Raw genomic sequence first — 144179 nt, forward strand, 5'->3', positions numbered from 1 at the left:
AGGGGCAGAGAGAGGTGGGGGTAGAGGACCAGAAGTAGGCTCTGTGCTGACAAAACAGAACCTGATGTGGGGCTCAAACTCATAACCTGTGAGATCATGACCTGAGCTGAAGTCTGTTGCTTACCATACTGAACCACCCAGGCACCGCTGATTTTTTATACTGTCATTGAAAAAGATACTGTTGCAGAAACTAAAGGGACTTGTGCTACCTCATTACAACATGACAGATTTGTGTATTTTTTATAAATTTTTAATGAGTTTTTCTTTTTGAGACAAAGAGATTGCAAATGGGGGAGAGGCAGAGAGACAGAGACACAGAACCGAAGCAGACTGCAGACTCTGACCGTCAGCACAGAACCCAATGTGGGGGTAAACTCATGGACCTTGAGATCCTGACCTGAGCCAAAGTCAGTCACTTAACCAGCTGAGTCACCCAGGCTCCCCAATTGTATAAATTTTTACATTAAGCAGAGGGCTTTTTGTTCTCATGTGGTTTTAGTTATTGTTTAGGATCCTATTATTTCAACCAGAAGGACCTCCTTTAATGTTTCTTGTAGGAGAGGTCTACTTGGAAACTTAGAGGGGTTCTTACTTGGGAAAGTCTCCATTTCTACACTCATGAAAAACAGTTTGGCCAGGTACGGTATTCTTAGTGGATATGTTTTCAACTTTCAATACCTGAATACATGGGCCTGTGTGCTTCTTCCTCTAAGTTCTGCCTATCATCCCACTAAGCTAACAGGAGCTCTCTTGGACGAGATGAGTGGCTTTTGCCATGCTGGTTCAAATTTCTCTTCTTGCCTGTGAGTTTTGATAGGTTAATTATAAGGTGTCACCCTGTTCACGTCTTGACATTTATCCTGCTATGAATTTACTATGCTTCTTATATTTGTCTCTTCTTTCCACATACAAGACTTGAGCTCTTCATATCAATGCTCTTCCCCCTTTCCCTCCCTCTCCTCAGGGGTTCCCTTAATATACATATTGGATGGCTTGTTGGTGTCCCATGAGTCCCTAGACTCTGTCTTTTGATTCTTAGCAGGTAATTGAACACAAGAGTACTTTAGGTTGTCTGATTCTTTCTTCTACTTGATCAAGTCTGTTGTTGGCCCCTTAGTGTATTTTTAAATACAGCAATTGTACTCTTCATCTCCCAATTTCTTGTTAATTGTTGGTGATATGTTCTGTTTCCTTGGCTTTACATTTTGATCATGAATAGTTTTCCTGCTATCATTTAGTTACCTACCTATTTTTCTTCTTCCTCCATGAGCATCTTTACGACGGTTATTTTGAATTCCTTGTCAGTCAATTAATAGTACTTGATTAATTTAGGGCCACTTTTGGAGATGTATTTTGTTCCTCCAATTGGAACACAAAATCCTATTTCTTTGTATCCTTTTATATCTTTGGTTGACATTTGGGAATTAAAAAGCAAACAAACAAAAACCCACGAAAACAGTGAAAACAAAAGAAAACAAAAAAGTGAAAATAACAGCCTCTGGGCCCAGGATTATGGACTTGGTTTGTACAGAGGAACACAAAATACAGTAATTCTAGGTACAGTGACACATGTTCTGGGCATTTGTCATGTCTGAGTTTCTGTAACTGCTACGGTTAAAAAGTGTCGTTACTCTTTGGAGACCGTGATATCTTCCTCTCTCGTTCTTCAGCTCTGTAGTCTCTCCAGTGTTTGAACAAATGCTCACCTTTCGTCTGAGCAGCCACCACAGTGTATCCAGAGGATGCTCTCAATCCTTCTGCTTCCCATGCCGTGCATGACAGAAACAAGTCCCTCAAGACAGCAAAGAAACCAGATCACTGAACATACATTTGTTTCTCTCCTCGACAGAGGGAAGACTTTTGTCACTGTGTTGTCATGGAGTGTCAGGGAGAGTGGGCAGCTGTTGTAGGCAAGTGTCCTAAATGTTCTCTGTCTTTTCACTGTGGCTCTTCTTCCTTTGTACTTGTCTGGGTGTGCTGTATTCTCCTAATGGACTTCTGGAGCCCTCAAAAACTCCTTTGGTCTATTTGTGTCTCCAAGGAGGAGCAAAGTCCTGGTGCTTCCTATTTCTTCCTTCTGCTGCTGTCCTATCATGGATATTACTTTTGCACATTAGCATACTTACATATATGCAATGTAGTAAGTGTGATGACTTCTTTTGTATCTTTTAGTTGTGTCTTCCCGTAACACCCTAGGCTTGTTGGTCGACAACGAAGAAGAGTCCTTTGGTACAGTGATATGGGAAAAAGTAGACACTGTGGCCCTGAGTATTTAAACTTAAGGGATGATGGGGAAGGTGATGGGGTGTAGGGAAATGCCGAATGTTTATTATGATGGATATAACCAAACGGGCACAACTACTGGTAACGAAATGTTACTGCTAGAAGAGATCAAGGATAAAAAACCTTCTGGGGAAAACCTCACCTTAACTCATTATATTTGGAGAACAATGTCTTTGGAGCAAAAGTCAAAAATCCAGTTTTTAAAGATACATATTCTCTGGAAGGACATTTGGAAGTTCTGAAAAGTCACCTAGCCCACACTGAAAGTATTCCAAATATAAAATTGGATTAACCACTCACTGAAACAATTCTGTGAGTTAGACATTTGAAAAGGGAGATAAAAATTCTAAATGTGATTGATTTGAGAAGTCCTGCTTGGAGGTCTCATTATTCTTCCACCAACACGTAATCCCCCTGTTCCCAAGGCTCTGATTTTGATAAACACAGGAGGGTTTTATCCAAACACCACTGTTCAATAGTTACAATACAACACTTGATTTGGAGCAACTACTTATGTGTGTGTTGTTACAAAGGCCTTTAGTTGAGGACTCTAGCTTCCGTAATTACTGAGGTGTTTATAGTGGAGACAGAAGTTACAAAAGCAATGAGTGTGGGGAAAACATGAATTGAGGGTGAAATGCTAACAAGCATGAGAGAACTCCATCTCCAGAGAACCAGTATAAAAGTAAGAAATGTGAGAAAGTCTTCTATGTAAGCTCGAATCTTCTTGTACATCATTGTATCCTGACCGGAGAGAAGACTTAAAGATGTAGAGATTCTGAGGACCCTGATCACTTAGAGATGTAATTTTGTGGTAGTTTTTTCTTACAGTCTAATTAATTACCAAGCACGAAGCAGTATCCTTTAAATTATGATAGTTGCACAACTACATGGGTTAAAACACTGCAAAAAGAATTTTAAAAAGTGTTGTAACTCTGGGACAGCTTTTATCTAGTCTTCAAAAGTCCTTCAACAGCAGAAATTTCATAATGGGAAGAAATCTAACAAATTTATACAAGGAGGCAAAGGCCTTACCACTCAAAACTTATCAACCTAAGGAGATACATATTAGGGAGAAGGCTAAATAAAAATATTTAAATATGAGCAAAATTGTTAAGCCCAACTACAAACTTTCTGAACCTCAGGGAGAGCCCACTGAATGAAACCCTACAAATACAAAGGATGTGGTGAAGCGTTTAGTTTGTAAGCAAAACTATTCAACATGAGATAATACGTCCTGGGGAGATGACTTACAAATGTCAAGAATATTGGCAGTCTTGACCTGAACTGAACCCTTACGTAACCTCAGAGAAAATATACCGGACGGGAACCCTAGAAATGTAATGAATGAGGAAGGACTTTTGGTTTTAACATACACTTCAGTAAATACCAGTGTCTTTATAAAGGATAAACACTTTACAGATGTAGACATTTGGCAAACTATGGAATGAAAAGGCAAATCTAAGAAAGTCAGAATTCACAGCAGGAAGCAATAAGTCAATACCACTTTTCACACATGATTCTAAATCAGAGTGTTTATTTAGAGGAAAACTCAAAGTTTAAACACTGAGAACACTTACATCGGTGTGGGCGTATCGGGCCCTAACCCCCCCCCAATGGAAAATCTGTGGGTATCTCTGGAGTCTCCAGAGCTTAAAACCATACCTACTTTTCCATGGAAATAGCTTATTGTTGACTGAAGCCTTACCTAGAACACTGCTGGTGAATCATCCCATTCTTTTCTTTGTTGTTTGTATTATAAGTGGTATTGTTACAATTAAGTAAGCTTGAGAAAACAAAAGATTAAGGAACCTATAATGAAAACCTATTTACAGTAGTTCATTAGATTTATATTTAAAATAATCTCTGTATAAATGGATGCACACTGTTTAGACCCATGTTCTTGAATGGTCAGCTATATTTTGGAGATGACTGAAAGGATCAAGGGACAATGGATATCTGGAGAAGGACAATTATTCTCTTTTTTTCTATTGACCATATCTGAGGTTTTTTTTTTTTTTTTTGCATGGCATATTCTATTAATTTTTTAATTGTTTTAAATATTTATTTACTTTTGAGACAGAGAGACAGAGCGTGAGCAGGGGAGGGGCAGAGAGAGAGTGAGGCACAGAATCTGAAGCAGGTTCCAGGCTCGAGCTGTCAGCATAGAGCCAGATGCGGGGTTCAAACTCACAAATGGAGAGGTCATGACCTAGGCCAAAGTCGGATGCCTAATCGACTGAGCCACCCAGGTGCCCCTGCATGCCATATTTTATTAGTTTTACTCCTAGATCATCTCATGCTATGGCTTTATTGCTTATGTCATGCAAAATGATTTGACTGTTGTCTCACAGACACGAGGGTCTCTTTTATGATGGGAAATTCATGCTGACCTACATAGTGTTGGAAGTTCTAGCATCAGCAATCAGACAACAAAAGGAAGTCAAAGGCATCAAAATTGGCAAAGATGAAGTCAAGCTTTCGCTTTTTGCAGATGACATGATACTATACATGGAAAATCCGATAGACTCCACCAAAAGTCTGCTAGAACTGATACATGAATTCAGGAAAGTTTCAGGATACAAAATCAATGTACAGAAATCAGTTGCATTCTTATACACTAACAACGAAGGAACAGAAAGACAAACAAAGAAACTGATCCCATTCACAATTGCACCAAGAAGCATAAAATACCTAGGAATAAATCTAACCAAAGATGTAAAAGATGTGTATGCTGAAAACTATAGAAAGCTTATGAAGATAATTGAAGAAGATATAAAGAAATGGAAAGACATCCCCTGCTCATGGGTTGGAAGAATAAATATTGTCAAAATGTCAATACTACCCAAAGCTATCTACACATTCAATGCAATCCCAATCAAAATTGCACCAGCATTCTTCTCAAAACTAGAACAAGCAATCACAAAATTCATATGGAACCACAAAAGACCCTGAATAGCCAAAGTATTTTTGAAGAAAACCAAAGCAGGAGGCATCACAATCCCAGACTTTAGCCTCTACTACAAAGCTGTCATCATCAAGACAGCATGGTATTGGCACAAAAACAGACACATAGACGAATGGAATAAAATAGAAACCCCAGAACTAGACCCACAAACGTATGGCCAACTCATCTTTGACAAAGCAGGAAAGAACATCCAATGGAAAAAAGACAGTCTCTTTAACAAATGGTGCTGGGAGAACTGGACAGCAACATGCAGAAGGTTGAAACTAGACCGCTTTCTCACACCATTCACAAAAATAAACTCAAAATGGATAAAGGACCTGAATGTGAGACAGGAAACCATCAAAACCTTAGAGGAGAAAGCAGGAAAAGACCTCTCTGACCTCAGCCGTAGCAATCTCTTACTCGACACATCCCCAAAGGCAAGGGAATTAAAAGCAAAAATGAATTACTGGGACCTTATGAAGATAAAAAGCTTCTGCACAGCAAAGGAAACAACCAACAAAACTAAAAGGCAACCAACGGAATGGGAAAAGATATTTGCAAATGACATATCGGGCAAAGGGCTAGTATCCAAAATCTATAAAGAGCTCACCAAACTCCACACCCGAAAAACAAATAACCCAGTGAAGAAATGGGCAGAAAACATGAATAGACACTTCTCTAAAGAAGACATCCGGATGGCCAACAGGCACATGAAAACATGCTCAACGTCGCTCCTCATCAGGGAAATACAAATCGAAACCACACTCAGATATCACCTCACGCCAGTCAGAGTGGCCAAAATGAACAAATCAGGAGAGTATAGATGCTGGCGAGGATGTGGAGAAACAGAAACACTCTTGCACTGTTGGTGGGAAATCAAATTGGTGCAGCCACTCTGGAAAGCAGTGTGGAGGTTCCTCAGAAAATTAAAAAGAGACCTACCCTATGACCCAGCAATAGCACTGCTAGGAATTTACCCAAGGGATACAGGAGTGCTGATGCATAGGGGCACTTGTACCCCAATGTTTATAGCAGCACTCTCAACAATAGCCAAATTATGGAAAGAGCCTAAATGTCCATCAACTGATGAATGGATAAAGAAATTGTGGCTTATATACACAATGGAGTACTACATGGCAATGAGAAAGAATGCAATATGGCCCTTTGTAGCAACATGGATGGAACTGGAGAGTGTGATGCTAAGTGAAAAAAGCCATATAGAGAAAGACAGATACCATATGTTTTCACTCTTAGGTGGATCCTGAGAAACTTAACAGAAACCTATAGGGAAGAGGAAGAAAAAAAATAAAAAGGAGGTTAGAGTGGGAGAGAGGCAAAGCATAAGAGACTCTTAAAAACTGAGAGCAAACTGAGGGTTGATGGGGGATCGGAGGGAGGGGAGGGTGGGTGATGGGTATTGAGGAGGGCACCATTTGGGATGAGCACTGGGTGTTGTATGGAAACCAATTTGACAACAAATTTCATATACTGAAAGAAAAAAAAGAACGAATAGCAGAAATCTTGGTAATCCTGGAAGGAAACAGACTTCCAGATCCAGGAGTAGCAAAATGGATAAAAACAAAAAACTGTATGCTTCCTCTAGGAGACTCATTCAGACATAACTCACCTGCAGATTGACAATGAGGAAATGAAGAAACACATAGCATGCAACGGATGTCAAAAGAAAGAGTGGCAATACTTCTATGAGACAAACAAGACTTTTTTGTTCTTCTGTTGTGTTTATCCTGCTTGGTGTCATAGTAATGCTGGCCTCACAGGATAGTTTGGAATGTGTTCCTGATCTTGCACGCTTTATAGGATTTTGAAAAGATTACCTTTAGTTATTATTTTTTTAAATGTCAGTTAGAATTGACCATGGAATGCATGTGATCTTGGGCTTTTCTGTGCTGAGAGATTTTTGATTCTGAATTCAACTTTCATTCTTCTTTTACCTATAAGAAGATTTCTAAATTTGTGGGTTTAAGGTTCACAATTTAATCTTAGTAACATTTTTAGGAATTAAGTGGATTTTTTTTAAATGTTCATTTACTTCTGAGAGAAAGAGAGAGAGAGAGAGCAGGCAGAGAAGGGGCAGAGAAAGAGGGAGACACAGAATCAGAAGCAGGCTCTAGACTCTGAGCTCTGAACACAGTGCCTGACCCATGGGTCAAACTCACTAACCCTGTGATCAGGACCTGAGCCGAAGTTGGATGCCCAACTGACTGAGCCACCCAAGAGCCCCAGAGGATTTCTTTTCTAGGTTACTTGTTAGGATACAATTGTTTATATAGTTGAAGCATTATCAATTTATCATTTTTCTGGTTAAACTGGGCATTACTTTCAATGTTATGTTATTTTTTATTCTGGTCTCTATTTTATTTAGTTCTGATTTATCTTTCTAAATAAAATGATTTCAGATTTCCATTCGTTATTTCTTCTCCTACTAAATTTCAGCTAAGAGTTTTCCTTTTCTCGATCCTTTTGGTGTAATGTTGTTGACTTCAATGTTTTCATTATTTGAGGCATTTATTTAAAAAATAAATTTTTAAAATTTAAAACTTTAAAAAATAGGAAAATCGAAAGTAGTGAAAAACTTACCAGAAATAAAACAAGCAATGACCAAAATAATATAAAATAAAAATAAGGATTCTTTAGAGTTTTCTAAAGATCATATCATCTGTGAACAGAGTTTTTTTTTTTTTTTTTTAGGAGTTTGTAGCCTTCTTCAGAGTAGTGTATTCCTTTGATTGGGTAACATGGCAATGCTAGTACCACAGAGTATTTTCATATTTTCTCTTGTCACTCCTTGGAAATACTTGAAGAGATTTAAAGTACTTTCTCATGAGCTGTTTGTTTGAATTCTCCAATGAATTCATCGGACATAGGACTTTTCCTTATTTGGAGTTAGTTTGATTTTTTTTTTTGTTTTTCATTTGTTTTGCATGTTTTTTTATTACTCTTTAAGTCTACATAGTTGTCAGCAGTAGGGTTTTTTTTTTCAGGATGGAGTACAGGTCCTTCTTCCATTTTTTGAATTCATTCTCATCCCTTGGTATTTTTTGTGGGCATATAAGTATCCTCTATTGCCGCTCATAATTATTTTTATTTCAGTCGTATCAGTTATAATGTGCCTGCTTTCACTTCACTGCTGCCTTTAGGTAGTCTTTTCTCTTTCATTCTGACTTGATTGAAAGGTCTATCAATTTTGTTCATCTTTTCTGAATGCCAACACTTCCTATGGTTGATATGGTCTTAGTTTTACTGTATCCTGTCTTAAGGATTTCAGTTTTATGTTTAAGTTTCCTTCTGTGGTGATTTTGGGCTCATGTGGTACTTTTCTTGATTACTCGAGGTATAGGAAAATGATTTGCACGATAGCATGACAATACTACAGAATTATCTATCAGGCTATATTGTCAGTGTCTTGTGTGCAAGGTTATGTGTCCATGGAGGAATGAAGTCCTGATGATTCATTCTCAAACATTTGGCTGACGTTTCCTGATTGATTCTAAGGTTGCATAATAGAAGTCTTCAGTATATTCATCTGAGAGTACTAAGTGGGATGATTTAACTTTTCTGTCATTTGATATCTTTCAGCTGTATCTTCACAATGCACCCAGAATTTCCTGCCAAAGCAGTGCTTAGAACCTTCTCTCCAAAAAGTGTCAATGGGTGAACATAGCACCCATGAGAATTTACACTTGATGATAGACTGGGACAACAATGGGGAGAGTGAAGGACATCAAACATATCATGACGGATATTTCCAAATGGAGACATCTGCCCATGAGAAGAATCTCACTGCCCCATATGGTGAAGGATATAAAGCATTTTGCAAAACCTCCCCTTGTAAGTTAGCTTCTTCTACAAAGCAGTGTGTTTCTGTCACCAAAAACTCAAGTCAAAGATTCATATTTATTTGTCGAAAGAAAATTTGGAAAATCTGGGAAGTTACCTCATTCAGGTGGAAAATAAGTATTTGAACCAATTTGAAAATAGGATTGGAATGACCTTTCAGTCAACTGTTTCTGAAAACCATAGATTTAAAATTAAAAAAGAAAGTGTTAAGGGGTGTCAATTTGAGGGGCAGGTCACAAAGAAGTCAACCCTACAAAACAATGAGAGTATTTTCAATGGACATAGAATTGCTCCTTGCAGTGAATCTGAGAAAACATTTAACCAGGGCTCAAATGTTAACAAATGTCTGCATACTCATTTGCCAGACAACCATTTTGAATGTAATAGAGGTAAGGAAGTCTTGTCTCAAAGATCTAAACGTATTATACAGAAGAGTACACATATGATAGAAAATCCTTATAAATATAATGAATGTGGGAAAGATCTCGAGCAGTCTTCTGATGGTGATCATCAGACGATTTGTGAGGGGAAACACCCATACACATGTTATAAATCTGGAAGTGTGTTTAGTCAGTCACCAAGACTAAATACACATGAGACAATTGGTACTGGAGAGAAAAGGTACACGTGTAAGGACTGTGGCATAGTCTTTCATTGGCAGTCAACACGATCTCAACATCAACAAATGCATGCTGGAGAAAAATCATACAAATGTAAAGAGTGTGGTAAAGCCTTTAAGGACTGCTCATCACTAAATAGAACCGGGCAAATCCATAATAGAGAACGACTTGACAAATGTCAACAACGTGGCAAGGTCTTTACCAGGCACTCAATTCTTATTCGCCATCTCAGAATTCATCCTGGAGAGAAACTTTACAAATATAAGGAATGTGGCAAGGCCTTTAGCCAGCACTCAAACCTTATTCGACATCACAGAATTCATACTGGAGAGAAACCTTACAAATGTAAGGAATGTGGCAAGACCTTTACCGGGCACTCAATCCTTACTTGACATCTCAGAATTCATACTGGAGAGAAACCTTACCAATGTACGGAATGTGGCAAGGCTTTTACCAGGCACTCAATCCTTACTCACCATCTCAGAACTCGTACTGGAGAGAAACCTTACCAATGCAAGGAATGTGGCAAGACCTTTAGCCAGCCCTCAATCCTTACTCCACATCACAGAATTCACATTGGAGAGAAACCTGATAATGTAAAAAGAATGTAAGTCAGTCCCTATAAGTGGTGCCCAGGCCTTATGGGACATCAGAGATTTCCTATTGGAGAGTAGCCATACAAATGTAAAGAATGTGCAAGCTCTCCCTGCAAGTCACATCTTACTCCACCTTCTAGCTATCACGTAGGAGCCAAATTGTGAAATGGAAAGTGACCACACCTTTACCTGCAATTCAATCTTTGCTCACTATCACAAAATGCACCCTACATGCAAACCCTAGAAATGTAATGAATGAACAAAGACCCTCATTTTAAATATACACTTTAGGAAACACAGGAGACTGCTTATAAGAAAGTAACTGGAAAGGTAGATTTACAAAAGTATTTCATTGAACATCAACTGACAATGTTACAGAATCAAGTAGAAAGGAGTACAGCAGTCACTCTATTCAGACTGCTTCAAAATACTTAAGGAATAATACAGAGTTAGACACTTGGGAAACATATATGCTATTCTGGTTCAAAAGATCTGGGGGATAGGTTTTTACATAGGTATACTTAATTTCAAAATGTGCTTTTTTTTTTTTTTTTTTTACATTGACCCTATTTGGGATTTGTAAGTAGCAAGTATTAATGTATTCCTACTCTCAAATCACTTCAGAATACTCATTTCTTCCCAGTGGGTGTGTGAAGCCATGTGGCTGACTGTTGTTGCATCAAAGGTATGAGATGCCCTTCTTCATTAGGCGGGACCCAGGCATGTCTAATTTTCCCAGAAGATAAAGGACAGTATGATGCACAACATCTGAAACAAATCTAAATGGAGATGCTGTTTGTGGTTATACCATTGATGTAAGTTGTCCTGAGACAGGTGTTGAGAACACCATTGTCCATTTATTAGCTCTAAACACTTCCTGCATATTAGAAAGGAAATGTTTTACGATAAGGTCTTAAAGGCAAAGAGGTGGCAGTCCAGTGAACTGATAGATCTTTATAAGAGCAATAGTCAGAGCACATGAGTTGATGTGGCTGCAAAGAAGACATCTTCACAGATGGCAGCCAGAGCCTAGCTAACTCTCCCCCCAAATGGCATAAATTGGACATCCACATCTCTCAACAATTACCTCCGGCCCGACACTTATGGCAATCACTACTCCCCTTTCATTACATCAACACATAAATGCTTTTTTACCACTTGTATTCTATATTTTGAACAACGATTTGTTGAGTCGAGTGGATTTTAAATGCATAAATTGGTCTGTGTGAACTTAATACATTTTAATTAATAAAACATAATGGTTTTTAATGTATTAACATGGATGTGTAGTGAATGAACTGTGATCCCACCAGCAATGTTAGCCCATCCTCTTGTATTTAAGGTTGTAGGTACCTGATGGAATCTATAACTCATTTCCAAACACAACGGCATAGCACACCCAGTAATCCGTTTTCTCCACGGCCTTAGGATTTACATAGTGTATCATTATTTTTCCCCTCGTTTATCCATGATACCATTTTCTCCTCTTTGTGAATACTGTGATGTTATTATGGATATATCACAGATTCTTCAGGGTTACTGTTGACCTTTTACCTAAGGTACTCCGTGAAACCCTATGTGGCATTCATTTTGCACAGCCAGTACATATGTTTTTAAGTTTATTTATTTAATCTGAAAGACAGAGAGCATAAGCATAGGAGGGGCAAAGTAGTAGGGAGAGAATCCCAAGCAACTCTGCTCTCAGCACACAGCCAGACACAGGCTTCAGACCCATTAACTGTGGGATCAAGAGCCACATGTTTAACCTACGGAGGCATCCAGGTGCCCCTAGCCAGGAGTTTTACAGGGTCTTGACTGACACCAGCCCCTCTCACTAGTACATTCCTTAGACAACACCCTACAGACTCACAAGATAATGTAACTTTTGATAGGACATTTTTATCTGCTGTTGTGAGCAACTGGGTCTGATTTTCCCGGTGCTTACCCCTCTGTGTCCCCTACAGAAGGCACAGAGGTTGCTTAAACCTGTTTTAGTCTGAATAGTGAAATCTGGGCTTAGTGAGGGGCTCTAAAGCATGCCTCCATGGCAGCTAAGACAGCTATGTGCCCCCAGTCATGGCGGGGGGGGGGGGCGGTGTTGTTTTCATGTGCATATGAAGTAAACATGCACATATGCTAGTACTGGGAATGTAATAGATACCCCATAAGTAGGAGAAACAAATTCCAATAGCAGTGATAATGTAGCCCCAGATGAGACACAGAAACTATACAAGGTAAAGAATTAGCATAGTGGATTCTGCGTGTAGAGGAAACACCTGTCCCAGGTTGCACAACTGAGAATGCATATAGAAACATAACTTCTACTTGCTTTATTTCCCAGTTGTCACCATATCTCCGGTGCTATGTTTGTTCATTTTTGGTGCCAGATTTGTAGACATCACAAACATTCTTCTGTGCCTGTGTTGTGGTGAGAGTGTCCTCACTAGCTGCTTAGTTGAGATGAGAGATGTAAGACCGTGGGTATTCAGACCTGTAGCGCTGGCATGCGGGGTGGGAGTATAAGTAAAACATGATGAAGCCATCATCCTCAGAGAGAAAAATAAGCCCTATGAAAATCAAATGTGAAGGACTCTTTCTAATGCAGGGAAATACCTGGAGGTGGTTCCCTTGAGTCACCCAGGGTCCTAGGCAGCTCTTGGTGATGTCATCGGATGAATAAGTGTCATGGAGATCAGGAAATGGCAAATATTCTGGGTTTCTGAAGATTGGGGATGTCCTCCTTTATGATTCTTCATGATGACACTGATTTCCTTTCTCTTACTGAGGCCCAGAAGCTGTCAGATGACAATGATTACTGGTTTGCCTAGGTGTAGATCAGAGGCAGTGGATGGAGGAGGGGTATTAGATGATGCAAACGTTTTGGGCATAGCTTTTAAATGTCACATGGCAGAGTAGGTTTTGGAGGTGAAGAAGACTTCTGGACACTGTAATGGGAACAGCAGGATGTGTGCTGTGGTTGTTCAAGCACTAATATCTCAAGATATAACTCCAGTGAAAGTGTGATCCAATGTAGATGGGTAACCTTTCAGGAAAGACAATTCATTGTTGTGAGGGATATTCCTGTCATCAGTCAGCCTCAAGATGAGTATAGTCCTGTACTCTTGCTCTGTCCAGGGCCCAGATTTGTTGGAACAGCAGTTCAACAGTGACAGGCAGTGAGCTTTTCTGATTGCAACAGTCCAGCACAAGTGTTCACTGACTCCTGAATGAATAAAGAAGATTTGGTGTGTATGTGAATGTTAGTAGGCATAAAAAGGTATGAAACCTTGCCATTTTTTAACATTTATTTATTTTTGAGAGACAGAGAACATGAGTAGGGGAGGGGAAGAGAGAGAGACAGAATCCAAAGCAAGTTCCAGGCTCTGAGCTGTTTGTTAGCACAGAGCCCAACACGGGGCTCGAACTCATGAAGTGCGAAACCATGACCTGAGCTGAAGTCAGAAGCTCAACCAACTGAGCCACCCAGGCACCCCTGAAATCTTGTCTTTTGTATAAATGGGTGGTGTTAGAGAGTGTTATGGTAAGTGAAAAGAGTCAGAGAAAGACAAATCCTATATGATTTCACTCATATGTGGAAATCAAGAAACAAAACAAGTGAGCAAAGGGAAAGAAAAATAACAAAAGGGAGAAGCTAACCAAGAAAAAGACACTTACCTATAGAGAGCAAACTAATGGTTACCAGAGTGGAGATGGGTAGGCAGATGGGTTAAATAAGTGATGGGGAATAATGAGGTCCCTTGTGAGTTGAGACCTGGGTGTTGTATGGAATTGTTGAGTCAGTATATTGTCCACAGGAAACTAATGTTACACTGTATGTTAACTACCTGGAAGTTAAAGAAAAACCTCTGGGAAGTGTTTTGTTGTTTAGTGATTGAGGAACCTTTTCCTCGTAGGTTAACTGACTGCGACAAGTGCACAGAATATAACTTGATAAACAAATGGAAACATTAATCTTTTCTCCCTACCTGGTTCTTCCAGATCTCAGAAACTCTCAGTGCCTATTCTTATGTTTATTCCAATACTTGTGTTTGCATAATTTCAATAAGAATCTTTCCTCTGTATGACAAGACACAGTTGGAAACACTGTTAGGTAACCAAGACTTTGACTCGAATGTCATAGCTGAGAAAGACCGAAATCGATTCAGAAATGAGGAGACAGCTATAAGGATCTCTGATGAACTTCATGGACCCAATAAGGCACCCTTGGAGGTATGAGCATGATTCCTTGCTTACAGAGTCCCTGGAATCCTTCCCTGGTGAATCAAGAACTTTAATCCCTAATAGATTCAATAATCTTGGGATGTTTTGGAGACCTCAAGAATATAGGAATTCACCCAAAACTATAAGTGTTGCAGGCAACACCTGATGGCAAGTATTTGGCTTCGTCTCTGCCCCTGAGAGGCTATTAAAAGTTTAATCTAGTGACATCTTATGAAAAATTCCAGCAAAGCTGGTTTTAAAGAGTCTTTCAGTCAAACCTCTATTGTGATTGCACTTACGTAAATAAGGAGGTCAAATTTTTTTCTCCAAATACACTGAGTTTGCAATCCCATTACTGTTAATTTGGGTCTACTTGGTAAACTGAGGATGATTATAGACAAAAATGTTTCAATAACATATCTTTGTAGATTTAGACTTTAATAGTATTCATCATAAATTGTACCAGATCCTGATCTCTTCTTGTGTCCTCCAATGCCTGGCTACAAATCCTGAGAAGAACGTTTTTATTAAACCGGTGTTGAATTTGAGACAGAGAGAGAGAGAGAGAGAGAGAGAAAGGGCGCACAAGTGAGGGAGAGGCAGAGAGAGAGCAAGAGGGAGAATCCCAAGCAGTCTCCCTGCTGTCCGTCAGGGCAAAGCCCAAAGCTGGCTCAATCCCAGCAACTGTGCAGTGATGACTCAAGCCAAAATCAAGATTCGGGCGCTTAATGGACTCGGACACCCATGCGCCCGCCACCCCCCTAAAGTAACATTTTGAATTTTCTCCTACCTTTCGGTCTTGGAATCATTTGAGGACAAAACTGCCTTCTGTCCTGAAGCTCTGGAAACTTCATATAAGTACTTGATGGAAAGAAATCGTCATAATAGCTCATGTATAGAGAATCTTTGTGCTGTGGCTGTATGGGCCACTGAAAAGATTACCAGAGGCATTCGAACTATAAAGCAGGAAGATCCTTCGGGTTGCTCCTACTTGCCCTCACTGTATCTGAAGATGATTCAAGTCTGACATCTACACGCCTGTGCCTCTGGCTACTCTGAGAAGTCAGAAACTGGCTTAAGAGTTGATCTCATCATGAAGCATGGTTGTCTTCTTTGGTTTTCATAGAAATGGCTCATTGAATAACATTACATGAACCACAGGGCTGACTTTGAAAAGGCACCTTCATCGTGGCTTCCTAAAACGAGTTTGACTAAACCGATCTATCATCAGGACTAAAATGCTAGATCAGTGACGTGAAACAATGTAGGCCAATTTTAATATGTGCAGCTTCCAGGGAAGTTTCATATGGGGGAATGGAAGGGGGTTCAGGACAGCCTTTCCAGTCCCCTCACCCCCAGGATGGCCACTTTGTCATGCAGATACTTTGACATGAAGGTACTTGAGAACCTGCTGGTTCAGAAGAAGCTTTTCCCCCTTAACCACACAGAAGAGTCTAAATTGGGGAGTCTTCCCAGAAAAAGAGTTATTAACAGAGCCAAAGTTACCTCAGTGACCCATCTGTAAGGTGGGACAAACATCTAATTACCAAGTATGTGCTCTTCTGATCACCCCGTGAAGTGCACTGCTTTCCTCTGAAGCCTCAGGCCCCCACCCCTTTTTCCTTAGTTCACCATGATATTTGGGCCTCATGTTGCTGGACAGTCTTTGGAATTTCCATGTTTGTGTGGATTTCCTGTACATATGTGTATTAAATTTGATTTTCTCCTGTCAATCTGTCTCATGTCCATTTGATTTCTCATCCAGCTAGAAGGACCTTTGGGAAGACAATAATTCTTGTTCTCTGACAGAGGGTTTGACTTTAATGCCTCATTTCCTGTCACTGCATTTCACGTATAAAAAGATGCTGGGGCAGTAGAAAGTACTTCCACAGGAGTTCATATTTTTGAGCACAGTTTTTGTCACTATTTCAGCAGATTCCTTATTTATTATCAGTGTGGACACTAGCTTGTCAGTGTTTTCCTTAAAAGCTTCTAAGGAGCACTCAAAATATGTATCCCGCTCAATTTGTCTAGCCGATTAGATGGCTCTCTGAAGGTGGGTGATTAAGTACACAGATGAAATGTTTCAAGGGACCTCACTTAGGTCACTTGAGCATTGAAATCATCTTTGGATCATTTTCTATTGATTTAGGTTTTTGCAAACATGTCCTCGGTGTGTGTTAAACACGAGTCCCACCAGATTGTTGGAAGGTGGTTCTCCATCCCTTTTCCTCATTGTGATGGTTTATTCTGATTCCTAGTGGGTTTAGATGCTCAGCGCTACTTAAGGAGTTTCATCTATAAATGATCTTGCTTCCTCAGGCATCATTCTGGAGTTTGTTTGTTGTATTTTGTGTCTTGGTTTTCTCTGGATTTAGCCTGCCTAAATCCACAGCGTTACGAATGGAAAGGGCTCATATCCATTTTGCTCACTATCCATTTTGCGCATACCCACATTGCAACCCCTCCAGCAATCCTCAATTTGTTCTCTGCATGTAAGAGTCTCTTATGTTTCCCCCCTCCTTGTTTTGATATTATTTTTGCTTCCCTTCCCCGATGTTCATCTGTTTCGTATCTTAAATGCCTCCTATGAGTGAAGTCATATGATATTTGCCTTTCTCTGACTGGCAAATTTTGCTGAGCATAATACCCTCTACTTCCGTCCTTGTAGTTGCAGATGGCAAGATTTCATTCTTTGTGATTGCTGAATAATACTCCATTGTGTGTGTGTGTGTGTGTGTGTGCGCGCGCGTACGTACACACACCACACATCTTATTTATCCATTCATCCGTCAATGGACATTTGGGCTCTGGAATCGATTTCTTGGTTTCTCCTTCTCCTGCTTCATGACTAGTGTATAGTTATGCAAATGATTTCTGTGTTTTGACTTTATATCTTACAACTTTGATGAATTCATGTATCTGTTCTAACAGTTTTTTGGTGGAGTCTTTGGGGTTTTCTACATAGAATATCATGTTTTGTGTGAAGAGTGATAGTTGTACTGCTTTCACGCCAATTTGTATGCCTTGTTTTTCTTTTTGTGGTCTGATTTCTGAGGTTAGGACTTCCAGTAGTATGTTGAACAAGTGGTGAGAGTGGACATCCCTGTTGTGTTCCTGACCTTAGGGGAAAAGCTTTCACATTTTCCGCAGTAAGGATGATATTAGCTGCGGGTCTTTCATATATGGCCTTTCTGATTGTTGAGTATGTTCCATTTATCCCTACTTTCTTCAGGGTTTTTATCAAGAAAAGATGCTATATTTTGTCAACTGCTCTCTATAAACCTTCCTTTGTAATGATAGTAGCCACTACATTAATTAATTGAATTTTTGGATTTTCACCTATTTTTTATACTTTTGGATAACACTTTTCAACTGAGTACTTTTGAAGAGACGGTAGGGTTTTTGTTGTTGTTGTTTATTTACTTTTGAGAGAGAGGGAGACACAGAATCCAAAGCAGGATCCAGACTCTGAGCTCTCAGCACGCATGCAGGTGTGGATCTGAAACGCACGCACTATAACATCACGACCTGAGCTGACCTCGGACGCTTAACCAACTGAGCCACCCAGGCACCCAGAAGACTGTATTAGTTTTAATTCAAATAGAAATCAGTCATATGTCAATTGTCAATAACATTATATGTGTATTTGTTGTGTCAATATTACCCATACATTTTCGGTATATGACTTATCCTGTTTGTTTCTTTTCATGGTAATTTGTCAAAGGTTATTTCACCCTGGGTAGCCTGTCATATGGTATTCTTGTCATCACCTATTTGTGGGTGAACATATATTCTTTTTGTGAAGCAAACAGGTTTTTGAATTTAAGGTAATTTTTTTTTACCTTGGGTTGGTAATCTTATTTATGTGAGTTCTTCCTTCCAAAACCCTGGGAAATGAGTATGATATGTTCTTTAGCGAGGAGGGTTTGGTTGCTGGGTGAGCCTTCCTGGGAGTAGAGATTGTTTCTGTTCTTTTGCATTATCTTAAAAATAATATTAAGAATAATATTGGAGGTGAGGGCACAACTGTATACAGCAGAGTGGGAGATAGCAAAGAAGGCTGAAACAGAGGCTCTGAGGAAATTTTGATGGGCCAATCATTTGCATTTGTGTATTTGGTCAATTTGAATGTGTACACTGTCAATGGACATCCCAGAACCGGAAGATGACATGTGACATATTACCTTGGAGGCACAGTTTGAACCAGAAAGGTGAAACAGACTCCCCAAACTGTAAGTCCTTTCTCTCCTCTATGTGAGTCTGAATGTCAGGAAAGTATGAATGCCAATTTGGGCTGCCCAGCAGGTAGAAGTCAGGAACTCTGTTCTCAGAAGGGAAGATCAGAGACTAGCAGTGGAGATGTGGAGAACAATTTTGTGTAGTAAGAGGTAATTTTTGACAGAATCTGAAGGGACAAGTCTCTGTTAGAGTCTTTAAGCCCCATGTAGGCAGAGGTACTATTCCTGATCCGTATTGTGGGGCAGCTGAGCTGTGTACCCACAATATTAGGCCTGAAGTATGAAACCGGCAACTGGGAACATGAGAAGTTCCACTAGAGACGTGGGACTGATGGTTGGCTTATGAGTTTCTACTGCACAGGGTGGTCCTGTGTAGCCAGACCCCACTCCCCATCCTTCTCTGCGGTCCTGTGCATTGTGGGAAGGGCCTCACCCGGGTGCTGGAGGGCTTCACCTGCAATCTCTTTGTGAACATGTGGGAAGTTTTGGCAACAGGAAAGACAGAATTGGGAGAGGACATCAAAAACTCTTGGTGTGATAAGGGGGTCTGGGTGACTCACTCAGCTGAGTATCCGTCTTTGACTCAAGCATGATTTAGTAGTTTGTGGCTTTGGGGGCTGCTTGGGCTCTGTGCTGACAGCTCAGAGTCTGGAGCCTGCTTCAGATTCTGTGTCTCCTTGTCTCTCTACCCCTAACCCACGTGCACTCTGTCTTTGTCTCTCTCAAAAATAAATAAACATTAAAAAGAAGAAGAAGAAAAACTCTGGGTGTGGTTACAACACTGTTCAGAGGGAGGGCTGGTCTGGACATAGACTCTGGTGTCAGTTTATCAAAAATGTGAACTCAGGTTTGTGGGCTTGGTTGAGATGTGTTTCAAGGCTGGTGCCCTGGAGACCTGGGATGGTGGGAAAAGGAGCACATGAATGCAGGTTTTGGCCCTGGAGGAGCTGTTGGTACCACCCATCCTTTCTGCACATTTACAACATTTGTTGGGGAAACTGTCGGTGCAGGAGGTGTGGAGAGCCTTTACCAAGGGTGAAGTCTGGGCAAGGGAGGGCAGAGTCACACTGGTGTCCTAGGTGCCTGTGCAAAGGGGATGGTGAGATGCTGGGAAAGGTGTCATCCTGAGTCTTCTGCCCAAGTTGCAAGGGGGCAAGGTGTTCAAGTCACGTGTGAAAAGCAATTAAAATTAAAAAGGGGTACTGTGTAGGGTTAAAAGATGAACTGATGTACATTCCAGTTTTCAAGACTTCATTTGGCTCTTTGATTTGTCTATTCAAATAGGCATGGTCTACCTGTAGGAAGTTGTGGTAAGGTTTTTACAGAGACGATGTGGAAACAAAGCAAGGGCAGTGTTTGATTGGATATATCTTAAGCATTTCCCTTCTTTTTGGGAGTCCTAACTGACTGCAATTATTTGTTCATATTTTTTTCCATTCAAGTGCAATACTGAGAATTAAGTTGTGGTTTCCATAGAGAGGCTACCAAAGCATTAGAGCCTCCTCAGGTTATGGCTTCACTATTTATTTAACAGTGGAAACACATTTGGTAGGATGCTACCAGATTTATGTTTTTTATTGTTGTTGCTGTCATTGTGTTTTTTGTTTGTTTTTCTTTTCTTTTCATTGTTTTTTTTTTTTTTGAGAGGCAGAGAGAGAGAGTGCAAGCAGGGTAAGAGCGGCAGAGGATAGAGAGTGTCTTACCAGGCACCATGCTCAGAGTGGGGCCCAACTCACGACTGGATCCCACAACCCTGGGAATATGAGCTGGGCTCCAAATTCCAATTAGTTTTCATCTGACTGAACCACTAGGGCACCTTGTTTGTTTGAATCCATTTACCAGGGTGATTTAGCAAGTGTCCACCCATTGTAAGAATGGTTCTTATGGTACAACAATCCCTGTCCCAGAACCACCCAATTAAGTCACATGTATACAAAGCAAAGATCCACATTGCAATGTGTGTGTGATAACAGAAGACAGATACATTCAACCATGCAGTTGTATAAAAAAGAGTGTTTCCACATGGAGGTTTTCCTTACAATTACCTCGGGATATGAGGTGTTTCTGTGTTGCAGTAGAGCCGTTTCTACCTGTGTGAAAATATCACCTTCATGTAGCATGGTTAAGGAGAGCATTTGATTAAGTTCGATGTGAAAATACTTATGTAAACGTTGAACCAAGTGCAAAATATTTTAGTGTCTTTGTGTTAAACAATTATAAATGCAATTTACATACACTGTGAAATTTACATAGTAGGCAGGATCCACCTCAACCTGACAAACTGTTATGAAGATCGATCTATTATTGATGTAGGTAATTAATGGAGATTTTTACTTGATTTAAATATTTTATGAGTTTATCATTTTCATTTGACAATTAATGACATGTACATATGTAGTTATTTCTATAATTACCATAATCCATTGCATGCATTGAGGAGCTATAAAAACATAATTCTGTTGTTAATAAGCCTGAAATTCAGTGGACTTGGCTGAGCTTTCTGTGGAGGACACTCTAATGTTAAAATCAAGGTTCATGAGGCATTGGATCTACTTGGGAACGTCTACAAGTGCAGTCACTTCCAGGACCATTCAGGTTGTTGGCAGAATCCATTTTGTTACCATGGTTTCCACATGATCTCCATGGGCACACCTTGTGCATGGTATGTCCAAAGAAGAGAAAAAGTGTTGAGTCTCACTGTTTACTCAAGATTTCAACTGTGGTCCTTCATTGTCTATTCAATTGAAAGGATTACTGGGTGTTTTACAGAAGTAAGGTTTTTGCCTCATGGGCTGAAATTTGAAACCGTTGACAATTGTGAAATCAGAGAATTAATGGGTAGAATGAATTCATGACATACAATGGACCCTGCAATTGTCATCTCCCCCAGCTCCACCCCTCTCCTCCTTTCTGTCCCACATTGTGACCTCAATCTCTCCACTCCTGGAGCCTCTAGATATCCATGAACCCTGACTCTTTCTCTGCAAATGACACTTCTAGTCTTCATTGCTCTTCTCAGTCCATCAGATGCATTTTTTTATTTGGCTATGTTTATTTAATTTTGAGAAAGTTTGAGCAGAGGAGGGGCAGAGAGTGAGGGGGACAGAGGATCTGAAGTGGGCTCAGCCCTGACGTGGGGTTCAAACCCATGAACCGTTAGATCAAAACCTGAGCTGATGTTGGACACTCCACCTACTAAGGCACCCCGGCACCTATATTTCTTTCTCATTTAAAAAACAAAATAACATGTTCATTTGCTTTTGAGAAAGCATGAGCAAGGGACAGGCAAAAGGAGAGAGTGGCAGGGGATCCAAAGCTGGCTCTGCATGACAGCAGCAAGCCCTATGCCATCAGGTGTATTTAGACCTCTATACCAACAAAGCACATTTCACGTGATCCCAGAGCCCTCATCCTGAATTTCTTCCCGTTCCACTGCCCCTAAATACTCCATTCTCCATTCCTTCCTCCTTCCCCACTTCTTTTGTCAGCCCACTTCTTTTGTCTTTTATGTCCACTGCTCTCATATCCCAGCCAACATTTATCAGGAGTCCTTAGTTTCCTCATGACCCTGCACTTATTATCCCCAACCCTACACTTCCTGACTCTTTCTCATGATCCCTCTAGCCTCCTGATGCCCACCGTTCTCCCAGCTCTCAAGGTCCCCATTCACCCATGCTAACTCCCTGTGCCCATGATGTTTCCTAGGCATCATCTTTCCTTTCCACTCTTTCTCTGGTTGAGCACTGAATTCTCTCCGGACTCCATTCACAGGCAACTACCTCCTTTCCATCCCTATGTTCTTTAACCTTTCATAGGCAGAAAACATTTGTATGGTCTCAACCCAACCTTGCCACTTCACTGCCTTTAGCCAATTAATTTGTCATCCATTATCCCCCTCCTTCCTAGGATTTCTTTTACCCTCTCATTCTCTCCACCCATATAGCCCAGCCTTACTGTCCCTGCCTACACTCCACTCCCAACCTCAAACTGGTAGTGCACCTTAACCCCTCAGTCATAGTCACAACCTAGCGCCTTTTAGCCTTAGTGTGGGTTACATAGTGTGCGTCAAATAAATATGCCCGAGTGCTAACCCTCAGTACCTGTAATAGTACCCTTATTGGACAGTAAGCTCTTGGCTTTATGTTAAAATGAGGTCATGCTAGATTTGGGTCAATTTTACTCCAATGACTGGTATCCTTATAAGAAAAGAAAAATGAAGACACACACAGAACAAGGTGTGATGAGGAAGGCAGTGGTGGAGTGAGACACATCGACAAGCCAGGGCAGGGACAGCTGACAGTCCCCAGGAGTTAGAAAGAGCAAAGTCTCACTTCTTGAGGTACAGTGTGGCCCTGCCACCTGCTCGCTTCAGACTTCAAGAACCTCCAGAACTGTGAGACAGTAATTCTGCAGTGTGCTTAGACTAAGAGACCAATGTGGCATTGCTCATTTTAGCCAGCCTATATTGTATATATGCAGCATATTATCTACGCAACTGAATATGGACACAAGTTATTTTCATGTCTTGGTTATTATGAATAATGGGGCATGTTGCCTAGCTTTGACATATTTGTGAGTTTTCTAGTTTTGTCATTTTACCTGACTCTAGTTTCATGCCATTGTGGTTGAAAAGCTGCTTGATGGGATTACACTCATAAGTTTATTAAGACTTGCTTTGTGTGCCAACATATAATCTATACTGGAGAATGTTCTGTGTCCGTGTGGGAAGAATGTGTTTTCTGCTGCTGTTGGATGCAATGTTGTAAGTCTGTCTGCTGAATGTCCTTGAAGTCCGATGTTTCCATATTGATGTTGTGTATGAATACTCAATCCATTATTGAAAGTAGAGTGCTGAAGTCCTGCTGTATACATATACAGGTGCTTTTATGCGGGGGGGGGGGATAAATATTTATACAAGTTCTATCCTTTGGTGGAATTCATTCCTTTATTTTTGGAGTTTTGTTCTTAGCAAAAGCAGCTTATATTTATTTCAAAAAACTATAAAAGTTGACTATATATCTATAAAAGAAAATTGATTTAAAAATAAGTGATGACTATGTATCCAAATGTGACCAGATCAACACAACAATTCAATGCACAATAAGATGATTATGTAACTCATGGAACAAAAAGCAAGACACCACTAAATGGTTTCTCAATACAAATGCTACACACATTTACAAACCTACAGCTGTAATGCAACACAAAGAAATCCTAAGTACATGAGATAGCTACCTTTCTCCTACATTAAAGGAGTGAATGTCTTCTATGTAGTAAATAGACATATGATATATAAAAACCTTAGTCACATGTAATGTAATCTAAAATGTGGGACCCAAGTGGAATGTAAGATTAGCATATGGGAAGATGTACATTTCAGAAAGAACTCAACTTGAAATAAATCTGCTATACTGACACGGTGACCCAAAAAACCCATCATTGCAAATGTATACACAGAACTGCCCAGAAATATCAGAAATCTTACTGAGAGGTATTATGGTTGAAATAAAAAAATAACTTGCTCGATGGGTTTAAAAGAGCAGATAACAATGAAAATCATACAACATGTGAGTGAAAAAAAACTGCAAGATATAATAGCATGATGTTTGAAAAGTGAATAATCTGGGAAAGATATTAGCCTGTACAAGTTGGTTTTGATGAACTATTGGCTGCTTTTGCAGTAAATTACCAAGATTGTCATTGCAACAGTATTTTCCCACACACTTCAAAATCTGGAACCAATAGTCTTTCTCACATTGTCATTCAGCGTTCTTTTTTTTTTTTTTTTCCCCAGCCCTCTAAAGGTAGCAATCGGTTTTTGAATATCAAGTAGCCATTTCGAGGAGTCATAAGATACGGATAACACAAACTACAATTCAGGCATCTGCACAAACACCACCCACACTTACGGAAAAAGGTGTTTCTTTTCAATGTGTCAGTACGTGAGTTAAAGAACCATACTATTATTGTCTTCCAAAACCAAAACGGGGGCAAACTTTGTTGCCATTCTGCCAAACAGCACATTAACTAAAAACTCTGCACAAACTGACCCGTTTGTTTAATACTGACCTTTGCTGTGTCTTATTATAGTCCTTGCATTCAAGTCTATTTTGTCTGAAGCATAGCTACCCCATTTCTTTGGGTTTCCAATGGCATGCAATATCGTTTTGAATATTTGCACTTTCAGGCTGAGTGTGTTCTGAAAGCAGAGGGGAGTCCCATGAAGGCAGCATAGCATTGGGTCTTGGATTTCTTTCCATTCAGCCAATCTCTATCTTTTGATTGGGGAATTTAGTCCCTTTATATTTAAAGGAAGTATTGATCCAGGCATGGAGTTACTGTTGTCATTCTTCTCATGGTTTTCTGGCTACTTTAGAATTCTTGCTCCCTTTCTTCTCCATTTTCTCTTTACCTTTGTGATCTGACGATTTTCAAGAATAGTAAACCTTGATTCTTCTCTCTTTATCTTTTGGGTATCAATTAACAGTTTTGCTTGGTGGTTACCATGAGGACTCAGAAGACATGACAGTCTATTTTAAGTTATATACACCTTAGATTTGCCTACTGAAATTCTTTCAGGCCTGAGGTGATTCTTCAAACATGTGAATGTAGAATCCTAGCCATCTTAGGAAGGTTTTGCTCTTCTCTTTCTGATATCTGTGAACATTTCTTCCTTTCAATCACATCAGTTGATATTCTGTACTTGTAACTATTGCTATGATGAACCTGCATCACGTTTTTCAGTGGACTGACCCTCTTTCCCTTAAAGACCATTTAGTACACACTTGTAGTTGAAATAAATGGACAATGGTGTCCTGAACACCTCTTTCATGATAATTACAGCAAGGTTAGAGGCACAGAAAGTATCTCCATTTAGATTTGATTCAACTCTTCCTCACCTTCCATGGAAAATTACCTATGTATGAGTCCCACCTAAGAAAGAAGGGAACTCATGTCATTGATGTAGCAACACTCAGCCGCGTACATTCACACGCCCACTAGGAATAAAAGAATTTTCTGAAGCGATTTGAGAATAAGAAGTATATTGATGTTTACTAGTCACAAATCTTAAAAAGGTTAATGTAAAAACATTGAGATTATACCTATGCAAAAATCCATCCCTTTTATCATTTAAAGCCTAATAGCATATACATTATCTAAATGTTTAACTTTGTATTATTCCTTCTAATAAGTATTTTGATGTAATGTCTGAATACACTGACTTATTGCTTTCTGCTGTGATCCTGTGACACGTGTTGACATTTTATGTTCAGTTACATATGTTTTTAAATGTACTTTTCTTTCAACTTACTTTCCTATTGGTACTCTCTGATGTTTTCCAAATGGTGTATTTATGAAGAAGGGATTTCCTCATGCATTAGGTTTGTATGGTTTCAACTCAGCATGCATTTAGAGATATTGAATAAGGATTGAATTCCAGCTGAAAGCTTTGTCATTCAATTCACATTTTAGAGATTTCCTCTGATATGGGAATTATGATGTTGAATGAGTTAGGACTTCCACCTAGGGGTGTGCCACATTCATCACATTTGCAATGTTCGTCCTATGTATGAACAATGTGATGGTGAGTAGGGCTTGAGCCAAGTGAAACGTTTCACCACATTCTCTACAATTGTAAGGTGTCTCTCAAGTATGAATTTGGTGGTGTGGAATGAGGCTTGAGCACCATTAAAGGGCTTCCCAGATTCTTTGTGTAAAATCATCTGTATAACACATTCTCTGACAAGAAATCAGGGATCAGCATTGGTTAAAGTCTTGCCACATTGTTTACTTGGGTATCGTTAATCCTCAATGTGGATTCTGTGATGTGGAGTAGCGTTGAGCCCTCCTTAAAAGTTCTCTCACAGTCCTGGGGTGCCTGGGTGGCTCAGTCGGTGAAGCATCCAACTTCACCTCATGTTGTGATATAGCAGTTTATGGGTTCGAGCCCTGTATCAGGCTCTGAGCTGTCTGTGCCGAAACCTCAGAGCCTGGAACCTGCTTTTCATTCTGTGTCTGTGTCTGCCTCTGCACCCTCCCACTCATTCTATCGAAGAAAAACTTTTTAAAAAGTGGGGGAAAAATTCCTTCACAGTCTTAAACTCTGTAACATTTGCTCCAAGATGATTTCTGTAATCTTGAATAAAGGATGATTGGTGATTAAAGCCTTTTGCACATGGTGCATTGGTAAGGTTGGCTCAAGTATGAATTCTGTGATGTTGACGAAGTTCTGAGCATTTGGTAAAGCCCTTGCCACATATCTGACATTGGTAAGGTTTCTCTCCAGTATGAATTTTGTGATGGACTTTAAGGTTTGACTTAATCCTAAAGGCTTTGCCACATTGTTGACATTGGAAAGGTTTCTCTCCAGTATGAATTCTGTGATGGTAATTAAGGTTTGACTTCAACCTAAAGGCCTTGCCACATTCTTGACATTTGTGAGGTTTCTCTCCACTATGAATTCTCTGATGCTGACTAAGGGATGCTTGCTGGCTAAAGACCTTTCCACATTCTTGACATTTGTAAGGTTTCTCTCCCGTATGCATTCTGTGATGCCGAGTAAGGGATGATTGCTGCATAAAGGCTCTACCACATTCTTGACATTGGTAAGGTTTCTCTCCTGTATGGATTCTGTGATGCTGAGTAAGCCTTGAAGGTAAATTAAAGGTTTTACTGCATTTGTTACATTGGTAAGGTTTCTGTCCGGTATGAATTATGCGATGTAGAAAAAGGGTTGAGTATCTGCTAAAGGCCTTACCACATTCTTTACATTTGTAAGGTTTCTCTCCGGTATGAATTATGTGATGTTCAGTAAGCTGTGAGTAAGCTTTATAGGCCTTGCCACATTCTTTACATTTGTGGGGTTTCTCTCCAGTATGAATTCTGTGATGTTCAGTAAGTCGTGAGGAAGAGTTAAAGGCTTTTCCACATTCTTGACATTGGTAAGGTTTCTCACCAGTATGGATTCTGTAATGCTGAGTAAGGGATGATGGGTAGCTAAAGGCCTTGCCACATTCTTGACAGTTGTGATGTCTCTCTCCAGTATGAATTCTGTGATGTCGACTAAGGGATGATTGCTGGGCAAAGACCTTGCCACATTCCTGACATTTGTAAGGTTTCTCTCCAGTATGCCCTCTGTGATGCTGAGTAAGGGATGAATGGTGGCTAAATGCCTTGCCACATTCTTGACATTTGTAAGGTTTCTCTCCAGTATGTATTCTGTGATGCTTAGTAAGGGATGATTGCTGCTTAAAGGCCTTGCCACATTCTTGACATTGGTAAGGTTTCTCTCCAGTATGTATTCTGTGATGTTTAATAAGGTATGAGTGACATTTAAAGGCCTTGCCACATTCTTGACATTCGTAAGGTTTCTCTCCAGTGTGGATTCTTTGATGCTGAGTAAGCAGTGATTGCTGGCTAAAGGCCTTGCCACATTGTTGACATTTGTAAGGTTTCTGTGCAGTACGGATTCGCCTGTCTGCATGGAGTGATGACCCATCCTTAAAGGTTTGACCACCTTCTTCACATTTGTCAATTTTCCTTGCAGTATGCGTTTGCTGATGTTGAGATAGTGTCGAGTGCCTGTCAAAGGTTTTGCCACATTCCTTGTCAATGTACCTTTTCTCTCCAGTACCACTTGTCTCATACGTATTTAGGCTTAATGATTGATTAAACATATTCCCAGTTTCATTATATGTGTATGGGTTTCCACCCCCATGAAGCCTCTGATGATCAGCAATACTGGAGGACTGCTTCAGAGCTTTCCCACATTCATCATATTTAGAAGTAATTTCTCCCCTCTGTGTACTCTTACTATTGGTATATTTGGAGTTTGGATAAAACACTTCCTCATCTTTATTAGATTCAAAATGGTTTTCTTGCACAGTCCTTAGACATTTGCTAACATGAGAGCCCTGGTTAGACTGTGTCTCAGATTCACTGTATTGAGCCAGTGTAGCTCCATTGAAAATACTCTGGTAATGTTGCAGGGTCACCTCCTCTGTGAAGTACCTCCCAAATTGAGACGTCCTAGGCCTTTTATCTTCATTTTTGAATCTCTGAGTTTTAGAAATATTTGCCTGAAAGGTCAATCCAATCCGACTTTCAGAATGGTTCACAGCATTGTTTTCAGTGTGGATGAGGTAACTTTCCAAATGTTCCAAATTTTCTTTGCACAAATATGTATGTTTGCATGTTTGATTGGAACTTCTGCTTACAGATGCACACTGTTTTGCACAAATAGTGGATGTAAAAAGGGTGGTTTTCCAAGATGTTTTCTGTCCTTCACCACTTGGGGCCATGAGGTTCTTATTATGGGCACTCGTCTCAACTGGACTACGTCCTTCATGAAACATCTGATGTGCTTCATTCCTTCTATCACTGTCCCAGTTTATCATTAAGTGTAAATTCTCAAGGGCATGACGTTTCCATGTACCCAGTGACACATTTTGGGAAGAGGCTTCTATGCATGGCTTTGGCAGGAAGCTCTGGCTGCCATGTGAAGATATAGCTGAAAGATAGCAAATAACAAAAAAAGGGACATCATTCCAATTACCACTCTCACATGAAGGTACTGACAACTTCTAATATACAACCTTCAAATCAGTCAGAGAATGTCAGGAAGATGGTTGAGAAGGATTCATCAGGCTTCATTCTTCCTTGACACAGAAGATTACACACAACGTGAAAACGTAGCCTAATAGATCATTCTGTAGTTGTTTAATGGTGTAGCACAAATCATATTCCTGTGTCACAAAGAATCGGGAAATTACCCTATGAGCCAAAATTTAGAAGGAAGCACATTTAATTTAAAAGTCAAACAGAAATTATGAAAATACGATATAGCAAAAGTAGGAATAAAACAACAGGACGAGTTTGTTTTCAGAAGTAACCCAAAAATTTGACAGACCTATAACACCATCAAGTAAGGATGAAAAATTGAAGTTCACCTAAAATCAGAAGTGAAGAACTAAAACAAGACACCGTACATGTGATATCATAGAAATAAAAGTAATCATAATTGGGAAAAAGGATAATTACATGCTAACAAATAGGTATCCAAAAAAAAAAAAGTACCTGTTTCAAATAAGGTATAACCTACCTGACATCATCATGGAGAAAAAAATGTAATGAAAGAGGAACCTGGGTGGCTTAGTCGGTTGAGCATTCAACTCTTGATTTTGGCTCAGGTCATGATCTTAGGGTCATGTGATGGACACCCGTATCAGGCTCTACCCTAAGCACGAAGTCTGTTTAAGATTCTCTCTCTCTCTCCCTCTGCATTCTCTCCCACTCACTGACTCTCACACTCAAAAAAAAAAAAAAAAAGAAAAGAAAAGAAAAGAAAAAAGAAAACGAAAAAAGTCAACATATCTACAACTACTAAGTACATTAACACTGTAATAACTAAAGTCCCAATGGGACGCCTGGGTGGCTCAGTTGGGTAAGCATCAGACTTCAGCTCAGGCCATGATCTCACAGTGCTTGAGTTCGAGCCCCTCATTGGGCTCAGTGCTGAGAGGTCAGAGCCTTGAGCCTGCTTCGGATTCTGTGCCTCCCTCTCTCTCCTCCCCTCCCCTGCTCATGCTCTGTCTCTTTCTGTCTCTCCCTGTCTCAAAAATACATAAAAACATTAAAAATGTTTTCTAATTAACAATAAAAAAAATAAACTCCCAGCAAGGAAAACTCTTATGCCAGATGAATTCACAGAATAATTCATAGACACACAGGAGAAAGTACTTGAAATCTCCCCAGACATTTCTAGGGCGTGAAGAGAAGGGAGATTATGAAAACCCTTGATCATACCAGCCTTAACAGGTTATCAAAGATGAAGGAAGATGCTACAAGTATAGAAGACTATGCATTACCATCTGGGGGGAATATTCATGCAACGTCCACCATAAAACTAAGCAAACAGGGGAGCCTGGGAGCCTAAGTTGGTGAAGCACCCGACCCTTGACTTCAGCTCAGGTCATGACTTCAGTCGTGAGATCAGGCCCCATGTCCAGCTCATTACAAACTGAAAAACCTGCTTGGGATCCTCTTTCCTCCTCACTCTCTGCCCCTCCCATTGTCCTCTTCCTTCCTCTCCCTCTCAAAACAAATAAACAAATGAAAAACAAACTGAATCAAAAGCACATTTTACCATTTTATGACATAATCAACTGGGAATTCTTCCTGAAATTCAAGAGTGTTATAGCATATGGAAAACTATCGAGTTGGGACTGCACATTACAGACTAAATCACAAAGAGAGGATTATGTTAATTGATACAGGACAGGAAGTGAGCATATTGGACACCATTTCATGATTAAAGATACTCAATAAGGAAGAATCCAAGTAAACTACTTCATCCTAATAAAGATCATGTATGTGTGCAAAGCTGAAATCCAACATAATCGATGAGAAGGCCAAAAGCTCCTCCTATAGGATCACAAATAAGATATTGAAGCAACGTTCCCATGTCCATTCCACACAGTACTGGCACTATTCAGAACAATTAGGAAAAAATACATAAAAGGAAACCAAATTGGGGGCGCTTGCTTGGCTCACTTAATTGTCTGACTCTTGGATTTCAACCTGGCACTATGTGAGTTTGAGCCCCACATCAGGCTCCATGCTGACAGCACAGAGCCTGTTGGGGTTCTCTCTGTGTCTCTCTCTCTCTCCCTTTCTCTCTGCTTCTCCTGACTCTCACTCTCTCAAAATAAATAAACTTAACACAATTCCAAAATGCAAACAAATTGGAAGAGAAAAAGCAAAATTATCACTGTTAGAGGATGACATTATCTATACAAAATCCAAGGAAACTTTTTTTTTTGGTAATCATTTTTATTCATTTCTTCCTAATTTTTCTACTAGACACTCCACTTTCAATTTTTTATGCTATAAATGATTGAGTTAATTATTGTATTTCACCTTTTTCTTTTATTACACCTCAATCAACAAAAGAATGAAGAAATTTAGCTAAAATTCTGTCAAAGGAAATGCTAAACAAAAATAAGAAAGAAGTAAAATGAAGACCCAAATAAACAATAACATAACATTGAAAGTAATTCCATTTCTCCAATACAACAAACAAACTTGACAATACTTTAAATATATTTACAGTGAAAAAACCCACCAACGAAAAAGAAAAATGGAAAAGAAAACAAGGCAACAGTTACACACAGAAACATATAGTGTGATAAATGATTCCTAAAGCAAACATACACTAACATATTAGACAATTTGGAAAAGACCAAGATCACATGCCTTCACTGGTCAATGGACAAACTTTTAAACAAGTAATTCCTTGGATGCCCCGGTGGCTCAGTTGGTTTAGCATCCAACTGTTGGTTTAAGCTCCGGTCATGATCTCACTTTGTGAGTTCCAGCCCCACACTGGGCTCTGCACTGATAGTGGGCACCCTTCTTGGGATGCTCTCTATCTCTATCTCTCCTTACCTCTTCCTTCTTATCTCTCCTCTCAAAATAAATAGTTATCAAAAAGGTAATGGAGAACATTATATTTTTTTTAAAAAGCAATTGCTGATAAAATTCATCAAAATTCTACAAATAATAGAATACAGGGAACCCACTGAAAATCATTCTAGGTGGCTGGCATTACCCTGGTACCCAAGAGGAGATAACCACAATACAAGAACAAAAAAAGGCTAGTTTGTCGAATATAAATATTGCTACACTGGCCTTCTTTTGACATCCATTTGCATGATAACGTTTCTCTAGCCCCTCACTTTCAACTGGCAGACAACTTCAGGTCTAAATGGAGTCTTTTGTAGACAGCAGATTAATCGGTTTGGGTTTTTTTAAATCCATTTAGACACCCTATGTGTTTTGATTGGAGTGCACAGTACATTTCCCTTCAAAGGAATCATTGACTAGATACCTATTTGCTGCCATTTTATTATTACTTTTGGCATTGTTTCTGGAGATTGTTTTCTGATACTTTCTTGTCTTTCTCACTTTTGGTCTCTCCTCTGAAGTCAAAGACTATCCTTAAACATGTCTTGGAGGGCTGTTCCAGTGGTCACAAACTCCTTTAGTTTCTGTTTGACTGGAAATCTCTCTCTCTCCTCTAGTCTGAATGATAGTCTTCCTGGATAGACTGTTCTTGGCTGCCTATTTTCCCCATTCAGCATTTTGAATCTATCATGTCCCTCCCTCAGGGTGCCAAGTTTCTGCTGAGAAATCTTGAGCTGGCCTTATGCTTTTCAGGATGGGTGAAATACTTCCTCTGTGTTGCTGCTTTTAGGATTTTGTCAATATCACCATAGTTTGCTAATTGGATTCCAAGATGTCTTGGTGTTGGCCTCCTTTTGGTGATTTTGATGGAGTTCTGTGCCTCCTGAATCTGCAGGTCTATTTCCTTCAACTGATTAGGGATGCTTTCTTCTATTATTCCCTGAAGTAACTTTTCTGACCCCCTTTCTCATCTTCTTCTGTGACCCTGTAATATAAATCTTATCACTTTTGAGGGCGTCCCTGATTTCCTAAGGCTATTTCATGTTGCATAGTTCTACTCTGTCTCTCTGTCTCTCTCCTCCTTAAGTTTCACTATTTTCCATTATTTTGTGTTTAAGGCCACCAATTTGCTGCTCTCATTCTTCCAACATGCTGTTCATTGAGTCTAGTGCATTTCTCATCTCATTCATTGCATTTTACGTCACTCTTCCTTTGCTAAGCCTCTTATCTCTGTAGTCAGAGTCTCACTGCTGTCTTCTTTTCACAAGCTCAGTGAGTATCCTTATGATAGTTGCCTTCAATTTTCCATTTGGAATGTTACTGATATAGTGTTTCACTGAAATCTCTGGCCACGGCCAAATCTTGTTGTTTCATTTTGGATAAATTCTTCCATCTTGGCATTTTGTCTACATCTCCACCACCCTCTGTATGTTAAAATAGCCAGTTATGCCTCCTGCTCTATCTTTGACGCCAGTGGTCTGCAGAAGCTCTCCTGCCAGTGTTTGCACCCTGTCCTCAATGGGGCGAGTTTTGACTGGTTATGCTGTGGTCTGCTTGTGAGATGAGACCGGACATCAACTCCACCAGAACTGAGGCCATGCAGAACTGTGTGGTCACATGTGGTATGGGCAGCAGATTATGCAGGTCCCCTGAGGTAGGGGCCAACCTTGCTGGGATTGAGTCAGGCTTGACTGAGAAGGGCAGTTCCACCAGAGCATAGGGGCTTGGGGCTTGTTGTAAGCAAGGCAGGCAGCCAGTGTCCCCGCTGAGCCCTTTCTCTCAGGGTGCTCTGTGTTCATGCTGAGGAACGTGGGAAGGAAATGGAACCAAGTAGCTCCTTTGTTCCCCATGATGCACCTCATTGAAGGGCCCCTAGAATATCAAATAATCTCACTCACCTGTGCCCCAAATGCTCTTCACATCCCTGTTTCCATGCTGTCTACCCCCAGGTGGTGAGCCTACCTTCTGTCCAGGACAGGGCAGTACCCTCCTGGATCTTTCCAAGCTAAGCCCGCCGGCATCAAAACTCAAGGCTTGAAGCCACACTGTTTGTAAGAAAGCACAAAATACAGGCCTTCTCCTTTTCCAAGACAATGACATTAGGGAAATGTTCTCCTTGTGCATTCTTCTTTGGGCTCCACTCTCTCTCATACTTCTCCACAACCACAGTTCCCTGCTTTCAGCAGCACTATAATCTGTTGCTCCCCCGGCCAAATCTCGATACTTCCTACAATCTTCGATGTACCTCTTCTCTCTCATCAGCTGGGTAATTCCTCTGTCAGTCTTAAGGTTGCTTTTTGGGATACGTAGGACGGTTTGGTGGTTAGCTAGATGTGTTTGTGGGATGTGATGAGGGTAGGGTACTCCTAGTCTGTCACGATACTATCATCTTCTCTGAAGAATGCCTATTTTTTTTATTTTAAATTATTATCTTTTGAGACAGAGTGTGTGTGCAAGTAGTTTAGGGGCACAGGGAGGCAGAGACTCTCAAGCAAGCTGCATGTTAGGTGTAGAGACTGAGGCAGGGCTTGATCCCATGACCCTGGGGTCATGACCTGAGCCAAAATCAACAGTCAGACACTCCACCAACTGAACCACCCACGTGCCCCTAAAGAATCCTCATTTTGAAAAACCTGCCAAAACTCAAGCAAATTTTACAAAATTGGAGATCACAAACCCAACAAATAAGAATTCATGGTTTACACACAACAAAGAACAGTCCCCCGCAAAAGATAATTACAGTTACAGTAGCATCACAAAGAATAAACTACTTAAGACTCTACATAATGCTAGAGGTCAAAACTGGTGCAGAGAAAACTATAAAATATTGTGAAGGAATTGAAAGAAGAAGTAAGTGAAAACACATCCATGTTCTTACATTGGGATACTTCAAATTATTCAACTGTCACTATACTCAAAGTGATCTACTGATTTCATGCGACCCCCATCAAATTCCCAATGACATTTTTGGCAGAAAGATCACAACCAAATGGAACATTCACATGGGTATGGCAGGATAATATATACCCACAATAATCTTGAAACATAAAGAGTATTCTGGTGGCACCAAACTTCCTAATTTACAACATACGTCAAAATGAGTTGTCAAAATAATGTACTACAGAAGAAAACAGACACAGAATAATGAAAAAGTGATGGTGAGCTATGCGTGCACTTCAATGTCAATGTGACATTGTCAGTGTGATGTATGAAAACGAACAGAACATCTTCTTAAAACTCACATTCTGATTTCGAATTTTATGTGGGGTCTGAGTTTCTACATTTCTCACAAACCTGAAACTCATGCCAACATCTTCACTTCAAGAGCCACATTTCTATATTCCAAGAAAAAAAAAACACAAGAAGAAATCATGGAGGACTTTGAACTTGAAGAATAATGAGGAAATTAGTAAGCCTCATATCGTGAACAGAAGCAACCATTCTCCTTAAACACTTACTACACAGCACAGACCATACAGTTTTGCATGAATTCACCCATCTATCCCAGTAATCAATGAGAACAATAGTGTTGTTTTTCATCTTTCAAAAGAATATCTGGCAAAATTGCAATAATAGTATAATATGTGTCTTTATCCAGATTTCCGACTTTAAATTCATCTAAGAGGAACACACCAACCATTAGACAGAGACAATCCTCAAAGTAAGTTTACCGAAAGTTTCAACGTGGTGATGGTAATGCAAATATATTAAAACCATGAAACTGAGTAACATAAAGAGAAAAGTGAAGATTCCACATAAAATACAAAAATTACCAATTGAATACAAAAGAATAAAAGTGATAGAATGAAAAATGTTTACTCTCCCTGAAACTAAGAAATGTTTTCAATGACTTACAGATTATACATCTATTTGTGGAGAAAGATTTTTGTGACTTGCAAATACACCACAAACACACAAACTCAGAAATACAGAGGAGGACAGAAGGAGGGGATGATGGCAGTGCAGGAGATGCTGGGCTCACCACGTCCTGCTGATCACTTAGATTCCACCTACATCTGCCTGAATAACCCAGAAAACCGCCAGAAGACTAGCAGAATGGACTCTCTGGAGCTAAGCCTAGACAGGAGGCCCACAGAAGAGGGTAGGAAGGGCAGAGAGGCGGTGCGCACTACATGGACTGGTGGGAGGGAGCCGGGGCAGTGGAGGGGTAGCCTGCCCTGCAACGCAGAGCCCCCAGTCTGACTTGCAAATGCAGAGGGGCCATACCGAGTGTTTTCTGACAGCCAAGCAGGACATAACATCTGGAATGTTATAAGTCAACAGCTCTGCTCAGAGAGCAGAAGGGCTAGAAGATAATGGGAGGAAGAGTTGTTGAACCCTGGAGGACAGAGCTCAGCTCACCAGGGAACAAAGGTGCTGGCCAGTGCCAACTCCTTCGCCCATCCACCCGCCGAAATTCCAAAGGGAGCCAGTTCCCATCACGGAAATTGCTTGAACTGCACAAACACGCACATTGTGCTCCTATGCAACCATCCCTCCAAAGGGTCTGCCTCCCTCCCCGTGCTGCAGGGCCCCTCCCACAGCGGACCTTGGAGCACCAAAGGCAGGTGAGCTGAGCCTGCCCCTCCAGCCCCTGTGTACCGGGCGGATCCACCCTGGCTAATACGCCAGATCCCACAGAGGAAGCACCACAAGCCTGGCAGTGTGGAAGTAGTCCAGACAGGGGCCACACCACTCCACAGTGAGTCCTGCCCCTGGGAGATGGGAAGATAAGGTACACACCAGTCTGACTGTGGGCCAGCGGTGGGCTCTGGGCAGACATCGGGTCTGACTGCGACCCTGCCCACCAACACAAGTTACCCCAGACAGCACAGGGGAAGAGCCCTGCAGTTCTGTGCCACTCCAGGGACTATCCAAAATGACAAAACGGAAGAATTCTCCTCAAAAGAAACGCCAGGAAGTAGTGACAGCTAACAAACTGATCAAAAACGATCTAAGCAAAATAATAAAAAATGAATTTAAAATAATAGGGGTGCCTGCATGGCTCAGTCGGTTAAACGTCCGACTTTGGCTCAGGGCATGATCTCGGGGTCTGTGAGTTTGAGCCCCGTGTGGGCTCTGTGCTGACAGCTCAGAGCCTGGAGCCTGGTTCAGATTCTGTGTCTCCCTCTCTCTCTGACCCTCCCCCATTCATGCTGTCTCTCCCTGTCTCAAAAATTAAATAAACGTTGAAAAATAAATAAAATAAAATAAAATAAAAGCCATAAAATTAATCGTTGGGCTTGAAAAAAGTATAGAGGACAGCAGAGAATCTATCGCTACAGAGATCAAGGGACTAAGAAACAGGAGGAGCTAAAAAATGCTATAAATGACGTGCAAATTAAAATGGAGGCAAACACAGCTCAGAGGCAGAGGAGAGAATAGGTGAATTACAAGATAAAATTATGGAAAAAGAGGAAGCTGAGAAAAAGATAAAAAAAAATTCAGGAGTATGAGGGAGAATTAGAGAACTAAGTGATATGAAGAAACACAACAATATACGCATAATTGGGATTCCAGAGGAGGAAGAGACAGAAAAGTGCTGAAGGTGTACTTGAAGAAATCATGGCTGAAAACTTCCCTGATCTGGGGAAGGAAAAAGGCATTGAAATCCAAGAGGCACAGAGAACTCCCTTCAGACGGAACTGAAATCGATCTTCTGCATGACATATCATAGTGAAACTGGCAAAATACAAGGATAAAGAGAGAATTCTGAACGCAACTAGGGATAAACATGCTCTAACATATAAAGGGAGACCAATAAGACTCGTGACGGATGTATCTACTGAAACTTGGCAGGCCAGCAAGGAATGGCAGGAAATCTTCAATGTGGTGAACAGAAAAAAAATGCAGATGAGAATCCTCTATCCAGCAAGTCTGTCATTTAGAATAGAAGGAGATAAAGTTCTTCCCAAACAAACAAACACTGAAGGAAATCATCACCACTAAACCAGCCCTACAAGAGATACAAAGGGGGATCCTGTGAAACAAAGTACCAGAGATATCACTACAAGCATGAAACCTACAGACATCACAGTGACTCTAAACTCATATCTTTTTATTTTTATTTTTTTTAAATTTTTTTTTTTTCAACGTTTATTTATTTTGGGACAGAGAGAGACAGAGCATGAACGGGGGAGGGGCAGAGAGAGAGGGAGACACAGAATCGGAAACAGGCTCCAGGCTCTGAGCCATCAGCCCAGAGCCCGACGCGGGGCTCGAACTCACGGACCGCGAGATCGTGACCTGGCTGAAGTCGGACGCTTAACCGACTGCGCCACCCAGGCGCCCCACTCATATCTTTTTATAATGACACTGAATGTAAATGAACTAAATGCTCCAACCAAAAGACATAGGGTAACAGAATGGAAAACAAAACAAAACAAAACAAAACAAGACCCATCTATTTGCTATCTACAAGAGACTCATTTTAGACCTAAGGACACCTTCAGACTGAAAGTGAGGAGATGGAGAACTATCTATCATGCTACTGGAACTCAAAAGAAAGCTGGAATAGCCATACTTATATCAGACAAACTAGACTGTAAATTAAAGACTATACCCTTCATAAGTATACAAGAATTGCGATCATACCATGCCTACTTTCAGACCACAATGCTATGATGCTTGAAATCAACCACAGGAAGAAGTCTGGAAAACCTCCAAAATAACGGAGGTTAAAGAACACCCTACTAAAGAATGAATGGGTCAACCAGACAATTAGAGAAGAAATCAAAAAATATATGGAAACAAAGGAAAATGAAAATACAACAATCCAAACCCTCTGGGATGCAGTGAAGGCAGTCCTCAGAGGAAAATACATTGCAATCCAGACCTATCTCAAGAAACAAGAAAATTCCTCCCAAAAAATATAACAGCACACCTAAAGGAAACAGAAACAGAACAGCAAAGACACCCCAAAGCCAGCAGAAGAAGACAAATAACAAAGATCAGAGCAGAAATAAACACTATAGAATCTAAAAATCAGTAGAGCAGATCAATGAATCCAAGAGTTGGTGTTTTGAAAAAATAAACAGAATTGATAAGCCTCTAGCCAGGCTTCTCAAAAAGAAAAGGGAGATGACCCAAATAGATAAAATCATGAATGAAAATGGATTTATTACAACCAATCCCTCAGAAATACAAGCAGTTATCAGGGAATACTATGAAAATCTAATGCCAACAAACTGGGCCACCTGGAAGAAATGGACAAATTCCTAAACACCCACACACTTCCAAACTCAAACAGGAAGAAATTGAAAGCTTGAACAGACCCATAACCAGCGAAGCAATCGAATCAGTTATCAAAAACCTCCCAACAAATATGAGTCCAGGGCCAGATGGCTTCCCAGGGGAATTCTACCCGACATTTCAAGCAGAGATAATACCTATCTTTCTCAAGCTACTCCAAAAAGTAGAAAGGGAAGGAACACTTCCAGACTCATTCTATGAAGCCAGCATTACATTGATTCCTAAACCAGAGACCCAGTAAAAAAAGAGAACTAAAGCCCAATATCCCTGATGAATATGAAAGAAAATATTCTCAATAAGATACTAGCAAATCGAATTCAACAGCATATAAAAAGAATTATTCACCATGATCAAGTGGGATTCATTCCTGAGCATCAGGGCTGGTTCAGCATTCGCAAATCAATCAACGTGATACATCACATTAGTAAAAGAAAAAATAAGAACCATAGGATCCTGTCAATAGAGGCAGAAAAAGCATTAGACAAAATTCAGCATCCTTTCTTAATAAAAACCCTTGAGAAAGTCAGGATAGAAAGAACACACTTAAACATCATAAAAGCCATTTATGAAGAGCCCACAGCTAATATCATCCTCAATGGGGAAAAACTGAGAGCTTTCTCCCTGAGATCAGGAACACGACAGGGATGTCCACTCTCACCGCTGTTGTTTAACATAGTGTTGGAAGTGCTAGCATCGGCACACACAAAACAAGAGGAAATCAAAGGCATCAAAATTGACAAACATGAAGTCAAGCTTTCCCTTTTTGCAGATGACATGATACTACACATGGAAAACCCGTGATAGACTCCACCAAAAGTCTGCTAGACCTGATACATGAATTCAGCAAAGTCGTAGGATACAAAATCAATGTACAGAAATCAGTTGCATTCTTATACACAAATAATGAAGCAACAGAAGGCAAATAAAGAAACTAATCCCATTCACAATTGCACCAAGAGGCATAAAATACGTAGGATTAACCTAACCAAAGATGTAAAATATCTGTATCCTGAAAACTATAGAAAGCTTATGGAGGAAATTGAAGAAGATATGAAGAAATGGAGAAACATTCCATGCTCATGGATTGGAAGAATAAATATTGTCAAAATGTCAATACTACCCAAAGCTATCTACACATTCAATGCAATCCCAATCAAAAGTGCACCAGCATTCTTCTCGAAACTAGAACAAGCAATCCTAACATTTGTATGGAACCACAAAAGGCCCGGAATAGCCAAAGTAATACTGTTGAAGAAGAACAAAGCAGGAGGCATCCCAATCCTAGACTTTAGCCTCTACTACAAAGCTGTCATCATCAAGACAGCATGGTATTGGCACAAAAAACAGACACATAGACCAATGAAATAGAATGGAAACCCCAGAACTAGACCCACAAAAATATGGCCAGCTAATCTTTGACAAAGCAGGAAAGAATATCCAATGGAAAAAAAGACTGTCTCTTTAACAAATGGTTCTGGGAGAACGGGACAGCAACATGCAGAAGGTTGAAACTAGACCACTTTCTTACACCATTCCCAAAAATAAACTCAAAATGGATGAAGGACCTGAATGTGAGACAGGAAACCATCAAAACCCTAGAGGAGAAAGCAGGGAAAAACCTCTCTGACCTCAGCCGCAGCAATTTCTTACTTGACACATCCCCAAAGGCCAGGGAATACAAAGCAAAAATGAACTATTGGGACCTCATGAAGATAAAAAGCTTCTGCACAGCAAAGGAAACAATCAACAAAATGAAAAGGCAAACAACGGAATGGCAAAAGATATTTGCAAATGATATATGAGACAAAGGGCTAGCATCCAAAATCTACAAAGAACTCCCCAAACTCCTCACTCGAAAACCAAAAAATCCAGTGAAGAAATGGGCAGAAAACATGAATAGACACTTCTCTAAAGAAGACATCCGGATGGCCAACAGGCACATGAAAAGATGCTCAACGTCGCTCCTCATCAGGGAAATACAAATCAAAACCACACTCAGATACCACCGCACGCCAGTCATAGTGGCTAAAATGAACACATCGGGAGACTATAGATGCTGGTGAGGATGTGGAGAAACGGGTACCTTCTTGCACTGTTGGTGGGAATGCAAACTGATGCAGTCGCTCTGGAAAACAGTGTGGAGATTCCTGAAAAAATTAAAAATAGCGCGACCCTATGACCCAGCGATAGCACTGCTAGGAATTTACCAAAGGGATACAGGAGTGTTAATTCACAGGAGCACTTGTACCCCAATGTTTATAGCAGCACTCTCAACAATAGCCAAATTATGGAAAGAGCCTAAATGTCCATCGCTGACGAATGGATAAAGAAATTGTGGCTTATATACACAATGGAATACTACTTGGCAATAAGAATGAAATATGGCCTTTTGTTGCAACGTGCATGGAACTGGAGAGTGTTATGCTAAGTGAAAGAGGTCATACAGAGAAAGACAGATACCATGTATTTTCACTCTTATGTGGATCCTGAGAAACTAAGGACCATGGGGGAGGGAAAGAAAAAAAAAACAGGTTAGAGAAGGAGGGAGGCAAACCATAAGAGACTCTTAAATCTGAGGACATACTGAGGGTTGATGGGCGGTGGGAGGGAGGGGAGGGTGGGTGATGGGTATTGAGGAGGGCCCCTGTTGAGATAAGCACTGGGTGTTATATGGAAACCAATTTGACAATAAATTTCATATTAAAAAAAAAAGAAATACCAATAGGTATTGTTTTTGAGTCTTCTATAGCATTAAAAGTCTAGGTCTCCTTTATGTTTTGTGTTGGATTACATTCACAATTTTAAGGCATTTGAACTAATGTGATACACATTTTCTTTATTTGCAGCAACAGTAAAAAGATAAGGAAGAGAATCTATGGGACAGGAGTGCAGAATAAAATGGAAATTTACAGGACAGAACTCTCATTCACAATCTCTACTTTAAACAGCAATTCCTACAGCAAACATAGGAGGAATCCTTTATTTTCCAAAGCAGACAACAAACAAGGTGACATGAAGGAGGAAGCTTCCAGAATAAAAGAGATGATTAGTGCACATCCTCCCATATGATACTTAATGCTAACAGAGAAAAAATATCAACCTTCTAGTGGAGGGATCCAGCAGAGAGCACACGGGAAATAAGGAACCTGTAATGGGTGACACTGGGATCAGGTGGCTAATGTTCTTCAAAGGACACAGAACGACAGCTGTGAAATAAATGTCCAGAACAAATATGTAAATCACAGTCTAACAGCCAAAAGGAAAGTAACCATTTTATTCAAATATCAAGCCACTATGCCATGGCAAACAATTCAAATGATCATCTTAGAGAGACTTATGGAGAAAGAAGAGAGAACAGGTAACGAAATGATATCAGGAAAACTCTGCAAGACCAACAGGTCAACCCAAATGATCTCCCTCATACCTCATGATGCACATGCCATGTCAGAATTTTCATCAAATAAGTCAGAAATGAATCTCATAAAGAGCCACGCAAGGTGAAAACATTTATGACAAAGGCACAGGAAGTTTCTATTGTACAAGAAAAAACATGAAAATTATGAAGTTACTGAGAAATAACGTACCCATTGAGTCTTTATGGTAGGCTGTGAGTTCTAAGTTCTCAGTGTTCTAGTTCCCCTGTGGCATTAATGTTGGTAGGAATATGAGAATACACATGGACAAATTATTTCACCATTGAGGAATGGAAGACATAAATTGGAAATTTCTCATTATCATTCATAAGAAAAATAAGCTTCTGAAGTGAAATAGAGCATGAGATTTTCTCATTTTAGAAAATGCTTTTTTATCTGAGGGAATTACTGAATCTCAGTTTTGTATGATTAAGCCTAAAGCATCAGTGGGGTGTCTGGGTGGCTCAGTTGGTTGACCATCCAACTTCAGCTCAGGTCATGATCTTGTGGTCTGTGAGTTCGAACCCCACATCAAGCTCTGTGCTGACTGCCTGGAGGCTCCTTCAAATTCTATGTCTCTGTCTCTCTCTGCCCCTCCCCCACAATTGCTCTCTCTGTCTGCCTCTCTCTCTCTCTCTCAAAAAAAACATTAAAATAAAAAAAAGATTATAGCCTCAGGAACATTGGAAAGCACAAACCGGGAATCACGTGATCCCTGTCTCCAGTGCTCTTGGGATTTGGACACCAAAACCCACTCAGTCCAGCACTACTATGACACACTTCTCACGAAAACAGAAACTGGGAATGACTTACAATAGAGTTTCTCAGAATATGGAGAATTCTCCAGGGCATCCAAAGCAAAGGAGAAGCTTTCAGACTTTGGAGATACTCAAAGCACAAGGGGAGTCTCCTGGCACTCACTGTGGATGTGATGGACCATCACTGGAGCAGAACAAAGAATCCTTCAAGAATGTAAGAGTATGATGGGTTGGAAAGCTGATGTCCCGCTATGAGTGGGACACACATAAAACTGGGCTTCCAAACTAATTTCCATTCAAGGAGAGCTACTTGAGCCATATTTTAAATATTTGCATATCACCACTGTCATCTGTTTTGTTTATGCCCACCTACCTGCTGGTGAGGCTACCGTCTTCTTTCTCTTCACATCCCAGAGCTCCCTCTTTTGTTCCAAAAAAATTACCAGGTGTGGTTTCGACACAATGAGGCCTGATTATTCAGAAAAAAAAAAAAAAAAAAAAGAACATACCTGTTTCTCAGATTCTTTCACCCCAATACTGTGCTCAGTACATGAGAGAGGACATTGTAGAATTCCAGAAAATGATTTCTGAATGCTGTTGCCCAAAAGCCCCTTTAGTATACTTGACAGGAATTTCCAATGTTCACATTATGACCTCACGTCCAAGTACTACCACTACAGGAAGGAGTAGCAGTTGGGAGCTTAAGTGGGCAGTACCATTTTATGCCACTCAATGTTTACAATTACCACTCATCTACAGATGATGATGCTCTTACCTCACCGTAAAGAAGGGGAATCTACAGCTGGAAAGGAAACCTCATGAAGATATTTCTCTATATCAACAAACTCTACTTCTTTCTCTGACTGCAGGGATCTGAATCCCAGTCATGCAAAGAGGATGTTTCCAAGAGACAGTCTTCAAAGGAAGGAACAAACACACGAGTGTGGTTTGGGAAGTCTGGAAGGAGTTATCCTCACCCAAGAAGAGGAAGTGTCCATAGGTCTCTAACATCACATCCCTGTACAGTTCTCGCTGACTCTGGTTCAGGCATCCCCATTCCTCCTGAGAGAATTCTATGGCCACATCCCTGAAGGTCAGCAGTCCCTGCAACAAATAAGACAGTTACCAAGTAGACATAGGCAGCATTCACAATGGTACCTAAGATGCAAGAGGGAGTTAATGTCACCAGCTGGACCCCAAGACCTAACCTTCACTGCTTACTTGTTGATACCCACTGCCCTCAGTCCCTCATTTTATTTCACTTCTTCTTTCAACCTTATCTGTTACTTCAGGCAACAACACCCCAGGGCCATCGTCTCTTGTGATGGAAACAGAAAGTATACAACAAAAGGTATGTCATCTGAGAAAGAGCTTATACTCACCCTGTCTGAGCTCATCCCCTGACTCACTCCTAAGCAGGTAGACAGTGGTGCCAACCACGGGGAGAGGATTGTTACCATGACCTCATTATAATGCTAAACTGTCCACCTAAGAGCGAGCACAAACCTCATTTACTATGTAACATCCAGAGTAGGTATGGAACTGCTTGCTTTCAAAAAGTAAACATTCTAATGTGTATTTATTTTTGAAAGAGAGACAGAGCAGGAGCAGGGGAAGGACAGAGATGGAGACACAGAATTGGAAGCAGGCTCCAGGCTCTGAGCTGCCAGCACAGAGCCCAATGCAGGGCTCGAACTCACAAACCGCAAGATCTCGAGCACACAGACTGCATGATCATGACCCGAGCTGAAGCTGGATGCTCAGCCAACTGAGCCACCCAGGCCCCCCTGTATACAACTGTTTTCTTCAGGCCCAAGTGTAACCTGATCTGCACCTTTACATCAGGTGATGGGCTCTCCCTCTAACTCTCCACACTGACTATATATGAAACCATTCCCTTCCCGGGGTCTCTGCTTTGGAAGTGATTCCCTGTGGTCTCCTTAATTGTTGAAAATCACATTTCCTTTGTGTGACAACCCCAGCTGGTATACATTCTATCTGTGACTCACCAAGAAGTGAATTCCTGTTTGTTTAGGTATATTGGGAAAACTGGTTCTGACTTAGAGGGGTTTCCTGCTTTCTGCAGGAAGACCTTTTTCAACACAATGATATGCTTTCATCTATTTTCTTACTTTGAGGTAAGAACCAGTGTAAATATTGTGTTTATCCAAGCGAATTTATAAAATGAAGGCATCAACAAAGGCATCCACATTTTTAAATACTATAGTCACATCACGTAGTATACCTGGTGTCTATTTCTTAGATGGAAAGTCTAGGTGTGTTACAATGTACGTAGCATATTCTAATATGAATTACAATTTCACAATGGTGCATTGAAGAGCTTTATTTTTTTTTAAGTTTATATGCTTATTTTGAGAGAGTGAGGGAGAGAGCAGATGGGGGAGGGGTAGAGAGAGGGAGAGAGAGAGAATCCCAAAGAGGCTCCCCACTGACAGTGCAGAGCCTGACTTGGGGCTCCATCTCAGGAACCATGAGCTACTGACCTAAGCTGAAATCAAGAGTCAGATGCTTAACTGACTGAGCCACCCAAGTGCCCCCAGATTCTGCATTGCTGACAAGACAGTAGCCTATTGGCCAGGGAATAGATATTTGAATAACAAAGAGCAAGAATTCAAAGGCAGGAACTCAAGGAGTACTTGGAACTACATGGGTTTTATAACAACCACAGGTTCTACTAGAATAGCAAAAAAGGCAACAAGGAGCCTTTCTGAGCATTTCCTACTTAGTAGAGAGCATCTACTCATTTTTCATAAATTAATGGAAAATGAATAATATTTACAATTATAAACAATTATCATCTATGAGAGCAAACAGGTTATTCTATTTCTCTGTGGATATTTTGTCAAGCATCCAGTACATGGAAGAGATTCTGTTTTAACCCGGGTTATCTGACCTAGAGTTGATCTAAAATGACACAGTGGTCAATATCCAGACGGGACCCTAAAGCAACGTTAGTAACACGTGTGAAAGCTGAAAAGAATGATGGAAACCAGAAAGTGTCCACACAAAAGTGATCTGCTGTTTTACACTTCATGCACACACCCATACATTTAGAAAGCAGTTATATACATATTAAAAGTGATAGAGTGGAGGGCCACCTGGGTGGCTCAGTTAGTTAAACATCTGACTTTTGATTTTGACTGAGATTGTGATCTCCAGGCTCCTGTGTATGTGCCCTACATTGGGTTCTGCGATGATAACAGGGAGACTGCTTTTAAATTGTCGCTCTCTCTTCCTCTCTCTCTCTGTGCCTTCTCCACTTGTTCTCTCGATCTCCCCGTCTCTCACACAAACTACAGAAAACAAGGGAAGAGCAGAAAATGGTCGTGGAAACTAAGAAACATCTTCAATGATATTACACTCATAAATCTAGTTTTGGATAATGATGCTTAGGTCTTTTATTCACACTGTCAACACAAACACATTGAGTGATATACATAAACCAGCTATTATTTCTGAATCTAGTATGATGAGGGATACAAACAGGAAAATGTGCACCTTCACCAGAGAAGGCTGACCTAGAGCCTGCAGTTTTAATAAGCATCAAGTAAGTGCTGGTTGCTACATTCTTAAGGGGTCTCCTGACTGCCTATACATCTCCATAAGTAACGTTGAACTGAATGGTAATCCCCAGAGAAATCCTGCAGAAGCAGTTTTACACTCAGAAATTCAAAGGAAGGGCCTCCTGATTTGCTCAGCGGGTTAAGCCTCTGTCTCTTGGTTGTGGTTTCGGTCATGATCTCACAGTTCATGAGTTTGAGCCCCCAGTAGGGCTCCATGCTGCCGAGTATGTGGAGCCTCCTTGCGATTCTCTTTCTCTCCCAATTTTTCCCTGTTCCCCCACTCACATGCTCTGTCCCCTTCTCAAAATAAGTAAATAAACTTAAAAAAAAATAAAAGGAACATTTGTGATCTAATACTGCATGCAGCTCCCCTCCCCCCCAGGACATATAAGCTTCATGAAGTCACTGTATGGCTCTCTCTGCCCACAGGTCCAGTCTCTGTGCGACTCCAATAAGCTATCTTGCATCATGCAACATCTCCAGAATTATTTCTTGACCATTGTGCTTGATTATCCCACCATATACTGTTTCATTGAAAGCTTTTGTTTCAATCCTCATTTCTGCTCTATTCTGTTTCAGGATTCGAAGGTGCAAGCATGTAAACTATGGGATTCTTCTTTTCTTGTTCTGAAAATACAAACTAAATAGAAGAATAGATTTGCATCAAGAATGTGGAGTAAACTAAGAATCTACAGGATGGAGGTCTGAGTGATTTAGAACCTCCACTCCCAGAAGTCATTATCTCTACTACACAAAGGTGAGAGCCTTCATTGTCCAGGGGCAACGGGTGGGATGTGGGTTGGGAACAAGTGGTCAAGAAAGGATTCTGGAGACCTCTTTGGTCAAAAAAGCTGTTTTCATGAAAGCACAGGGAGAGGAATTGTGGGCGCCAATGGCTGCAGCAGGATTTGAGGAGACACTGCTGGTATGCTTTAAGTTGGAGGCATAGAGATAAAAGAAGTTTCTAAAGCATTTTCAGATAGTCAAGAAGACTTACAGGATACTGGCAGTCTGGCTCTCCTCAAGCTGAGCTTCCCTTTTGCCTCTGGCAAAGCATTCACATGAAGGCAATTGTGAATTCCTTGAGCAATGTCATACTCTGCCTATATCTAGTGTTTATCAATGGGTGGCAAACTGTAAGAAAATTTAATCCTATCGACATTTCTTTTGCCTCTGTTCCTTTCATCAGAAACTACAGGCAAAGAGAAACTTTGCCAGAAGAAAGATTGTTCCAGTTGAAATGGGATGGTTTCTGCATATCACTCGGTAAATCTACCTAATGAAATAAATTGAAATGAAATTGGAATGAAACAACCTGAAAATGGGGTATCTCTTTAACATTCTAAGCAGCAAGAGTCTCCCTTTTATCTGACAACTTTCGAGTTAATCCGGGCCTCATATCCATCCTGTGTATTTGTGCATTTTCTTCATCCTGGTCTCCAGAGAGGTGATTAAGAATCCAGATCTGACCTAAATGGGAACTGTTTTCCTTGAGTGCTATGCAGGACCAGACTCCACCAGCAACAGGAATCTTGGACTCAACGCCGTCCCTTGTGGATCGTTCACAAAGGGAATATTTTCAATACTTGCAGAACTTTAATTTGGAGTTGGAGAAGGGGGAGAAGGCTCAGCGATACAAGGGAAGAGTGTTCTACAAACCTAATCTTGAGTTTCATCTGAAAAGGTTAAAACTTGGGTGAAAAAATAAAGCAGAAATCTCAGAACTAGAAAAAGCAACACTTGCGATTTCAGTTTGCATGGGCCTTCAAGAGAAACACAGGGCACGGTCTCTGCCCTCAGATGCACAGCTTACCTGAGAACTGGCCATTTCTTCTTTCACCTGGTCCCCTGGGTTTCTTCTCTGAAGATTTTGCTGGAGATCTCACAGCTGCATCCGCAGAAAATGTCTTCCAAGCCACTAACACAGCCTCTACACCTGTAAACTGATCACCTGCAGGCCAGACTTTGAAATGTAGAAAAGGCCCAACTTCCTACTCCTTTGTGTAAAAAGCTATTCAGAACTTTTTGAGCTCCTAATTGGATGCCAACCTCTGAGTTTTCCTCTTCTCCTTTCCACAGATGCTTCTCCTCCCACAGATGCCACTACACCCCACAAATGCTGCTACACCATATGCACACTTTGTTACACGGCCTTGATCCTCTCCAACTCCTATAGGGGAGACCCTGGTACCTCTCCTAGAGCCAAAGCCTGCACTCACCCCTCCTAAATTACTGGGAAACCCTTGTGCTTCATCCTGGATTCCTTTAGAATCACCTGAGGCGCTTAGTTAAAACAACACCATTGTTTTAACAAACATTGATTGACAGAATCTGGTGGGGGGGGAGGGGGGATATGATCATTTTTTGAAATTCCACAAGTGATCCTATTGGGACGTATTTGGGAAGATGACCAGACAAAAAGCACGATCATAGCTCTGGTGGTTGTCCAGATTGAAATCCATGCCTTCTCCACTGATCAGAGTTTCTGGGGATTTACACATCCCCCCTCTTTCTTCTATGCAGTGGGAGACACCCTTGCACGGGGAGCTTTCCCTTATACATGCAAATGCCTCTTTCAAAAGGGTTTCAAACCTTTTCCTTTGTCTGCTCCTTTAAAGTAATCCTTATGCCAAAGAGACACAGTTTGGAATGGTAAAATGCTCCCATTCAGTAGCAAAGTTGACTTTCTTAAGTCACCGCTAAACGGTTTTCCCAACTGAATGCATTTTTTTTTTATTTTTTATTTTTCCATTTTTTTTTAAATTTTTTTTTTTCAACGTTTATTTATTTTTGGGACAGAGAGAGACAGAGCATGAACGGGGGAGGGGCAGAGAGAGAGGGAGACACAGAATCCGAAACAGGCTCCAGGCTCTGAGCTGTCAGCCCAGAGCCTGACGCGGGGCTCGAACTCACAGACCGCGAGATCGTGACCTGGCTGAAGTCGGACGCTTAACCGACTGCGCCACCCAGGCGCCCCTGAATGCATTTTTTAACTCCTTCCAGGAATATTTGAGATTTCTAATTCCTCATTATTTTCACTGAAATTTGGTGTTATCCTCTTTTCCTTATTTTGGCCATTCTAGAAAATATTGAGTGGTTTCTCACAGTAAAATATAGAGTGATCTAAGACAGTTGTGCTGCTGCCTGAAACTGAAACCACTTAAAAGCATAAAGTTGAACAATTCAAAATGGTGGCATTAAAATATCAACAAGGCTTCCTATTAAACTTAGTAACCTTTTTTCTCTTGGGGAAGCCTCCCATCATTCCTTCTTAACCACCACCCCCCCTTTCTCTTTTAACCAAAGAGTACCAAACTGGAAATATGATGACCAATGTTTGTAGCACAAAAACAATTCTTGTCTCACATTATATTGTAGCTCTGAAGAACAGAGGTCAGTTTTCAAAAACAGGATGAATGTGTATGAGAAGGAAAGATTTTCCTTCATCTGTGCTCTATTCTTTGGCCAGTCTAACGATTAAACTGACATCAGGCAGGTTCAAAAGAGAAAAAAAAAGAATTTCTTCATGATGGGAACCTCAAAGATTTGAGGCTCAAAGACAGGCAATCGATGCTTATATGCCATTTAGAATGAAGGAAAGGGGGTGGGGCTTTACAACTCAAGAAGGAGGAAGTATATCTACATTCAATGAAAAAGGAAAGAGCAAATGTTTATCAAACATGTTTGCACTGCCACGCAGATAACTCTTTATAAATGGTTCATCGCTAGGGGCACCTGAATGGCTCAGTCAGTTAAGTGTCCCTCCTTGGCTTAGGTCATGAACTAGCAGTTGGTTAGTTTGAGCCCCACATCGGGCTCTCTGCTGTCAGCACAGAGCCCACTTCAGATCCTCTGTCTCCCTATCTGCTCCACCCCTGGTCATTCTCTCTCTGTCTCTCTGGAATAAATCAATAAACTATAAAAAAATAAAATAAAAATTAAATGTTCATCTCTGCTATTAACTCCTTCCTAGTAGAGGACCCTCATCTAATTTATTCTTGGTATATATATCAGCCTCAGAAAAGAAGGACATTTTTCCATTGCCAGCAACTTAGAGGTTGCCAGAGGATATTTTGTTAAGTGAAATAAACCACATACAGAGAAATATATACTGTATGAAATCACATACACGCAAATCTTAAAAATGGCAAAATTATTAAAGATTAGCAAGTTTGTTGCCAGGGGCTGAGGATGGAGGAAATGTTTAGATGTTGGTCAAATGGCAAAAAGCACTACTAATGCAGGATGTGTGAGCAGTGAATGTTACACCTCAGTGAGTATAGTTAGTACTAGTGTATTGCACCCTTGAGATTTGCTAAGAGAGGCTACCGGAAGTGTTCTCAACACACACATGTACACACACACACACACACACACGTATTAACAATGGGAGATGAGGGATATGTTTATTGGATAGATTGTGGTAATGACTTTGTAAGCAGGACCCAAGGGTACAGGAGCACCTGTTTCCAGTGGCTCCCACAGACCCAGTTCTGCCACTCATGGATGACCAAATCCAAGGACAAGACGGAGGACTTTTGCTGCCTCAATTTTGACCTCAAACTTCCTCACTAGGTTCCTTCCAGCTTGTCTCCTGGCTCAGGAGGAAGACCCTGAAGACAAAATATCCCTCAGGGGAACTGGAACTACCCCTCAAGCCTCAAGGACTGCCCTGAGCAGAAAGACCCCACCCTGGATTGACTCCAGGACAATGACAGACTTCACTGTCTACCTGCAGGTCCTGACTCCTTTTGCCCCTCCACCCACCTCTCCCCTTTTCCCTTCCATACACCTGGAAGTGTATCCAGCACTTTGGAGACAGTCCTTGAGACGTTATTCAGCCATCTTTGTAGTGTCAGCCTCCCTGACATAACTTCCTCTCGTGTTTCGCCACCTCTCATCTCTCTGCCTTTGGATTTTGTCAGTGGTAAGTGGCCAAACCCGGTGTGTGTGGGACCCCCGGAGTCGGCAAGAACACCGGTGAGATGAATGGTGATAAAACAAGAAGGAGATTTTCTTCACGGAGGCCAACACTGAGAAGAGAGGTGACCAACATCTCAAACACTGTCCCCAACCTGCCGAAAATCCTTCCAGGTTTATATAAAGAAAATGTAGGACGAAGGGTGGTGTACATGCAGGTGGTGAAGGTCAGGCCAATCACTGCATTGCTGTGAGGCATGTGGGGTCTTGCTGGCTCAGGGCAGTGCCTGTTGCTGGAGGAGGTAGTTTCCTTTTCCATCCTGCGATCCTTTGCCTGCTGGGGCTTCTTCCTGAGCTAAATGCTGACCTGGAAAGAAGAATGGAATCAGCTAGGAAGGACAGACGAAGGTCAAAAGAGAGACAGTTGAAGGCACTGCTGGGCCCTCTTTCCATTTCACAAAGTCTATGTATATTTACTTTTTAACAATTGACTGACCTCTAGATGTTCAGAAATAGAAAACAGGGTGATGAATGGGTTGGCTCCTGAAACTCCCATGGAGCAAGAATGTCCTATCCCCTTTTGGGGGTGTCAGAATTCCTGTCCCTTTCCAGTTGTTCAGGTTGAACTAAGAAGTTGACATGAGACTGGGTGGCTCAGTTGGTTGAGCATCTCTTGGTTTTGTTTGTGAGATCAGGGATTGTGAGAGCAAGCCCCACATCAGGCTCTGCTCTGACAGCACAGAGCCTGTTTGGGATTCTCTTTGTCCCTCTCTCTCTGCCCCTCCCTGGTTCTCACTTGCTCTCTCTCTCTCTCTCTCTCTCTCTCTCCCTCAGTATCCCATTCTCTCTCTCTCAAAATCAATAAACATTTTTTAAGAAAATTGAGACTGGAAAGACTATCCTTGTAACCTGTTTCTTTTCAAAAGAATCATTTGACATCGAAGCTCAATATAGACCAAGTGAACTTCAGCACATCTATCTATTTCAGTGCCTCAGCCTGGAAATGTCTATTCATTATTGACTACCTACAAGCATTCTTTTTATATGTATCAGCTGACACATCCACCTGCATTTTCTTCTGTCTCAGGCAGTTCACTATTACACTTATGACTGAAAACACTTAAATACACTAATGCATTTCCGTGAGCATTTCATCTATCAAGACGTCAACATTTCTCCTAGGACACAAGGCACAATGTTCAACACTTGGTCTCAAATGTCTGCATTCCCTAAAACCTAGCTTTCCCTACACCTTCACCTGTGGTCAATCACATTAAAATTCAGAAAGTTTCCCTTACCCCTATTTCTTGAAGGACTTTTGAACTGTCTTTGTGCAACAGTCTTCAAACTTCATGCCCAGAAAAATGTTGCACAACTATAATCTCTCATATTGAAAGATACACATTCAAAGATAATTTAAAGTATGTCTTCAATATTACAGGACAAACTGTTATATTACTGATGAGATTCTGGCCTGATTGCTGGGGCCATTAACAACATATTTGAACAGCTATTTATATGATAAGTATAAAAGGGTTCATTTCATGCCTGTAATGGATTATTTATTACTAGAATAGATATATTTTGGTTAGTTTATTAACTAATTTATTTTGTGTGTGTGTATGTGAGAAAGAGAGCACAAGAAGAGGAAGAGGCAGGGAAGGGAAGACAGAATCCCATGCCTTTAGCACACAGCCTGATGTGGGGCTGGAACTCAAACCATGAAAACAGGACCTTAGCCAAGATCAAGACTCTGAGGCTGAACTGACTTGTGCCACCCAGACGTCCCGAGAATAGATTACTTTAGTCACAATTTTACTTACAAGGTCACGGATGTGTAATTGACCTTAACACTCTTGGAGACATGAATATATAAATGGTTGACAGGAAGAACAACAGACTGCATTTTTCTCATGAGATGGGAGGCTTTGTAATTTCTCCAGGCTACGGAGAAGAGCGTGAACACATAGTGATTGTCACTCAGGATAAATGTCCTGACAGTTGGGAAAAATGCCTTGATTAAGCCCCGGTTGTTTACTTGCTTCCAGGTGGCCTACTGAAAAAGAGAAAAATTGTAATGATGGAAGACAGGGTATAGAAAGTTGCAAAGATGCTCCCTAGGACAAGGATGTTTGGGGTAGCTGTTATCTCAGGACACTATCTACTTGTGATTACTTCCTGTCAATAGGTTGATCCCTCAGCTTGTGCATGCACAAAGCATGAAAACCATAAATGAGCCCTAAACACAAAATATATGAGGTATAAGGATCATTATCCAGTATAGATGATGTGCAAGCCTGCAAAAAAAAAAAAAAAAAAAAAAAGTCTTAAGAAATGTAGGAAGAGTTAAATCATACAAATATCTTACTTTGGCCACCATGGATTGAAACTAAGTTGTTCTTTGTTTTTAATGTTTATTTATTTGAGGGAGATTGTGAGCAAGTGTGAATGGGGAGTAGCAGAGAAAGGAAGAGAGGCTCCATGCTCACTTTGGAGCCCCATGTGGGGCTTGAGCCATGCCCATGAGACCAAGACCTGAGAAAAATCAAGAGTTAGACCCTCCACCAACTGAGGCACCCAAGCACCTCTAATTCCATTTTTAGTTATTTTAAAACCTCATACTGTTCTCCTGAATGGCTGCTGCACCACTTTGTTTTCCCACCTACAGTGCAACAGGGTTCCCCTTCTCTTCATCCTCACCAACCCCTGTGGTTTCTTGTGTTGTTAATTTTACCCATTTTGGCAGGTGGGAAGTGCTATCTCGTCCGTGTTTTGATTTGTGTTGCCATGATGATGAGGGATGTTGATCATCTTTACATGGGTCTGTTAGCATTCTGGCTATCTTCTCTCAAAAACTGTCTATTCATGTCTTTTGCCCATTTCTTATCTGGGTTGCTTGATTTGTGGGTGTTGACTTTCAGAAGCTTTTATAGATTTAGACTTTTCATTCAAGTCTCAATTACTGTGTTATCCCCCTCTTTTCAAATAATTGGGTAAGGTTTGTCCTGTTTTAGTAAAGCATATGCACTTTCAACTGTAAGTTTGATTCCAAACTTCAGAAATGAACAAACAGTCCCAGAGAGTCTCAGAATTGGTACTTAGTTTCAGGTTTTTGATTTCCAGGATGTCTTGAAATCTAGTCCTTGTTCTGACAGCAGGTGACTTAAATATCTAAGCTGGTTTTGAGCAAACTGCAATTTTTCTTTGGGCACCTGATGTCTCTTTAAAGCCACAAGTTTTCACAGGTGTATGCTGGTGTCATGCAAAGAACCTTGAGAAGGGGAGCAGAGAAAGATATTATGTCATACTATAACAAAGGAGAGCCTGCAGAAAACTTACTGTCATGTAGTATAACATTTAAGTTTGTCACATATAGAATGGACCCTCTGTGGAACCCTGAGGCATTACTCAACAGGTCTATTGCCATTCCTCCCAACTGAAGGTAAAAAGTACTGGCTATCCTTATCACCTGGACTCTTTTGAAAAGGACTGCATGGGTGTTTCAGGGAACAATCAGTTTTCAGTGGGAATCGACATCACTAGTGGATGAACGTTGGCAACAAAAGATAAAGACAGATAGCAATGTTATTTTTTGCTCAGGGGTCCTAATCAAACTTCCATCCTCAGCCTTTGGGTTTTCTCTCAGGTACAATAGGGGTCATACAGGGACTAGTATCCCCTTCCCTTGCCAGGACTCTCCTTCCCAGGAACCTCCTATCGCCCGGAACCTCCACCCCAAGCTCTCCAGCCCCTGACCCCATGGTTGTCATGGTCCGAAGTCCTGGCCTTCCATGCAGCTGTGGCCCAAGATGGCTTGAGAGTGACCATTGATCTAGGGCCTAAGCCTTGTATTCCTCTATTATGTGCTTGCTGCCCTGCTGGGTTTCCTTATTTATGGGGCAATGATTAACTCAGGGCAGAGATTTTGACGGATCTATTTGAAGCTTGATGAGTGATGCACTGTGGAGTGTGCCAGTATCAGTTGAACATTTTCCTCACAAGACGGTTGGTAGCTCATCCAATAGTACTGATCATTTGATCAGTACCACTAACCTCAGCTAAAGTGCCATGAGAGACAGAGCATAGAAAACACGTTGAAATGTCATTTATTTCCCCTTGTTTCCAAATGTGGTTACTACTGTCAAAATCTAGATATTTTCCCCTTTGCGGGAAAAAGAATTTCTGGCATGACATTTTTCAAAGAAATCTCAGTCCAGTAAATGAATTGGGGCAGATAAACTAAGGAGAAATGGGTGTGTAATGCTCAAAAGGCCTAGACACAAGGAATAAATTCATAGACAGGGACACATTGTTATTTATGGGAGACCCATATTTTTCAAACTGTTTTAGCTCTCTGAGGCAGGGGCTGCTGGTAGCACTGGGTTTGAGCACTAAAAGTGTAGCTCAGCTGTAAGGACACACACAGTTTTATTCCCAGTGCAGAGAGTAGTTTCTCCAAGCCAGTTGACAGGGAGGACTAGGAAGATGCCTGTGGTTCCTTGGAGCCCTGTCATTGGGAATTAGGGAGACATGGGAAAGGTCGGCTAAAGAGCTGAAGGTGTGTTTGGCTCTTAAATTTGTAAGTCTCTTTTTTCCAATGTCCAGAAACTCTGATCACTGGAGAAGAAATGGGTTTAAACCTAGATAATAACCATAGCCTTCCTTACTTCCCTAAATGGTTCCCAAAGGGATCCCGTGTGGCGTTTCAAAACCGACCCTTGCTGATGCCCCCCTCCTCAGATTCTGTCAATTGGTGTGGATTGAAACAACAGTGTTGGCTTAATTCAGTGCTCCAGGTGATTCTCCCTGAAGCCAGAGTCAGTTGGCAAGGCTTCCCATTAATTTATGAGATTTGAGTGCAGGCTTTTGCTCAAGGAGAGTTAACTCCTCTACGTGAGTGTGGGAGGATTAGGACTGCGCAGCACACTGTTCCTATGCTGTAGCAGAATTTGTGGGTGCCTGTGGGAGTGGAAGCCACTGAAACTATAGAAGAAAAACTCAGAATTGGGCTCCAAGTACATAGTCTCCGTTTCTGAAAAGCTCCTGACACAAAAAACCAGGAAGTTTTGTCCTTCTGCATTCCAAAGTCCCGCCTGCCAGTGAGCACTTTTCTGGTGAAGACATTCTGTTGATGGCATTTAAGGGCATTTTCTTCTGATGCATGTGTGATTTGTCCACAAATACCTTCTGAGAAAGAAATCTAGAGGACAAGGGGAAAGAGGTAGAAATGGCCAGCTCTCAGGTAAGCCTGGTGTTCCAGGTCAGAGGCCGTGTCATCTTTTCCCCCTAAAATTCCATGCATTTAGAAATCACAAATGTTGGTTTCTCTGTGTTTGGTGTTTCTGCCTTATGTTTTCAACAAAGTTTTACAACCTTCTCGGGAACGATACTCAAGGTTAGGTCCTTAGAACTCTTCTCCCCTATAAACAGGAATCTTCTCTACATTCTCAAACAAGGCTTTCACTAGGACGTCAACACTTGTCACTTTGAGGTAAAGTCCTAAAGTATTGCAAACATTCCCTTTAGGACAGATGCAAAAGGGAAGTTGTTGAGTCCAAGATTCCAGTTGCTGATGAGGTCTGGTGGTGGGATTTCAGTCGAGGAGAACCATTCCCCTTTAGTTCCCCCATTTAGTACGTCTCTGTAGAGCAGGATGAAGAAAATGAAAAATACAAGGCCCCCAGTATCTTAGGAGTCCTCTTAAACATATGGGAATCCTTCTGGAGACCTCCCTTTTGCCTTTCCGTCCCCTGGCTGCATAGTCACTCTTCACAACCCCACTGTGGATCTTGGTGCCCACAGGTCCTCTCTTTGTGTTATAATAAAACAAATTTTTGGACCAAATAATAAATGCAAAAAAACCAGAATGGATATGAGGCCTGAATAACTTGGAAAGGTAAAAAAGCAGGGGGAGAGTAGTCTTGCTTTGTAAAATGTGAAAAAGATACTCTTTAAAATATACTAGACATGACAGGACAGGTAAACAGTCATCTAAAAGTGGTGTTTCTCCCATTCAGATGGGGCTTCCAAATATGGGCCGATGATCCTGTGGAAGCCAACGACATGAGTGGTGAAAAGAATTCATCTGTGGCAGAATAAGACGTTAGATTTATGAAAACACCCCAAAGGAGTGGTGGCCAGGACAGCAGATGAGAGACTCCTGCTGTGAGCAGTGACTTGGGGCTGATTTTGAAGGGGGAAGATGAGTATGTATGGTAACTTAATGGAATTTGCCCTCATGTGGTAATTCTGCCTGGTTGTAAGTACCCACTTGTTAGTTAGTTAGGGCCTCTACATATTTTGAGGCAGGTCACCTGCTGGGCCTGCCTCTCTTCAGCCAGGTGGTCCCTGTGGACTCCTCTACTACCTGGTGCTCAAGCCTGTTTATCTCAAAGCAGCCTCTACTGAAAGTATATGTGATTGAAGTTTGTATAAATCCACTGTATTCTCTCATAATTAGACTGACTATCAGATTCACTGTTTGGGGGCCAACAGAACACACCAGGGATCATGTGTCCTTTGGTGTGTCTTAGGCACTGATAGCAATTTGTTTCCTTACACTTCGTGTTCACTTCTTTAACTGGCCTGGTTCTCTCTGCCAGATCTCTCCCTTATAACGTTCATCCGTCCCCCCTCCCCCCCCACCCCGACCTTTGCTAAGGATCTTAGATTTACTGAGCGATGTGCAGAAGCCATCACATTTCAGCTGGAAACTTCTTTCTTCTGCGTTTCTCTTTGCTTGTCGTTTCTGGTGGGGAGAACTAAGGCAAAAGAAGTGTAGCTTCAATTAAATTTCCTTACACTTTGGAGCCCATTGATAAAGGAATGTCATACACTGCCTGTCTCAAGTATTTAATAAAAATTAAACATTAAGGTATGAAAGCAGCTGTGATTTACTTGAGGAAGGGCATATCCTGTCATTGGGTTGCAAAGTGTAAGGAAATTTAATTGAAGCTACACGACTCTTGACTTTGCGTCCCTCATCATTGCCCCCCTTGAACAACGTAGACGTTTACATCTTTAAGGTTGTTAAAGTGGAAGGTCTGCACTTCAGTAACTTCTTCCTGATGAATCGGTTCCTACCTATAAGTGAAGATTAGTCAGTTGGGAATTTAGTAGGCGTTAGGAAGGCTAAGGCAGCTGTCTTTAGAGTTGATAAAATGTGGGAGTTTCCTTGAGGAGAATGAATCATCTGTCCCCTTGAAGTTGTGTCACTGAAAGAGTCTCATCACCAGGTGGAGAGAAAAAGAAAACAGCAAAACATGATAAAGGACAAAACCAAAAAAAAAATGCCAAAATAAAATTTTATTTTCCTCCACAGTCTTGTCACAGAAATACCCTTTTATTTACTGCCTTATATTTTCAGAAAATGAAAACAAGAATACAAAAGTTGAGAAATTTGTGTGTCTTAATCCTGAAATATAATAGAGTCATAGTGCAGCAGCTGGGGTTGTCACACACAGGAAGCTTGATTTCAGCCAATAAGGAGATCAGAGGGAATAACCTCCAAAGGAGAGACTCACAGAGGAAGGGGGGTGGGGCGATGATTTCCTTTTATTTAAGATTCGAGTGGACAATTAGGAAGTGGAGCCTTGTCATTTACCTGAACTGGGCATAAGGTGGCACACGTACCTTAAGAGGACACTTCCATACATTCGCTGTGTGTTACATAAGGTTTGTTTTCCCCCTTGGGTGGAGATTTCGCTATTACAAGGAGGTCAAGGTGACTGTCCTCCCTGAGTTCACTCCATCATCCATCTGCATAGGGGTTAAGCTCGACATGGCCTGCCCAAGCTCTTCCTTGGGGCGGTCATTCCATTTTGTTGAATGTTTTCTGTTTCCATGACAGGAGACTGTGTCCACAGGGTGTTTTGCCAGAAGTAGAAGGAAGAGGTTAAGTAAAATGAGGGAGTATAGTCACTGGGTACAAGCAGGTAGGCGGTGAACGTCAGTTCTTATAGTCTAGCTGATGATATTCATTTCCCTTTCATCTTAGGTACCATTGTGAACACTGCCAATGGCCACTGGATGACTGTTGTATTTATTTCAGGGACTCCTGACCTTCAGGGATGTGGCCATAGAATTATCTCAGGAGGAATGGGGATGCTTGAACCACAGTCAGCGGGAGCTGTACAGGGATGTGATGTTAGAGACCTATGGACACCTCCTCTTCTTGGGTGAGGATATCTCCTTCTAGATTTCCCAAACCACACTCGTGTGTTTGTTCCTTCCTTTGAAGACTGTCTCTTGGAAGCTTCCTCTTTGTATGACTGGGATTCAGATCCCTGCAGCAAGGGAAGGAAATGGGGATTTGTAGATGTAGAGAAATAGCTTCATGAGGTTTCCTTTTCAGCTTCAGCCTCCCTTTCTTAAGATGCCATCACCATTTCTGTAGATTGATGGCAATTCTAAACATTGAGTGGCAAAAGACGGTATGGCCCACATCTTAAACTCCAACTTTTACTGCTTATTGTATTGGTAGTATTTGGAAGGCTGGTCATGATGTGAATATTTGAAACTCCTCCTGCATGTCCTAAAGGGGCTCTTTCTTGCACAAGAGTGTTTGAGAAATCATTTGTTAGAATTCTTCAATGTCCTCTCTTGTCTGCTGAGTACAGTACTGAGTTGAAAGGTAGAATCTCCAGCCGTATTTCTATTCCTTTCTTCTGATAAACAGGTCTCATTGTGTCAAAACCAGACCTGGCCATCGTTTTGGAGCAAGAGGAGGAGCTGTGGGGTGTGAAGAGAAAGGAGACAGTAGCCTCACACTCAGGTAGGTGGGAGAGAAGCACATGACACAGGTGAGGTCCAAATGTGAAGGAGGAAGATAGATCTTACAGTGTTGTTCAGGTAGCTCTCCTTGAATGGAATTTCATTTGGGAAGCCTAGTTTCATGTCTTTCCCTCTCACAGGGGGACATCTGCTCTCTAACACCTCATGCTCCTTGATTCTCCAAGGATTCTCCTTCAGCTCCAGTGAAGGTCCACCACATCCCCGGTGAGGACCTCCATAATCTGAGAGCTTCTCCATTGCTGTGAGAGCCCTAGAGGATCTCTCTGTATTTCTGAGGAACTCTATGCTAAGCCATTTCTGAATTCTGTTTTGCTTCTTGTGACAAGTGTGTCAAGGTAGCAGTGGGCATATTGTGTTTTGATGCAGAAATGTGGGGAACATTGGAGACAGAGATCACATGTTTTGTGGTTTATGCTTTCCAAAGTTCCAGAGGATTTTATCTTCATTGTACACAATTGAGGCTCAGTAATTTCACGAGATCACAGAACACCTCCCTCAAATGAGAAAATCTAATCCTTTATTTCACACCAAAATTTCACTTGTCTTTGTATTAACCAACATTTGAAATTTCCACTCTGTGTGTTCCATTGCTCAATGATGAAATAATTTAACACATCTCTGTGTCTCCTAGCATGTTTGCATATTAATGCCATAAAGCAGCTATAACATTTAGAAGTTAGATCTCACAGCCTATAATAAAGTCTCAATGGTTACCTTATTTCCTAGTAATTGCATCATTTTATACTTTTAGTAGGAAGTTCCTGTGACTTTTTCATAGGTGTTTGTACTTTCAAATAATTTGTATATGAGACACATCTCGAAATTTTTTGAATCAAAAGTTCTATATGATATGGGTATGTGCTGTATAAGAAATGAGTTAGTGGGTGCCTGAATGGCTCAGTGGATTGAGCATTGGACTTTGGCTCAGTTCATGATCTCACAGTTGGGGAATTAGAGCCTAGTATGGGGCTGTCTGCTGTCCGTGTGGAGCCTGCTCTAGATCACCTGTCCCTTCTCCCTTTGCCCCTCCTTTGCCCGTGTGCTCTCTCTCTCTCTCTCAATAATAAATAAACATTTAAAGAAGAAATTCCATATACAAAAGGATTGTTCATAAATGTAATTTTACTTCAGAAAAAAAATTAATCACAAGATTATTCTTCTACTTTCTCAGAATGTATCTGAATTTCATCCTAAATATTGATTTGTTTATAAAGTGATTGTCAGGATATTTTCCAACTTTGGCAGTGTTTGTTGATTTAGAAAGGAAAGTTTTGTGCTAGTCAGCTTGGTTCTAAACAATGGATTATACCCTTCCACTCTGTGTAAGGGGAGGAATATATTAATAAAATAATACATTTTTAATGTGTTTTAAGTGCTATTTGTAAAATTTTTCATTAGAGCATTTTATGCTTGATATAAAAAAAATACCTTTCCTGTTTTACTGTCAATGAAGACATGCCAACAATCCAAGTGCTCCTTTTTCATGGGTACGTAGTCACAGTTTAAAATTATAGTTATATGGTAGGTTTCCTTTCACAGGATTAATCTATTTTTTTAATGTAGACTGAGGTTAAATTTTGTCTTATTCTGGTTTTACATTCTATAATAACGTACTTTCTTTTGTATGGGACTTTCCCCACGAGCTGGTTGTAGTTTCATTTACCTGTGTATCTTGTTACAGGATGACAATGTTCATCTAGTGCATTTTAAGACAATGTGAGTTTAAGTCAATTATGAATCAACCAGGCCCTTTACCAACAAATTGATGTATGTATTTCTTGCTATAAATATGACCCATACATACTTTGGGACTCATCTTCTTTCTTGGTTAGTGGTCAGTCAATGTTTTATCGTGTCTAGGTGAATTGTCATAATAATAGACAACTAATGTCTTGGTGAGTCATCATAACAGATAATTAATTTCATCATGTATTTATTGGTGACGTTATATTCTTCCTGCGTGAGAGAATTACTTTTGTGCATTGAAAGTCATTTTTCAACATTCTATCCTTCAGGGTGCCTGGGTGACTCAATCTGTTAAGGATCTGAGTCTTGATTTTGGTGCAGGTCATGAACTCAGGGTCATGAGATTGAGCCACATGTTAGGCTATGAGCTGAGAATGGAATGTCCTTGGGATTCCCTCTCTTTCTCTCTCTCTCTCTTTCTCTCTTTCTCTCTTTCTCTCTCTCTCTCTTTCTCTCTTTCTCTCTTTCTCTCCCTCCCTCCCTCTCTCCTTCTGCCCTTCCCCTGCTCTCCCTCTCTCTCACGTATATTCTGTACCTCTGTATCAAATTTAGATTTTTTTTATCCTTATTTGTGGTCTTATACCCATGACATGCTTGGTACCATTCTCTTCAACTTTTCCATCTTCTGTAGTATATTCTCTGTGGTTTACATAGGGATTACATAGAATGTCTTAAAGGTACACAAACACATTGTAAACTGATATTCTCAATTGTATACAAAATTATTCTACATATCACCTCCACCCCTGCACCTGACTTAAATTACTGATAATACCGTTTCTGTCTGTTAATATGTACTTACCTTGATTTATGATGTTTGTACTTTTTTTTTTAATTTGTTTATTTAGAGACAATCGGCAGGAAGGGGCAGAGAGAGGTGTGGATAGAGGACCAGAAGTAGGCTCTGTGCTGACAAAACAGAACCTGATGTGGGGCTCAAACTCATAACCTGTGAGATCATGACCTGAGCTGAAGTCTGTTGCTTACCATACTGAACCACCCAGGCACCGCTGATTTTTTATACTCTCATTGAAAAAAATACTGTAACAGAAACTAAAGTGACTTGTGCTACCTCATTACAACATGACAGATTTGTGTATTTTTTATAAATTTTTAATGAGTTTTTCTTTTTGAGACAAAGAGATTGCAAATGGGGGAGAGGCAGAGAGACAGAGACACAGATTCGAAGCAGACTCCACGCTCTGTCAGCACAGAACCCAAAGTGGGGGTAAAACTCATGGACCTTGAGATCCTGACCTGAGCCAAAGTCAGTCACTTAACCAACTGAGTCACCCAGGCTCCCCAATTGTATAAATTTTTACATTTAGCAGAGGGCTTTATGTTCTCATGTGTTTTTAGTTATTGTTTAGAATCCTATTATTTCAACCTGAAGGACCTCCTTAATGTTTCTTGTAGGAGAGGTCTACTTGGAAACTTAGAGGGGTTCTTACTTGGGAAAGTCTCCACTTCTACATGCATGAAAAACAGTTTGGCCAGGTACGGTATTCTTAGTGGATATGTTTTGAACTTTGAATACCTGAATACATGGGACCGTGCGCTTCTTCCTATAAGATCTGCTAATCATCCCACTGAGCTTACAGGAGCTCTCTTGGACGAGATGAGTGGCTTTTGCCATGCTGGTTCAAATTTCTCTTCTCGCCTGTGAGTTTTGATAGGTTAATTATAAGGTGTCACCGTGTTCACGTCTTGACATTTACCCTGCTATGAATTCACTGCGCTTGTTACATTTGTCTCTTCTTTCCACATACAAGACTTGAGCTCTTCATATCAATGCTCTTCCCCCTTTCCCTCCCCTCTCCTCAGGGGTTCCCTTAATATACATATTGGATGGCTTGTTGGTGTCCCATGAGTCCCTAGACCCTGTCCTTTGATTCTTAGCAGGTAATTGAACACAAGAGTACTTTAGGTTGTCTGGTTCTTTCTTCTACTTGATCAAGTCTGTGGTTGACCCCTTAGTGCATTTTTAAATTCAGCAATTGTACTCTTCATCTCCCAATTTCTTGTTCATTGTTTGTGATATGTTCTGTTTCCTTGGCTTTACATTTTGGTCATGAATAGTTTTCCTGCTATCATTTAGTTACCTACCTATTTTTCCTCTTCCTCCATGAGCATCTTTATGACGGTTATTTTGAATTCCTTGTCAGTCAATTAATAGTGCTTGTAATTTAGGGCCACTTTTGGAGATGTATTTTGTTCCTCCAATTGGAACACAAAATCCTATTTCTTTGTATCCTTTTATATCTTTGGATGACATTTGGGAATTAAAAAGCAAACAAACAAAAACCCACGAAAACAATGAAAACAAAAGAAAACAGAAAGTGAAAATAACAGCCACTGGGCCCAGGATAATGGACTTGGTTTGTACAGAGGAACAAAAAGTACAGTAATTCTAGGTACAGTGACACATGTTCTGGGCATTTGTCCTGTCTGAGTTTCTGTAACTGCTAAGGTTAAAAAGTGTATTTACTCTTTGGAGACGATGATACCTTCCTCTCTCATTCTTCAGCTCTGTAGTCTCCCCAGTGTTTGAACAAATGCTCACCTTTCGTCTGAGCAGCCACCACAGTGTATCCAGAGGATGCTCTCAATCCTTTTGCTTCCCATGCCGTGCATGACAGAAACAAGTCCCTCAAGACAGCAAAGAAATCGGATCGTTGAACATACATTTGTTTCTCTCCTCGACAGAGGGAAGACTTTGTCACTGTGTTGCCATGCAGTGTCAGGGAGAGTGGGCAGCTGTTGTAGGCAAGTGTCCTAAACGTTCTCTGTCTTTTCACTGTGGCTCTTCTTCCTTTGTACTTGTCTGGGTGTGCTGTATTCTCCTAATGGACTTCTGGAGCCCTCAAAAACTCCTTTGGTCTATTTGTGTCTCCAAGGAGGAGCAAAGTCCTGGTGCTTCCTATTTCTTCCTTCTGCTGCTGTCCTATCAAGGATATTACTTTTGCACATTAGCATACTTACATATATGCAATGTAGTAAGTGTGATGACTTCTTTTGTATCTTTTAGTTGTGTCTTCCCGTAACACCCTAGGCTTGTTGGTCGACAACGAAGAAGAGTCCTTTGGTACAGTGATATGGGAAAAAGTAGACACTGTGGCCCTGAGTATTTAAACTTAAGGGATGATGGGGAAGGTGATGGGGTGTAGGGAAATGCCGAATGTTTATTATGATGGATATAACCAAACGGGCACAACTACTGGTAACGAAATGCTACTGCTAGAAGAGATCAAGGATAAAAAACCTTCTGGGGAAAACCTCACCTTAACTCATTATGTTTGGAGAACAATGTCTTTGGAGCAAAAGTCAAAAATCCAGTTTTTACAGATACATATTCTTTGGAAGGACATTTGGAAGTTCTGAAAAGTCACCTAGCCCATACTGAAAGTATTACAAATATAAAATTGGATTAACCACTCACTGAAACAATTCTGTGAGTTAGACATTTGAAAAGGGAGATAAAAATTCTAAATGTGATTGATTTGAGAAGTCCTGCTTGGAGGTCTCATTATTCTTCCACCAACACGTAATCCCCCTCTTCCCAAGGCTCTGATTTTGATAAACACAGGAGGGTTTGATCCAAACATCACTGTTCAATAGTTACAATACAACACTGAACTTGGAGCAACTAGTTATGTGTGTGTTGTTACAAAGGCCTTTAGTTGAGGACTCTAGCTTCCATAATTACTGAGGTGTTTATAGTGGAGACAGAAGTTACAAAAGCAACGAGTGTGGGGAAAACATGAATTGAGGGTGAAATGCTAACAAGCATGAGAGAACTCCATCTCCAGAGAACCAGTATAAAAGTAAGAAATGTGAGAAAGTCTTCTATGTAAGCTCGAATCTTCTTGTACATCATTGTATCCTGACCAGAGAGAAGACTTAAAGATGTAGAGATTCTGAGGACCCTGATCACTTAGAGATGTAATTTTGTGGTAGAGTTTTTTCTTACAGTCTAATTAATTACTAAGCATTAAGCAGTATCCTTTAAATTATGATATTGGATACCTACATGGATTACAACACTGCAAAATGAATTTTAAAAAATGTAGTAACTCTGTGACAGCTTTTCACTAGTCTTCAAAACTCACTCAACAGCAGAGATTTCATAACGGGAAGAAATCTAACAAATTTATACAAGGAGGCAAAGGCCTTACCACTCAAAACTTATCAACCTAAGGAGATACATATTGGGGAGAAGGCTAAATAAAAATATTTAAATATGAGCAAAATTGTTAAGCCCAACTACAAACTTTCTGAACCTCAGGGAGAGCCCACTGAATGAAACCCTACAAATACAAAGGATGTGGTGAAGCGTTTAGTTTGTAAGCAAAACTATTCAACATGAGATAATACGTCCTGGGGAGATGACTTACAAATGTCAAGAATATTGGCAGTCTTGACCTGAACTGAACCCTTACGTAACCTCAGAGAAAATATACCGGACGGAAACCCTAGAAATGTAATGAATGAGGAAGGACTTTTGGTTTTAACATACACTTCAGTAAATACCAGTGTCTTTATAAAGGATAAACACTTTACAGATGTAGACATTTGGCAAACTATGGAATGAAAAGGCAAATCTAAGAAAGTCAGAATTCACAGCAGGAAGCAATAAGTCAATACCACTTTTCACACATGATTCTAAATCAGAGTGTTTATTTAGAGGAAAACCCAAAGTTTAAACACTGAGAACACTTACATCGGTGTGGGCGTATCGGGTCCTAACCCCCCCCCCAATGGAAAATCTGTGGGTATCTCTGGAGTCTCCAGAGCTTAAAACCATACCTACTTTTCCATGGAAATAGCTTATTGTTGACTGAAGCCTTACCTAGAACATTGCTGGTGAATCATCCCATTCTTTTTTTTGTTGTTTGTATTATAAGTGGTATTGTTACAATTAAGTAAGCTTGAGAAAACAAAAGATTAAGGAACCTATAATGAAAACCTATTTATAGTAGTTCATTAGATTTATATTTAAAATAATCTCTGTATAAATGGATGCACACTGTTTAGACCCATGTTCTTGAATGGTCAGCTATATTTTGGAGATGACTGAAAGGATCAAGGGACAATGGATATCTGGAGAAGGACAATTATTCTCTTTTTTTCTATTGACCATATCTGAGGTTTTTTTTTTTTTTTGCATGGCATATTCTATTAATTTTTTAATTTTTTTTAATATTTATTTACTTTTGAGACAGAGAGACAGAGCGTGAGCAGGGGAGGGGCAGAGAGAGAGTGAGGCACAGAATCTGAAGCAGGTTCCAGGCTCGAGCTGTCAGCATAGAGCCAGATGCGGGGTTCAAACTCACAAATGGAGAGGTCATGACCTAGGCCAAAGTCGGATGCTCAATCGACTGAGCCACCCAGGCGCCCCTGCATGACATATTTTATTAGTTTTACTCCTAGATCATCTCATGCTATGGCTTTATTGCTTATGTCATGCAAAATGATTTGACTATTGTCTCACAGACACGAGGGTCTCTTTTATGATGGGAAATTCATGCTGACCTACATAGTGTTGGAAGTTCTAGCATCAGCAATCAGACAACAAAAGGAAATCAAAGGCATCAAAATTGGCAAAGATGAAGTTAAGCTTTCACTTTTTGCAGATGACATGATACTATACATGGAAAATCCGATAGACTCCACCAAAAGTCTGCTAGAACTGATACATGAATTCAGCAAAGTTGCAGGATACAAAATCAATGTACAGAAATCAGTTGCATTCTTATACACTAACAACGAAGGAACAGAAAGACAAACAAAGAAACTGATCCCATTCACAATTGCACCAAGAAGCATAAAATACCTATAAATAAATCTAACCAAAGATGTAAAAGATGTGTATGCTGAAAACTATAGAAAGCTTATGAAGATAATTGAAGAAGATATAAAGAAATGGAAAGACATCCCCTGCTCATGGGTTGGAAGAATAAATATTGTCAAAATGTCAATACTACCCAAAGCTATCTACACATTCAATGCAATCCCAATCAAAATTGCACCAGCATTCTTCTCGAAACTAGAACAAGCAATCACAAAATTCATATGGAACCACAAAAGACCCTGAATAGCCAAAGTATTTTTCAAGAAAACCAAAGCAGGAGGCATCACAATCCCAGACTTTAGCCTCTACTACAAAGCTGTCATCATCAAGACAGCATGGTATTGGCACAAAAACAGACACATAGACGAATGGAATAAAATAGAAACCCCAGAACTAGACCCACAAACGTATGGCCAACTCATCTTCGACAAAGCAGGAAAGAACATCCAATGGAAAAAAGACAGTCTCTTTAACAAATAGTGCTGGGAGAACTGGACAGCAACACGCAGAAGGTTGAAACTAGACCGCTTTCTCACACCATTCACAAAAATAAACTCAAAATGGATAAAGGACCTGAATGTGAGACAGGAAACCATCAAAACCTTAGAGGAGAAAGCAGGAAAAGACCTCTCTGACCTCAGCCGTAGCAATCTCTTACTCGACACATCCCCAAAGGCAAGGGAATTAAAAGCAAAAATGAATTACTGGGACCTTATGAAGATAAAAAGCTTCTGCATAGCAAAGGAAACAACCAACAAAACTAAAAGGCAACCAACGGAATGGGAAAAGATATTTGCAAATGACATATCGGACAAAGGGCTAGTATCCAAAATCTATAAAGAGCTCACCAAACTCCACACCCGAAAAACAAATAACCCAGTGAAGAAATGGGCAGAAAACATGAATAGACACTTCTCTAAAGAAGACATCCGGATGGCCAACAGGCACATGAAAAGATGCTCAACGTCGCTCCTTATCAGGGAAATACAAATCAAAACCACACTCAGATATCACCTCACGCCAGTCAGAGTGGCCAAAATGAACAAATCAAGAGACTATACATGCTGGCGAGGATGTGGAGGAACAGGAACACTCTTGCACTGTTGGTGGGAATGCAAATTGGTGCAGCCACTCTGGAAAGCAGTGCGGAGGTTCCTCAGAAAATTAAAAAGAGACCTACCCTATGACCCAGCAATAGCACTGCTAGGAATTTACCCAAGGGATACAGGAGTGCTGATGCATAGGGGCACTTGTACCCCAATGTTTATAGCAGCACTCTCAACAATAGCCAAATTATGGAAAGAGCCTAAATGTCCATCAACTGATGAATGGATAAAGAAATTGTGGCTTATATACACAATGGAGTACTACATGGCAATGAGAAAGAATGCAATATGGCCCTTTGTAGCAACATGGATGGAACTGGAGAGTGTGATGCTAAGTGAAAAAAGCCATATAGAGAAAGACAGATACCATATGTTTTCACTCTTAGGTGGATCCTGAGAAACTTAACAGAAACCCATAGGGAACAGGAAGAAAAAAAATAAAAAGGAGGTTAGAGTGGGAGAGAGGCAAAGCATAAGAGACTCTTAAAAACTGAGAGCAAACTGAGGGTTGATGGGGGGTGGGAGGGCGGGGAGGGTGGGTGATGGGTATGGAGGAGGGCACCATTTGGGATGAGCACTGGGTGTTGTATGGAAACCAATTTGACAACAAATTTCATATACTGAAAAAAAAAAAAAAAGAACGAATAGCAGAAATCTTGGTAATCCTGGAAGGAAACAGACTTCCAGATCCAGGAGTAGCAAAATGGATAAAAACAAAAAACTGTATGCTTCCTCTAGGAGACTCATTCAGACATAACTCACCTGCAGATTGACAATGAGGAAATGAAGAAACACATAGCATGCAACGGATGTCAAAAGAAAGAGTGGCAATACTTCTATGAGACAAACAAGACTTTTTTGTTCTTCTGTTGTGTTTATCCTGCTTGGTGTCATAGTAATGCTGGCCTCACAGGATAGTTTGGAATGGTTCCTGATCTTGCACGCTTTATAGGATTTTGAAAAGATTACCTTTAGTTATTATTTTTTTAAATGTCAGTTAGAATTGACCATGGAATGCATGTGATCTTGGGCTTTTCTGTGCTGAGAGATTTTTGATTCTGAATTCAACTTTCATTCTTCTTTTACCTATAAGAAGATTTCTAAATTTGTGGGTTTAAGGTTCACAATTTAATCTTAGTAACATTTTTAGGAATTAAGTGGATTTTTTTTAAATGTTCATTTACTTCTGAGAGAAAGAGAGAGAGAGAGAGCAGGCAGAGAAGGGGCAGAGAAAGAGGGAGACACAGAATCAGAAGCAGGCTCTAGACTCTGAGCTCTGAACACAGTGCCTGACCCATGGGTCAAACTCACTAACCCTGTGATCAGGACCTGAGCTGAAGTTGGATGCCCAACTGACTGAGCCACCCAAGAGCCCCAGAGGATTTCTTTTCTAGGTTACTTGTTAGGATACAATTGTTTATATAGTTGAAGCATTATCAATTTATCATTTTTCTGGTTAAACTGGGCATTACTTTCAATGTTATGTTATTTTTTATTCTGGTCTCTATTTTATTTAGTTCTGATTTATCTTTCTAAATAAAATGATTTCAGATTTCCATTCGTTATTTCTTCTCCTACTAAATTTCAGCTAAGAGTTTTCCTTTTCTCGATCCTTTTGGTGTAATGTTGTTGACTTCAATGTTTTCATTATTTGAGGCATTTATTTAAAAAATAAATTTTTAAAATTTAAAACTTTAAAAAATAGGAAAATCGAAAGTAGTGAAAAACTTACCAGAAATAAAACAAGCAATGACCAAAATAATATAAAATAAAAATAAGGATTCTTTAGAGTTTTCTAAAGATCATATCATCTGTGAACAGAGTTTTTTTTTTTTTTTTTTTGGAGTTTGTAGCCTTCTTCAGAGTAGTGTATTCCTTTGATTGGGTAACATGGCAATGCTAGTACCACAGAGTATTTTCATATTTTCTCTTTTCACTCCTTGGAAATACTTGAAGAGATTTAAAGTACTTTCTCATGAGCTGTTTGTTTGAATTCTCCAATGAATTCATCGGACATAGGACTTTTCCTTATTTGGAGTTAGTTTGATTTTTTTTTTGTTTTTTGTTTGTTTTGCATGTTTTTTATTACTCTTTAAGTCTACATAGTTGTCAGCAGTAGGGATTTTTTTTTTCAGGATGGAGTACAGGTCCTTCTTCCATTTTTTGAATTCATTCTCATCCCTTGGTATTTTTTGTGGGCATATAAGTATCCTCTATTGCCGCTCATAATTATTTTTATTTCAGTCGTATCAGTTGTAATGTGTCTGCTTTCACTTCACTGCTGCCTTTAGTTAGTCTTTTCTCTTTCATTCTGACTTGATTGAAAGGTCTATCAATTTTGTTCATCTTTTCTGAATGCCAACACTTCCTATGGTTGATATGGTCTTAGTTTTACTGTATCCTGTCTTAAGGATTTCAGTTTTATGTTTAAGTTTCCTTCTGTGGTGATTTTGGTCTCATGTGGTACTTTTCTTGATTACTCGAGGTAGAGGAAAATGATTTGCACGATAGCATGACAATACTACAGAATTATCTATCAGGCTATATTGTCAGTGTCTTGTGTGCAAGGTTATGTGTCCATGGAGGAATGAAGTCCTGATGATTCATTCTCAAACATTTGGCTGACGTTTCCTGATTGATTCTAAGGTTGCATAATAGAAGTCTTCAGTATATTCATCTGAGAGTACTAAGTGGGATGATTTAACTTTTCTGTCATTTGATATCTTTCAGCTGTATCTTCACAATGCACCCAGAATTTCCTGCCAAAGCAGTGCTTAGAACCTTCTCTCCAAAAAGTGTCAATGGGTGAACATAGCACCCATGAGAATTTACACTTGATGATAGACTGGGACAACAATGGGGAGAGTGAAGGACATCGAACCTATCATGACGGATATTTCCAAATGGAGACATCTGCCCATGAGAAGAATCTCACTGCCCCATATGGTGAAGGATACAAAGCATTTTGCAAAACCTCCCCTTGTAAGTTAGCTTCTTCTACAAAGCAGTGTGTTTCTGTCACCAAAAACTCAAGTCAAAGATTCATATTTATTTGTCGAAAGAAAATTTGGAAAATCTGGGAAGTTACCTCATTCAGGTGGAAAATAAGTATTTGAACCAATTTGAAAATAGGATTGGAATGACCTTTCAGTCAACTGTTTCTGAAAACCATAGATTTAAAATTAAAAAAGAAAGTGTTAAGGGGTGTCAGTTTGAGGGGCAGGTCACAAAGAAGTCAACCCTACAAAACAATGAGAGTATTTTCAATGGACATAGAATTGCTCCTTGCAGTGAATCTGAGAAAACATTTAACCAGGGCTCAAATGTTAACAAATGTCTGCATACTCATTTGCCAGACAGCCATTTTGAATGTAATAGAGGTAAGGAAGTCTTGTCTCAAAGATCTAAACGTATTATACAGAAGAGTACACATATGAGAGAAAATCCTTATAAATATAATGAATGTGGGAAAGATCTCGAGCAGTCTTCTGATGGTGATCATCAGACGATTTGTGAGGGGAAACACCCATACACATGTTATAAATCTGGAAGTGTGTTTAGTCAGTCACCAAGACTAAATACACATGAGACAATTGGTACTGGAGAGAAAAGGTATACGTGTAAGGACTGTGGCATAGTCTTTCATTGGCAGTCAACACGATCTCAACATCAACAAATGCATGCTGGAGAAAAATCATACAAATGTAAAGAGTGTGGTAAAGCCTTTAAGGACTGCTCATCACTAAATAGAACCGGGCAAATCCATAATAGAGAACGACTTGACAAATGTCAACAACGTGGCAAGGTCTTTACCAGGCACTCAATTCTTATTCGCCATCTCAGAATTCATCCTGGAGAGAAACTTTACAAATATAAGGAATGTGGCAAGGCCTTTAGCCAGCACTCAAACCTGATTCGACATCACAGAATTCATACTGGAGAGAAACCTTTCAAATGTAAGGAATGTGGCAAGACCTTTAGCAGCACTCAATCCTTACTTGACATCTCAGAATTCATACTGGAGAGAAACCTTACCAATGTACGGAATGTGGCAAGGCTTTTACCAGGCACTCAATCCTTACTCACCATCTCAGAACTCGTACTGGAGAGAAACCTTACCAATGTAAGGAATGTGACAAGACCTTTAGCCAGCCCTCAATCCTTACTCCACATCACAGAATTCACATTGGAGAGAAACCTGATAATGTAAAAAGAATGTAAGTCAGTCCCTATAAGTGGTGCCCAGGCCTTACGGGACATCAGAGAATTCCTATTGGAGAGTAGCCATACAAATGTAAAGAATGTGCAAGCTCTCCCTGCAAGTCACATCTTACTCCACCTTCTAGCTATCACGTAGGAGCCAAATTGTGAAATGGAAAGTGACCACACCTTTACCTGCAATTCAATCTTTGCTCACTATCACAAAATGCACCCTACATGCAAACCCTAGAAATGTAATGAATGAACAAAGACCCTCATTTTAAATATACACTTTAGGAAACACAAGAGAGTGCTTATAAGAAAGTAACTGGAAAGGTAGATTTACAAAAGTATTTCATTGAACATCAACTGACAATGTTACAGAATCAAGTAGAAAGGAGTACAGCAGTCACTCTATTCAGACTGCTTCAAAATACTTAAGGAATAATACAGAGTTAGACACTTGGGAAACATATATGCTGTTCTGGTTCAAAAGATCTGGGGGATAGGTTTTTACATAGGTATACTTAATTTCAAAATGTGCTTTTTTTTTTTTTTTTACATTGACCCTATTTGGGATTCGTAAGTAGCAAGTATTAATGTATTCCTACTCTCAAATCACTTCAGAATACTCATTTCTTCCCAGTGGGTGTGTGAAGCCATGTGGCTGACTGTTGTTGCATCAAAGGTATGAGATGCCCTTCTTCATTAGGCGGGACCCAGGCATGTCTAATTTTCCCAGAAGATAAAGGACAGTATGATGCACAACATCTGAAACAAATCTAAATGGAGATGCTGTTTGTGGTTATACCATTGATGTAAGTTGTCCTGAGACAGGTGTTGAGAACACCATTGTCCATTTATTAACTCTAAACACTTCCTGCATATTAGAAAGGAGATGTTTTACGATAAGGTCTTTAAAACAATTTTTTTTTCAACGTTTATTTATTTTTGGGACAGAGAGAGACAGAGCATGAACGGGGGAGGGGCAGAGAGAGAGGGAGACACAGAATCGGAAACAGGCTCCAGGCTCTGAGCCATCAGCCCAGAGCCCGACGCGGGGCTCGAACTCACGGACCGCGAGATCGTGACCTGGCTGAAGTCAGACGCTTAACCGACTGCGCCACCCAGGTGCCCCTACGATAAGGTCTTAAAGGCAAAGAGGTGGCAGTCCAGTGAACTGATAGATCTTTATAAGAGCAATAGTCAGAGCACATGAGTTGATGTGGCTGCAAAGAAGACATCTTCACAGATGGCAGCCAGAGCCTAGCTAACTCTCCCCCCAAATGGCATAAATTGGACATCCACATCTCTCAACAATTACCTCCGGCCCGACACTTATGGCAATCACTACTCCCCTTTCATTACATCAACACATAAATGCTTTTTTACCACTTGTATTCTATATTTTGAACAACGATTTGTTGAGTCGAGTGGATTTTAAATGCATAAATTGGTCTGTGTGAACTTAATACATTTTAATTAATAAAACATAATGGTTTTTAATGTATTAACATGGATGTGTAGTGAATGAACTGTGATCCCACCAGCAATGTTAGCCCATCCTCTTGTATTTAAGGTTGTAGGTACCTGATGGAATCTATAACTCATTTCCAAACACAACGGCATAGCACACCCAGTAATCCGTTTTCTCCACGGCCTTAGGATTTACATAGTGTATCATTATTTTTCCCCTCGTTTATCCATGATACCATTTTCTCCTCTTTGTGAATACTGTGATGTTATTATGGATATATCACAGATTCTTCAGGGTTACTGTTGACCTTTTACCTAAGGTACTCCGTGAAACGCTATTTGACATTCATTTTGCACAGCCAGTCCATTTGTTTTTAAGTTTATTCTGAGACAGAGCATAAGCATGGGAGAGGTGAAGCAGTGGGGAGAGAATCCCAAGCAACTCTGCTGTCAGCACACAGCCAGACACAGGCTTCAGACCCATTAACTGTGGGATCAAGAGCCACATGTTTAACCTACTGAGGCATCCAGGTGCCCCTAGCCAGGAGTTTTACAGGGCCTTGACTGACACCAGCCCCTCTCACTAGTACATTCCTTAGACAACACCCTACAGACTCACAAGATAATGTAACTTTTGATAGGACATTTTTATCTGCTGTTGTGAGCAACTGGGTCTGATTTTCCCGGTGCTTACCCCTCTGTGTCCCCTACAGAAGGCACAGAGGTTGCTTAAACCTGTTTTAGTCTGAATAGTGAAATCTGGGCTTAGTGAGGGGCTCTAAAGCATGCCTCCATGGCAGCTAAGACAGCTATGTGCCCCCAGTTATGGCGGGGGGGGGGGCGGTGTTGTTTTCATGTGCATATGAAGTAAACATGCACATATGCTAGTACTGGGAATGTAATAGATACCCCATAAGTAGGAGAAACAAATTCCAATAGCAGTGATAATGTAGCCCCAGATGAGACACAGAAAATATACAAGGTAAAGAATTAGCATAGTGGATTCTGCGTGTGGAGGAAACACCTGTCCCAGGTTGCACAACTGAGAATGCATATAGAAACATAACTTCTACTTGCTTTATTTCCCAGTTGTCACCATATCTCTGGTGCTATGCTTGTTCGTTTTTGGTGCCAGATTTGTAGACATCACATTCTTCTGTGCCTGTGTTGTGGTGAGAGTGTCCTCACTAGCTGCTTAGTTGAGATGAGAGATGTAAGACCGTGGGTATTCAGACCTGTAGCGCTGGCATGCGGGGTGGGAATAGAAGTAAAACATGATGAAGCCATCATCCTCAGAGAGAAAAATGAGCCCTATGAAAATCAAATGTGAAGGACTCTTTCTAATGCAGGGAAATACCTGGAGGTGGTTCCCTTGAGTCACCCAGGGTCCTAGGCAGCTCTTGGTGATGTCATCGGATGAATAAGTGTCATGGAGATCAGGAAATGGCAAATATTCTGGGTTTCTGAAGATTGGGGATGTCCTCCTTTATGATTCTTCATGATGACACTGAATTCCTTTCTCTTACTGAAGCCCAGAAGCTGTCAGATGACAATGATTACTGGTTTACCTAGGTGTAGATCAGAGGCAGTGGATGGAGGAGGGGAATTAGATGATGCAAACGTTTTGGGCATAGTTTTAAAATGTCACATGGCAGAGTAGGTTTTGGAGATGAAGAAGACTTCTGGACACTGTAATGGGATCAGCAGGATGTGTGCTGTGGTTGTTCAAGCACTAATATCTCAAGATATAACTCCAGTGAAAGTGTGATCCAATGTAGATGGGTGACCTTTCAGGAAAGACAATTCATTGTTGTGAGGGATATTCCTGTCATCAGTCAGCCTCAAGATGAGTATAGTCCTGTACTCTTGCTCTGTCCAGGGCCCAGATTTGTTGGAACAGCAGTTCAACAGTGACAGGCAGTGAGCTTTTCTGATTGCAACAGTCCAGCACAAGTGTTCACTGACTCCTGAATGAATAAAGAAGATTTGGTGTGTATGTGAATGTTAGTAGGCATAAAAAGGTATGAAACCTTGCCATTTTTTAACATTTATTTATTTTTGAGAGACAGAGAACATGTGTAGGGGAGGGGGAGAGAAAGAGACAGAATCCAAAGCAAGTTCCAGGCTCTGAGCTGTTTGTTAGCACAGAGCCCAACACGGGGCTCGAACTCATGAAGTGCGAAACCATGACATGAGCTGAAGTCAGAAGCTCAACCAACTGAGCCACCCAGGCACCCCTGAAATCTTGTCTTTTGTATGAATGGGTGGTGTTAGAGAGTGTTATGGTAAGTGAAAAGAGTCAGAGAAAGACAAATCCTATATGATTTCACTCATATGTGGAAATCAAGAAACAAAACAAGTGAGCAAAGGGAAAGAAAAATAACAAAAGGGAGAAGCTAACCAAGAAAAAGACACTTAACTATAGAGAGCAAACTGATGGTTACCAGAGTGGAGATGGGTAGGCAGATGGGTTAAATAAGTGATGGAGAATGATGAGGTCCCTTGTGAGTTGAGACCTGGGTGTTGTATGGAATTGTTGAGTCAGTATAGTGTCCACAGGAAACTAATGTTACACTGTATGTTAACTACCTGGAAGTTAAAGAAAAACCTCTGGGAAGTGTTTTGTTGTTTAGTGATTGAGGAACCTTTTCCTCGTAGGTTAACTGACTGCGACAAGTGCACAGAATATAACTTGATAAACAAATGGAAACATTAATCTTTTCTCCCTACCTGGTTCTTCCAGATCTCAGAAACTCTCGGTGCCTATTCTTATGTTTATTCCAATACATGTGTTTGCATAATTTCAATAAGAATCTTTCCTCTGTATGACAAGACACAGTTGGAAACACTGTTAGGTAACCAAGACTTTGACTCGAATGTCATAGCTGAGAAAGACCGAAATCGATTCAGAAATGAGGAGACAGCTATAAGGATCTCTGATGAACTTCATGGACCCAATAAGTCACCCTTGGAGGTATGAGCATGATTCCTTGCTTACAGAGTCCCTGGAATCCTTCCCTGGTGAATCAAGAACTTTAATCCCTAATAGATTCAATAATCTTGGGATGTTTTGGAGACCTCAAGAATATAGGAATTCACCCAAAACTATAAGTGTTGCAGGCAACACCTGATGGCAAGTATTTGGCTTCGTCTCTGCCCCTGAGAGGCTATTAAAAGTTTAATCTAGTGACATCTTATGAAAAATTCCAGCAAAGCTGGTTTTAAAGAGTCTTTCAGTCAAACCTCTATTGTGATTGCACTTACGTAAATAAGGAGGTCAAATTTTTTTCTCCAAATACACTGAGTTTGCAATCCCATTACTGTTAATTTGGGTCTACTTGGTAAACTGAGGATGATTATAGACAAAAATGTTTCAATAACATATCTTTGTAGATTTAGACTTTAATAGTATTCATCATAAATTGTACCAGATCCTGATCTCTTCTTGTGTCCTCCAATGCCTGGCTACAAATCCTGAGAAGAACGTTTTTATTAAACCGGTGTTGAATTTGAGACAGAGAGAGAGAGAGAGAGAGAGAGAGAGAGAGAGAGAGAGAAAGGGCGCACAAGTGAGGGAGAGGCAGAGAGAGAGCAAGAGGGAGAATCCCAAGCAGTCTCCCTGCTGTCCGTCAGGGCAAAGCCCAAAGCTGGCTCAATCCCAGCAACTGTGCAGTGATGACTCAAGCCAAAATCAAGATTCGGGCGCTTAATGGACTCGGACACCCATGCGCCCGCCACCCCCCTAAAGTAACATTTTGAATTTTCTCCTACCTTTCGGTCTTGGAATCATTTGAGGACAAAACTGCCTTCTGTCCTGAAGCTCTGGAAACTTCATATAAGTACTTGATGGAAAGAAATCGTCATAATAGCTCATGTATAGAGAATCTTTGTGCTGTGGCTGTATGGGCCACTGAAAAGATTACCAGAGGCATTCGAACTATAAAGCAGGAAGATCCTTCGGGTTGCTCCTACTTGCCCTCACTGTATCTGAAGATGATTCAAGTCTGACATCTACACGCCTGTGCCTCTGGCTACTCTGAGAAGTCAGAAACTGGCTTAAGAGTTGATCTCATCATGAAGCATGGTTGTCTTCTTTGGTTTTCATAGAAATGGCTCATTGAATAACATTACATGAACCACAGGGCTGACTTTGAAAAGGCACCTTCATCGTGGCTTCCTAAAACGAGTTTGACTAAACCGATCTATCATCAGGACTAAAATGCTAGATCAGTGACGTGAAACAATGTAGGCCAATTTTAATATGTGCAGCTTCCAGGGAAGTTTCATATGGGGGAATGGAAGGGGGTTCAGGACAGCCTTTCCAGTCCCCTCACCCCCAGGATGGCCACTTTGTCATGCAGATACTTTGACATGAAGGTACTTGAGAACCTGCTGGTTCAGAAGAAGCTTTTCCCCCTTAACCACACAGAAGAGTCTAAATTGGGGAGTCTTCCCAGAAAAAGAGTTATTAACAGAGCCAAAGTTACCTCAGTGACCCATCTGTAAGGTGGGACAAACATCTAATTACCAAGTATGTGCTCTTCTGATCACCCCGTGAAGTGCACTGCTTTCCTCTGAAGCCTCAGGCCCCCACCCCTTTTTCCTTAGTTCACCATGATATTTGGGCCTCATCTTGCTAGACAGTCTTTGGAATTTCCATGTTTGTGTGGAGTTCCTGTACATATGTGTATTAAATTTGATTTTCTCCTGTCAATCTGTCTCATGTCCATTTGATTTCTCATCCAGCTAGAAGGACCTTTGGGAAGACAATAATTCTTGTTCTCTGACAGAGGGTTTGACTTTAATGCCTCATTTCCTGTCACTGCATTTCACATATAAAAAGATGCTGGGGCAGTAGAAAGTACTTCCACAGGAGTTCATATTTTTGAGCACAGTTTTTGTCACTATTTCAGCAGATTCCTTATTTATTATCAGTGTGGACACTAGCTTGTCAGTGTTTTCCTTAAAAGCTTCTAAGGAGCACTCAAAATATGTATCCCGCTCAATTTGTCTAGCCGATTAGATGGCTCTCTGAAGGTGGGTGATTAAGTACACAGATGAAATGTTTCAAGGGACCTCACTTAGGTCACTTGAGCATTGAAATCATCCTTAGGATCATTTTCTATTGATTTAGGTTTTTGCAAACATGTCCTCGGTGTGTGTTAAACACGAGTCCCACCAGATTGTTGGAAGGTGGTTCTCCATCCCTTTTCCTCATTGTGATGGTTTATTCTGATTCCTAGTGGGTTTAGATGCTCAGCGCTACTTAAGGAGTTTCATCTATAAATGATCTTGCTTCCTCAGGCATCATTCTGGAGTTTGTTCGTTGTATTTTGTGTCTTGGTTTTCTCTGGACTTAGCCTGCCTAAATTCACAGCGTTACGAATGTTAAAGGGCTCATTCGTCTGTTCTTCCTGTGAGAGTGCAATGAAATTGTGTTGTGAATGGGAATCCTTGTGAGATGGCTTTTGGGTGCTGTTGACTCTGCCCCTAATGATGGAGCCAATGTCCTTTGTCTTTGGATTCATTCAGAATCTCATCTCCAGAATGTATCCAGCATTTACATTGGAAACACTGTGAAGAAGTTGAAGTGTCTAAGACGAAGAGTCATTTCTGCCACAGACCTGCAATCTCTGGTTTCCTGACCATAAAGTCTATTGTGGTCGTGCAGTATTACCAGCAAATTTGTCTTTCTTTTCGTAGAGTCCCAGTTGAACACCATTGATTGTGTAACATGTAGCCTCACAAGCTGCATGTGGGGAGCCAAATCAGCAACACTTGCCCATTGCTAGCCAAGAAGCAACTGAAACATCACACACAGAGAACCAGAACCAGAGAGCATCTCAGATGCTGAAACCTGCTATAAACAGAAGAGGGCCAGTGCTCAGGAAAATGAGTTGATGACGAAACACCAACCAAGTAAATAAGAAAGTTCTTTACCAAGACTGTCCTTCCAGCCAGACCCCTTATTTCTCACTCCAAAATGAAAGCACCACAGTCAAGAGACATTTCATTTTTTCCTTCATAGTCTTCTCAAAGGTAACTTTTTGATATGCTCCGTCATTTTAAGATAACCTTTTGTGGGGCAGCTAGGTGACTCAGTCAGTTAAGAGTCTGACTCTTGGTTTCATCTCTCGTCGTGATCTCACAGTTTCATGCATTTGAGCCCCAGCTGGGCTTGGCACTGACAGCACAGAGCCTGCTTAGGATTCTCTCTCTCCCTCTCAAACCCTCCCCAACTTGCACTGTCTCTGTCTCTCTCAAAATAAAGAAATAAATTTTAAAAAATGATAAAAATAAAAACAAACTACCCTTTGTGTGTGTGTGTGTGTGTTGTGTTGTGTTTGTGTGTTATTGTGTTCATGACAACCTAATTCTAAATTTTTTTGTGTGCCTTTAATATAGAACAATTGTCTTGACATGAATTTTCCTGATGTACATATTTTTAGGTTGAAAACAGATGCATAAAGTTTGGGACAGGTGACATTTGTGATGTGTCTATATCACAACAAATGTAGAGGGTCACAAATATTAGCGTCGTAAAAACTCCTTGCATTATAAATGCATTACTTCTGGTTCTTGATAAAACGGGATATACTTAATGTATACAGAGTGTGTCAGCATTTCATAGTAAGTTTTCTTGAGTCCATATTTAATACCAAATATTGTTTAGGTTGGTGACTTCTCTTCAGGCCAATGCTGTCCAGATGGTATAAATTTGTAAAATAAATCTTCAAAACTGACCATTCTTCTGCATTCAAGAGCAAAGCACATACATGCTTGTGTAGAGCTCAGAGGTGCAATACATTTCTCTTGAATATTTGGGAAAACATGAAGTCTTTTTAAGAACATCTGAGAAACAGAATAATCCTAGCCTGCTGACACTAAGGAAAAAACCAAACTTTCCTGAAACTCTGATTTCCTTTCTTAGCAATTTCTGTTGCTTAGAGAGCTCAAGGACATGGTTTGGTTGAGGATCACTGAGAAACTGGATGTCCTAGATTGCACACCCGTGAGGCCATGTTAGCAGATGTTACTTGATAACTTCTGCTGCCGTTTTACCTGATACCCCAGAGGTGTATTCCATCTCACAAGACTTTGAGTTACAAAAATATCTGTCTTCTTTTTCTGAAAGGTTTTATAGGTGCATCTGGTAGTTCAATCTGTAGGGTAGTGCTGATTAACTGCTTGTAAGCTAGTGAGTTTACATTGCTATCTTTTGAGCCTAAGCTACATAATCCTTGACTGGCACAGCTGTGGCTGGGGGCAGTATGACCTGTAGTGTGCATTCTCTGCTCAGGTCCTGGTCTCTGGCTGGTGAGTTCAAGCCACGTATTGAGCCTCTACTTAAACACACACACACACACACACACACACACACACACACACACACAAATTCTCTTGGGCCTATAGTGTATCAGTTGCCTTTAGCCCAAAAAGCCTTCATGCCAGAGTTACTCATCTTGGGGCAACCTATCCTCATCCCCTAGGGAACATTGCTTTAAGGCATTCTCTGCATACAGAGCTGTGTATCATGTTAGATAAACTCTAGGTCAGATAACCTTGGTAAAAGCTTATTTTCCATTTATTGGCTGTTTGGCAACATACTGTCATAAAGGTGAAAGGAATTACGTATTTGGTCTCAAATTATTTTGGTGTTTATTGTTTTGCATTAACTTATAAAGAATTGTTACAAGGCTGTCTAGTGACTAGTTAATGTTTAAATGGATTGTTATCATAATTCAGATTTCAGTAGAACTTGTACTTGCCATAAAAAACATTCGGTTCAAATTCCTCGAGTAATTGTTTTTTTAGGAAATAATTCCCGAGAATTGTCCTCTCTCCTCTATCTACTGAGGGCAATGCTGGACTGGAAATTTGAGAATCTCCAACACAACTCATATTCCTATTTTTAGAATAAATGGATTTTGTTCTATCCAAGCCATACCTGGTCACCAGTTTGGAGCAAAGAAGGATCCCTGGGATGTAAAGACAAAGTGTTTTACATCCAGGTAGGTGAGAATGAATCAGCAGATGACACAGGTTCAGTCCAAAGGTGAAGGAGGAGACTGCACCTTGCCATGTGGTTTGAATGGAAATGATTTCAAGAAGCTTCAGTTCATTGATCTTACTGAAACCAGCAGACAATCCTAACACTCACCAAGCTTTTACATCCTGTGACATTCTCGTCTTCTCCCCTGCTCTTCCATCATATTCAAAGTGAGGGGCAAAGAACTTTCCATAACCAGTGAGGGCCTGCAGGATCTGTCTACTTTTCTATGGTTCTTGGGGGTCTGGGGAAATTTGTGCAATTTTCTGAGGAACTCGACACTAAGCCATTTTCTAAGTTCCATTTTGGCCTCATGACAGACGTCACTTCTTACCATATTTCTTAACAAGTAGGATATTCTAGTTTTATTTATATGAAGTTCCTGTGACTGTGTTCTACATATATTACTCAGCATATTTAACATCATAGTGTTTCTCTATGCAGAAATTTCTCACTGTTGTTGCCGTTGCTTGCAAAGGATGAATAACACCCTTGGCATTTTGTGTAAAAGTGACATTATCTTTTTTTTTTTTTTTGCTTCTAATTTTATTTTTAATTTTTTTTGTATATATGAAATTTATTGACAAATTGGTTTCCATACAACACCCAGTGCTCATCCCAAAAGGTGCCCTCCTCAATACCCATCACCCACCCTCCCCTCCCTCCCACCCCCCATCAACCCTCAGTTTGCTCTCAGTTTTTAACAGTCTCTTATGCTTTGGCTCTCTCCCACTCTAACCTCTTTTTTTTTTTATTCCTTCCCTTCCCCCATGGGTTCCTGTTAAGTTTCTCAGGATCCACATAAGAGTGAAACCATATGGTATCTGTCTTTCTCTGTATGGCTTATTTCACTTAGCATAACACTCTCCAGTTCCATCCACATTGCTACAAAAGGCCATATTTCATTTTTTCTCATTGCCACGTAGTATTCCGTTGTGTATATATACCACAATTTCTTTATCCATTCATTAGTTGATGGACATTTAGGCTCTTTCCATAATTTGGCTATTGTTGACAGTGCTGCTATGCACATTGGGGTACAAGTGCCCCTATGCATCAGTACTCCTGCATCCCTTGGATAAATTCCTAGCAGTGCTATTGCTGGGTCATAGGGTAGGTCTCTTTTTAATTTTCTGAGGAACCTCCACACTGCTTTCCAGAGCGGCTGCACCAATTTGCATTCCCACCAACAGTGCAAGAGGGTTCCCGTTTCTCCACATCCTCTCCAGCATCTATAGTCTCCTGATTTGTTCATTTTGGCCACTCTGACTGGCGTGAGGTGATACCTGAGTGTGGTTTTGATTTGTATTTCCCTGAAAAGGAGCGACGCTGAACATCTTTTCATGTGCCTGTTGGCCATCCGGATGTCTTCTTTAGAGAAGTGTCTATTCATGTTTTCTGCCCATTTCTTCACTGGGTTATTTGTTTTTCGGGTGTGGAGTTTGGTGAGCTCTTTATAGATTTTAGATACTAGCCCTTTGTCCGATATGTCATTTGCAAATATCTTTTCCCATTCCGTTGGTTGCCTTTTAGTTTTGTTGGTTGTTTCCTTTGCTGTGCAGAAGCTTTTTATCTTCATAAGGTCCCAGTAATTCACTTTTGCTTTTAATTCCCTTGCCTTTGGGGATGTGTCGAGTAAGAGATTGCTACGGCTGAGGTCAGAGAGGTCTTTTCCTGCTTTCTTCTCTAGGGTGTTGATGGTTTCCTGTCTCACGTTCAGGTCCTTTATCCATTTTGAGTTTATTTTTGTGAATGGTGTGAGAAAGCGGCCTCGTTTCAACCTTCTGCATGTTGCTGTCCAGTTCTCCCAGCACCATTTGTTAAAGAGGCTGTCTTTTTTCCATTGGATGTTCTTTCCTGCTTTGTCAAAGATGAGTTGGCCATACGTTTGTGGGTCTAGTTCTGGGGTTTCTATTCTATTCCATTGGTCTGTGTGTCTGTTTTTGTGCCAGACATTATCTCCTAATAAAAAAATCTCTCATGTCCTTTAAAGACTTACCATAAAATTTTTCTTACTGCCCTTTTTCTTTACTTCCAACTTCGGTCTCAGTTATTACAACCCATTGCTCAGTAATAATGGATTCTCTGAGAAATTTATTTCTTTAATGTTTCTTTGTTTTAAGAGAGAGGACAGGGAGGGGTAGACGGAGTAGGGGAGAGAGAATCCCAAGGAGACTCCTGGATCTCAGCAAGGACCCTGCTGTGGGGCTTAATCCCTGGAACCGCGAGGTCATGTCCTGAGCAGAAACCAAGAGTTCGACACTTTACCTACTGAGCCACCCACGCTGTTCATTCTGAGCAATTCCTGTCACATAAAATATGCTAGTGCGTCAAATGCATGGGCTTTTTGAGTTACAGTCTCAGTTTGTACTTGTATGAAAGGATCCTTTTAAAATCATATATGTTTTATTCAGATTTTTTCTTACAACTCCTCTTATTGTTTTGGGTTTCACTAAAAAAGCTTCCTTTTTTGTGAATGGAAAATAGCTTTATTTTAAAATATCTTTTTTTCCTCCAAGTTTTTATTAAAAAGTTACAGAACATATAGTATAGTATTGGTTTCACACGTTGAATTCAGTGGTTCCTCACTTACATACCCAGTAAGCACACCCAGTGCTCATTACAGGTCCTTTCCTTAATGCGTATCATCCATATGAACCAGCCTGCTACCACCTCCCTTCCAGGACCCCTCAGTTTGTTTTCTGTACTTCAGAGTCTTTTTAGATTTGCCTCTTTCTCTGTTCTTATTGTATTTTACTTTTCTTTTCCTTCCCCTCGTTCATCTGTTTTGTTTCCGAAATTCCACATATGAGGGAATTCATTTGTCTTTCTCTGGCTGACTGAATTTACTTATCCTAATACACTCTAGTTCCACCCACACCATTGCAGATGGCAAGATGTCCTTCTTTTGGATGGCTGCATAATATTCCATTGCGTGTATGTACCACATCTTCTTTATCCATTCAAACGTCCATGGACATTTGGGCTCTTTCCATAATTTCGCTATGTTGATAGGGCTGCTATAAATATGGGGGTGCATGTGCCCCTTCGAATCTGTATTTTTTTTCCCAATCTGTATTTTTGTATTCTTTGGATACATCCTAGCAGTATAATGGCTGTGTCGTACGGGGGTTCTATTTTTCCCTTTTTGAGGAAACTCCATATTGTCTTCCAAACTAGCTGCACCAGAATGCATTCATACCAAGAGTGAATGAGGGTTCCCCTTTCTTGGCATTTTCACCAACATCTGTTGTTTCCTGAATTCTTAATTTAGGCATTCTGACAGGTGTGAGGTGGCAGCTCACTGTGGTTTTGACTTGTATTTCCTTGACGATGAGGGATGTTGAGCATCTTTTCATATGTCTGTTGGCCATCTGGAGGGGGTCTTTGGAAAAATGTCTACTCGTGTCTTCTCATTTCTTACCTGCGTTATTTATTTTTGGAGTGTTGGTTTTGATAACCTGTGTATAGGCTTGGTTTAGTTGCCCACTATCTGAGATGTCATTTCCAAATATCTTTTCTAATCTCTAGGTTGTCTTTCAGTTTTGCTGATTGTTTCTTTCGCTGTGCAGAAGCGTTTTATCTTGATGAGGTCATAATACTTCATTTTTGCTTTTTTTCCTTGCTTTTGCCAGCATGTCTAGTAAGAAGTTTTTGTGGCCGAGGTCAAAGAGGTTGTTCCCTGTGTTCTCCTGTAAGATTTTGATGGTTTCCTGTGTCACATTTAGGTCTTTCATTTGTATTGAATTTATTTTTGTGTATGGTATAAGAAAGGGGTCCAGTTTCTTTGCTTTTTAAGTTTAATTATTTATTTTGAGAGAGAGGGAGCATAAGGGGAGCAGTGAGAGGGAGGGAAAGTGAGAAGGAGAGAGAGAAGATTCCAAAAGGGATCATCCACGCCAACAGCACAGAGCCTGATGCAAGGCCACAACCCACAAATGACGAGATCATGACCTGAGCTGAAATCCAGATTCAGATGCCCAATCAGGTACCCCAGAGGATGGTCTACTTTCATTTTTCTGCATGTCACTGTCGTTTCCCCAACACCAATTGTTGAAGAGACTGTCTTCTTTCCTTGAATATTCTTTCCTGCATTGTCAAAGATTTGTTGACCATATAGCCGTGGGTCCCCTTCTGGGTTTTCTATTCTGTTCAGTCTATTTTAAGTTATATACACCTTAGATTTGCCTACTGAAATTCTTTCAGGCCTGAGGTGATTCTTCAAACATGTGAATGTAGAATCCTAGCCATCTTAGGAAGGTTTTGCTCTTCTCTTTCTGATATCTGTGAACATTTCTTCCTTTCAATCACATCAGTTGATATTCTGTACTTGTAACTATTGCTATGATGAACCTGCATCACGTTTTTCAGTGGACTGACCCTCTTTCCCTTAAAGACCATTTAGTACAACTTTTTACTTGGAATACACACTTGTAGTTGAAATAAATGGACAATGGTGTCCTGAACACCTCTTTCATGATAATTACAGCAAGGTTAGAGGCACAGAAAGTATCTCCATTTAGATTTGATTCAACTCTTCCTCACCTTCCATGGAAAATTACCTATGTATGAGTCCCACCTAAGAAAGAAGGGAACTCATGTCATTGATGTAGCAACACTCAGCCGCGTACATTCACACGCCCACTAGGAATAAAAGAATTTTCTGAAGCGATTTGAGAATAAGAAGTATATTGATGTTTACTAGTCACAAATCTTAAAAAGGTTAATGTAAAAACATTGAGATTATACCTATGCAAAAATCCATCCCTTTTATCATTTAAAGCCTAATAGCATATACATTATCTAAATGTTTAACTTTGTATTATTCCTTCTAATAAGTATTTTGATGTAATGTCTGAACACTGACTTATTGCTTTCTGCTGTGATCCTGTGACACGTGTTGACATTTTATGTTCAGTTACATATGTTTTTAAATGTACTTTTCTTTCAACTTACTTTCCTATTGGTACTCTCTGATGTTTTCCAAATGGTGTATTTATGAAGAAGGGATTTCCTCATGCATTAGGTTTGTATGGTTTCAACTCAGCATGCATTTAGAGATATTGAATAAGGATTGAATTCCAGCTGAAAGCTTTGTCATTCAATTCACATTTTAGAGATTTCCTCTGATATGGGAATTATGATGTTGAATGAGTTAGGACTTCCACCTAGGGGTGTGCCACATTCATCACATTTGCAATGTTCGTCCTATGTATGAACAATGTGATGGTGAGTAGGGCTTGAGCCAAGTGAAACGTTTCACCACATTCTCTACAATTGTAAGGTGTCTCTCAAGTATGAATTTGGTGGTGTGGAATGAGGCTGGAGCACCATTAAAGGGCTTCCCAGATTCTTTGTGTAAAATCATCTGTATAACACATTCTCTGACAAGAAATCAGGGATCAGCATTGGTTAAAGTCTTGCCACATTGTTTACTTGGGTATCGTTAATCCTCAATGTGGATTCTGTGATGTGGAGTAGCGTTGAGCCCTCCTTAAAAGTTCTCTCACAGTCTTGGGGTGCCTGGGTGGCTCAGTCGGTGAAGCATCCAACTTCACCTCATGTCGTGATATAGCAGTTTATGGGTTCGAGCCCTGTATCAGGCTCTGAGCTGTCTGTGCCGAAACCTCAGAGCCTGGAACCTGCTTTTCATTCTGTGTGTGTGTCTGCCTCTGCACCCTCCCACTCATTCTATCGAAGAAAAACTTTTTAAAAAGTGGGGGAAAAATTCCTTCACAGTCTTAAACTCTGTAACATTTGCTCCAAGATGATTTCTGTAATCTTGAATAAAGGATGATTGGTGATTAAAGCCTTTTGCACATGGTGCATTGGTAAGGTTGGCTCAAGTATGAATTCTGTGATGTTGACGAAGTTCTGAGCATTTGGAAAAGCCCTTGCCACATATCTGACATTGGTAAGGTTTCTCTCCAGTGTGAATTCTGTGATGGACTTTAAGGTTTGACTTAATCCTAAAGGCTTTGCCACATTGTTGACATTGGAAAGGTTTCTCTCCAGTATGAATTCTGTGATGGTAATTAAGGTTTGACTTCAACCTAAAGGCCTTGCCACATTCTTGACATTTGTGAGGTTTCTCTCCACTATGAATTCTCTGATGCTGACTAAGGGATGCTTGCTGGCTAAAGACCTTGCCACATACTTGACATTTGTAAGGTTTCTCTCCAGTATGAATTACATGATGCTGAGTAAGTGTTTGTCGCTGGCTAAAGACCTTTCCACATTCTTGACATTTGTAAGGTTTCTCTCCCGTATGCATTCTGTGATGCCGAGTAAGGGATGATTGCTGCATAAAGGCTCTACCACATTCTTGACATTGGTAAGGTTTCTCTCCTGTATGGATTCTGTGATGCTGAGTAAGCCTTGAAGGTAAATTAAAGGTTTTGCTGCATTTGTTACATTGGTAAGGTTTCTGTCCGGTATGAATTATGCGATGTAGAAAAAGGGTTGAGTATCTGCTAAAGGCCTTACCACATTCTTTACATTTGTAAGGTTTCTCTCCGGTATGAATTATGCGATGTTGAGTAAGCTGTGAGTACGCTTTATAGGCCTTGCCACATTCTTTACATTTGTGGGGTTTCTCTCCAGTATGAATTCTGTGATGTTCAGTAAGTTGTGAGGAACAGGTAAAGGCTTTTCCACATTCTTGACATTGGTAAGGTTTCTCGCCAGTATGGATTCTGTGATGCTGAGTAAGGGATGATGGGTGGTTAAAGGCCTTGCCACATTCTTGACAGTTGTAAGGTCTCTCTCCAGTATGAATTCTGTGATGTTGACTAAGGGATGATTTCTGCTTATAGGCCTTGCCACATTCTTGACATTTGTAAGATTTCTCTCCAGTATGCCTTCTGTGATGCTGAGTAAGGGATGAACGGTGGCTAAAGGCCTTGCCACATTCTGGACATTTGTAAGGTTTCTCTCCAGTATGTATTCTGTGATGCTGAAGAAGGGATGATCGGTCGCTAAAGGCCTTGCCACATTCTTGACATTTGTAAGGTTTCTCTCCAGTATGAATTCTGTGATGCTGAGTAAGGGTTGTTTGCTGACGAAAGACCTTACCACATTCTTGACATTTGTAAGGTTTCTCTCCAGTATGTATTCTGTGATGCTTAGTAAGGGATGATTTCTGCTTAAAGGCCTTGCCACATTCTTGACATTTGTAAGGTTTCTCTCCAGTGTGGATTCTTTGATGCTGAGTAAGCAGTGATTGCTGGCTAAAGGCCTTGCCACATTGTTGACATTTGTAAGGTTTCTGTGCAGTACGGATTCGCCTGTCTGAATGGAGTGATGACCCATCCTTAAAGGTTTGACCACCTTCTTCACATTTGTCAATTTTCGTTGCAGTATGCGTTTGCTGATGTTGAGATAGTGTCGAGTGCCTGTCAAAGGTTTTGCCACATTCCTTGCCAATGTACCTTTTCTCTCCAGTACCACTTGTCTTATATGTATTTAGGCTTAATGATTGATTAAACATATTCCCAGATTCACTATATGTGTATGGGTTTCCACCCCCATGAAGCCTCTGATGATCAGCAATACTGGAGGACTGCTTCAGAGCTTTCCCACATTCATCATATTTAGAAGCAATTTCTCCCCTCTGTGTACTCTTACTATTGGTATATTTGGAGTTTGGATAAAACACTTCCTCACCTTTATTAGATTCAAAATGGTTTTCTTGCACAGTCCTTAGACGTTTGCTAACATGAGAGCCCTGGTTAGACTGTGTCTCAGATTCACTGTATTGAGCCAGTGTAGCTCCATTGAAAATACTCTGGTAATGTTGCAGGGTCACCTCCTGTGTGAAGTACCTCCCAAATTGAGACGTCCTAGGCCTTTTATCTTCATTTTTGAATCTCTGAGTTTTAGAACTATTTGACTGAAAGGTCAATCCAATCCCACTTTCACAATGGTTCACAGCATTGTTTTCAGTGTGGATGAGGTAACTTTCCAAATGTTCCAAATTTTCTTTGCACAAATATGTATGTTTGAATGTTTGATTGGAACTTCTGCTTACAGATGCACACTGCTTTGCACAAATAGTGGATGTAAAAAGGGCGGTTTTCCAAGATGTTTTCTGTCCTTCACCACTTGGGGCCATGAGGTTCTTATTATGGGCAGTCATCTCAATTGGACTACGTCCTTCATGAAACTTCTGATGTGCTTCATTCTTTCTACCACTGTCCCAGTTTATCATTAAGTGTAAATTCTCAAGGGCATGATGTTTCCATGTACCCAGTGACACATTTTGGGAAGAGGCTTCTATGCATGGCTTTGGCAGGAAGCTCTGGCTGCCATGTGAAGATATAGCTGAAAGATAGCAAATAACAAAAAAAGGGACATCATTCCAATTAGTACTCTCACATGAAGGTACTGACAACTTCTAATATACAACCTTCAAATCAGTCTGAGAATGTCAGGAAGATGGTTGAGAAGGATTCATCGGGACTTCATTCTTCCTTGACACAGAAACTTACACACAACGTGAAAACGTAGCCTAATAGATCATCCTGTAGTTGTTTAATGGTGTAGCACAAATCATATTCCTGTGTCACAAAGAATCAGGAAATTACCCTATGAGCCAAAATTTAGAAGGAAGCACATTTAATTTAAAAGTCAAACAGAAATTATGAAAATACGATATAGCAAAAGTAGGAATAAACCAACAGGACGATTTCGTTTTCAGAAGTAACCCAAAAATTTCAGAGACCTATAACACTGTCAAGTAAGGATGAAAAATTGAAGTTCACCTAAAATCAGAAGTGAAGAACTAAAACAAGACACAGTACATGTGATATCATAGAAATAAAAGTAATCATAATTGGGAAAAAGGATAATTACATGCTAACAAATAGGTATCCAAAAAAAAAAAAAAAGTACCTATTTCAAATAAGGTATAACCTACCTGACATCATCATGGAGAAAAAAATGTAATGAAAGAGGAACCTGGGTGGCTTAGTCGGTTGAGCATCCAACTCTTGATTTTGGCTCAGGTCATGATCTTAGGGTCATGTGATGGACACCCGTATCAGGCTCTACCCTAAGCACGAAGTCTGTTTAAGATTCTCTCTCTCTCTCCCTCTGCATTCTCTCCCACTCACTGACTCTCACACTCAAAAAAAAAAAAAAAAAAGAAAAGAAAAGCAAAAAGAAAAAGAAAAAAGTCAACAGATCTACAACTACTAAGTACATTAACACTGTAATAACTAAAGTCCCAATGGGACCCCTGGGTGGCTCAGTTGAGTAAGCACCAGACTTCAGCTCGGCCATGATCTCACAGTGCTTGAGTTCGAGCCCCTCATCGGGCTCTGTGCTGACAGGTCAGAGCCTTGAGCCTGCTTCGGATTCTGTGCCTCCCTCTCTCTCCTCCCCTCCCCTGCTCATGCTCTGTCTCTTTCTGTCTCTCCCTGTCTCAAAAATACATAAAAACATTAAAAATGTTTTCTAATTAACAATAAAAAAAATAAACTCCCAGGAAGGAAAACTCTTATGCCAGATGAATTCACAGAATAATTCATAGACACACATGACAAAGTACTTGAAATCTCCCCAGACATTTCTAGGGAGTGAAGAGAAGGGAGATTATGAAAACCCTTGATTATACCAGCCTTAACAGGTTATCAAAGCTGAAGGAAGATGCTACAAGTATAGAAGACTATGAATTACCATCTGTGGGGAATATTCATGCAACGTCCACCATAAAACTAAGCAAATAGGGGAGCCTGGGAGCCTAAGTTGGTGAAGCACCCGACCCTTGACTTCAGCTCAGGTCATGACTTCAGTCGTGAGATCAGGCCCCATGTCCAGCTCATTACAAACTGAAAAACCTGCTTGGGATCCTCTTTCCTCCTCACTCTCTGCCCCTCCCATTGTCCTCTTCCTTCCTCTCCCTCTCAAAACAAATAAACAAATGAAAAACAAACTGGATCAAAAGCACATTTTACCATTTTATGACATAATCAACTGGGAATTCTTCCTGAAATTCAAGAGTGTTATACCATATGGAGAACTATCGAGTTGGGACTGCACATTACAGACTAAAGATCACAAAGAGAGGATTATCTTAATTGATACAGGACAGGAAGTGAGCATATTGGACACCATTTCATGATTAAAGATACTCAATAAGGAAGAATCCAAGTAAACGACTTCATCCTAATAAAGATCATGTATGTGTGCAAAGCTGAAATCCAACATAATCGATGAGAAGGCCAAAAGCTCCTCCTATAGGATCACAAATAAGATATTGAAGCAACTTTCCCATGTCCATTCCACACAGTACTGGCACTATTCAGAACAATTAGGAAAAAAATACATAAAAGGAAACCAAATTGGGGGCGCTTGCTTGGCTCACTTAATTGTCTGACTCTTGATTTTCAATCTGGCACTATGTGAGTTTGAGCCCCACATCAGGCTCCATGCTGAAAGCACAGAGCCTGTTGGAGTTCTCTCTGTCTCTCTCTCTCTCCCTTTCTCTCTGCTTCTCCCGACTCCCACTCTCTCAAAATAAATAAACTTAAAACAATTCTAAATGCAAACAAATTGGAAGAAAAAAAGCAAAATTATTGCTGTTAGAGGATGACATTATCTATACAAAATCCAAGGAAACTTTTTTTTTTTTTTTGGTAATCATTATTATTCATTTCTTCCTAATTTTTCTACTAGACACTCCACTTTCAATTTTTTATGCTATAAATGATTGAGTTAATTATTGTATTTCACCTTTTTCTTTTATTACACTTCAATCAACAAAAGAATGAAGAAATTTAGCTAAAATTCTGTCAAAGGAAATGCTAAAGAAAAATAAGAAAGAAGTAAAATGAAGACCCAAATAAACAATAACATAACGTTGAAAGTAATTCTGTTTCTCCAATACAACAAACAAACTTGACAATACTTTAAATATATTTACAGTGAAAAAAAAACCCACCAACGAAAAAGAAAAATGGAAAAGAAAACGAGGCAACAGTTACACACAGAAACATATAGTGTGATAAACGATTCCTAAAGCAAACATACACTAACATATTAGACAATTTGGAAAAGACCAAGACCACATGCCTTCACTGGTCAATGGACCAAACTTTTAAACAAGTAATTCCTTGGGTGCCCTGGTGGCTCAGTTGGTTTAGCATGCAACTGTTGGTTTTGGCTCCGGTCATGATCTCACTTTGTGAGTTCCAGCCCCACACTGGGCTCTGCACTGATAGTGGGCACCCTTCTTGGGATGCGATCTATCTCTATCTCTCCTTACCTCTTCCTTCTTATCTCTCCTCTCAAAATAAATAGTTATCAAAAAGGTAATGGAGAACATTATATTTTTTTTAAAAAGCAATTGCTGATAAAATTCATCAAAATTCTACAAATAATAGAATACAGGGAACCCATTGAAAATCATTCTAGGTGGCAGGCATTACTCTGGTACCCAAGAGGAGATAACCACAATACAAGAACAAAAAAAGGCTAGTTTGTCGAATATAAATATTGCTACACTGGCCTTCTTTTGACATCCATTTGCATGATAACGTTTCTCTAGCCCCTCACTTTCAACTGGCAGACAACTTCAGGTATAAATTGAGTCTTTTGTAGACAGCAGATTAATCGGTTTGGGTTTTTTAAAATCCATTTAGACACCCTATGTGTTTTGATTGGAGTGCACAGTACATTTCCCTTCAAAGGAATCATTGACTAGATACCTATTTGCTGCCATTTTATTATTACTTTTGGCATTGTTTCTGGAGATTGTTTTCTGATACTTTCTTGTCTTTCTCACTTTTGGTCTCTCCTCTGAAGTCAAAGACTATCCTTAAACATGTCTTGGAGGGCTGTTCCAGTGGTCACAAACTCCTTTAGTTTCTGTCTGACTGGAAATCTCTCTCTCTCCTCTAGTCTGAATGATAGTCTTCCTGGATAGACTGTTCTTGGCTGCCTATTTTCCCCATTCAGCATTTTGAATCTATCATGTCCCTCCCTCAGGGTGCCAAGTTTCTGTTGAGAAATCTTGAGCTGGCCTTATGCTTTTCAGGATGGGTGAAATACTTCCTCTGTGTTGCTGCTTTTAAGATTTTGTCATTATCACCATAGTTTGCTAATTGGATTCCAAGATGTCTTGGTGTTGGCCTCCTTTTGGTGATTTTGATGGAGTTCTGTGCCTCCTGAATCTGCAGGTCTGTTTCCTTCAACTGATTAGGGATGCTTTCTTCTATTATTCCCTGAAGTAACTTTTCTAACCCCCTTTGTCATCTTCTGTGACCCTGTAATATAAATCTTATCACTTTTGAGGGAGTTCCTGATTTCCTAAGGCTATTTCATGTTGCATAGTTCTACTCTGTCTCTCTGTCTCTCTCCTCCTTAAGTTTCACTATTTTCCATTATTTTGTGTTTAAGGCCACCAATTTGCTGCTCTCATTCTTCCAACATGCTGTTCATTGAGTCTAGTGCATTTCTCATCTCATTCATTGCATTTTACGTCACTCTTCCTTTGCTAAGCCTCTTATCTCTGTAGTCAGAGCCTCACTGCTGTCTTCTTTTCACAAGCTCAGTGAGTATCCTTATGATAGTTGCCTTCAATTTTCCATTTGGAATGTTACTGATACAGTGTTTCACTGAAATCTCTGGCCACGGCCAAATCTTCTTGTTTCATTTTGGATAAATTCTTCCATCTTGGCATTTTGTCTACATCTCCACCACCCTCTGTATGTTAAAATAGCCAGTTATGTCTCCTGATCTATCTTTGATGCCAGTGGTCTGCAGAAGCTCTCCTGCCAGTGTTTGGACCCTGTCCTCAATGGGGCGAGTTTTGACTGGTTATGCTGTGGTCTGCTTGTGAGATGAGACCGGACATCAACTCCACCAGAACTGAGGCCATGCAGAACTGTGTGGTCACATGTGGTGTGGGCAGCAGATTATGCAGGTCCCCTGAGGTAGGGGCCAACCTTGCTGGGATTGAGTCAGGCTTGACTGAGAAGGGCAGTTCCACCAGAGCATAGGGGCTTGGGGCTTGTTGTAAGCAAGGCAGGCAGCCAGTGTCCCCGCTGAGCCCTTTCTCTCAGGGTGCTCTGTGTTCATGCTGAGGAACATGGGAAGGAAATGGAACCAAGTAGCTCCTTTGTTCCCCATGATGCACCTCATTGAAGGGCCCCTAGAATATCAAATAATCTCACTCATCTGTGCCCCAAATGCTCTTCACATCGCCGTTTCCATGCTGTCTACCCCCAGGTTGTGAGCCTACCTTCTGTCCAGGACAGTGCAGTACCCTCCTGGATCTTTCCAAGCTAAGCCCGCCGACTTCAAAACTCAAGGCTTGAAGCCACACTGTTTGTAAGAAAGCACAAAATACAGGCCTTCTCCTTTTCCAAGACAATGACATTAGGGAAATGTTTTCCTTGTGCATTCTTCTTTGGGCTCCACTCTCTCTCATCCTTCTCCACAACCACAGTTCCCTGCTTTCAGCAGCACTATAATCTGTTGCTCCCCCGGCCAAATCTCTATACTTCCTACAATCTTCGATGTACCTCTTCTCTCTCATCAGCTGGGTAATTCCTCTGTCAGTCTTAAGGTTGCTTTTTGGGATACGTAGGACGGTTTGGTGGTTAGCTAGATGTGTTTGTGGGATGTGATGAGGGTAGGGTACTCCTAGTCTGTCACGATACTATCATCTTCTCTGAAGAATCCCTATTTTTTTATTTCAAATTATTATCTTTTGAGACAGAGTGTGTGTGCAAGTAGTTTAGGGGCACAGGGAGGCAGAGACTGTCAAGTAAGCTGCATGTTAGGTGTAGAGCCTGAGGCAGGGCTTGATCCCATGACGCTGGGGTCATGACCTGAACCAAAATCAACAGTCAGACACTCCACCAACTGAACCACCCAAGTGCCCCTAAAGAATCCTCATTTTGAAAAACCTGCTAAAACTCAAGCAAATTTTACAAAATTGGAGATCACAAACCCAACAAATAAGAATTCATGGTTTATACACAACAAAGAACAGTCCCCCGCAAAAGATAATTACAGTTACAGTAGCATCACAAAGAATAAACTACTTAAGACTCTACATAATGCTAGAGGTCAAAACTGGTGCAGAGAAAACTATAAAATATTGTGAAGGAATTGAAAGAAGAAGTAAGTGAAAACACATCCATGTTCTTACATTGGAATACTTCAAATTATTCAACTGTCACTATACTCAAAGTGATGTACTGATTTCATGCGACCCCCATCAAATTCCCAATGACATTTTTGGCAGAAAGATCACAACCAAATGGAACATTCACATGGGTCTGGCAGGATATTATATACCCACAATAATCTTGAAACATAAAGAGTATTCTGGTGGCACCAAACTTCCTAATTTACAACATACGTCAAAATCAGTTGTCAAAATAATGTACTACAGAAGAAAACAGACACAGAATAATGAAAAAGTGATGGTGAGCTACGCGTGCACTTCAATGTCAGTGTGACATTGTCAGTGTGACGTATGAAAACGAACAGAGCATCTTCTTAAAACTCACATTCTGATTTCGAATTTTATGTGGGGTCTGAGTTTCTACATTTCTCACAAACCTGAAACTCATGCCAACATCTTCACTTCAAGAGCCACATTTCTATATTCCAAGAAAAAAAAAAACACAAGAAGAAATCATGGAGTACTTTGAACTTGAAGAATAATGAGGAAATTAATAAGCCTCATATCGTGAACAGAAGCAACCATTCTCCTTATACACTTACTACACAGCACAGACCATACAGTTTAGCATGAATTCACCCATCTATCCTAGTAATCTATGAGAACAATAGTGTTGTTTTTCATCTTTCAAAAGAATATCTGGCAAAATTGCAATAATAGTATAATATGTGTCTTTATCCAGGTTATCCGACTTTAAAATTTTTTTTTCAACGTTTATTTATTTTTGGGACAGAGAGAGACAGAGCATGAACGGGGGAGGGGCAGAGAGAGAGGGAGACACAGAATCGGAAACAGGCTCCAGGCTCTGAGCCATCAGCCCAGAGCCTGACGCGGGGCTCGAACTCACGGACCGCGAGATCGTGACCTGGCTGAAGTCGGACGCTTAACCGGCTGCGCCACCCAGGCGCCCCAGGTTATCCGACTTTAAATTCATCTAAGAGGAACACACCAACCATTAGACAGAGACAATCCTCAAAGTAAGTTTACCGAAAGTTTCAACGTGGTGATGGTAATGCAAATATATTAAAACCATGAAACTGAGTAACATAAAGAGAAAAGTGAAGATTCCACATAAAATACAAAAATTACCAATTGAATACAAAAGAATAAAAGTGATAGAATGAAAAATGTTTACTCTCCCTGAAACTAAGAAATGTTTTCAATGACTTACAGATTATACATCTATTTGTGGAGAAAGATTTTTGTGACTTGCAAATACACCACAAACACACAAACTCAGAAATACAGAGGAGGACAGAAAGAGGAGAAGATAGCAGTGCAGGAGATGCTGGGCTCACCACGTCCTGCTGATCACTTAGATTCCACCCACATCTGCCTGAATAACCCAGAAAACCGCCAGAAGACTAGCAGAATGGACTCTCTGGAGCTAAGCCTAGACAGGAGGCCCACAGAAGAGGGTAGGAAGGGCAGAGAGGCAGTGCGCACTACATGGACTGGTGGGAGGGAGCCGGGGCAGTGGAGGGGTAGCCTGCCCTGCAACGCAGAGCCCCCAGTCTGACTTGCAAATGCAGAGGGGCCATACCGAGTGTTTTCTGACAGCCAAGCAGGACATAACATCTGGAATGTTATAAGTCAACAGCTCTGCTCAGAGAGCAGAAGGGCTAGAAGATAATGGGAGGAAGAGTTGTTGAACCCTGGAGGACAGAGCTCAGCTCACCAGGGAACAAAGGTGCTGGCCAGTGCCAACTCCTTCGCCCATCCACCTGCCGAAATTCCAAAGGGAACCAGTTCCCATCACGGAACTTGCTTGAACTGCACAAACACCCACATTGTGCGTCTATGCAACCATCCCTCCAAAGGGTCTGCCTCCCTCCCAGTGCTGCAGGGCCCCTCCCACAGCGGACCTTGGAGCACCAAAGGCAGGTGAGCTGAGCCTGCCCCTCCAGCCCCTGTGTACAGGGCGGATCCACCCTGGCTAATTCGCCAGATCCCACAGAGGAAGCACCACAAGCCTGGCAGTGTGGAAGTAGTCCAGACAGGGGCCACACCACTCCACAGTGAGTCCTGCCCCTGGGAGACGGGAAGATAAGGTACACACCAGTCTGACTGTGGGCCAGCGGTGGGCTCTGGGCAGACATCGGGTCTGACTGCGACCCTGCCCACCAACACAAGTTACCCCAGACAGCACAGGGGAAGAGCCCTGCAGTTCTGTGCCACTCTAGGGACAATCCAAAATGACAAAACGGAAGAATTCTCCTCAAAAGAAACGCCAGGAAGTAGTGACAGCTAACAAACTGATCAAAAACGATTTAAGCAATATAATAGAAAATGAATTTAAAATAATAGGGGTGCCTGCATGGCTCAGTCAGTTAAACATCCGACTTTGGCTCAGGGCATGATCTCGGGGTCTGTGAGTTTGAGCCCCGTGTGGGCTCTGTGCTGACAGCTCAGAGGCTGGAGCCTGGTTCAGATTCTGTGTCTCCCTCTCTCTCTGACCCTCCCCCATTCATGCTGTCTCTCCCTGTCTCAAAAATTAAATAAACGTTGAAAAATAAATAAAATAAAATAAAATAAAAGCCATAAAATTAATCGTTGGGCTTGAAAAAAGTATAGAGGACAGCAGAGAATATATCGCTACAGAGATCAAGGGACTAAGAAACAGGAGGAGCTAAAAAATGCTATAAATGACGTGCAAATTAAAATGGAGGCAAACACAGCTCAGAGGCAGAGGAGAGAATAGGTGAATTACAAGATAAAATTATGGAAAAAGAGGAAGCTGAGAAAAAGATAAAAAAAAAATTCAGGAGTATGAGGGAGAATTAGAGAACTAAGTGATATGAAGAAACACAACAATATACGCATAATTGGGATTCCAGAGGAGGAAGAGACAGAAAAGTGCTGAAGGTGTACTTGAAGAAATCATAGCTGAAAACTTCCCTGATCTGGGGAAGGAAAAAGGCATTGAAATCCAAGAGGCACAGAGAACTCCCTTCAGACGGAACTGAAATCGATCTTCTGCATGACATACCATACTGAAACTGGCAAAATACAAGGATAAAGAGAGAATTCTGAACGCAACTAGGGATAAACATGCTCTAACATATAAAGGGAGACCAATAAGACTCGTGACGGATGTATCTACTGAAACTTGGCAGGCCAGCAAGGAATGGCAGGAAATCTTCAATGTGGTGAACAGAAAAAAAATGCAGCTGAGAATCCTCTATCCAGCAAGTCTGTCATTTAGAATAGAAGGAGATAAAGTTCTTCCCAAACAAACAAACACTGAAGGAAATCATCACCCCTAAACCAGCCCTACAAGAGATACAAAGGGGGATCCTGTGAAACAAAGTACCAGAGATATCACTACAAGCATGAAACCTACAAACATCACAGTGACTCTAAACCCATATCTTTTTATAATAACACTGAATGTAAATGAACTAAATGCTCCAACCAAAAGACATAGGGTAACAGAATGGAAAACAAAACAAAACAAAATAAAACAAAACAAAACAAGACCCATCTATTTGCTATCTACAAGAGACTCATTTTAGACCTAAGGACACCTTCAGACTGAAAGTGAGGAGATGGAGAAGTATCTATCATGCTACTGGAACTCAAAAGAAAGCTGGAATAGCCATATTTATATCAGACAAACTAGACTGTAAATTAAAGACTATACCCTTCATAAGTATACAAGAATTGCGATCATACCATGCCTACTTTCAGACCACAATGCTATGATGCTTGAAATCAACCACAGGAAGAAGTCTGGAAAACCTCCAAAAGCATGGAGGTTAAAGAACACCCTATTAAAGAATGAATGGGTCAACCAGACAATTAGAGAAGAAATGAAAAAATATATGGAAACAAATGAAAATGAAAATACAACAATCCAAACCCTCTGGGATGCAGTGAAGGCAGTCCTCAGAGGAAAATACATTGCAATCCAGACCTATCTCAAGAAACAAGAAAATTCCTCCCAAAAAATATAACAGCACACCTAAAGGAAACAGAAACAGAACAGCAAAGACACCCCAAAGCCAGCAAAAGAAGACAAATAATAAAGATCAGAGCAGAAATAAACACTATAGAATCTAAAAAAACAGTAGAGCAGATCAATGAATCCAAGAGTTGGTGTTTTGAAAAAATAAACAGAATTGATAAGCCTCTAGCCAGGCTTCTCAAAAAGAAAAGGGAGATGACCCAAATAGATAAAATCATGAATGAAAATGGATTTATTACAACCAATCCCTCAGAAATACAAGCAGTTATCAGGGAATACTATGAAAATCTAATGCCAACAAACTGGACCACCTGGAAGAAATGGACAAATTCCTAAACACCCACACACTTCCAAACTCAAACAGGAAGAAATTGAAAGCTTGAACAGACCCATAACCAGCGAAGCAATCGAATCAGTTATCAAAAACCTCCCAACAAATATGAGTCCAGGGCCAGATGGCTTCCCAGGGGAATTCTACCCGACATTTAAAGCAGAGATAATACCTATCTTTCTCAAGCTACTCCAAAAAGTAGAAAGGGAAGGAACACTTCCAGACTCATTCTATGAAGCCAGCATTACATTGATTCCTAAACCAGAGACCCACTAAAAAAAGAGAACTATAGCCCAATATCCCTGATGAATATGAAAGAAAACATTCTCAATAAGATACTAGCAAATCGAATTCAACAGCATATAAAAAGAATTATTCACCATGATCAAGTGGGATTCATTCCTGAGCATCAGGGCTGGTTCAGCATTCGCAAATCAATCAACGTGATACATCACATTAGTAAAAGAAAAAATAAGAACCATAGGATCCTGTCAATAGAGGCAGAAAAAGCATTAGACAAAATTCAGCATCCTTTCTTAATAAAAACCCTTGAGAAAGTCAGGATAGAAAGAACACACTTAAACATCATAAAAGCCATTTATGAAAAGCCCACAGCTAATATCATCCTCAATGGGGAAAAACTGAGAGCTTTCTCCCTGAGATCAGGAACACGACAGGGATGTCCACTCTCACCGCTGTTGTTTAACATAGTGTTGGAAGTGCTAGCATCGGCACACACAAAACAAGAGGAAATCAAAGGCATCAAAATTGACAAACATGAAGTCAAGCTTTCCCTTTTTGCAGATGACATGATACTACACATGGAAAACCCGTGATAGACTCCACCAAAAGTCTGCTAGACCTGATACATGAATTCAGCAAAGTCGTAGGATACAAAATCAATGTACAGAAATCAGTTGCATTCTTATACACGAATAATGTAGCAACAGAAGGCAAATAAAGAAACTAATCCCATTCACAATTGCACCAAGAGGCATAAAATACGTAGGATTAACCTAACCAAAGATGTAAAATATCTGTATCCTGAAAACTATAGAAAGCTTATGGAGGAAATTGAAGAAGATATGAAGAAATGGAGAAACATTCCATGCTCATGGATTGGAAGAATAAATATTGTCAAAATGTCAATACTACCCAAAGCTATCTACACATTCAATGCAATCCCAATCAAAAGTGCACCAGCATTCTTCTCGAAACTAGAACAAGCAATCCTAACATTTGTATGGAACCACAAAAGGCCCGGAATAGCCAAAGTAATACTGTTGAAGAAGAACAAAGCAGGAGGCATCCCAATCCCAGACTGTAGCCTCTACTACAAAGCTGTCATCATCAAGACAGCATGGTATTGGCACAAAAAACAGACACATAGACCAATGAAATAGAATGGAAACCCCAGAACTAGACCCACAAAAATATGGCCAGCTAATCTTTGACAAAGCAGGAAAGAATATCCAATGGAAAAAAAGACTGTCTCTTTAACAAATGGTTCTGGGAGAATGGGACAGCAACATGCAGAAGGTTGAAACTAGACCACTTTCTTACACCATTCCCAAAAATAAACTCAAAATGGATGAAGGACCTGAATGTGAGACAGGAAACCATCAAAACCCTAGAGGAGAAAGCAGGGAAAAACCTCTCTGACCTCAGCCGCAGCAATTTCTTACTTGACACATCCCCAAAGGCCAGGGAATACAAAGCAAAAATGAACTATTGGGACCTCATGAAGATAAAAAGCTTCTGCACAGCAAAGGAAACAATCAACAAAACGAAAAGGCAAACAACGGAATGGCAAAAGATGTTTGCAAATGATATATGAGACAAAGGGCTAGCATCCAAAATCTACAAAGAACTCCCCAAACTCCTCACCCGAAAACCAAAAAATCCAGTGAAGAAATGGGCAGAAAACATGAATAGACACTTCTCTAAAGAAGACATCCGGATGGCCAACAGGCACATGAAAAGATGCTCAACGTCGCTCCTCATCAGGGAAATACAAATCAAAACCACACTCAGATACCACCGCACGCCAGTCATAGTGGCTAAAATGAACACATCGGGAGACTATAGATGCTGGCGAGCATGTGGAGAAACGGGTACCTTCTTGCACTGTTGGTGGGAATGCAAACTGGTGCAGTCGCTCTGGAAAACAGTGTGGAGATTCCTGAAAAAATTAAAACTAGCGCTACCCTATGACCCAGCGATAGCACTGCTAGGAATTTACCCAAGGGATACAGGAGTGTTAATTCACAGGAGCACTTGTACCTCAATGTTTATAGCAGCACTCTCAACAATAGCCAAATTATGGAAAGAGCCTAAATGTCCATCAACTGACGAATGGATAAAGAAATTGTGGCTTATATACACAATGGAATACTACTTGGCAATGAGAAAGAATGATATATGGCCTTTTGTTGCAACGTGCATGGAACTGGAGAGTGTTATGCTAAGTGAAAGAGGTCATACAGAGAAAGACAGATACCATGTATTTTCACTCTTATGTGGATCCTGAGAAACTAAGGACCATGGGGGAGGGAAAGAAAAAAAAAAAACAGGTTAGAGAAGGAGGGAGGCAAACCATAAGAGACTCTTAAATCTGAGGACATACTGAGGGTTGATGGGCGGTGGGAGGGAGGGTAGGGTGGGTGTTGGGTATTGAGGAGGGCCCCTGTTGAGATAAGCACTGGGTGTTATATGGAAACCAATTTGACAATAAATTTCATATTAAAAAAAAAAGAAATACCAATAGGTATTGTTTTTGAGTCTTCTATAGCATTAAAAGTCTAGGTCTCCTTTATGTTTTGTGCTGGATTACATTCACAATTTTAAGGCATTTGAACTAATGCGATGCACATTTTCTTTATTTGCAGCAACAGTAAAGAGATAAGGAGGAGTATCTATGGGACATGAGTGCAGAATAAAATGGAAATTTACAGGACAGAACTCTCATTCACAATCTCTACTTTAAACAGCAATTCCTACAGCAAACATAGGAGGAATCCTTCATTTTCCAAAGCAGACAACAAACAAGGTGACATGAAGGAGGAAGCTTCCAGAATAAAAGAGATGATTAGTGCACATCCTCCCATATGATACTTAATGCTAACAGAGAAAAAATATCAACCTTCTAGTGGAGGGATCCAGCAGAGAGCACACGGGAAATAAGGAACCTGTAATGGGTGACACTGGGATCAGGTGGCTAATGTTCTTCAAAGGACACAGAACGACAGCTGTGAAATAAATGTCCAGAACAAATATGTAAATCACAGTCTAACAGCCAAAAGGAAAGTAACCATTTTATTCAAATATCAAGCCACTATGCCATGGCAAACAATTCAAATGATCATCTTAGAGAGACTTATGGAGAAAGAAGAGAGAACAGGTAACCAAATGATATCAGGAAAACTCTGCAAGACCAACAGGTCAACCCAAATGATCTACCTCATACCTCATGATGCACATGCCATGTCAGAATTTTCATCAAATAAGTCAGAAATGAATCTCATAAAGAGCCACGCAAGGTGAAAACATTTATGACAAAGGCACAGGAAGTTTCTATTATACAAGAAAAAGATGAAAATTATGAGGTTACTGAGAAATAACGTACCCATTGAGTCTTTATGGTAGGCTGTGAGTTCTAAGTTCTCAGTGTTCTAGTTCCCCTGTGGCATTAATGTTGGTAGGAATATTAGAATACGCATAGACAAATTATTTCACCATTGAGGAATGGAAGACATAAATTGGAAATTTCTCATTATCATTCATAAGAAAAATAAGCTTCTGAAGTGAAATAGAGCATGAGATTTTCTCATTTTAGAAAATGCTTTTTTATCTGAGGGAATTCCTGAATCTCAGTGTTGTATGATTAAGCCTAAAGCATCAGTGGGGCGCCTGGGTGGCTCAGTTGGTTGACCATCCAACTTCACCTCAGGTCATGATCTTGTGGTCTGTGAGTTCGAACCCCACATCAAGCTCTGTGCTGACTGCCTGGAGGCTCCTTCAAATTCTATGTCTCTGTCTCTCTCTGCCCCTCCCCCACAATTGCTCTCTCTGTCTGCCTCTCTCTCTCTCTCTCAAAAAAAACATTAAAATAAAAAAAAGATTATAGCCTCAGGAACATTGGAAAGCACAAACCGGGAATCACGTGATCCCTGTCTCCAGTGCTCCTGGGATTTGGACACCAAAACCCACTCAGTCCAGCACTACTATGACACACTTCTCACGAAAACAGAAACTGGGAATGACTTACAATAGAGTTTCTCAGAATATGGAGAATTCTCCAGGGCCTCCAAAGCAAAGGAGAAGCTTTCAGACTTTGGAGATACTCAAAGCACAAGGGGAGTCTCCTGGCACTCACTGTGGATGTGATGGACCATCACTGGAGCAGAACAAAGAATCCTTCGAGAATGTAAGAGTATGATGGGTTGGAAAGCTGATGTCCCGCTATGAGTGGGACACACATAAAACTGGGCTTCCAAACTAATTTCCATTCAAGGAGAGCTACTTGAGCCATATTTTAAATATTTGCATATCACCACTGTCATCTGTTTTGTTCATGCCCACCTACCTGCTGGTGAGGCTATCGTCTTCTCTCTCTTCACATCCCAGAGCTCCCTCTTTTGTTCCAGAAAAATGACCAGGTGTGGTTTCGACACAATGAGGCCTGATTATCAGAAAAAAAAAAAAAGTTCATACCTGTTTCTCAGATTCTTTCACCCCAATACTGTGCTCAGTACATGAGAGAGGACATTGTAGAATTCCAGAAAATGATTTCTGAATGCTGTTGCCCAAAAGCCCCTTTAGTATACTTGACAGGAATTTCCAATGTTCACATCATGACCTCACGTCCAAGTACTACCACTACAGGAATGAGTAGCAGTTGGGAGCTTAAGTGGGCAGTACCATATTATGCCACTCAATGTTTACAATTACCACTCATCTACAGATGATGATGCTCTTACCTCACCGTAAAGAAGGGGAATCTACACCTGGAAAGGACACCTCATGAAGATATTTCTCTATATCTACAAACTCTACTTCTTTCTCTGACTGCAGGCATCTGATCCCAGTCATGCAAAGAGGATGTCTCCAAGAGACAGTCTTCCAAGGAAGGAACAAACCCGCGAGTGAGGTTTGGGAAGTCTGGAAGGAGTTATCCTCACCCAAGAAGAGGAGGTGTCCATAGGTCTCTAACATCACATCCCTGTACAGTTCTCGCTGACTCTGGTTCAGGCATCCCCATTCCTCCTGAGAGAATTCTATGGCCACATCCCTGAAGGTCAGCAGTCCCTGCAACAAATACCACAGTTACCAAGTAGCCATAGGCAGCGTTCATAACGGTACCTAAGATGCAGGAGGGAGTTAATGTCACCAGCTGGACCCCAAGACCTGACCTTCACTGCTTACTTGTTGATACCCACTGCCCTTAGGCCCTCATTTTATTTCACTTCTTCTTTCAACCTTATCTGTTACTTCAGGCAACAACACCCCAGGGCCATCGTCTCTTGTGATGGAAACAGAAAGTATACAACAAAAGGTATGTCATCTGAGAAAGAGCTTATACCCACCCTGTCTGAGCTCATCCCCTGACTCACTCCTAAGCAGGTAGACAGTGGTGTCAACCACGGGTAGAGGATTGTTACCATGACCTGATTATAATACTAAACTCTCCACCTAAGAGTGAGCACAAACCTCATTTACTATGTAACATCCAGAGTAGGTATGGAACTGCTTGCTTTCAAAAAGTAAACATTCTAATGTGTATTTATTTTTGAGAGAGAGACAGAGCAGGAGCAGGGGAAGGACAGAGATGGAGACACAGAATTGGAAGCAGGCTCCAGGCTCTGAGCTGCCAGCACAGAGCCCAATGCAGGGCTCGAACTCACAAACCGCAAGATCTCGAGCACACAGACTGCATGATCATGACCCGAGCTGAAGCTGGATGCTCAGCCAACTGAGCCACCCAGGCCCCCCTGTATACAACTGTTTTCTTCAGGGCCAAGTGCAACCTTATCCCCACCTTTACATCAGGTGATGGGCTCTCCCTCTAATTCTCCACCCTGACTATATATGAAACCATTCCCTTCCCGGGGTCTCTGCTTTGGAAGTGATTCCCTGTGGTCTCCTTAATTGTTGAAAATCACATTTCCTTTGTGTGACAACCCCAGCTGGTATACATTCTATCTGTGACTCACCAAGAAGTGAATTCCTGTTTGTTTAGGTATATTGGGAAAACTGGTTCTGACTTAGAGGGGTTTCCTGCTTTCTGCAGGAAGACCTTTTTCAACACAATGATATGCTTTCATCTATTTTCTTACTTTGAGGTAAGAACCAGTGTAAATATTGTGTTTATTCAAGCGAATTTATAAAATGAAGGCATCAACAAAGGCATCCACATTTTTAAATACTATATTCACATCACGTAGTATACCTGGTGTCTATTTCTTAGATGGAAAGTCTGGGTGTGTTACAATGTACGTAGCGTATTCTAATATGAATTACAATTTCACAATGGTGCATTGAAGAGCTTTATTTTTTTTTTAAGTTTATATGCTTATTTTGAGAGAGTGAGAGAGAGAGCAGGTGGGGGAGGGGTACAGAGAGGGAGAGAGAGAGAATCCCAAAGAGGCTCCCCACTGACAGTGCAGAGCCTGACTTGGGGCTCCATCTCAGGAACCATGAGCTACTGACCTAAGCTGAAATCAAGAGTCAGATGCTAAACTGACTGAGCCACCCAAGTGCCCCCAGATTCTGCACTCCTGACAAGACATTAGCCTATTGGCCAGGGAATAGATATTTGAATAACAAACAGCAACAATTCAAAGGCAGGAACTCATGGAGTACTTGGAACTAAATGGGTTTTTAACAACCACAGGTTCTACTAGAATAGCAAAAAAGGCAACAAGGAGCCTTTCTGAGCATTTCCTACTTAGTAGAGAGCATCTACTCATTTTTCATAAATTAATGGAAAATGAATAATAATTACAATTATAAACAATTATCATCTATGAGAGCAAACAGGTTATTCTATTTCTCTGTGGATATTTTGTCAAGCATCCAGTACATGGAAGAGATTCCGTTTTAACCCGGGTTATCTGACCTAGAGTTGATCTAAAACGACACAGTGGTCAATATCTAGACGGGACCCTAAAGCAACGTTAGTAACACGTGTGAAAGCTGAAAAGAATGATGGAAACCAGAAAGTGTCCACACAAAAGTGATCTCCTGTTTTACACTTCATGCACACACCCATACATTTAGAAAGCAGATACACATATTAAAAGTGATAGAGTGGAGGGCCACCTGGGTGGCTCAGTTAGTTAAGCATCTGACTTTTGATTTTGACTGAGATTGTGATCTCCAGGCTCCTGTGTATGCGCCCTACATTGGACTCTGCGATGATAACAGGGAGCCTGCTGTTAAATTGTCTCTCTCTCTTCCTCTCTCTCTCTGCGCCTTCTCCACTTGTTCTCTTGATCTCCCCGTCTCTCACACAAACTACAGGAAACAAAGGAAGAGCAGAAAATGGTCGTGGAAACTAAGAAACATCTTCAATGACATTACACTCATGAATCTAGTTTTGGATAATGATGCTTAGGTCTTTTAGTCACACTGTCAACACAAACACATTGAATGATATACATAAACCAGCTATTATTTCTGAATCTAGTATGATGAGGGATACAAACAGGAAAATGTGCACCTTCACCAGAGAAGGCTGACCTAGGGCCTGCAGAGTTTTAATAAGCATCAAGAAGTGCTGGTTGTTACATTCTTAAGGGGTCTCCTGACTGCCTATACATCTCCATAAGTAACGTTGAACTGAATGGTAATCACCAGAGAAATCCTGCAGAAGCAGTTTTACACTCAGAAATTCAAAGGAAGGGCCTCCTGAGTTGCTCAGTGGGTTAAGCCTCTGTCTCTTGGTTGTGGTTTCAGTCATGATCTCACAGTTCATGAGTTTGAGTCCCCAGTAGGGCTCCATGCTACTGAGTATGTGGAACCTGCTTTCGATTCTCTTTCTCTCCCAATTTTTCCCCGTTCCCCCCCTCACGTGCTCTGTCTCCTTCTCAAAATAAGTAAATAAACTTAAAAAAAAAATAAAAGGAACATTTGTGATCTAATACTTCGTGCAGCTCCCCTGCCCCTAGGACTTGTAAGCTTCATGAAGCCACCGAATGGCTCTCTCTGCCCACAGGTGCAGTCTCTGTGCCACTCCAATAAGCTATCTTGCATCATGCAACATCTCCAGAATTATTTCTTGACCATTGTGCTTGATTATCCCACCATATACTGTTTCATTGAAAGCTTTTGTTTCAATCCTCATTTCTGCTCTATTCTGTTTCAGGATTCGAAGGTGCAAGCATGTAAACTATGGGATTCTTCTTTTCTTGTTCTGAAAATACAAACTAAATAGAAGAATAGATTTGCATCAAGAATGTGGAGTAAACTAACAATCTACAGGATGGAAGTCCGAGGGATTTAGAACCTCCACTCCCAGAAGTCATTATCTCTACTACACAATGGTGAGAGTCTTCATTATCCAGTGGCAACGGGTGGGATGTGGGTTGGGAGCAAGTGGTCAAGAAAGGATTCTGGAGACCTCTTTGGTCAAAAAAGCTGTTTTCATGAAAGCACAGGGAGAGGAATTGTGGGCGCCAAGGGCTGCAGCAGGATTTGAGGAGACACTGCTGGTATGCTTTAAGTTGGAGGCATAGAGATAAAAGAAGTTTCTAAAGCATTTTCAGATAGTCAAGAAGACTTGCAGGATACTGGCAGTCTGGCTCTCCTCAAGCTGAGCTTCCCTTTTGCCTCTGGCAAAGCATTCACATGAAGGCAATTGTGAATTCCTTGAGCAATGTCATACTCTGCCTATATCTAGTGTTTATCAATGGATGGCAAACTCTAAGAAAATTTAATCCTACCGACATTTCTTTTGCCTCTGTTCCTTTCATCAGAAACTACAGGCAAAGAGAAACTTTGCCAGAAGAAAGATTGTTCCAGTTGAAATGGGATGGTTTCTGCATATCACTCGGTAAATCTACCTAATGAAATAAATTGAAATGAAATTGGAATGAAACAACCTGAAAATGGGGTATCTTTTTCACATTCTAAGCAACAAGAGTCTTCCTTTTATCTGACAACTTTGGAGTTAATCCGGGCCTCATATCCATCCTGTGTATTTGTGCATTTTCTTCCTCCTGGTCTCCAGAGAGGTGATTAAGAATCCAGATCTGACCTAAATGGGAACTGTTTTCCTTGAGTGCTATGCAGGACCAGACTCCACCAGCAACAGGAATCTTGGACTCAACGCCTTCCCCTGTGGATCGTTCACAAAGGGAATATTTTCAATACTTGCAGAACTTTAATTTGGAGTTGGAGAAGGGGGAGAAGGCTCAGCGATACAAGGGAAGAGTGTTCTACAAACCTAATCTTGAGTTTCATCTGAAAAGGTTAAAACTTGGGTGAAAAAATAAAGCAGAAATCTCAGAACTAGAAAAAGCAACACTTGCGATTTCAGTTTGCATGGGCCTTCAAGAGAAACACAGGGCACGGTCTCTGCCCTCAGATGCACAGCTTACCTGAGAACTGGCCATTTCTTCTTTCACCTGGTCCCCTGGGTTTCTTCTCTGAAGATTTTGCTGGAGATCTCACAGCTGCATCCGCAGAAAATGTCTTCCAAGCCACTAACACAGCCTCTACACCTGTAAACTGATCACCTGCAGGCCAGACTTTGAAATGTAGAAAAGGCCCAACTTCCTACTCCTTTGTGTAAAAAGCTATTCAGAACTTTTTGAGCTCCTAATTGGATGCCAACCTCTGAGTTTTCCTCTTCTCCTTTCCACAGATGCTTCTCCTCCCACAGATACCACTACACCCCACAAATGCCGCTACACTATAGGTACACTTTGTTACACGGCCTTGATCCTCTCCAACTCCTATAGGGGAGACCCTGGTACCTCTCCTAGAGCCAAAGCCTGCACTCACCCCTCCTAAATTATTGGGAAACCTTTGTGCTGCATCCTGGATTCCTTTAGAATCACCTGGGGCGCTTAATTAAAACAACACCATTGTTTCAACAAACATTGATTGACAGAATCTGGTGGGGGGGGAGGGGGCGATATGATCATTTTTTGAAATTCCACAAGTGATCCTATTGGGAGGTATTTGGGAAGGTGACCAGACAAAAAGCACGATCATAGCTATGGTTGTTGTCCAGATTGAAATCCATGCCTTCTCCACTGATCAGAGTTTCTGGGGATTTACACATCCCCCCTCTTTCTTCTATGCAGTGGGAGACACCCTTCCACAGGGAGCTTTCCCTTATACATGCAAATGCCTCTTTCAAAAGGGTTTCAGACCTTTTCCTTGTCTGCTCCTTTAAAGTAATCCTTATGCCAAAGAGACACAGTTGTTTGGAATGGTAAAATGCTCCCATTCAGTAGCAAAGTTGACTTTCTTAAGTCACCGCTAAACAGTTTTCCCAACTGAATGCATTTTTTAACTCCTTCCAGGAATATTTGAGATTTCTAATTCCTCATTATTTTCACTGAAATTTGGTGTTATCCTCTTTTCCTTATTTTGTCCATTCTAGAAAATATTGAGTGGTTTCTCACAGTAAAATATAGAGTGATCTAAGACAGTTGTGCTGCTGCCTGAAACTGAAACCACTTAAAAGCATAAAGTTGAGCAATTCAAAATGGTGGCATTCAAACATCAACAAGGCTTCCTATTAAACTTAGTAACCTTTTTTCTCTTGGGGAAACCTCCCATCATTCCTTCTGAACCACCCCCCCACTTTTTCTTTTAACCAAAGAGTACCAAACTGGAAATATGATGACCAATGTTTGTAGCCCAAAAACAATTCTTGTCAAAACAAGATGGATCCTGTTTTTCCCTATAAAAACCCCCAGCCCCTTCCTCTGGGTGGGCTTGCAATGTTGAAGGCCTTAACCTGCTTCAGCCTCTTCTGCCTGGGAAAACAATAAAGCTCTTATTCCTCTTTTGCCCAAACTCTCTCTTCACATTATATTTTAGCTCTGAAGAACAGAGTTCAGTTTTCAACAACAGAATGAATGTGTATGAGAAGGAAACATTTTCCTTTCTCTGTGCTCTATTATTTGGCCAGTCTAACGATTAAACTGATATCAGGCAGGTTCAAAAGAGAAAAAAAAGAATTTCTTCATGATGGGAACCTCAAAGATTTGAGGCTCAAAGACAGGCAATCGATGCTTATATGCCATTTGGAATGAAAGAGAAGGGGGTAGGGCTTTACAACTCAAGAAGGAGGAACTATATCTACATTCAATGAAAAAGGAAAGAGAAAATGTTTACAAAACATGTTTGCACTGCCACGCAGATAACTCTTTATAAATGGTTCATCGCTAGGGGCACCTGAATGGCTCAGTCAGTTAAGTGTCCCTCCTTGGCTTAGGTCATGAACTAGCAGTTGGTTAGTTTGAGCCCCACATCGGGCTCTCTGCTGTCAGCACAGAGCCCACTTCAGATCCTCTGTCTCCCTATCTGCTCCACCCTGGTCATTCTCTCTCTGTCTCTCTGGAATAAATCAATAAACTATTAAAAAATAAAACAAAAATTAAATGTTCATCTCTGCTATTAACTCCTTCCTAGTAGAGGACCCTCATCTAATTTATTCTTGGTATATGTATCAGCCTCAGGATAGAAGGACATTTTTCCATTGCCAGCAACTTAGAGGTTGCCAGAGGATGTTTTGTTAAGTTAAATAAACCACATACAGAAAAATATATACTGTATGAAATCACATACACGCAAATCTTAAAAATGGCAAAATTATTAAAGATTAGCAAGTTTGTTGCCAGGGGCTGAGGATGGAGGAAATGTTTAGATGTTGGTCAAATGGCAAAAAGCACTACTAATGTAGGATGTGTGAGCAGTGAATGTTTACACCTCGGTGAGTGTGCTTAATACTAGTGTATTGTACCCTTGAGATTTGCTAAGAGAGGCTATCGGAAGTGTTCTCCAGACACATGCGTACACACACACATATTAACAATGGGAGATGAGGGACATGTTTATTGGATAGATTGTGGTAATGACTTTGTAAGCAGGACCCAAGGGTACAGGAGCACCTGTTTCCAGTGGCCCCCACAGACCCAGTTCTGCCACTCATGGCTGACCAAATCCAAGGGCAAGACAGAGGACTTTTGCTGCCTCAATTTTGACCTCAAACTTCCTCACTGGGTTCCTTCCAGCTTGTCTCCTGGCTCAGGAGGAAGACCCTGAGGACAAAGTATCCCTCAGGGGAACTGGAACTACCCCTCCTGCCTCAAAGACTGCCCTGAGCCAGAAAGACCCCACCCTAGACTGACTGCTAGACAGTGACAGACTTCACTCTCTACCTGCAGGTCCTGACTCCTTTTGCCCCTCCACCCACCTCTCCCCTTTTCCCTTCCATACACCTGAAAGTGTATCCAGCACTTTGGAGACAGTCCTTGAGACGTTATTCAGCCATCTTTGCAGTGTCAGCCTCCCTGACATAACTTCCTCTCGTGTTTCGCCACCTCTCATCTCTCTTCCTTTGGATTTTGTCAGTGGTAAGTGGCCAAACCCGGTCTGTGTGGGACCCCCGGAGTCGGCAAGAACACCAGCGAGATGAATGGTGATAAAACAAGAAGGAGATTTTCTTCACGGAGGCCAACACTGAGAAGAGAGGTGACCAACATCTCAAAAACTGTCCCCAACCTGCTGAAAATCCTTCCAGATTTATATAAAGAAAATGTAGGATGAAGGGTGGTGGTACATGCAGGTGGTGAAGGGCAGGTCAATCACTGCATTGCTGTGAGGCATGTGGGGTCTTGCTGGCTCAGGGCAGTGCCTGTGGCTGGAGGGGGTAGTTTCCTTTCCCATCCTGGGATGCTTTGCCTGCTGGGGCTTCTTCCTGAGCTAAATGCTGACCTGGAAAGAAGAATGGAATCAGCTAGAAAGGACAGACGAAGGTCAAAAGAGAGACAGTTGAAGGCACTGCTGGGTCCTCTTTCCATTTCACAAAGTCTATGTATGTTTACTTTTTAACAATTGACTGACCTCTAGATGTTCAGAAATGGAAAACAGGGTGATGAATGGGTTGGCTCCTGAAACTCCCATGGAGCAAGAATGTCCTATCCCCTTTTGGGGGTGTCAGAATTCCTGTCCCTTTCCAGTTGTTCAGGCTGATCTAAGAAGTTGACATGAAACTGGGTGGCTCAGTTGGTTGAGCATCTCTTGGTTTTGTTTGTGAGATCAGGGATTGTGAGATCAAGCCCCACATCAGGCTCTGCTCTGACAGAGCAGAGCCTGTTTGGGATTCTCTTTGTCCCTCTCTCTCTGCCCCTCCCTGGTTCTCACTTGCTCTCTCTCTCTCTCTCTCTCTCAGTCTCCCATTCTCTCTCTCTCAAAATCAATAAACTAACATTTTTAAGAAAATCGAGACTGGCAAAGACTATCCTTGTAACCTGTTTCTTTTCAAAAGAATCAATTGACATCTAGCTCAATATAGAAGTGAACTTCAGCACATCTATCTATTTCAGTGCCTCAGCCTGGAAATGTCTATTCATTATTGACTACCTACAAGCATTCTTTTTATATGTATCAGCTGACACATCCACCTGCATTTTCTTCTGTCCCAGGCAGTTCACTATTACACTTATGACTGAAAACACTTAAATATGCTCATGGATTTCCTTGAGCATTTCATCTATCAAGACGTCAACATTTCTCCTAGGACACAGGGCATAATGTTCAACACTTGGTCTCGAATGCCTGCATTCCCTAAAACCTAGCTTTCCCTACACCTTCACCTGTGGTCAATCACATTGAAATTCAGAAACAGTTTCCCTTATATCCCTATTTCTTGAAGGACCTTTGAACTGCCTTTGTGCAACAGTCTTCAAACTTCATGCCCAGAATAATGTTGGACAACTATAATCTCTCATATTGAAAGCTACACATTCAAAGATAATTTAAAGTATTTCTTCAATATTACAGGACAAATTCTTATATTACTGATGAGATTCTGGCCTGATTGCTGGGGCCATTAACAACATATTTGAACAGCTATTTATATGATAAGTATAAAAGGGTTCATTTTATGCCTGTAATTTATTATTTATTACTAGAATAGATATGTTTTGGTTAGTTTATTAACTAATTTATTTTGTGTGTGTGTATGTGAGAAAGAGAGCACAAGAAGAGGAGGAGGCAGGGAAGGGAAGACAGAATCCCATGCCTTTAGCACACAGCCTGATGTGGGGCTGGAACTCAAACCATGAAAACAGGACCTTAGCCAAGATCAAGACTCTGAGGCTGAACTGACTTGTGCCATCCAAGCATCCCTAGAATAGATTACTTTATTCACAGTATTACTTACAAGGTCACTGATGTGTAATTGACCTTAACACTCTTGGAGGCATGAATATATAAATGGTTGACAGGAAGAACAACAGACTACATTTTTCTCATGAGATGGGAGGTTTTGTAATTTCTCCAGGCTACAGAGAAGAGCGTGAACACGTAGTGATTGTCACTCAGGATAAATGTCCTGACAGTGGGGAAAAATGCCTTGATTAAGCCCCAGTTGTTTACTTCCTTCTAGGTGGCCTACTGAAAAAGAGAAAAATTGTAATGATGGAAGACAGGGTATAGAAAGTTGCAAAGATGCTCCCTAGGACAAGGATGTTTGGGGTAGCTGTTATCTCAGGACACTATCTACTTGTGATTACTTCCTATCAATAGGTTGGCCCCTCAGCTTGTACATGCGCAAAGCATGAAAACCATAAATGAGTCCTAAACACAAAATATCTGAGGTATAAGGATCATCATCCAGTATAGATGATGTGCAAGCCTGCAAAAAAAAAAAAAAAAAAGTCTTAAGAAATGTAGGAAGAGTTAAATCATACAGATATCTTACTTTGGCCACCATGGATTGAAACTAAGTTGTTCTTTGTTTTTAATGTTTATTTATTTGAGGGAGATTGTGAGCAAGTGTGAATGGGGGAGTAGCAGAGAAAGGAAGAGAGGCTCCATGCTCACTTTGGAGCCCCATGTGGGGCTTGAGCCATGCCCATGAGACCAAGACCTGAGAAAAATCAAGAGTTAGACCCTCCACCAACTGAGGCACCCAAGCACCTCTAATTCCATTTTTAGTTATTTTAAAACCATATACTGTTCTCCTGAATGGCTGCTGCACCACTTTGTTTTCCCACCTACAGTGCAACAGGGTTCCCCTTCTCTTCATCCTCACCAACCCCTGTGGTTTCTTGTGTTGTTAATTTTACCCATTTTGGTAGGTGGGAAGTGGTATCTCGTCCGTGTTTTGATTTGTGTTGCCATGATGATGAGGGATGTTGATCATCTTTACATGGGTCTGTTAGCATTCTGGCTATCTTCTCTCAAAAACTGTCTATTCATGTCTTTTGCCCATTTCTTATCTGGGTTGCTTGATTTGTGGGTGTTGACTTTGAGAAGCTTTTATAGATTTAGACTTTTCATTCAAGTCTCAATTACTGTGTCATCCCCCTCTTTTCAAATAATTGGGTAAGGTTTGTCCTGTTTTAGTAAAGCATATGCACTTTCAACTGTAAGAGAGAAGTTTGGAATCAAACTTCAGAAATGAACAAACAGTCCCAGAGAGTCTCAGAATTGGTACTTAGTTTCAGGTTTTTGATTTCCAGGATGTCTTGAAATCTAGTCCTTGTTCTGACAGCAGGTGACTTAAATATCTAAGCTGGTTTTGAGCAAACTGCAATTTTTCTTTGGGCACCTGATGTCTCTTTAAAGCCACAAGTTTTCACAGGTGTATGCTGGTGTCATGCAAAGAACCTTGAGAAGGGGAGCAGAGAATGAAATTATGTCATACTATAACAAAGGAGAGCCTGCAGAAAACTTACTGTCATGTAGTATAACATTTAAGTTTGTCACATATAGAATGGACCCTGTGTGGAACCCTGAGGCGTTACTCAACAGGTGTGTTGCCATTCCTCCCAACTGAAGGTAAAAAGTACTGGCTATCCTTATCAACTGGACTATTTTGAAAAGGACTGCATGGGTGTTTCAGGGAACAATCAATTTCCAGTGGGAATCGACATCACTAGTGGATGAACGTTGGGAACAAAAGATAAAGACAGATAGCAATGTTATTTTTTGCTCAGGGGTCCTAATCAAACTTCCATCCTCAGCCTTTGGGTTTTCTCTCAGGTACAATATGGGTCATACAGGGACTAGTATCCCCTTCCCTTGCCAGGGCTCTCCTTCCCAGGAACCTCCTATCACTCGGAACCTCCACCCCATGCTCTCCAGCCCCTGACCCCATGGCTGTCATGGTCCGAAGTCCTGGCCTTCCATGCAGCTGTGGCCCAAGATGACTTGAGCGTGACCATTGATCTAGGGCCTAAGCCTTGTATTCCTCTATTATGTGCTTGCTGCCCTGTTGGGTTTCCTTATTTATGGGGCAATGAAAAACTCAGGGCAGAGATTTTGACGGACCTATTTGAAGCTTGATGAGTGATGCACTGTGGAGTGTGCCAGTATCAGCTGAACATTTTCCTCACAAGAAGGTTGGTAGCTCATCCAATAGGACTGATCATTTGATCAGTACCACTAACCTCAGCTAAAGTGCCATGAGAGACAGAGCATAGAAAACACGTTGAAATGTCATTTATTTCCCCTTGTTTTCAAATGTGGTAACTACTGTCAAAATCTAGATATTTTCCCCTTTGCGGGAAAAAGAATTTCTGGCATGACATTTTTCAAAGAAATCTCAGTCCAGTAAATGAATTTGGGGCAGATAAATTAAGGAGAAATGGGTGTGTAATGCTCAAAAGACCTAGACAGAAAGGAATAAATTCATAGACAGGGACACATTGTTATTTATGGGAGACCCATATTTTTCAAACTGTTTTAGCTCTCTGAGGCAGGGGCTGCTGGTAGCACTGGGTTTGAGCACTAAAAGTGTAGCTCAGCTGTAAGGACACACACAGTTTTATTCCCAGTGCAGAGAGTAGTTTCTCCAAGCCAGTTGACAGGGAGGACTAGGAAGATGCCTGTGGTTCCTTGGAGCCCTGTCATTGGGAATTAGGGAGACATGGGAAAGGTCGGCTAAAGAGCTGAAGGTGTGTTTGGCTCTTAAATTTGTAAGTCTCTTTTTTTCCAATGTCCAGAAACTCTGATCACTGGAGAAGAAATGGGTTTGAACCTGGATAATAACCATAGCCTTCCTTACTTCCCTAAATGGTTCCCAAAGGGATCCCGTGTGGAGTTTCAAAACCGACCCTTGCTGTTGCCCCCCTCCTCAGATTCTGTCAATTGGTGTGGATTGAAACAACAGTGTTGGCTTAATTAAGTGCTCCAGGTGATTCTCCCTGAGGCCAGAGTCAGTTGGCAAGACTTCCCATTAATTTATGAGATTTGAGTGCAGGCTTTTGCTCAAGGAGAGTTAACTCCTCTACGTGAGTGTGGGAGGATTAGGACTGCGCAGCACACTGTTCCTATGCTGTAGCAGAATTTGCGGGTGCCTGTGGGAGTGGAAGCCACTGAAACTATAGAAGAAAAACTCAGAATTGGGCTCCAAGTACATAGTCTCCGTTTCTGAAAAGCTCCTGACACAAAAAACTAGGAAGTTTTGTGTTCTGCATTCCAAAGTCCTGCCTACCAGTGAGCACTTTTCTTTTGAAGACGTTCTGTTGGTTCCTTTAAGGGCATTTTCTCCTAATGCATGTGTGATTTGTTCACAAATACCTTCTGAGAAAGAAATCTAGAGGACAAGGGGAAAGAAGAAGAAATGGCCAGCTCTCAGGTAAGCCTGGTGTTCCAGGTCGGAGGCCATGTCATCTTTTCCCCCTAAAATTCCATGCATGTAGAAATCACAAATGTTGGTTTCTCTGTGTTTGGTGTTTCTGCCTTATGTTTTCACCAAAGCTTTACAACCTTCTCAGGAATGATACTCAAGGTTGGGTCTTTAGAACTCTTCTCCCCTATATGCAGGAATCTACTCTATGCTCTCAAACAAGGCTTTCACTAGGACGTCAACACTTGTCACTTTGAGGTTAAAGTCCTGCAAGTATTGCAAACATTCCCTTTAGGACAGATCCAAAAAGGAAGTTGTTGAGTCCAAGATTCCAGTTGCTGATGGGGTCTGGTGGTGGGATTTTAGTTGAGGAGAACCGTTCCCCTTTAGTTCCCCCATTTAGTACCTCTCTGTAGAGCAGGATGAAGAAAATGAAAAATACAAGGCCCCCAGTATCTTAGGAGTCCTCTTAAGCATATGGGAATCCTTCTGGAGACCTCCCTTTTGCCTTTCCCCTCCCCTGGCTGCATAGTCACTCTTCACATCCCCACTGTGGATCTTGGTGCCCACAGGTCCTCTTTTTGTGTTATAATAAAACAAACTTTTTGCACCAAATACTAAATGCAAAAAACCAGAGAATGGATATGAGGCCTGAATAACTTGGAAAGTTAAAAAAGCAGGGGGAGAGCAGTCTTGGTTTGTAAAATGTGAAAAAGATACTCTGTTTAAAATATACTAGACATTACAGGACAGGGAAACAGCCATCTAAATGTGGTGTTTCTCCCATTCAGATGGGGCTTCCAAATATGGGGCAATGATCTTGTGGATGCTGAGGGCATGAGTGGTGAAAAGAATTCACCTGTGGCAGAATAAGATTTATGAATACACCTCAAGGGAGTGGTGGGCAGGATAGCAGAGGAGAGGCTGTTGCCTTGAGGCAGTGACTTGGGGCTGATTTTGCAGGGAGAAGATGAGTTTGTATGGTGACTTATGGAATTTGCCCTCATGTGGTAATTCTGCCTGGTTGTAAGTATCCATTTGTTAGTTAAGGCCTATAGATATTTTAAGGCAGGTCACCAGCTGGGCCTGCCTCTCTTCAGCCAGGTGGGCCCTGTGGACTCCTCTACAATCCATTGCTTGAAACTGTTTGCCTCAAAGCAGCCTCTACTGAAAGTATATGTGATTGAAGTTTGTATAAATCCACTGTATTCTCTCATAATTAGACTGATAATCTGATTTAACAGAACACACCAGTGATCATGTGTCCTTTGGTGTTTCTTAGGCACTGAGAGCAGTTTGTTTCCTTACAGTTGTTGTTCACTTCTTTAACTGTCCTTGTTCTCTATTCCAGATTTCTCCCCTATAACGTTCATCTTTTCCCCCCATCTTTCCTAAAGATCTTAGATTTGCTGAGCGATGTGCAGAAACCATCACATTTCAACTGGAAACTTCTTTCTTCTGGGCGCCTGGGTGGCGCAGTCGGTTAAGCATCCGACTTCAGCCAGGTCACGATCTCGCGGTCCGTGAGTTCAAGCCCCGCGTCGGGCTCTGGGCTGATGGCTCAGAGCCTGGAGCCTGTTTCCGATTCTGTGTCTCCCTCTCTCTCTGCCCCTCCCCCGTTCATGCTCTGTCTCTCTCTGTCCCAAAAATAAATAAACGTTGAAAAAAAAAAAATTAAAAAAAAAAAAAAAAAAAAAGAAACTTCTTTCTTCTGAGTTTCTCTTTGCTTGTAGCTTCTGATGATAACTAAGGCAAAAGAAATGTAGCTTCAATTAAATTTCCTTATAACTTTCAGCCCATTGATAAAGGATGTCCTACTCTGCCTGTCTCAAGAATTGAATTAAAAAAAAAACATGAAGGCACGAAAGCAGCTATGATTTCCTTCAGGAAGGGCATGTTCTGCCTGTCTCAGGTGTCTATCATTGGGCTGCAAGGTACAAGGAAGTTTTATTTAAGCTACGCATCTCTTGACCTTGTATCACTCATCATTTTCCTCCTTTAACAACTTTGACCCTTACGTCTTTAAGGTTGTTAAAGTGGAAGGTCTCCTCTTCCGTAGCTTCTTCCTGATGAATAAGGGCATAGAGATGTTCCTACCTATGAGGGAAGATCGGTCAGTTGAGAATTTTAGTAGGAGTTAGGAAAGGCTAAGGCAGCTGTCTTTAGAGTTGATAACGTGGGAGTTTCCTTGAGGAGAAAGAATCATCTGTCCCCTTGATGTTCTGCCACTGAGTGTCATCACCAGGTGGAGAGAAAAAGGAGAAAACAGCTAAACATGATAGAATAACAAAAAGAAAAAAAGCCCTAATAAATTTTTATTTTACTCCACACTCTGGTCACAGAAATACCCTTTTATTTACTGCTTTATATGTTGAGAAAATGAAAACAATAATCACATAGTTGATGTATTTGTGTCTTAAAATCCTCCAAGATAATAGAGTCATAATAGAAAGTGCACCAGCTGGGGTTGTCACACAAAGGAAAATTGATTTGCAGCTGATAAGAAGATCAGAGGGAATAACTTCCAAAGGAGACTCTCAGATCAAGGGTGTGTGTGTGTGTGTGATGATTTCCTTTTATTTTAGATTTGGGTGGATAATGAGGAAGTGGAACCTGGTCATCTTATGTAGAACTGGACATAATGTCATACATGTGACTTAAGAGAACACTTCTATGCATACTTTGTGTTATGTAGGTGAGGTTTGTGTTCTTCCTTGGGTGGAGATTTTGGTATTACAAGAGGTTAAGATAGCTGTCCTCACTCCATGTGTTAACTCCATCATCCATATACATAAATATAAGTTGGGTTAAGCTCAAAGTGGCCTGCCCAAGCTCTTTCTTAGGACAGTCATTATATTTTGTTGAATGTTTTCTGTTTCCATGACAGGAGACTGTGTCCACAGGGTGTTTTGCCAGAAGTAAAAGTTAAAATAGAAAAAAGAGGCTAAGTAAAATGAGGAATATGGTCAGTGGGTACATGCAGGTAAGTGGTGAACGTCAGTTGTTGTAGTCTATCTGGTGACAATAATTCCCTCTTTCATCTTAGGTACCATTATGAACTATGCCAATGGCCACTTCTTTGTAACTGTGGTATTTATTGCAGGGACTGCTGACCTTCAGAGATGTGGCAATGGAATTCTCTCAGGAGGAGTGGGGATGCCTGAATCACAGTCAGAGGGAACTGTACATGGATGTGATGTTAGAGACCTATGGACACCTCCTTTTCTTGGGTAAGGGTAATGCCTTCTAGATTTCCCACACCACCCTCAGAGTTTTGTTCCTTCCTTTGACAACTCTCTCTTGGAAGCTTCCTCTTTGCATGACTGAAATTGAGATTCCTGCAGTAAGGGAAGGAGGTAAGGATTTGTAGATGTAGAGAAATATCTTCATGATGTTTCCTTTTCAGCTTTAGTCTCCCCTTTTTTTAAGGTATCATCACCATTTCTGAAGATTAATGTCAATTCTAAACATTGAGTGGCATAAGATGGTATTGCCCAAATCTTAAACTCCAATTTTTATTCCTTATTGTATTGGTAGTACTTGGAATGCAGGTCATGATGTGAATATTTGAAACTCCTCCTGCATGTTCTAAAGGGGCTTTTTCTTGTGCAACTCTGTTTGGGAAATCATTTTTTTTAGAATTCTCCTATGTCCCTTCTTGTTTGCTGAGTACAATACTGGGTTGAAAGATAGAATCTCCAGCGATAATTATATTCCTTCTTTCTGATAAACAGGTCTTGTGTCAAAACCAGACCTGGTCATTGTTTTGGAACAAGAGAAGGAGCTGTGGGGTGTGAAGAGAAAGGAGACAGTAGTCTTACACCCAGGTAGGTGGAAGTGAAGCAGATGACACAAGTGAGGTCCAAATGTGAAGGAGGAAGATGGGTCTTAAAATGTTGTTCAGGTAGCTCTCCTTGAATGGAAATTCATTTACAAAGCCGAGTTTTATGTCTTTCCCTCTCCCAGAGGGACATCTGCTGTCTAACACATCATGCTCTTTGATTCTCCAAGGACTGTCCTTCAGCTCCACTGAAGGTCCACCACATCCACAGTGAGGGCCTCCATAATCTGAGAGCTTCTCCATTGTTGTGAGAGCCCTAGAGTAAGGAGATTGAGCCCCATGTCAGGTTATGAGCTGAGAATGGAACCTGCTTGAGATTCTCTCTCCCTCTCCTCCTGCCCTTCCCCAGCTCTTTCTCTCTCAAAATAATAATAATAATAATAATAATAATAATAATAATCTACCTGTGTATCAAGTTTAGATTTTTTTTATCTTTAATTTGGTGTCGTACCCAGGACATGCTTTGGTACCATTCTCATTAACTTTTGTGTCCTCTATAATATTTTCTTTGTGGTTTACATAAAGGTTACTTAAAACATCTTAAAGATATAAAAACCCATTTTAAACTGATAATTGCATACAAAATTATTCTACTTATAAGCTCCATCCCTGCACCCACCTTAAGTTACTGATATCACAAATTCTATCTTTTAATATGTAATTTATTACCTAGATTTATGATTTTTGTACTTCTTTAAGATTTGTTTATTTATTTATATAGGGAGAATGAGCAGGGAAGGGGCAGAGAGCAAGGGGGTCAAAGGATTGGAAGCAGGCTCTGTGCTGTAAGAATGGAGCCTGATGAGGGGCTCAGACTCTTGAACCATGAGATCATGACCTGAGCTGAAGTCTGATGCTTAATCCACTGAGACACCCAGGTGTCCCTGATATTTTTTTTAATTTTTTTTAATGTTTATTTATTTTTGAGACAGAGAGAGAGCATGAACGGGGGAGGTTCGGAGAGAGAGGGAGACACAGAATCTGAAACAGGCTCCAGGCTCTGAGCTGTCAGCACAGAGCCCAATGTGGGGCTCGAACTCACGGAGTACGAGATCATGACCTGAGCCGAAGTCGGTCGCCCAACCGACTGAGCCACCCAGGCGCCCCGATATTTTATACTCCTACTGAAAAAAAAAATACTGTAGCAGAAATTAAAGTGACTTGTGCTACCTCATTACAACATGACAGGTTTCTATAATTGTGCATTTAAAAAAAATTCTTAATGTGTTTTTATTATTGAGAGAGAGAGTGAGAGAGTGCAAATGTGGAGAGGCAGAGAGAGTCAGAGACACAGAATCTGAAGCCGACCCCAGGCTTGGACTGTCAGCACAGAGCCTGATGGGGGGTAGAACTCATGGGCCTTGAGATCATGATCTGAGCCAAAGGCGGTCACTTAACCAACTGAGTCACCACCCAACTGAGTGGGCCAACTGAGTGGCCCAATTGTGTAAATTTTTATATTTAGCAGAGAGTTTTATGTTCTCATGTGGTTTCAGTTACTATTTACAATCCTATTATTTCAACCAGAAGGACCACCTTTAATATTCCTTGTAGGACAGGTCTACTTGTAAACTCAGAGGGGTTTTTTTTGGGAAAGTCTCTATTTCTACATTCGTGGAAAACGGTTTTGCCAGGTAGGGTATTCTTAATGGATGTGTCTTGACCTTTCAATACTTGAATACATTGGCCCACGTACTGCCTCCATAAGGTCTACTGAGAACCCCAATACTAGTCTTACAGGAGCTCTCTTGTAAGAGATGAGTGGCTTTTTCCATGCTGGTTCAAATTTCTCTTTTCACTTGTGAGTTTTGATAGGTTAAGTATAAGATGTCACTGTGTTCATGTCTTGACATTTATCCTGCTGTGAATTGACTGAGCTTGTATCATTTGTCTCTTCTTTCCACATACAGACTTGACTTCTTGATGTCAATGCTCTGCCCCCTTTCCCTCCCCTCTCTTCAGGAGTTCCCTTAATGTACATATTGAATTACCAGTTGGTGTTGCATGAGTCTCTAGACTCTGTCCTTTGATTCTTCATAGATAGTTTAATACAAGAGTACTTTACGTTGTCTGATTCTTTTTTCTGCTTGATCAAGTCTGTCACTGACCCCTTAGTGTATTTTTAAATTCAGTAATTATACTTTTTGTCTCCCAATTTCTTGTTAACTGTTGGTTATAATTTGTTTCCTTGGGTTTACATTTTGGTCATGAATAGTTTTCCTGGTATATTTTAGTTACATATCTATTTTTCTTCTTCCTCCATAAGCATCTTTATGATGGTTATTTTTAATTCTTTGTCAAGCAATTAATACTACTTTATTAATTTAATACCAGTTTTGGAGATATATTTTGTTCCTCTAGTTGGAACACAATTTCCTATTTCTTTGTATCCCTTTATATCTTTGGTTGATATTTGTGAATTTAAAAAAAAAAAACAAGCAAACAAAAAACCCCACCAAAGGTAAAACAAAACAAAACAAACAAAAAAACCTACAGCCTCTGGGCTCAGGATTATGGACTTTTGTTGTACAGAAGAACACAAATTATAGTAATTCTGGGGACAGTGACATATTCTGGGCATTTGTCATGTCTGAATTTCTGTAACTGCAAAGTTTAAAAAGTGTAGTTACTCTTTAGAGCTCGTGATACCTTCCTCTCTCTGTCTTCAGCTCTGTAGTCTCTCCAGTGTTTGAACAAATGCTCACCTTTTGTCTGAGCAGCCACCACAGTGTATCCAGAGGATGCTCTCATTTCTTCTGTTTTCCATGCCGTGCATGACAGAAACAAGTCCCTCAAGACAACAAAGAAACCAGATCGTTGAACATACATTTGTTTCTCTCCTCAACAGAGGGAAGACTTTTCTCACAGTGTTGCCATGGAGTGTCAGGGAGGGTGAGCAGCTGTTGTAGGCAAGTGTCCTACATGTTCTTTGTTTTTTCAATGTGGATCTTCTTTTACACTTGTCTGGATGTGCTGTGTTCTGCCAACTGGCTTCTGGAGCACTCAAGAAGGTTCTTTGGTCTATATTTTGTCTCCATGAAAGAGTAAAGTCCTGTTGCCTACTATTTCTCTATTCTGCTGATGTCCTATCATGGGTATTAATTTTGCATATTAGCCTTTTTACATATATGCCTGTCAGTGTAGTAACTGCAATGACTTCTTTTGTATCTTTTAGTTGTATCTTTCTGTAACACCCTAGGCTTGTTGGCACCAGGAGACTCTCCTGTACCAAAGGAGAGTCATTTGGTACAGTGATATGGGAAGAAGTAGAAGCTGTGTCTCTGAGTATTTCTACTTAAGAAAATGACGAGGAAGATGAAGGGGGCATAAGAAATGCAGAAAGTATATTATATTGGATGTAACCAAAAAGAGACAATTACTTGTAATGAAATCCTACTGCTAGAAGAGATCAAGTATAGAAAACATTTGGGAGGAAACCCCTCCTTAAGTCAGTTATATTTGCAGAACAATGTCTTTGAAGCAAAATCCAAAAATCCATTTTTAAACCTACACATTCTCTGGAAGGACATTTGGAAATGCAGGAAAATCACCTCGTCCATACCAGAAGTAATTGTTGAAAGCACTTCAAATATAAAACTGGATTAATTCCACAAATTTGGCATTTGAAAAGGAAGATAAAAATTCTAAATACGATTGATTTGAGAAGGCCTGTTTGGAGGGTTCATTATTCTTCCACCAACGCATAATTCCCCCTGTTTCAAAGTCTCTAATTTTGATAAACACGGGGGGGGGGGTGGAGATTATCCAAACATCAGTGTTCAATAGTTATCATATAATACTAAATTTGGAGCAAGCATTTATGTGCTTTGTTCTAGGAAGGCCTTTAGTGAGGACGGTATCATTTGGATTACTGAGGTGTTAATAATGGAGATAGAACTTACAAAGGCAATGAGTGTGGGAAAAATATGAATCGAGGGTCAAGTCCTAAAAAACATCAGAGAACTCCATCTCCAGAGAACCAGTGTGAAAGTAAAAGCTATGGAAAAGTCTTCTATGAAAGCTCAAATGTTATCGTACATTATATCCTTACTGCAGAGAAGACTAGCAAATATAACACCTCTGGGACAGCTTTTTTTTTTTTTAATTAAAAAAATTAATTGTATTTTTTTAATTCACATCCAAATTAATTAGCATATAGTGCAACCATGATTTTGGGAGTAGATTCCTTAGTGTCCCTTACCCATTTAGCCCCCCCCCCACAATCCCTCCCATAACCCTCAGTTTGTTCTCCACATTTATGAGTCTCTTTTGTTTTTCCCCCTCCTTGTTTTTATATTATTTTTGTTTCCCTTCCCTTATGTTCATCTGTTTTGTCTCTTAAAGTCCTCATATGAGTGAAGTCATATGATTTTTCTCTTTCTCTGACTGACAAATTTCACTTAGCATAATACCCTCCAGTTCTATCCACGTAGTTGCAAATGGCAAGATCTCATTCTTTTTGATTGCCGAGTAATACTCCATTGTATGTATGTGTACGGACTCTTTCCATACTTGGGCTATTGTTAATAGTGCTGCTATAACCATTGGGGTGCATGTGTCCCTTCAAAACAGCACACCTGTATCCCTTGGATAAATGCCTAGTAGTGCAATTGCTGGGTCGTAGGATAGTTCTATTTTTAGTTTTTTGAGGAACCTCCATACTGATTTCCAGACTGGCCGTACCAGTTTACATTCCTACCAGCAATGCAAAAGAGATTCTCCTTCTCTGCATCCTTGCCAACATCTGTTGTTGCCTGAGTTGTTAATGTGAGACATTCTGACAGCTGTGAGGTGGTATCTTATTGTGGTTTTGATAACTCTGGGACAGCTTTTAGCTGTTCTTCAAAATTCACTCAACAGCAGAGGTTTCATAATGGGAAGAAATGTAACAAATTTAAACAAGGCAAAGTCTTTACCATTCAAAACTTATCGACTTAAGGAGATACATACTGGGGAGAAGGCTGACTGATGTAGGTATATATGTAGGTGTACACATACACAAAAATAAATAAATGGCAAAGTTGTTAATCACAACTAAAAACTTCCTGAACATCAGAAAAACATACTGAGTGAAACCCTACAAATGTAAAGGATATGGTGAAGTGTTTAGTTTGTAAGTAAAAGTATTCAACATGAGATATACTGGGGAGATAACTTACAAATAGCAAGAATACTGGCAAAGTCTTTACCTGGAACAGAACCTTAAGTAAAGAAAACATACTGGATAGAAACCCTAGAAATGTAATGAATAAGGAAAGACTTTGGGTTTTAACACACGCATCAGTAAAAACCAGAGTCTTTATAAAGGATCAAAACTTGAAATATGTAGACATTTGGCAATCTATGTAATGAAAAGGCAAATCTAAACAAAATCAAAGAATTCACAGCAGGAAGCAGTAAGTCAATACCACTTTTCAAACATGATTCTAAATCAGAGTGTTTATTACAGAAAAAAATCCAAAGTTAAAATACCGAGATCACTTACATCAGTGTAGGATAAGGGGCACTAACCCCTCTACCATTGAAAATCTCTGTGTATCTTTTGAGTCCCCAGAACTTAAAACCATACCTACTTTTCCATGGAAATAGCCTATTGTTGAGGCTCTGTGCTGACAGCTCAGAACCTGGAGCCTTCTTCAGATTCTGTGTCTCCCTCTCTCAGCCCCTCCCCTGCCTGTCTCTCTTTGTCCCCTGCTCTGTCTCTCCTTCAAATATAAACATTAAAAAAAAGTTTTTTTAAGTTAGAGAAACATTCTGAATTTAAATGTTTTGCTAATTAGTGTATAGAAAAAATACGGTAGCAACTCATGAAAATCTGAGTAGATCTTCATAATAGCAATTGTTACAAGTCAAGAATATTATTTATGCAGTTAAAATAAAGACATTTTCACAGATATCTGATGAAAGTATAGCTACTCTTCTATAAAAGGATGTAAGATTATTGTAAATCTACTTTTACTCAATAATTAGCCTTAATTTGGGTAGCATGGAAAGTACAACTCACAGATCATTATATCAGAAGAACAAGAATGGTTCTTGAAAAACCGTAATGTGCATTTTGGCCAAGGTCATACAGTGATTTTGCAGTAGTTTGCTTAGAGTGTATTTGAAATTAATATATACCCATTAATAACCCTGAATGGATTTTACACTGTGTAATGAAAGAAGTGTTATCCTATACCAGCCTTAGCTTACCCCACCTTCATCAAGTTTGCAGGTAAACAGACAGTAACCCAAATTACACTTGACCCTCATATAGCATGGTTTTGAACTGTGTTGGTCCATTTATAGACAGGTTTATTTATAGTACAGTACTGTAAATATAATTTCTCTTCCTTTTGACTTTTAAATATTTTCTTGAACTTCCTTTATTATAGGAATACCATATACAACAACTATAACATATCAAATATGTGTTAACTGACTATTTTTGATAAGGTTTCTTGCCAATAGTAAGCTATTAAAATAACGTGTTGGGGAGTCAAACTTGTACACGGATTTTCAGCTGCATGGGTGGTGGGAACACCAAACACCTGCATTATTCAAGGGGTGCTTTTTAAGCAGTGGGGTGATATCACTAATAATCTCTTTTCCCAGTGGTGTTAAACCTCAAATTATTTGAACTTAATTTTCCCAAAGTTTACATATTATATCTTTTCTTCCTTTTTGTAAGTGCTGGGGCATTAGGTGCTTTTAATAAGGATGATATAGGACTATTACTGAGAGTGTAGCTGAACAATTTCCGGATACTGCTGACTTGGAATCCATAATGTATAACCAGGCTGGCTGCAGGGGGTTTTGAACTGACTCTAGCTCCACCTAGTAGCAAACACACTAGAGAACAGCCCCACAGTCACAAGCAAATATAAGTTCTTCATAGGAATTCCCCGATCATCATTTGTATAAGAGTTCCCACTCTCAGTATATTTACCTTGTGCGTCCCTTAGAGAAGAGCCCCACAGAGTCTGCAATTCTCCCTTCATTTTTATTTGAATTGTGCATTCTAGACTTAGCTCAGGAACTCTGAAGCAGTTCAACCATGTGCCCCAAAAAGGCATCTGCCCCAATCCCTGCCATTCTCTCTGCCTGCACTCAATCTTGACCTCTCCATGTTACTCTCATGGCATATTGTGTACATTCTCCATTATCTATGAGCAGTAAATTATTTCAATTTGTTGTTATTGTTGTTGTTTGTTGATCCATGGCTCACAAAATAATACACAGGGGTTCTACTTAACAATTGTTAATTCAACAAAGTCACTACAAATATAAGAAATATCTACAGAATTCTCAATCACTAGTCTTATCCTATGTGTTCTTTAGTTTTGTTTTGTTTTTGCTTGTGTGGTTTTGGTGAGCATACAGAACAGAGTTTTATGATTTTGATATGCCCAGAATGCAATATATTATATTAAGCTAAAGATGGATTTTGGAGTGATGGTACTAATTAGGAAGAAGTATGCATGTGTATATGTGTGTATGCAAACCTGTATCTTCAGAAGGAATGGGAATATTAGTTCAAATGAGGATATTTCAAATTTCAAAATTGATGATTTCCTGACAATCAAAAATGTTACAGATTTATAATGGGAATAATTCTCTCTACATTGTTTGTATTAAACTTATATCCCCTAAATCTCGGTGTATCTTGGTTTGAGAATCTCCCCATACAAATCCTGTCTTATCTACCTGGCTATTAGTCATGTGGGATCTACTCTGTTTTCATGTTCCAATGTTCATGAACTGTTGCTTATATGACTTGCTCAGGGATTTTAAGATTATTTGCATGAAATGACATGGTGATCAAATGTTAATTTGAATATAGGAGTAATTCTACAGGGAGCATATTCCATGTAGTTTAACCGATACATTTCCTTCCTTCTCAATTGGAGAAGAACACTAAGATTTCTTTAGTTAATGTTCTTTTCCCTTCTTGGAAATGATACCATCCATGTTACTCACTTTAGTAGGACAATTTGATAAGGTGAAAACTTGGAGAGTCATGGGTTGTTTTCACATTTACTTCAAGGGAAAAAGACATGGACAGTGCTGAGAATTTAGTAGATGTTCTAAATGTAGGAAGAAAACAATATTCTATTAAGATTGGTGCAGTCCAAGATAAGAAATAAAAAACATCTAGGCTGAAGCATTGGCACAAACTCTTTTTGTGGGGAAGGACATCTGTCCTAGGCTGCATGAGAGACTGAGTTATAGAAGGATAAATTTTACTCATTTTCTTTACAAATCATCTCCAGTTCTTCTGTCTCCTCATCCCCATTCCACTGATGTAGCCATCACAGTGTTTTTCTTTGCTGTGTTAAGGAGAATCTTCCCCTCCCATGTAAGCCCTGTAGACACTTGTTTGTCCTTAGTAGCTTGGAATTTTTAATTTTTTTAAGTTTATTTAATCATCTTGCGAAAGAGAGACAGAGAGACAGAGGGAAAGAGAAAGAATCCCAAGCAGAATCTGCACTGTCAGCACAGAACCTGATGCGGAGCTCAAACTCACAAAATGTGAGATCATGACCTGAGCTGAAGTCCGATGCTAAACTGATGGAACCACCAGGTGCCTTTAGAATTTGTTAATATAATAGGAAATGGTTGGTAATTAGATCATTTGAGTCCATCTCTAATATTTAAATACCATTTTGTCACCACTTCCCTGGAAGAACAGAGAAAACACCATCAATGGACCACAGGATTATTTCAGGCACTTGGTACTGAGAGAGTTATGAGGACAAATAAAACATGAGGATAGTATATTTTGAGAGGAAGATAGATCTTACTAAAAGCAAATATGGAGAAGTCCTGAAAGGCAAGGAAGGACAGAGTAGGAGGCTCCCTTTGGTCACTGTAAGGTCTTAGGAAACTTCTTGTGACAGAGATGTGGACTTGGGAACCAACATGGTGGTTTTCTGGGATTGAGGGAAGTCAGATCCTTTTTTCTTTATGATTTAATGAATTCCCCAGTGGTACTAAGGACTAGATGCTGTTGGATGCCATAAGTAACTGTAGTTTGACAGACCCAGATGTATGGGGGTTGATGGAGAGGGGATATTGGATGACTTAAACATTGTGGGCATGGCTTGAAGATGTCATATGACAAAGTTGATGTTGAAGAAGAAAGCTGCTGGACACTAATAGTCAGAACCAGCAAGACCTGTGGGTAGTTCCCGAAAGCACTGACATTGCACGTATATAAGCCCAACATAGGTCTGACCTGGTGTTGATGGGTGACCTTCCAAGGATCCTGACCCACAGCTGGCAGAAACCTCCCTCACTTCCACTTGGCCCTGTGACAAGTTTAATCCTGTCTCTGAACTGTGTGCAGAGCACTGATTAGTCTGGAAGCAGGTCACCAGTCACCAATACTGAGCATATTTCTGCTCTAAACAGCCTACCCAGTTTTTAGGCTAGATGTCCCTGTGTTGTTTCATGGCCTAGGTCATCCTTACACCCATTTGGACCTGAGTGGAAAGAGAATGTCTATCAGTTGTAGAAACCAGTAAAATAAAGTAGGGTAGCATGTTCTACTCCCATTTACATTTGTTCAATGGAAGGAGAAGAATTCATTTTCATTACCTGTTATGTTGGGGTATTGAGATTTGCCCAGTAATGTCTAATGTGAATAATTGCCAATTCAGTTTCTTCTGAGAAGTACTGAAGTGGGAACTACCTATGTCACCATCCTAATGATGTCAATCTGTCAGTTCTCTGTGATGAATGTTTTTATGTCTCATGAGCTAAAAAAGAAAGGTTTCCGTATATACATGTGTTTATATTTGTACATGTATACACACACACATATATATGTATGTGTTATATATATATTTATATTTATATATTTATATTTATATATACACATACACGCACACAGATATATGCATATACACATATATACACATAAGTATATATGTGTGTGTGTGTGTGTGTGTGTGTGTATTTATTTATTTATTTATTTATATTTGGGAGGTATATATCTGTGTGTGTGTATGTATAAATATGCATACACACAGATTGCTTGTTATCCATGAAGTAAAATATTGAAATAATGTAACTTAATATTGAAAATAACACTATTAGTATAATTACAAAATCCTTGTTTGTTAAAAATTATTTTATATGATATATTGTCTTGCTGGTTGTTTGGTTATGACTACATGGTTTTTGTTTGTCTTTTTTGTTTGTTTTTTCAATTTTATCATCCTGTTTTAGGTATAGTTCTAGGAAAATTCCAATGTACTATCTTCAAGCAAAGTTTAGTGTTACCAGGAACATAGTGTTTATTTATGTTAATATTCCAGTGAAGATATTGGGGCTTAGATTTACCACGTTTGTTTTTCTTACATCTTATATACATTTTTTTTTTATTTTTTGTTACCTGTGTTTTCTTGTATTCATATTCAGAAAATACTTCTACATATCATTCTATTTCTGTGGACATTGTGTACTCAGTAACATATTGCTTTAGATAGAAATTAAAGCATGCTTTTTTTGAAGCATGCTTTTAAAATCTAGTCACCGTGTAAAATTACTTTCTACATTTAGTATCAATTTGTCAGTATATATACATTGATACTTATCTATTTACTTCTATTTTTTAATGGAGGTTTTTTTTTTAAGTAAAGTCACATGTACAATTGATAAGTGAACATCTCAAGGGAATTTCACAAGCTGATCACGTGTCTGTAAGCCACTGAGATCAAGAAACATAAATGTTTGTCCTCTATACTTCCTTTTCATGATTAGTGGGGTTTTTTCATCATTATTAGAAATCTTCCTTTATATTGAGACCACAGAGTCACATTCCTTTTTCTTTTTCTAAAAATACCATTATCTTTACAATTTCAATAAGAAATGTATTAAAAATCCCTGTGTTGTGTGGTGTGTGTACTGACTGAGATTTTCTAATCTTTTCTTTTTCCCCCAACATGGCTAACAAACTACAATGTTAATGAATATGTTGTATTGTGCTTTCTTTTCATTTGCTTGCATAAGTCATTTCTTGACATGGATTGACATCAGCGTGATCTTAGAACAGAGTTTTGTTGTTTCTCTTTTTCTACCTCTGGTGATGTTTAGAAATCTCACAAGATGACATACTCAATGTCAATTTTGATGTCAAAAGCCTTAAATGAACCTCTTTGCTTAGATCAATGCTTATTCCTCTATATCCATGACAGAATGACCTGCAAGGTCTTGACAATAGCAATAATTTCATGTCACAGACTCTAGCATGTGTAGAATATTGGCAAACCAATTGCTCGTTTACCATTATCTCTCTCTTTACTGAGTGTACATTGATTTCTAGATTTTTTTTTTTTTTTTGCCAAAGAAATGAGTGTAGTCAACCCATTGGTCATTGTCTCTAAAGGAGTCTGAACCACAGTGAAAACTTTTGGGTGAAAAGATTTCTGCCATGATTTTTGATGCACAATTTCTGATATGTTTGTAGAATGGCCAGGGGTGTATCCATTGTGGTACAATGCGCATCTTTGGTGACTTCCAGACCATTCATATTAGCCCCATCAACCTGGTTGGAAGGAGCTTAAAGTAAAAGCTTCCAGATACATTGAGTTTTTAATTTTCCTCTGTATGTCACTACAAAATGAGCAGCAAAACATCATGAAGGCAAATGTATTTTGGGTACTGTTCTGAATATCTGAAGAAAATCATATATTTGCTATATACAGCTTTGTTACTATTTCTTGAGATCATGTTGTGACCTTATGAACTGGACCAGCATTTCTTTGATTTTTATCCAGTACAGGTAGAAGCAGTAGGTCAAGTGCATTCATAAGATCACTGTCTCTTCCATATCTTCATCTAGGTTCAGAGCCATCCACATTATGTTTGTCCTTGTGATCACCCCTCTGTTTGATTTCACACAGTGTCCTCCACCTTTTATCTCTGTGTTGTACTTTTTAATATTCCCTATAGATGGTTGGTGAACACATGTCCTAATTCTGATCTGTTTTGCACTATCAGCCCTTTTATTGCAATGTGCCATGATTTCATGGTATCTAGGACCTGCTCTGCCTGGGTAAGGAATACAAAATTCTCTCATCTTATCAGATACATGTAAGTCCTATGCTTTTGCACAGTTCAGGTGTTTCTTCATCCATCTCCCTTAGAAAGTTCACTACAGAAATTCAAGGTAGACCATCATGGGTATTAGGATATCTTTACCTGGTTGAATGTAGTACCCATGGTGACATTGAAAAAGTGAATGCTACAGGTCACCTGATTTTTCTGCATTGAATCTTGCTGATCACAATCTTGGAAAATGTTTCGTGGTGTAAATTGAATAGGTCTTTTTCCAGATCCTGTGTCAGGTTAATGACAGAATTAGTGCTTGATGAGGTGGTGTACACATGGGAAAATTATGCAGGAGCCAAAGCAAGGTCAAACTGGTGGATATTGCTGAGAGATTCTTCTCTATGAGTTTAAGTTTCTCTAAGGGTTATGTATAGAAGCATTGAAAGTTCTTATTTTAATTTTTTTTAACATTCGTTTTTGAAAGGCAGAGAGAGACAGAATGTGAATGGGGGAGGGGCAGAGAGAGAGACACAAAGAAACAGAAGCAGGCTCCAGGCTCTGAGCTATCAGCACAGAGCCCTACGCGGGGCTCGAACTCATGGACTGCAAGATCATGACCTGAGCCGAAATCGGCCACTTAACAAACTGAGCCACCCAGGGTGCCCCGAAAGTTCTTATTTTAATGTCATTCCAGTTATGTGTGTGTGTGTGTGTGTGTGTGTGTGTGTGTACATATATATGTAAATTTTTGGAATATAATGGTAGCATCTTGCTCTTGGATGGAGGACAGATTTGTTTCTTGGGTATGAAAACACATGTCTCCTTCCACAGCAATGTTCAAGCAGATATGCTAGATGTTCATTTAAGATACTAGGGTTTCCTATGCTCAGGGTCTCACAGATGTAACACAAACCCACTGCATGTGCAGCATCTACCCATAGGAATTGAAGGTGGGGGCTGAGAAGTGAAATTAAAGTGATCAAGAAGTTGAAGGTGTTTGCTGTGTCGTGACCCATAAGATCCTTAGATTTCGATCTAGGAATTTCCTGTCTTCAGCCAGGATTGGAAAATTGTTACAAACCAACTTGTTACATCATGGAATGTGTGCAACCTTGGAATTTTTATAGTTCTTGAGATTATGTGTGGACTTGGTTCAAAACAAAGTCAATATTCATGGGTATATTTCTCCTCTTGTTTCTGTGTTTTGTTGTTTAGTTGTACATAGAAGTTAAATCATATGGTATTAGTCTATCTTTGACTTATGTCACATAGCATAATACTTTCTAGGTCTATCTACATTGTCACAAATGGCAAGAAAGGACAACAAAGGTAGAAACAGCTATAAATACCTCTGATTGACTTTAATAAAGCCCCTTGGAAGTATGAGCATGATACCTTGCTTACAGAGTTCCCAACAGCCTTAGCAGGTGAATCAAAAACTTCATTTCCTAGGGGTGCCTGGGTGGCTCAGTTGGTTGAGCATCCGACTTAGGCTCAGGTCATGATCTCACAATTCGTGGGTTTGAGCCCTGCATCAGGCTCTGAGCCCCACATAAGCCTGTGGGCTGACGGCTTGCTCAGAGCCTGGAGCCTGCTTCAGATTGTGTCTCCTTCTGTCTCTGCCCCTCCCCCACTCATGATTTGTCTCACTCTGTTTCTCAAAAATAAATAAATGCAAAAAAAAATTCATTTCCTAAAAGCTTCAATAATGCTTGGATATTTTGGAGACCTCAAGAATACAGGAATTCACCCAAATCTATAGGTATTGCAGACAAAGTCTGATGGCAAGTATTTGGCTTGTTTTATACACTTGAAAGGCTATTAATAGTTCAATCTAGTGATTCCTCAAGAAAAATTCCAGTAAAGCTGGTTTTAAAGAATCTATAGATAAAAGCTCTATACTTGCTGCACTCATGAAAATAAACAGGCTGAGTTTTGTTTTGTTTTGTTTTTTTCTTAAAATACACTTAGTTTGCAATCAAATTAGTGTCAATTTGGCTCTGTTTGGTAAAAAATGAGGGTGACTAGAGTGAAAAAATTTTTCAATAATCCATCTTTGTAGGTATTTCATTTTAATACTATTCATCATAACCTGGACCAGATCCTGATTTCTTCTAGTGTCCTCCAATACCTGGCTAGAAATTCTGCAAGTAACACATTTATTAAATGTTTGTTTATTGATTTTGAGAGGGAGCATGAGTGAGGGAGGAGGAGGAGGAGAGAGAGAAAGAGAGAGAAAGGAAGAATCCCAAACAGGCTGCTCACTGTCAATCAGGGCAAAGTCCAAAAGGGGGCTCAATCCAAGGAACAGCTAGGTGAAGACCTGAACCAAAATCAATAGCCAGACACTTAATAGGCTTGGCCACCCAGATGCCCCTCTCCCCAAAGTAATATTTTTATTTGTCTCCTACCTTCCTGACTTGAAATCATTTGAAAACTAAAACTGCCTCTTTTCCTGAAGCTCTGCAAGCTTAATATAAGTGATTTGATGTAAAGAAATTGTCGTTAATAGCTCATATATAGGCAATCTTAGTGCTGTGGTTCTATGGGCCACTGAAAAGATTGCCAGAAGTGTTTGCACTATAATACAGGAAGATCTGTCAGGTTGTCCCTACCTGCCCTACTGTATCTGAAGATGATTCAAGTCTGACATCTAGACGTCTGTGCCACTAGCCACCCTTAGAAGTCAGAAACTGATTTAATAATTGATCTAAATATGAAGCATAGTTTTTACTTTGTTTTCATATAAATGCCTCATTTAATAACATTACTTGAACCACAGAACTAACTTTGACAATATACTTGTGTTATTGCCTCCTAAAATGATTTTGACTAAACTGATCAGTCAAGACTAAACTGCTGGATCAATGACATGAGACTGTCACATCAACTTTTAATATCAGAAACTCCTCGGGAAGTTTCTATGGGGGAACTGATGGGTTTAGGACAGTCTTTCCACCTCTAATCCCCACATTGTGCTACTTGGTCCTGTGGATAATTGGAGATGAAGAAAGTTGAGAACCTACAGGTTAGAAAGAATGTTTCCCCCTTTGTTAACCACACAGAAGAATCTATATTGGGGGTCCTCCCAGAATAAGAGTTATTAACAGAGCCAAAGCTTATCTCAGTGACCCATCTGTAAGGTAGGACAAACATCTATTTACCAAATATGTGCTTTTCTTATCCCTCTGTGAAAAGCATTAATTTCCTACAAAGAGCCAGACTCCTACCCATAGTTCACCATTATATTTGTACATCATCTTTCCGGCCAGTCTTTAGAATTGCATGTTTATGTGGATTTCCTGGACATACACCTATTAAATTTGATTTTCTCCTGTCAGTCTGTCTCATGGCAATTTGATTCCAATCCAGTTAGAAGGACCTTCAAGACAACAAGAATTCTTGTTCTCTGACAGAGAATTTGACTTAAATGCCTCATTTCTTGGCATCCCATTTCAAGTATAAAAAGTATAAAAAGATGCTGGAGCGATAGGACGTACTTGTAGAGGAGTTGATATTTTTGAACTCAGTTTTTGTCACTATTTCAGAAGGTTCCTTATTTATTTCCTGTGTGGATACTATGTAGTCAGTGTTTTCTTGAAAAACTTCTAAGTAGCAGTCAAAATATGTATTCCATTCAATTTAATATCGAGGTTTAATATAGATGGTTCTCTGGAGGTGGATGCATAAATGTACAAATTAAGTATTTCAAGGCCACTTGAGCATTAAAGTCCTTAGTATAATTTCCTATTTACTTAGATACTTGCAAATATGTCATCCATGTGTGTTAAACATGAATCCCACCAGATTGTTGGAAGATGGTTCTCCATCCTTTTCCCCATTGTGATGGTTTATTTTGATTCCTAGTGGGCTTAAATGCTCAGCACCACCTAAGGGGTTTTAGCTGTGAATGAATGTGCTACTTAGAATGACCTTGCTCCCTCAGGTGTCATCCTGGAGTTTGTTGATTGTATTTTGTGTCTTGGTTTTCTCTGGACTTAACCTGCCTAAATTCAAAGTGCTCAGGATGTTAAGGGACTCATTCTTCAATTCTTCCTCTGAGAGACCAACTAAATTATTTGTGTTGTGAATGGGAATTCCGGTAATGGCTGCTGGGTGCTATTCACTCTGTCCCTGTCTAATGAAGGAACTAATGTCCTTTGTCTTTGGATTCACTCAGAATCTCATCTACAGAATGCATCAAGCATTTACATTGAAAACACTATGAAGAATTTTAAGTTTCTAAGAGGAAGAGTCATTTCTGACACAGACCTAGAATATGTGCTTTTCCTGACTCTACAGTATATTGGGCCATGGAGTATTACAAAGGAAAATGATCATCCTTTATTAGAGTCCTAACTGAACACCGTCCATTATGTAACATGCAGCCTAATGGGCTGCAGGTGGGAAACTAGATCAGAAACAGTTCCGCATTGGCAGCCAAGAAACAAACAACACACACACAGAACCAGAACCAGAAAAGATCTCAAGTTCTGAAAACTGTTATAACCAGAACTGGACTAGTCCTAGGGAAAATGAGTTTATGATGAAAGCCAACCAAATAATTAAGAAATTTCTCTGGTGTCATCACATGGTGTTATTTACCAAGAGAGGTCTTCCCAGCTAGATAACTTATTTCTCTCACTGCAAAATGAAAGCACTGTAGTCAAGAGTCATTACGGGGGCGCCTGGGTGGCTCAGTCAGTTAAGTGTCTGACTTCGGCTCAGGTCATGATCTTGTGGTTTGTGAGTTTGAGCCCTGCGTCGGGCTCTGTGCTGATAGCTCAGAGCCTGGAACCTGCTTCAGATTCTGTGTCTCCTTCTCTCTCTGCCCCTCCCCTACTCACTGTCTGTCTCTCAATAATAAATACATGTTTAAAAATTTTTTTAGGGGCGCCTGGGTGGCGCAGTCGGTTAAGCGTCCGACTTCAGCCAGGTCACGATCTCGCGGTCCGTGAGTTCGAGCCCCGCGTCAGGCTCTGGGCTGATGGCTCGGAGCCTGGAGCCTGGTTTCCGATTCTGTGTCTCCCTCTCTCTCTGCCCCTCCCCCGTTCATGCTCTGTCTCTCTCTGTCCCAAAAAAAAATAAATAAAAAACGTTGAAAAAAAATTAAAAAAAAAAATTTTTTTTTAAATAAATAATGAGTCATTACACATTTTCCTCATAATCTCTTAAAGGTAACTTTTTCATATGTTCAGTCTTTTAAAACTAACCTTTTGTAGGGTGCCTGGGTGGCACATTCTGTTAAGTTTGTGACTCTTGGTTTTGACTCAGGTCATGATCTCACAGTTTCATGAGTTTGAGCCCCAGAGGGGCTCTGCACTGGCAGCTTGGGATTCTTTCTCTTGCTTTCAACCCCTCCCCAACTTGCACTCTCTCTGTCTCTCTCAAAATAAATAACCTCTAAAAAATTATAAAAATAAAAATAAACTAACCTTGTATGTGTGTGTGTTCATGACAGCTTAATTCTAAATTTTATCCTGTGTCTTTAATATAGAACAATTGATTTTGACATGAATTTTCCTTACATATATATTTGTAGGTGAAGACCAAATGCACAAAGTCTTGGACAGGTGATGGGTGATGTGTCTATATCAGAAAAAATGTAAAAGGGTCACAAATCCTACAACCCTAAAAAAAAACTCCTCTCTTTATAAATGCAATACTTTTTGCTCTCTATATAATGGGATATATTAAAAGAACAATGTGTATATTCAGTATGTCAGCATTTCCTAGTAACTTCTCTTGAATCCATTTTTTATACCAAATATTGTACAGTTTAGCAACTTCTCTTCAGGCCAATACTGTCCAGACTGTATAAAGTTATAATATAAATTTTTAAAACTCATCATTCTTCTGTATTTAAGAGCTAAGCACATACATGCTTGTGTAGGGCTCAGATTTGAAATATATTTCTTTTGAATATTTGAGAAAGTGGTAAGTCCTTTCCAGAAAATCTAAGAGACAATAATCCTAGCTTACTGACACTAAGGAAAAAGGACCTCATTCACTCCTTCATGCAGTGATTTACTGGTCCCTAGTGATTTCCAAATTGGGTGACTGTAGTAAGCTATCTATGCTGGAACTTCTGAAAGTCAGCCCTGGGATCCATATTTGTTTTGTGTTCTGCTCTATCATCAAGAACGATAAATTCAATGCTTTAAAATAGGATGTGTCAGAGGCTTTCTCTAGTGACTGAGCAAAATGATGTCTCCCTTTACTGTTACCCGTTTTCACTATATGTGCTTTATATATCTAATATTTATTTCATTACAAATTAAATTCTTGTTCCTTCATCTATATAATCACAAGTCTAATATTGTATTGATGTGCAAATCAAATTGTGTAATAAAAATCTCACTAGATTTAGGCAGATTAGAAAATGTTATGTTACAAAAAAACATTTACAGTTGGAATTCAGACCTCCATTGCACTTCATTGCCTTATTATTAGAATAAGGTGAATTTGAACACTTGTATTGTCCTCAGCTTATCACAAATAATAGAAATGGTGTGCACTTGTGGGCTAAGGTGAAACTGAAAGAGAAAAGAAATATTATAGTAGATACCTCAAAAATAAAAACAGCAAAAGTGCCATAGGCCAATAAGGTCTGGTCAGCTGCTGGATGGGACCTTGAGATGCCTCCACTAGCCAGGGGCAAACAAATCATTGGCAGAACATCCACATGGGACTGGGTTCCCTTTCTTTCATAAACTTTCTGTACTTTTCAGCGTACAGATCTTTTACATCTTTGGTTAGGTTTACTCCTAGGTATCTTATGGTTTTTGGTGCCATTGGAAATGGGATTGATTTCTTGGTATCTTTCCTGCTGCTTCAATATCAGTGTATTGAAATGCAACTTATTTCTGTACATTGATTTTATATCTTGAAACTTTAATGAATTCATGTATCAGTATTTTGGTGGAGTCTTTTGGGTTTTCAATGGAAAGTATCATGTCATCTGCAAAAAGTGAAAGCTTGACTTCTTTCTTGCCAACTAGGATGCCTTTTATTTATTTTTATGTTCTGACTGCTGAGGTTAGGACTTCCAGCACTATGTTGAGCAACAGTGGTGGAGTGGACACCCCCATTACAATCCTGATCTTAGGGAGAAAGCTCAGTTTTTCCACCTTGAGGATGATATTGGCTGTGGGCTTTTCATAGATGGCTTTGTGATGTTAAGGTATGTTCTATCACTACTTTCTTGAGGGTTTTTTTTTTTTTAACATTTACTTATTTTTGAGATAGAGAGAGACAGAGCATGAACGGGGGAGGGTCAGAGAGAGAGGGAGACACAGAATCTGAAACAGGCTCCAGGCTCTGAGCAGTCAGCACAGAGCCCGACGCGGGGCTCGAACTCACAGACCGGGAGATCGTGACCTGAGCCGAAGTCGGACGCTTAACCGACTGAGCCACCCAGGCGCCCCGAGGTTTTTTTTTTTTTTTTTTTTTATCAAGAAAGTATCCTGTATTTTGTCAAATGCTTTTTTTCTGCATATATTAAAAGGATCATCTGGTTCTTATCCTTGCTTTTATTAATGTGGTTTATCACATTGATTGATATGCAAACATTGAACCAGCACTGCAGCCCAGGAATGAGTCCCAATTAATGGTGGTGACTAAATCTTTTGACGTATTGTTGAATTTGATTTGCTAATATCTTGTTGAGAATTTTTGTATTCAGGTTCATTGAGGATATTGGCCTGCAATTCTTTCTAGAGGGGTCTTTGGTTTGGAATCAAGGTCATGCTGGCTTTATAGAATGAAGCTTTCCTTTCATTTCTATTTTTTGGAACATTTTGAGGAAAATAGGTTTTAACTAATCTTTAAATGTCTGGTAGAATTCCCCTGGCCCAGGACTCTTATTTGTCAGAACATTTTGGATAACTGATTCAAATGTTTTTGCTTGTTTTGGACCTGTTCAAATTTTCAATTTCTTCCTGTTTGATTTTTGGTAGTGTGTGAGTGTCTAAGAATTTGTCCATTTCTTCCGACTCTGCAGTTTGTTGGCATATAATTTTTCACAATATTCTATTATAATTGTATTTCTGTGGTGTTGGTTGTGATGTCTCCTCTTTCATTGGTGATTTTATCTATTTGGGTCTTCTTGCTTTTCTTTTTGAGAAGTTTGGCTAAGGGCTTATCAATTTGGTTTATTCTTTCAAAAAAACAGCTCTTGGAGCACTGGTTGGCTCAGTCGGTTGGGCATACAACTTTGGCTCAGGTCATGATATCACAGCTTGTGAGTTTGAGCCCCACGTTTGTGCTGACAGCTCGGAGCCTGGAGCCTGCTTCAGCTTCAGATTCTGTATCTCCCTCTCTCACTGCCCCTCCCCTGCTTGTGCTGTCTCCCCTTCAAAAATAAATAAACGTTAAAAAAAAAAGCTCTTAGTTTCATTGATCTGTTCTACATTTTTTGGATGCTTTATCATTTATTTCTGGTCTGATCTTTATTATTTCCCTTCCTCTGCTGGCTGTGGTCTTTATTTGCTACTTCTTTTCTAGCTCGTTTAGGTGTAAGGCTAGACTGTGTATTTGGGACCTTTCTTGCTTCTTGAGATAGGCATGAATTGCCATTTATTTTCCTTTTAGGACTAACTTTGCT

At 40.3% G+C, this 144179-nt stretch overlaps 4 protein-coding genes and 1 pseudogene across 4 annotated transcripts; 3 read left to right on the plus strand and 2 right to left on the minus strand.

The window, feature by feature from the left end:
- Positions 1 to 9533: 9533 nt before the first annotated feature.
- On the plus strand, positions 9534 to 10322 carry LOC124511659 (zinc finger protein 420-like; annotated as a pseudogene).
- Positions 10323 to 26967: 16645 nt separating this feature from the next.
- On the minus strand, positions 26968 to 111490 carry LOC124511660 (zinc finger protein 729-like). Its single transcript, XM_047079050.1, has 5 exons — positions 111476 to 111490; positions 107057 to 107183; positions 106475 to 106557; positions 89231 to 90918; positions 26968 to 28402 (listed from the first exon to the last, which is right to left on the minus strand). The coding sequence occupies exons 1-5, from the start codon at positions 111488 to 111490 to the stop codon at positions 26968 to 26970; spliced, it is 3348 nt and encodes a 1115-aa protein (XP_046935006.1).
- On the minus strand, positions 33678 to 49067 carry LOC124511557 (KRAB domain-containing protein 5-like). Its single transcript, XM_047078880.1, has 4 exons — positions 49053 to 49067; positions 44633 to 44759; positions 44029 to 44124; positions 33678 to 33838 (listed from the first exon to the last, which is right to left on the minus strand). Exons 1-4 carry the CDS (start codon positions 49065 to 49067, stop codon positions 33678 to 33680), a joined length of 399 nt encoding a protein of 132 aa, XP_046934836.1.
- Positions 57387 to 60955, plus strand: LOC124511630 (KRAB domain-containing protein 5-like). The gene is made up of 3 exons (XM_047079032.1): positions 57387 to 57401; positions 60210 to 60336; positions 60837 to 60955. The coding sequence occupies exons 1-3, from the start codon at positions 57387 to 57389 to the stop codon at positions 60953 to 60955; spliced, it is 261 nt and encodes an 86-aa protein (XP_046934988.1).
- An 11166-nt stretch (positions 111491 to 122656) lies between the features above and the next one.
- On the plus strand, positions 122657 to 123535 carry LOC124511661 (KRAB domain-containing protein 5-like). The gene is made up of 3 exons (XM_047079051.1): positions 122657 to 122677; positions 122798 to 122924; positions 123429 to 123535. The coding sequence occupies exons 1-3, from the start codon at positions 122657 to 122659 to the stop codon at positions 123533 to 123535; spliced, it is 255 nt and encodes an 84-aa protein (XP_046935007.1).
- The last annotated feature ends 20644 nt before the right edge of the window (positions 123536 to 144179 follow it).

This window comes from Lynx rufus, unplaced genomic scaffold (assembly GCF_022079265.1).
Source record: "Lynx rufus isolate CCGP_SWC_20201006 ecotype Redwood Valley unplaced genomic scaffold, mLynRuf1.p SCAF_16, whole genome shotgun sequence".
NCBI lineage: Eukaryota > Metazoa > Chordata > Mammalia > Carnivora > Felidae > Lynx > Lynx rufus.

Excerpts from the sequence above, each read along its gene's own strand:
- LOC124511557 (XM_047078880.1), bottom strand. Across the intron at positions 44,125-44,632 it reads TGGACACTTCCTCTTCTTGG|GCCTCATTGTGTCGAAACCA; the intron begins GTGAGGATAACT and ends CTGAATAATCAG. Across the intron at positions 33,839-44,028 it reads GACGGTAGCCTCACCAGCAG|TTCTGCATGGCCTCAGTTCT; the intron begins GTAGGTGGGCAT and ends GTGACCACACAG.
- LOC124511630 (XM_047079032.1), top strand. Across the intron at positions 60,337-60,836 it reads TGGACACCTCCTCTTCTTGG|GTCTCATTGTGTCAAAACCA; the intron begins GTGAGGATATCT and ends TCTGATAAACAG.
- LOC124511660 (XM_047079050.1), bottom strand. Across the intron at positions 90,919-106,474 it reads TGAAGAGAGAGAAGACGATA|AGGCTTCATGGGGGTGGAAA; the intron begins GCCTCACCAGCA and ends GCTGATCATCAG. Across the intron at positions 28,403-89,230 it reads CGTCAACATCACAGAATTCA|TACTGGAGAGAAAAGGTACA; the intron begins TACTTGAGCCAA and ends TGAGACAAGTGG.
- LOC124511661 (XM_047079051.1), top strand. The coding sequence starts at position 122,657 with ATGGTCAGTGGGTACATGCAG. Across the intron at positions 122,678-122,797 it reads TGGTCAGTGGGTACATGCAG|GGACTGCTGACCTTCAGAGA; the intron begins GTAAGTGGTGAA and ends TATTTATTGCAG. Across the intron at positions 122,925-123,428 it reads TGGACACCTCCTTTTCTTGG|GTCTTGTGTCAAAACCAGAC; the intron begins GTAAGGGTAATG and ends TCTGATAAACAG.